This window comes from Oncorhynchus mykiss, chromosome 17 (assembly GCF_013265735.2).
Source record: "Oncorhynchus mykiss isolate Arlee chromosome 17, USDA_OmykA_1.1, whole genome shotgun sequence".
NCBI lineage: Eukaryota > Metazoa > Chordata > Actinopteri > Salmoniformes > Salmonidae > Oncorhynchus > Oncorhynchus mykiss.
Genome location: NC_048581.1, coordinates 9888951 through 10033129, shown reverse-complemented (window position 1 = coordinate 10033129; position 144179 = coordinate 9888951). Strand labels below are relative to the sequence as shown.

Genomic DNA, 144179 nt, shown 5'->3' with positions numbered 1-144179 from the left:
TTATTTGTCATTATTTATACATGTATTTTCTGTCGTTTGCGAGCAGCTTTTACATTCAGCTTGATATCAGTCGGTAGTGTATAATTGCTCACCATGTTGTCTGTATGACACTATGGTGTGTGCGAAAATGCTTAACTTGTATCATTAGTCAAATAGTCGAAATGTAACAATTTAAAAGTGATAGACTGATGTTTCATCTGTAGATGTACCCGAGAGGGTTTCTGTTAGTCTGGTTGTCATATCTGTCAAGTCTTGAGGATGGCGCAATAAAACCACTAAAACAAACATACTGAGTCATAGAATTATCGCTGTGTGGATTTGGACTTCACTAAACCAGAGTTCATACATTTATGTCCTCAACACCCTTTGAATGGAGATTGGTGTTTCTTCCAGGACTGGGTTTAATCTGTGTCTGGGACACCAGTTTCTAAATGTAAAGTCACAGATCCAGCCTGCATCACATCCGGCTGTGATTGGGAGTCCCGTAGGGCGGAGCACAATTGGCCCAGCGTCGTTCGGTTTTGGCCGGGGGTAGGCCGTCATTGTGAATAAGAATGAGTTCTTTAACTGACTTGCCTAGTTAAATAAAAAATAAAAGATCAGGAGGGAGCATGTAGTCTGAGGTCAGTTGATGTTCATTCAACCACATTTAGACTCAAGTGACCCTAGTCAGGATTAAACCTGCTCCTGGATTCATCTCATCTGTGAAAACAGCCCACAAAAACTAGTTTCTCGGCCCCAGATTACATCTCTTCTCCTGGGCCCTGGTATTCATGAAGGTTGTCAGAGTGCTGATCTAGGATCAGGTTCCCCTGCCCATTGAATCCCATTCATTCTAATCTAAAAGACAACATGTATCATAGATCATAATCCTTTAAAAAAATATATATTTATTTAACCTTTATTTAACTGGGCAAGTCAGTTAAGAACAAATTCTTATTTTCAATGACGGCCTAGGAACAGTGGGTTAACTGGTCTAGGAACAGTGGGTTAACTGGTCTAGGAACAGTGGGTTAACTGCCTGTTCAGGGGCAGAACGACAGATTTGTACCTTGTCAGCTCAGGGGTTTGAACTTGCAACCTTCCGGTTACTGGTCCAACGCTTTGATTTAACACACGATCAATGCAGCGTCATCTTTAATAATGAAACACAAAGAAAAACAACATCTCATTGTAGGGTCAGGTTTTTATTATAAATGGAAACGTCAAATGTAATTTAAATTAAACAGAAGAGAGAGAAGTGACACGTCATGATGTTCAGGTCAGAATGTGGACTGTGTGTTAGTAGTAGAGAGAGGCTACACGTCATGATGTTCAGGTCAGAATGTGGACTGTGTGTTAGTAGTAGAGAGAGGCTACACGTCATGATGTTCAGGTCAGAATGTGAGCTGTGTGTTAGTAGTAGAGAGAGGCTACGTGTGTGTGTGTGTGTGTGTGTGTGTGTGTGTGTGTGTGTGTGTGTGTGTGTGTGTGTGTGTGTGTGTGTGTGTGTGTGTGTGTGTTGTGTGTGTGTGTGTGTGTGTGTAGGGGGTTCCGTGGTCCTGGAGAGTGTTGTGACGTGAATCAGAGAAGGGAATCACTATATGGGAACTATGGTAATATCACCAGTAGAGACTTTACCTGGAAGAGAGAGAGAGATGGAGAGAGAGACATTGAGTAGCAAAATCTTTTTTTTCAATGTTGTAATATCTCTATCCTCACCTTCCATGGTGGAGCTGGTCTAGTTATTATATCTCTATGTTCACCTTCCATGGTGGCGCTGGTCTAGTTATTATATCTCTATGTTAACCTTCCATGGTGGAGCTGGTCTAGTTATTATATCTCTATGTTCACCTTCCATGGTGGCGCTGGTCTAGTTATTATATCTCTATGTTAACCTTCCATGGTGGAGCTGGTCTAGTTATTATATCTCTATGTTCACCTTCCATGGTGGCGCTGGTCTAGTTATTATATCTCTATGTTAACCTTCCATGTTGGAGCTGGTCTAGTTATTATATCTCTATGTTCACCTTCCATGGTGGAGCTGGTCTAGTTATTATATCTCTATGTTAACCCTCCATGGTGAAGCTGGTCTAGTTATTATATCTCTATGTTCACCTTCCATGGTGGCGCTGGTCTAGTTATTATATCTCTATGTTAACCTTCCATGGTGGAGCTGGTCTAGTTATTATATCTCTATGTTCACCTTCCATGGTGGCGCTGGTCTAGTTATTATATCTCTATGTTAACCTTCCATGGTGGAGCTGGTCTAGTTATTATATCTCTATGTTCACCTTCCATGGTGGAGCTGGTCTAGTTATTATATCTCTATGTTAACCCTCCATGGTGAAGCTGGTCTAGTTATTATATCTCTATGTTCACCTTCCATGGTGGCGCTGGTCTAGTTATTATATCTCTATGTTAACCTTCCATGGTGGAGCTGGTCTAGTTATTATATCTCTATGTTCACCTTCCATGGTGGAGTTGGTCTAGTTATTATATCTCTATGTTAACCTTCCATGGTGGAGCTGGTCTAGTTATTATATCTCTATGTTAACCTTCCATGGTGGAGCTGGTCTAGTTATTATATCTCTATGTTCACCTTCCATGGTGGCGCTGGTCTAGTTATTATATCTCTATGTTAACCTTCCATGGTGGAGCTGGTCTAGTTATTATATCTCTATGTTCACCTTCCATGGTGGCGCTGGTCTAGTTATTATATCTCTATGTTAACCTTCCATGTTGGAGCTGGTCTAGTTATTATATCTCTATGTTCACCTTCCATGGTGGAGCTGGTCTAGTTATTATATCTCTATGTTAACCCTCCATGGTGAAGCTGGTCTAGTTATTATATCTCTATGTTCACCTTCCATGGTGGCGCTGGTCTAGTTATTATATCTCTATGTTAACCTTCCATGGTGGAGCTGGTCTAGTTATTATATCTCTATGTTCACCTTCCATGGTGGCGCTGGTCTAGTTATTATATCTCTATGTTAACCTTCCATGGTGGAGCTGGTCTAGTTATTATATCTCTATGTTCACCTTCCATGGTGGAGCTGGTCTAGTTATTATATCTCTATGTTAACCCTCCATGGTGAAGCTGGTCTAGTTATTATATCTCTATGTTCACCTTCCATGGTGGCGCTGGTCTAGTTATTATATCTCTATGTTAACCTTCCATGGTGGAGCTGGTCTAGTTATTATATCTCTATGTTCACCTTCCATGGTGGAGTTGGTCTAGTTATTATATCTCTATGTTAACCTTCCATGGTGGAGCTGGTCTAGTTATTATATCTCTATGTTAACCTTCCATGGTGGAGCTGGTCTAGTTATTATATCTCTATGTTCACCTTCCATGGTGGAGCTGGTCTAGTTATTATATCTCTATGTTCACCTTCCATGGTGGAGCTGGTCAACACGCTGGTGGAAGACGAGTTGCTACCGGACACGGTCATGCCCCCGCCCGATGACACCATCGCAGCACCTCCTGATGACACCGTGGCTGGGCCCACGCTGGAAACCATCGCGGCTCCTCCAGATGACATCAGAGCTGGTCCCCCACCGGACACCATTGCGACGCCTCCTGATGACATCAGAGCTGGTCCCCCACCGGACACTATCGCGACGCCTCCTGATGACATCAGAGCTGGTCCCCCACCGGACACCATTGTGACGCCTCCTGATGACATCAGAGCTGGTCCCCCACCTGCTGATGGCGCCGTGCCTCCTGCTGATGGCGCCGTGCCTCCTGCTGATGGGGCCGTGCCTCCTGCTGATGGGGCCGTGCCTCCTGCTGATGGGGCCGTGCCTCCTGCTGATGGGGCCGTGCCTCCCGCTGATGGGGCCGTGCCTCCCAATGGCGCCGTGCCGCCTCCTGATGGCGCCGTGCCTCCTGCTGATGGCGCTGTGCCGTCTGCTGCTGGCGCCGTGCCGCCTGCTGCTGGCGCCGTGCCGCCTGCTGATGGCACCGTGCCTCCTGCTGATGGCGCCGTGCCTCCTGCTGATGGAGCCGTGCCTCCTGCTGATGGCGCCGTGCCTCCTCCTGATGGCGCCGTGCCTCCTGCTGATGGCGCCGTGCCTCCTCCTGATGGCGCCGTGCCTCCTCCTGATGGGGCCGTGCCTCCTGCTGATGGGGCCGTGCCTCCTCCTGATGGGGCCGTGCCTCCTGCTGATGGGGCCGTGCCGCTTGCTGATGGCGCCGTGCCTCCTGCTGATGGGGCCGTGCCGCTTGCTGATGGCGCCGTGCCTCCTGCTGATGGCGCCGTGCCTCCTGCTGATGGCGCCGTGCCTCCCGATGGCGCCGTGCCGCCTCCCGATGGCGCCGTGCCGCCTCCTGATGGCGCCGTGCCGCCTCCTGATGGCGCCGTGCCGCCTGCTGCTGGCGCCGTGCCGCCTCCTGATGGCGCCGTGCCTCCTGCTGATGGCGCCGTGCCGCCTGCTGCTGGCGCCGTGCCGCCTCCTGATGGCACCGTGCCTCCTGCTGATGGCGCCGTGCCGCCTGCTGATGGCGCCGTGCCTCCTGCTGATGGCGCCGTGCCTCCTGCTGATGGGGCCGTGCCTCCTGCTGATGGGGCCGTGCCTCCTACTGATGGCGCCGTGCCTCCTGCTGATGGGGCCGTGCCTCCTGCGGGTGGGGCCGTGCTGCTTGCTGATGGCGCCGTGCCTCCTGCTGATGGCGCCGTGCCTCCTGCTGATGGCGCCGTGCCTCCTGCTGATGGCGCCGTGCCTCCTGCTGATGGCGCCGTGCCGCTTGCTGATGGCGCCGTGCCTCCTGCTGATGGCGCCGTGCCTCCTGCTGATGGGGCCGTGCCGCTTGCTGATGGCGTCGTGCCGCCTCCTGATGGGGCCGTGCCTCCTGCTGATGGCGCCGTGCCTCCCGATGGCGTCGTGCCTCCTGCTGATGGCGCCGTGCCGCCTGCTGCTGGCACCGTGCCGCCTGCTGATGGCGCCGTGCCTCCTCTTGATGGCGCCGTGCCTCCTCCTGATGGCGCCGTGCCTCCTCCTGATGGCGCCGTGCCTCCTCCTGATGGCGCCGTGCCTCCTCCTGATGGGGCCGTGCCTCCTGCTGATGGCGCCGTGCCTCCTCCTGATGGCGCCGTGGCTGATCCGCTGCCAGACACCATTGCGGGGCTTCCTGATGACAGCATGGCTGGTCCCCTGACGGACACCATCGCGGCACCTCCTGATGACAGCATGGCTGCCCCGCCCCCAGAACTGCTGGAGGTGGAGCTAGTGGAATGCATCAACATGGAGCTTCCTCCCGTCCCCACTCCTCCTCCCGAGGATTTCACCTCCAACACAGTGGTCCTGGTCACAACAGCCTTACCTGAGTACATAGACAAACCTGTTAATAAGACCTTTAAAACACCTACATATAAAACAATAGTCCACCCCAGTAGAGTCATATTACCCATAAACACATCTACATATAAAACAATAGTCCTCCCCAGTAGAGTCATATTACCCATAAACACATCTACATATAAAACAATAGTCCTCCCCAGTAGAGTCATATTACCCATAAACACATCTACATATAAAACAATAGTCCTCCCCAGTAGAGTCATATTACCCATAAACACATCTACATATAAAACAATAGTCCTCCCCAGTAGAGTCATATTACCCATAAACACACCTACATATAAAACAATAGTCCTCCCCAGTAGAGTCATATTACCCATAAACACATCTACATATAAAACAATAGTCCTCCCCAGTAGAGTCATATTACCCATAAACACATCTACATATAAAACAATAGTCCTCCCCAGTAGAGTCATATTACCCATAAACACATCTACATATAAAACAATAGTCCTCCCCAGTAGAGTCATATTACCCATAAACACATCTACATATAAAACAATAGTCCTCCCCAGTAGAGTCATATTACCCATAAACACACCTACATATAAAACAATAGTCCTCCCCAGTGGATCAGTCATATTACCCATAAACACATCTACATATAAAACAATAGTCCTCCCCAGTAGAGTCATATTACCCATAAACACATCTACATATAAAACAATAGTCCTCCCCAGTAGAGTCATATTACCCATAAACACATCTACATATAAAACAATAGTCCTCCCCAGTAGAGTCATATTACCCATAAACACACCTACATATAAAACAATAGTCCTCCCCAGTAGAGTCATATTACCCATAAACACATCTACATATAAAACAATAGTCCTCCCCAGTAGAGTCATATTACCCATAAACACATCTACATATAAAACAATAGTCCTCCCCAGTAGAGTCATATTACCCATAAACACATCTACATATAAAACAATAGTCCTCCCCAGTAGAGTCATATTACCCATAAACACATCTACATATAAAACAATAGTCCTCCCCAGTAGAGTCATATTACCCATAAACACATCTACATATAAAACAATAGTCCACCCCAGTAGAGTCATATTACCCATAAACACATCTACATATAAAACAATAGTCCTCCCCAGTAGAGTCATATTACCCATAAACACATCTACATATAAAACAATAGTCCTCCCCAGTAGAGTCATATTACCCATAAACACACCTACATATAAAACAATAGTCCTCCCCAGTAGAGTCATATTACCCATAAACACATCTACATATAAAACAATAGTCCACCCCAGTAGAGTCATATTACCCATAAACACATCTACATATAAAACAATAGTCCTCCCCAGTAGATCAGTCATATTACCCATAAACACACCTACATATAAAACAATAGTCCTCCCCAGTAGAGTCATATTACCCATAAACACATCTACATATAAAACAATAGTCCTCCCCAGTAGAGTCATATTACCCATAAACACATCTACATATAAAACAATAGTCCACCCCAGTAGAGTCATATTACCCATAAACACATCTACATATAAAACAATAGTCCTCCCCAGTAGAGTCATATTACCCATAAACACATCTACATATAAAACAATAGTCCTCCCCAGTAGAGTCATATTACCCATAAAAACAACAGAACTGGTTCCAATGATTTTTCATGCCATTAATATTTCACGTCGTGAATTGCACAAACATTTCAAACGAAGCGTGTATTTGGTGTAGGTTTACTGGGCATTCGGAAAGTATTCAGACCCCTTCCTTTTTGCCACGCTTTGTCACGTTACAGCCTAGTTCTAAAATGGATTAAATAAATGTTTTTCCTCAATCTACCCCCAATACCCCATAATGACAAAGCAACAACTGTGCAAATGTATTAAACATTTAAAAACAGAAATACCTTATTAACATGAGTATTCAGACCCTTTGCTATGAGACTCAAAATTGAGTTCAGGTGCATCCTGTTTGCATTGATCATCCTTGAGACAACAACTTGACTGGAGTCCACCTGTGGTAAATTCAATTGATTGGACATGATTGGGAAAGGCACACACCTGTCTATATAAGGTCCCACAGTCGACAGTGCATGTCAGAGCAAACACCATGCCATGAGGTCAAAGGAATTGTCTGTAGAGCTCCGAGACAGGATTGTGTTGGGGCACAGATCTGGGGAAGGGTACCAAAACATTTCAGCAGCATTGAAGGTCCCCAAGAACACAGTGGCCTCCATCATTCTTAAATGGAAGAAGTTTGGAACCACCAAGACTCTTCCTAGAGCTGGTCGCCCTGCCAAACTGAGCAATCGGGGGAGAAGGGCCTTGGAGGTGGAGGTGACCAAGAACCTGATCGTCAATCTGACAGAGCTCCAGAGTTCCTCTGTGGAAAACCTTCCAGAAGGACAACCATCTCTGCAGCACTACACCAATCAGGCCTTTATGATAGAGTGGCCAGACAGAAGCCACTCCTTAGTAAAAGTCACATGACAGCCCGCTTGGATTTTTCCAAGAGGCAACTAAAGGACTCTCAGAACATTCTCTGGTCGGATGAAACCAAAATTGAACTCTTTGGCCTGAATGCCAAGTGTCACGTCTGGAGGAAACCTGGCACTATCCCTACGGTGAAGCATGGTGGTGGCAGCATCATGCTGTGGGGATGTTTTTCAGCGACCGGGACTGGGAGACTAGTCAGGATCGAGGGAAAGATGAACGGAGCAAAGTACAGAGAGACCCTTGATGAAAACCTGCTCCAGAGCGCTCAGTACCCTAAGCAACGACACTTAGCACACAGCCAATAAACTCCCCAAATACAGGTGTGCCAAGCTTGTAGCATCATATCCAAGAAGACTCTAGGCTGTAATCTCTGCCCAAGGTGCTTCAACAAAGTACTGAGTAAAGGGTCTGAATATTTACGTGAATGTGATGTTTCCATTTTATATATTTTTGCTACAATAATTGTCATTATGGGGTATTGTGATGTCATTATGGGGTATTGTGATGTCATTATGGGGTATTGTGATGTCATTATGGGGTATTGTGATGTCATTATGGGTTATTGTATGTATATTGATGAGGGAAAAAACTATTTAATCAATTTTAAGAATTAGGCTGTAACGTAACAAAATCTGGAAAAAAGTCAAGGGGTCTAAATACTTTCTGAATGCACTGTACCTTGGCGTGATGTTTTAACAGCCGTGTAATTCTCTCGAACAGTGTGAGTTTTACCAATATATCCACCTAAATTTCCTCCAAAAAAATGGACATGCTAATTGTTGACAAACGTTACCTTGTCCGGCGGGAGAGATTTGCGCGGTTATCAACACATCACACCAGTGTAAGCCTACACCAGACACAGACCAGGTTATCACCATGTCACACCAGTGTAAGCCTACACCAGACACAGACCAGGTTATCAACAAGTCACACCAGTGTAAGCCTACACCAGACACAGACCAGGTTATCAACAAGTCACACCAGTGTAAGCCTACACCAGACACAGACCAGGTTATCACCATGTCACACCAGTGTAAGCCTACACCAGACACAGACCAGGTTATCAACAAGTCACACCAGTGTAAGCCTACACCAGACACAGACCAGGTTATCACCTCGTCACACCAGTGTAAGCCTACACCAGACACAGACCAGGTTATCAACAAGTCACACCAGTGTAAGCCTACACCAGACACAGACCAGGTTATCAACAAGTCACACCAGTGTAAGCCTACACCAGACACAGACCAGGTTATCACCATGTCACACCAGTGTAAGCCTACACCAGACACAGACCAGGTTATCAACAAGTCACACCAGTGTAAGCCTACACCAGACACAGACCAGGTTATCAACAAGTCACACCAGTGTAAGCCTACACCAGACACAGACCAGGTTATCAACACGTCACACCAGTGTAAGCCTACACCAGACACAGACCAGGTTATCAACACGTCACACCAGTGTAAGCCTACACCAGACACAGACCAGGTTATCAACAAGTCACACCAGTGTAAGCCTACACCAGACACAGACCAGGTTATCAACAAGTCACACCAGTGTAAGCCTACACCAGACACAGACCAGGTTATCACCATGTCACACCAGTGTAAGCCTACACCAGACACAGACCAGGTTATCAACAAGTCACACCAGTGTAAGCCTACACCAGACACAGACCAGGTTATCAACACGTCACACCAGTGTAAGCCTACACCAGACACAGACCAGGTTATCAACATGTCACACCAGTGTAAGCCTACACCAGACACAGACCAGGTTATCAACACATCACACCAGTGTAAGCCTACACCAGACACAGACCAGGTTATCACCACGTCACACCAGTGTAAGCCTACACCAGACACAGACCAGGTTATCAACACATCACACCAGTGTAAGCCTACACCAGACACAGACCAGGTTATCAACACATCACACCAGTGTAAGCCTACACCAGACACAGACCAGGTTATCAACACATCACACCAGTGTAAGCCTACACCAGACACAGACCAGGTTATCAACACATCACACCAGTGTAAGCCTACACCAGACACAGACCAGGTTATCAACACATCACACCAGTGTAAGCCTACACCAGACACAGACCAGGTTATCAACAAGTCACACCAGTGTAAGCCTACACCAGACACAGACCAGGTTATCAACACATCACACCAGTGTAAGCCTACACCAGACACAGACCAGGTTATCAACAAGTCACACCAGTGTAAGCCTATACCAGACACAGACCAGGTTATCACCATGTCACACCAGTGTAAGCCTACACCAGACACAGACCAGGTTATCACCAGACACAGACCAGGTTATCAACACATCACACCAGTGTAAGCCTACACCAGACACAGACCTTGAATAAAAGTAGTTCCAAAATCCCAGATGGAAAAATGAATTGTGAAAAAAACGATTGGAACCATTTCTGGGTTTTATGACTCATACTGTAGGACTCAATACTTGATAACTTTGAACTTCAAATGTTTTCTTTGTGTATTTTTATATTTTACAGACTCTTGAAAGATCAGCCTTTCATGCATGGGCTGAGAGATATCCTAACTAACAAGTTTTACCTGCCGACCTCCCGGCCCCTCCAGAGACCACCATGCCCCCTCCCAGGTCAGCCCCTCCAGGGACCATGCCCCCTCCCAGGCCGGCTCCCTCCAGCAGATGCTTATACTGCTGGATCTCCATCTCTAGACGACTCTTGATGTTCAGAAGGATCTGGGAGAGCGAGCGAGAGAGGGGGAGGTAGAGAGCGAGAGAGGGGGAGGTAGAGAGAGAGAAAGAGAAAGACAGAGGGGGAGAGTAGGTAGAGAGGGTGGTAAAGAGAGAGGGGGTAGAGCGAGAGGAGGGAGAGAGAGTGGTAGAGAGAGGGGGGGAGAGGGTGGTAAAGAGAGAGGGGGTAGAGAGAGAGGAGGGAGAGAGGGTGGTAGAGAGAGGGGGGAGAGGGTGGTAGAGAGAGGGGGGGAGAGGGTGGTAGAGAGAGGGGGGGGGGGAGGGTGGTAAAGAGAGAGGGGGTAGAGAGAGAGGAGGGAGAGGGTGGTATAGAGAGACGGGAGGGAGAGGGTGATAGAGAGAGAGGGGAGTGGGAGAGAGGGAGAGAAGTGGAGAGGTAATTTATGATTGAGCCGGCATTCACAGCGCTTACCATGAATGCGATATCCATGCTGGAGAAATTACGTATTGTTAGCTCCTCTGTAACGCTCCTCTCTAACGCTCCTCTGTAACGCTCCTCTGTAACGCTCCTCTGTAACGCTGCTCTGTAACGCTGCTCTGTAACGCTCCTCTGTAACGCTCCTCTCTAAGGCTCCTCTGTAACGCTCCTCTCTAACGCTCCTCTCTAAGGCTCCTCTGTAACGCTCCTCTCTAACGCTCCTCTGTAACGCTCCTCTGTAACGCTCCTCTGTAACGCTCCTCTGTAACGCTCCTCTCTAACGCTCCTCTGTAACGCTCCTCTCTAAGGCTCCTCTGTAACGCTCCTCTGTAACGCTCCTCTGTAACGCTCCTCTCTAACGCTCCTCTGTAACGCTCCTCTGTAACGCTCCTCTGTAACGCTCCTCTGTAACGCTCCTCTCTAACGCTCCTCTGTAACGCTCCTCTCTAAGGCTCCTCTGTAACGCTCCTCTCTAACGCTCCTCTCTAACGCTCCTCTCTAACGCTCCTCTGTAACGCTCCTCTCTAACGCTCCTCTGTAACGCTCCTCTGTAACGCTCCTCTCTAAGGCTCCTCTCTAAGGCTCCTCTGTAACGCTCCTCTCTAACGCTCCTCTCTAAGGCTCCTCTGTAACGCTCCTCTCTAAGGCTCCTCTGTAACGCTCCTCTGTAACGCTCCTCTGTAACGCTCCTCTGTAACGCTCCTCTCTAACGCTCCTCTGTAACGCTCCTCTCTAAGGCTCCTCTGTAACGCTCCTCTCTAAGGCTCCTCTGTAACGCTCCTCTCTAACGCTCCTCTCTAAGGCTCCTCTGTAACGCTCCTCTCTAAGGCTCCTCTGTAACGCTCCTCTCTAAGGCTCCTCTGTAACGCTCCTCTGTAACGCTCCTCTCTAACGCTCCTCTGTAACGCTCCTCTCTAAGGCTCCTCTGTAACGCTCCTCTCTAAGGCTCCTCTGTAACGCTCCTCTCTAAGGCTCCTCTGTAACGCTCCTCTCTAACGCTCCTCTCTAAGGCTCCTCTGTAACGCGCCTCTGTAACGCTCCTCTGTAACGCTCCTCTCTAAGGCTCCTCTGTAACGCTCCTCTGTAACGCTCCTCTCTAACGCTCCTCTGTAACGCTCCTCTCTAAGGCTCCTCTGTAACGCTCCTCTCTAAGGCTCCTCTGTAACGCTCCTCTCTAACGCTCCTCTGTAACGCTCCTCTCTAACGCTCCTCTGTAACGCTCCTCTCTAACGCTCCTCTCTAACGCTCCTCTGTAACGCTCCTCTCTAACGCTCCTCTGTAACGCTCCTCTCTAACGCTCCTCTGTAACGCTCCTCTCTAAGGCTCCTCTGTAACGCTCCTCTCTAACGCTCCTCTCTAAGGCTCCTCTGTAACGCTCCTCTCTAAGGCTCCTCTGTAACGCTCCTCTCTAAGGCTCCTCTGTAACGCTCCTCTGTAACGCTCCTCTCTAACGCTCCTCTGTAACGCTCCTCTCTAAGGCGCCTCTGTAACGCTCCTCTCTAAGGCTCCTCTGTAACGCTCCTCTCTAAGGCTCCTCTGTAACGCTCCTCTCTAACGCTCCTCTCTAAGGCTCCTCTGTAACGCTGCTCTGTAACGCTCCTCTGTAACGCTCCTCTGTAACGCTCCTCTGTAACGCTCCTCTGTAACGCTCCTCTGTATCGCTCCTCTGTAACGCTCCTCTGTAACGCTCCTCTCTAACGCTCCTCTGTAACGCTCCTCTGTAACGCTGCTCTGTAACGCTCCTCTCTAAGGCTCCTCTGTAACGCTCCTCTCTAAGGCTCCTCTGTAACGCTCCTCTCTAAGGCTCCTCTGTAACGCTCCTCTGTAACGCTCCTCTGTAACGCTCCTCTGTAACGCTCCTCTGTAACGCTCCTCTGTAACGCTCCTCTGTAACGCTCCTCTCTAACGCTCCTCTGTAACGCTCCTCTCTAACGCTCCTCTGTAACGCTCCTCTGTAACGCTCCTCTGTAACGCTCCTCTGTAACGCTCCTCTCTAACGCTCCTCTGTAACGCTGCTCTGTAACGCTGCTCTGTAACACACCTTGGATTGAATCCCTAATCAGTGTTTGTGAGTGATTCCGTATAGAGGTATGGTGACTGTACCTGGTAGTCCTGGCTCTGCTCAGTGGTGCTGGCCCTTATGGAGGTCAGTTCTCCCTCCAGGCCCATCACCTTGCCACTATACCCAGACAGACGTTGCTGGAACTGGGACTGAACCTCCAACAGCCTGGCCTCTAGGTTCGCCATCTGGAGGAGGGCCGGGTGGGGGACAAACACAGAGAGAGAGACACGAAGGTAACACACACACAGGCGCACACACACACACACACAGAAGACACATGACAAGGATTAGAAATGGGGACATTTGGGGAGTATAGTGAGTGAGTGGGCATGGTACCCACCCCACCCCATACATAGTCCTTGGTATTCCATCTGTAGGGTTTCTCTAGTGTGTGTGTGTGTGTGTGTGTGTGTGTGTGTGACCCACCCCCATACGTAGTCCCTGGTATTCCATCTGTAGGGTCTGGTAGCGGTTCCGTAACTCTGTCATCTCCGACGTGGTCGTCGTGGTCGTCTCCATCACCACCGCCGACTCTGCCTGCTTCATCTCCACCTGACACACACAGAGAGAGACACAAGTCACACACACAGAGAGAGAGACATGTCACACACACACAGAGAGAGAGACATGTCACACACACACACACTCAGCACCTCTGATACATATTTTAATGTTGGCCTGTGGTAGTGCCTGCGTTGGCGTGGTAACAGACCTGTTTCATGTACCAGGCCTCGGCCTGTCTGCGGTTTTTCTCCACGGCCGCCTCGTACTCCGACCTGACTTCAGCCAGCATCAGAGACAGGTCCTGGCTCTTAGTAGCCTGGACATCCACGTTCACCTGGCCCGTCATCCCCCCACGCATGGACAACAGCTCCTAGAGAGGTCACATTTTTAGGGGTCAGAGGGTGAGAGAGACCGAGAGAAACACAGCGGGAGAGAGCGAGAGACAGGCGTGCCCTCACCTCTTCATGGCTCTTCGCCATGGAGACCCGTTCGTTCTCGTACCCCTGCAGGTCCTGCATCGTGGCTGTGATGTTCATCTCAAACTCCCGCTGCAGGTTCCTCAGACCTCCGATGTCCCCCTCCACACACTGGCGCAAAGACAGCTCATTCTCCCACCTGGCAGAAATAAAATGAACAGAGATGACACCACATTAACAGGCCCAGAGAGATGAGTGACAGATCCGTTAGCTCTTTGGGGTTTTAGGCTGGGTATCTGTCAAGCCCGTTTTGTGACACCTGCTGATGCAAAAAGGGCTTTAACTCTACAGGATCGATGGGTCCCCCGAGGGACGATTGAGTTAACATAGGCTAATGTGATTAGCATGAGGTTGTAAGTAACAAAAACATATCCCAGGACATAGACATATCTGATATGGGTAGAAAGCTTACATTCTTGTTAATCTAACTGCACTGTCCAATTTACAGTAGCTATTGCAGTGAAAGAATACCATGCTATTGTTTGAGGAGAGTGCACAGTTATGAACTTGAAAATGTGTTAATAAACCAATTAGGCACATTTGGGCAGTCTTGATACAACATTTTGAACAGATATGCAATGGTTCAGTCTAAACCATTGTGCACGCACTGCTGCCATCTACTGGCCAAAATCTAAATTGCGCCTGGGCTGGAATAATACATTATGGCCTTTCTCTTGCATTTAAAAGATGATGCTACAAAACAAATACAAACAACGCCTGTTTTTTTCTTTGTATTATCTTTGACCAGATCTAATGAGTTATATTCTCCTACATTAATTTAACATTTCCACAAACTTCAAAGTGTTTCCTTTCAAATGTTATCAAGAATATGCATATCCTTGCTTCAGGGCCTGAGCTACCGGCAGTTAGATTTGGGTATGTCATTTTAGGCGAAAATTGAAAAAAGGGGTGGATCCTTAGGAGGTTGTTTATTAAGAAAGGACTGTGATTGATTAACTGCAAGATAAGGCCCAATACTACTAGTTCATAGCCTACACGCTACACACAGTGAGCATTTCAACCATAGAAACAGAATCATTGTAGTTCTATTATTTCAACACGGGTCAGGTGAACTCGATAACTGCCATGGTTTTGTTGTAAGAAATGTATGTTTTGTCTGAGAGTGATAGATAATGAAGAAAATCAGTGGGGTTACAACTACAAGCAAAGACCCTATAGAAGAAGCCTATGATAACGGTGAGCATTTAATCTCCCGAACCAAAGCTGTTAGCCTGGGCACCTGTCTGTCAGTGCTGTCGTTCCACTCCTTGCCACTCCCTGTTTGGAATGTGACACGGAGTGGAATGTTAGCACAGACAGACTGGTACCAAGCTAACAGCTGTGTCTTCTAACTCACGTCCTTGCCATTTCCTGACGACTAATTGTCCAATAGACTTGGTCTGTAGGAGAAGATGAGGATTAAGTAATGAATAGTGTTGTTTGGACTATCTATAGGCTACAACTGATTGAATTATTTTCTTTACCGGTATCTACTTCATTGAGACATAGTGTACATATTGTTGTGTATATATTGTTGATTAATTATATAGGTAACAACTGGTATCTACTTCATTGAGACATAGTGTACATATTGCTGTGTATATATTGTTGATTAATTATATAGGTAACAACTGGTATCTACTTCATTGAGACATAGTGTACATATTGCTGTGTATATATTGTTGATTAATTATATAGGTAACAACTGGTAACTACTTCATTGAGACATAGTGTACATATTGCTGTGTATATATTGTTGATTAATTATATAGGTAACAACTGGTATCTACTTAAATGAGACATAGTGTACATATTGCTGTGTATATATTGTTGATTAATTATATAGGTAACAACTGGTAACTACTTCATTGAGACATAGTGTACATATTGCTGTGTATAAATTGTTGATTAATTATATAGGTAACAACGGGTAACTACTTCATTGAGACATAGTGTACATATTGCTGTGTATATATTGTTGATTAATTATATAGGTAACAACTGGTATCTACTTAAATGAGACATAGTGTACATATTGCTGTGTATAAATTGTTGATTAATTATATAGGTAACAACGGGTAACTACTTCATTGAGACATAGTGTACATATTGCTGTGTATATATTGTTGATTAATTATATAGGTAACAACTGGTATCTACTTCATTGAGACATAGTGTACATATTGCTGTGTATATATTGTTGATTAATTATATAGGTAACAACTGGTATCTACTTCATTGAGACATAGTGTACATATTGCTGTGTATATATTGTTGATTAATTATATAGGTAACAACTGGTATCTACTTCATTGAGACATAGTGTACATCTTGCTGTGTATATATTGTTGATTAATTATATAGGTAACAACTGGTATCTACTTAAATGAGACATAGTGTACATATTGCTGTGTATATATTGTTGATTAATTATATAGGTAACAACTGGTATCTACTTCATTGAGACATAGTGTACATATTGCTGTGTATATATTGTTGATTAATTATATAGGTAACAACTGGTATCTACTTAATTGAGACATAGTGTACATATTGCTGTGTATATATTGTTGATTAATTATATAGGTAACAACTGGTATCTACTTAAATGAGACATAGTGTACATATTGCTGTGTATATATTGTTGATTAATTATATAGGTAACAACTGGTATCTACTTCATTGAGACATAGTGTACATCTTGCTGTGTATATATTGTTGATTAATTATATAGGTAACAACTGGTATCTACTTAAATGAGACATAGTGTACATATTGCTGTGTATATATTGTTGATTAATTATATAGGTAACAACTGGTATCTACTTCATTGAGACATAGTGTACATATTGCTGTGTATATATTGTTGATTAATTATATAGGTAACAACTGGTATCTACTTAATTGAGACATAGTGTACATATTGCTGTGTATATATTGTTGATTAATTATATAGGTAACAACTGGTATCTACTTAAATGAGACATAGTGTACATATTGCTGTGTATATATTGTTGATTAATTATATAGGTAACAACTGGTATCTACTTAAATGAGACATAGTATACATATTGCTGTGTATATATTGTTGATTAATTATATAGGTAACAACTGGTATCTACTTAAATGAGACATAGTGTACATATTGCTGTGTATATATTGTTGATTAATTATATAGGTAACAACTGGTAACTACTTCATTGAGACATAGTGTACATATTGCTGTGTATATATTGTTGATTAATTATATAGGTAACAACTGGTAACTACTTCATTGAGACAGTGTATATATTGTTGTGTATATATTGTTGATTAATTATATAGGTAACAACTGGTATCTACTTCATTGAGACATAGTGTACATATTGCTGTGTATATATTGTTGATTAATTATATAGGTAACAACTGGTATCTACTTCATTGAGACAGTGTATATATTGTTGATTAACTATATAGGTAACAACTGTGTGAGAGTGGTGCATAAAGAACCATTATCCTCCAGGACATAAAACCTGTTTCACTGTTCAGGATATGTCCACTACGTATCACTGAGACACCTTAATGAAGAAAATAATTCAATCAAGTTTGCATGACAATCTACTCAGAATGTTGCCAAGGACAATAAACTATTCATCCATCCATCCAATCACTCATCCATCCATCCTACTTGACTCTGAAGTCGTCAGCAGTCAGCTTGGCGTTGTCGATCTCCACAGCAATCTGAGTGTTCTGTATCAGGAAACCCATGAGCTGCAGACAGAGACAGGAGTCAGACACTGTGTGTGTGTGTGTGTGTGTGTGTGTGTGTGTGTGTGTGTGTGTGTGTGTGTGTGTGTGTGTGTGTGTGTGTGTGTGTGTGTGTGTGTGTCCGTCCCAGTCCCACAAGCCATTTGACAAATGATGATGCTTTTCAAAAATATCATATAATTTTTTTGAGAAATTATTTCCAAAGAAGTTTTTTAGGGCATGTAGTAAGATATTCAAATGATCTACTCAATAACATACCCATAATGCACTCAACAACATACCCCATAACGCACTCAACAACATACCCCATAACGCACTCAACAACATACCCCATAACGCACTCAACAACGTACCCCATAACGCACTCAACAACGTACCCCATAACGCACTCAACAACGTACCCCATAACGCACTCAACAACGTACCCCATAATGCACTCAACAACGTACCCCATAATGCACTCAACAACGTACCCCATAATGAGCTCAACAACGTACCCCATAATGCACTCAACAACGTACCCCATAATGCACTCAACAACGTACCCCATAATGAGCTCAACAACGTACCCCATAATGCACTCAACAACGTACCCCATAATGCACTCAACAACGTACCCCATAATGCACTCAACAACGTACCCCATAATGCACTCAACAACGTACCCCATAATGCACTCAACAACGTACCCCATAATGCACTCAACAACGTACCCAATAATGAGCTCAATAACATACCCAATAATGTATTCAATAAAGTACCTCATAATGTTCTCAATAACCATAATGCACTCAATAACGTACTCAATGATATACCCCATAATGCACTCAATAACATGCCCCATAATGCACTCAATAAAATACCTCATAATATACCCAATAACCATAATGCACTCAACAACATACCCCATAATGCACTCAACAACATACCCCATAATTCACTCAGTAACATACCCCATAATTCACTCAGTAACATACCCCATAATTCACTCAGTAACATACCCCATAATTCACTCAGTAACATACCCCATAATGCACTCAACAACATACCCCATAATGCACTCAACAACGTACCCCATAATGCACTCAACAACTTACCCCATAATGTACTCAGCAACATATCCCATAATGTACTCAATAACATACCCCATAATGCACTCAACAACATATCCCATAATGCACTCAACAACATATCCCATAATGCACTCAACAACATACCCCATAATGCACTCAACAACATACCCCATAATGCACTCAACAACATATCCCATAATGCACTCAACAACATATCCCATAATGCACTCAACAACATACCCCATAATGCACTCAACAACATACACCATAATGCACTCAATAAAGTACCTCATAATGTATTCAATAACCATAATGTACTCAATAACCATAATGCATTCAATGACATACCTCATAATGCACTCAACAACATACCCAATAATGTACTCAATAAAGTACCTCATAATGTATTCAATAACCATAATGCACTCAATAACATACCCCATAATGCACTCAATAACATACCCCATAATGCACTCAATAATACCCTATAATGTGCTCAATAATATACCCCATAATGCACTCAATAATATACCCCATAATGCACTCAACAACATACCCCATAATGCACTCAACGACATACCCCATTATGCTTTCCACGACATACCCCATAATGCACTCAACGACATACCCCATAATGCACTCAACGACATACCCCATAATGCACTCAACGACATACCGCATAATGCACTCAACGACATACCCCATAATGCACTCAACGACATACCCCATAATGCACTCAACGACATATGACTATAGCAAATATAGATAAGGTAATCTACAATACTGGATATTATTTTAACAAAAACATCGCAAGACGTTTAGCAGTAGGCTCCCACTGGGCACATACTGTATGTCAATTCAATGTCTGTCCCACATTGGTTCAACGTAATATAATTGAAATGATGTGGGAACAACGTTGATTGAACCAGTGTGTCTCCCGTGGGATAGTTATTGTGCGCTTTTACGCACAACTTTTACAATTGGCAAGCTCGCTCAGGGAGAGAGACGGAGAGAGATAGTTTTAACGCCTACCTGCTCCATGAGTGGTTTGAGTGTTGCGTCGTAGATGGTCAGGTCGTGCGCCTCCACCTTGTTGAAGGTGAAGGTCTTCAGCTTCTCCTCCAGCTGGTGGTTGGTGGCCTCCAGCTGGCGAACCTTCTCCATGTAGGTTGCCAGGCGGTCGTTCAGGTTGTGCATGTGCTGCTTCTCGTTACCGGCGAACCCGAGGGACGTGTCCTCAACACCTCCACCGTACCCGAAACCTCCTCCTCCACCGCCTCCACCACCACCGAACATCCCGCTGCCACTGCCACCGGTGCTCATCCCACTCCCCAGACCTGCCATGTGGCTGGAGGATGACATCCTGAACCCTCCTCCTCCACCGTCTCCAAAGCCCATTCTGCTCCCGAAGCTGGAGCGCATTGACGAACCCCCGGCGGAGGACAATGCCATCTTCCGGCTCCCGAACCCGGAGAAAGAGTTGGCGGAGAACCGCTGCTTCCCGGACAGACTCATCGATCACGATTACAACAATGACTATGGCCTAGCTGAGAGAAAGAGACTGCCTATCTTTCAGTCTTCTGTCCTCTACCGCTACTGCTGCTTGTGCTGCTGCTGAGGTGGCGAGGGTCTGAAGCGGCTGAGAGAGCCTGTGACCGCGGCTACTGTCACCGAGCGTCAAGTGTTAATATCCTGAGTATTAAGTGATGGATATATATATAGAGCGGCACTGGCTCGCTCTCCACGCCCCGGTAAAGCGCAATTGGCCACTGTTAGCCGAACCCCCCAGCCCCAGGCCAATGTTCCTTGATCTTTTGGGTGGAGCTGAAGGTACGGTGAGGTGAACTGTTTATTAATGTGACTGTCACGTGGCTAAGGGCGTGGCACTGCACACAGGACTCTGTGTAAAAGAAGTGCACTATGCAGTGATGTAAAGTACTTCATTAAGTAAAAAATCACTACTTACAATTGGGTACTCTAACCACCACTGGAAAGTAGTGCAGGGAATAGGGTGCCATTAGGGATGTACATTAGGGTAAAGTAGTGCACTATGTAGGGAATAGGGTGCCATTAGGGTAAAGTAGTGCACTATGTAGGGAATAGGGGGCCATTGGAGATGTACATTAGGGTAAAGTAGTGCACTATGTAGGGAATAGGGGGCCATTAGGGGTGTACATTAGGGTAAAGTAGTGCACTACGTAGGGAATAGGGGGCCATTAGGGTAAAGTAGTGCACTATGTAGGGAATAGGGGGCCATTAGGGATGTACATTAGGGTAAAGTAGTGCACTATGTAGGGAATAGGGGGCCATTAGGGTAAAGTAGTGCACTACGTAGGGAATAGGGTGCCATTAGGGTAAAGTAGTGCACTATGTAGGGAATAGGGGGCCATTAGAGATGTACATTAGGGTAAAGTAGTGCACTATGTAGGGAATAGGGGGCCATTAGGGGTGTACATTAGGGTAAAGTAGTGCACTACGTAGGGAATAGGGGGCCATTAGGGTAAAGTAGTGCACTATGTAGGGAATAAGGGGCCATTAGGGATGTACATTAGGGTAAAGTAGTGCACTATGTAGGGAATAGGGTGCCATTAGGGTAAAGTAGTGCACTACGTAGGGAATAGGGGGCCATTAGGGATGTACATTAGGGTAAAGTAGTGCACTACGTAGGGAATAGGGGGCCATTAGGGTAAAGTAGTGCACTATGTAGGGAATAGGGGGCCATTAGGGATGTACATTAGGGTAAAGTAGTGCACTATGTAGGGAATAGGGTGCCATTAGGGTAAAGTAGTGCACTACGTAGGGAATAGGGGGCCATTAGGGATGTACATTAGGGTAAAGTAGTACACTACGTAGGGAATAGGGGGCCATTAGGGTAAAGTAGTGCACTATGTAGGGAATAGGGGGCCATTAGGGATGTACATTAGGGTAAAGTAGTGCACTACGTAGGGAATAGGGGGCCATTAGGGATGTACGTTAGGGTAAAGTAGTGCACTATGTAGGGAATAGGGGGCCATTAGGGTAAAGTAGTGCACTATGTAGGGAATAGGGGGCCATTAGGGATGTACATTAGGGTAAAGTAGTGCACTACGTAGGGAATAGGGTGCCATTAGAGATGTACATTAGGGTAAAGTAGTGCACTATGTAGGGAATAGGGGGCCGTTAGGGAAATAATCACAAGTGTTTTTCTATTACTTTTACATCTCATTAAGCGGAAATTCTGAATTTGTGGTGTGTTCGTGCGTGTGTGTGTGTGTCAGTCAGTTTGTGTGTACCATTGGGTGTGTGTCAGTCAGTTTGTGTGTACCATTGGGTGTGTGTCAGTCAGTTTGTGTGTACCATTGGGTGTGTGTCAGTCAGTTTGTGTGTACCATTGGGTGTGTGTCAGTCAGTTTGTGTGTACCATTGGGTGTGTGTCAGTCAGTTTGTGTGTACCATTGGGTGTGTGTCAGCCAGTTTGTGTGTACCATTGGGTGTGTGTCAGTCAGTTTGTGTGTACCATTGGGTGTGTGTCAGCCAGTTTGTGTGTACCATTGGGTGTGTGTCAGCCAGTTTGTGTGTACCATTGGGTGTGTGTCAGCCAGTTTGTGTGTACCATTGGGTGTGCCAGTTTGTGTAGGTGATGATCGTGACAGTTCATGATTGATTGTTGATTCAACACCAACATAATGACAGATGCCTGGCTGAGACAGGTCTACATGGCACAGAAAGGGATTCAATGCAAGTCACACTTGAATTTATGTAACCCAATCAAAACCCCCCCAGATGATGGCTTCTCTTTTAGACTTTTTGACTAATTCCAAATTAATAATAATAATAATAATAATAATAAACAGTAACAGATAATAAAATAACAGAATAGAGGAGACACCCTTCGGGACAAATCCCTTCTTCGATTCCACCCACAGTGGGGAAAGATCTCTCCTTTCGTGATCCCACGGTTTGCAGCCAGCGCATTCACTCTGCCTGCAGCTGTGTGCAAAAAAAAGTGGCCCGGTTGCATTTCTTCACCAAGACCAAAGGGGTTGGGTGTTGTTGTTGTTGTTCATCACAGCGTAAGTAATCAAATGAAGCATAACGACATTTGCATGAAGCTTCGAAGGGAAGGAATCGTTTAAATGCAGATATCAAAGATAGGTTTATTTAAAGTGTTGTCCGTGTGCGCCCTGCACAGCTCGAGGTCTCCCAACCGCGAGTCCTGTGCCTAAACGTTTGATACACATTTAAGATTGATTTACGGATTGTTGGAGAGAGGAAGAGTGGCAAGGGAGACACTGGAGGAGAGAGAAAGGGAGAGAGAGAGTGTGTGAGAGAAGAGAGTGAGGAGATAAAGAGAGAATGATAGTGGGAGAATGGAGAGAGAATGGGAGAGAGAGTGTGTGAGAGAAGAGAGTGAGCAGATAAAGAGATAAAGAGAGAATGATAGTGGGAGAATGGAGAGAGAAACGGGAGAGAGAGAGTGTGAGAGAAGAGAGTGAGGAGATAAAGAGATAAAGAGAGAATGATAGTGGGAGAATGGAGAGAGAAACAGCGAGATAAAGAATGAGATTGACTCTTGGCACAACAGTCAGGGTGTCATGATTGAACCTGTTAGGATGCTCAGGTGTTCTGCTCATCTGTCGCCCCGGGAGTTCTGGGTACAATTATAGGCCTTATTGTTAAGGAGGGGGAGAAGGGGAGGTGGTGGGGGAGATTAAGGAGGGGGAGAGGGGGAGGTGGTGGGGGAGATTAAGAAGGGGGAGGGGGGGAGGTGGTGTGGGAGATTAAGGAGGGGGAGGGGGACACAACACCTTGAGTGGGAAAGTGTGTAGTAAGTAATTTGGAGAATAAAAATGTATATCAAGCTTATGTAACTATGGAGATATAAAACGTGTTTAAAGCTTATGTAACTATGGAGATATAAAACGTATTTACAGCTTGTGTAACTGTGGAGTTATAAAACCATACAAAGCTTATGCAACTATGGAGATATAAAACTATATAAATCTTACGCAACTATGGAGATATTAAACGTGTGTGTACACCAAAGCAAATAACTTTTACACATATGGTTATACACACAGGGCCTACAACCGTAGAATCATTTTGATAACAACAAGCAATGCAGTTTCATAATAACTTCAGTTGAAAAATGCCTATCTGACATTCCTCTTCTCACCTCTGAGACAATGGCTGGCAGCGGCCCACGTTGTGTGGTGTCTAATGGTTAATCTAATGTTTATGTTCGTCCTGTGTGGTTTTCCCCAGCCCAGCCCTGTGATGGGAGGACTGTTGGAGGAGTGGTACTAGAACACAGTGTACAATCTGTCTGCCTAGCCTGTGTCTCCTTATCCTAGCTCCTAACCTTCTATGTCCCCTAGCTCCTAGCCTGTGTCTCCTTATCCTAGCTCCTAACCTTATATGTCCCCTAGCTCCTAGTCTGTGTCTCCTTATCCTAGCTCCTAACCTTCTATATCCCCTAGCTCCTAGCCTGTGTCTCCTTATCCTAGCTCCTAACCTTCTATATCCCTTAGCTCCTAGCCTGTGTCTCCTTATCCTAGCTCCTAACCTTCTATGTCCCCTAGCTCCTAGCCTGTGTCTCCTTACCCTAGCTCCTAGCCTTCTATATCCCCTAGCTCCTAGCCTGTGTCTCCTTACCCTAGCTCCTAGCCTTCTATGTCCCCTAGCTCCTAGCCTACGTCTTCTTACCGTAGCTCCTATGTCCCCTAGCTCCTGGCCTATGTCTCCTTACCCTAGGTCCTATGTCCCCTAACTCCTAGCCTGTCTCCTTACCCTAGCTCCTATGTCCCCTAGCTCCTAGCCTATGTCTACTTACCCTACCTCCTATGTCCCCTAGCTCCTAGCCTAATTACCCTACCTCCTATGTCCCCTAGCTCCTAGCCTATGTCTCCTTACCCTAGCTCTTATGTCCCCTTTAGTCCCTGAGTTAATATCTAGTTCTGATTGTAGCAACATGACTTTCAAAATGCTCTCAGGTGTCTGGTGTGTAGTGAGGGGGAAGGAGATGGGGGGGATTCTGATGAACTTCTTTGTGTACGCTGATAAACGTGAGTCCATGCCTCAGCACCTTAGAGGTACGCAGACACAGAGAGAGGGGGGAGAGAGAGAGAAACAGGGAGAGAGAGCCAGGTAGAGGCGGAGAGAGAAAGGGGACGGGGGAGAGAAACAGAGAGAGAAAGGGGACAGGAGGGAGGGAGGGAGGGAGGGAGGGAGGGAGGGAGGGAGGGAGGGAGGGAGGGAGGGAGGGAGGGATGATGTATTGTAAGACAGTGAAGTGGTGCATCTTGGGTAGTAATGAGTGTTAACCAGGGTGTCATCAGATCTCTCATCACACCCTTTATTCTCCATTCACATGGCTAAAGCAATTACACAGCAGGAATCACTAACAACACCTGTGTGTGTGTGTGTGTGTTTGTGTCTGTGTACACCCAAGAGAAAGTCTTTGTGCACATGTATGTGTCCATCTTTCAGAAAGCATAAAAGTGCATGTCGTGTGTGCGTGTGTGTGTGTGTGTGTGTGTGTGTGCGTGTGTGTGTGTATGTGTTTGTGTGTTGCATCTCAGTTATATAAATATACCACTCTCTATTTAACCTACAGAACACAGACATAACTCTATAAACCCTAGTACAGGGAATTCAACTCTGACCCTACGAGGTCCAGAACACAGACATAACTCTATCACTATACATACCCTAGTACAGGGTGTTCAACTCTGACCCTACGAGGTCCAGAACACAGACATAACTCTATCACTATATATACCCTAGTACCGGGAATTCAACTCTGACCCTACGAGGTCCAGAGCATGCTGGGTTTCTGTTCTACCTGATATTAACTACAACCACCTGGTGTCCCAGGTCTCAACCCGTCCCTGATTAGAGGGGAACAATGAAACAACGCAGTGGAACTGGCTAAGAGGTCCAGAGTTGAGTTTGAGGACCCGAGTATAATGTACATATATTATAACTACCACTATACCCGAGTATAATGTATATATAACTACCACTATACCCGAGTATAATGTACATATATTATAACTACCACTATACCCTAGTATAATGTATATATAACTACCACTATACCCTAGTAGAATGTATATATAACTACCACTATACCCTAGTAGAATGTATATATAACTACCACTATACCCTAGTAGAATGTATATATAACTACCACTATACCCTAGTAGAATGTATATATAACTATCACTATACCCTAGTAGAATGTATATATAACTACCAGTATACCCTAGTAGAATGTATATATATTATAACTACCACTATACCCTAGTAGAATGTATATATAACTATCACTATACCCTAGTAGAATGTATATATAACTACCACTATACCCTAGTAGAATGTATATATATTATAACTACCACTATACCCTAGTAGAATGTATATATAACTATCACTATACCCTAGTAGAATGTATATATAACTACCACTATACCCTAGTAGAATGTATATATAACTACCAGTATACCCTAGTAGAATGTATATATAACTACCACTATACCCTAGTAGAATGTATATATAACTACCAGTATACCCTAGTAGAATGTATATATAACTACCACTATACCCTAGTAGAATGTATATATAACTACCACTATACCCTAGTGAAATGTATATATAACTACCACTATACCCTAGTAGAATGTATATATAACTACCAGTATACCCTAGTAGAATGTATATATAACTACCACTATACCCTAGTAGAATGTATATATAACTACCACTATACCCTAGTAGAATGTATATATAACTACCACTATACCCTAGTAGAATGTATATATAACTACCACTATACCCTAGTAGAATGTATATATAACTACCACTATACCCTAGTATAATGTATATATAACTACCAGTATACCCTAGTAGAATGTATATATAACTACCACTATACCCTAGTAGAATGTACATATATTATAACTACCACTATACCCTAGTAGAATGTATATATAACTACCACTATACCCTAGTATAATGTATATATAACTACCAGTATACCCTAGTAGAATGTATATATAACTACCAGTATACCCTAGTAGAATGTATATATATTATAACTACCACTATACCCTAGTATAATGTATATATAACTACCACTATACCCTAGTAGAATGTATATATAACTACCAGTATACCCTAGTAGAATGTACATATATTATAACTACCACTATACCCTAGTATAATGTATATATAACTATCACTATACCCTAGTAGAATGTATATATAACTACCAGTATACCCTAGTAGAATGTATATATATTATAACTACCACTATACCCTAGTATAATGTACATATATTATAACTACCACTATACCCTAGTAGAATGTATATATAACTACCAGTATAACCTAGTAGAATGTATATATAACTACCACTATACCCTAGTAGAATGTATATATAACTACCACTATACCCTAGTAGAATGTATATATAACTACCACTATACCCTAGTAGAATGTATATATAACTACCACTATACCCTAGTAGAATGTACATATAACTACCACTATACCCTAGTAGAATGTATATATAACTACCACTATACCCTAGTAGAATGTATATATAACTACCACTATACCCTAGTAGAATGTATATATAACTACCAGTATACCCTAGTAGAATGTATATTATAACTACCACTATACCCTAGTAGAATGTATATTATAACTACCACTATACCCTAGTAGAATGTATATATAACTACCACTATACCCTAGTAGAATGTACATATAACTACCACTATACCCTAGTAGAATGTATATATAACTACCACTATACCCTAGTAGAATGTATATATAACTACCACTATACCCTAGTAGAATGTATATATAACTACCACTATACCCTAGTAGAATGTACATATATTATAACTACCACTATACCCTAGTGAAATGTATATATATTATAACTACCACTATACCCTAGTATAATGTATATATAACTACCACTATACCCTAGTATAATGTATATATAACTACCACTATACCCTAGTGAAATGTATATATATTATAACTACCACTATACCCTAGTATAATGTACATATCCTATAACTATCACTATACATACTCTAGTAGAACGTACACATATTTAGGTATATTTATTTATTCTATACAGTAGTTCTCTCTACATTTATTTTCTAGGTTACTAAATACTACTTGAGGTCTTCTCAGTGAGTTAGCTGCCGCAGGTGTCACACCCTGACCATAGTTTGCTTTGTATGTTTCTATGTTCTGTTTGGTCAGGGTGTGATCTGAGTGGGCATTCTATGTTGGATGTCTAGTTTGTCTGTTTCTGTGTTTGGGCCTGATACGGTTCTCAATCAGAGGCCGGTGTTAGTCGTTGTCTCTGATTGGGAACCATATTTAGGTAGCCTGTTTTGTCATTGTGGATTGTGGGTGATTGTCTATGTGTAGTGTTTGTGTTCAGCACGATCATGCATTAGCTTCACGGTTGTCACGTTGTTGTTTTGTTGTGTTCAGTTTTTCCCATTAAAATGACGAATTACCTCGCCACATCTTGGTCCGATCCTTACTCCTCCTCCTCCTCCTCCTCAGACGAAGAGGAGGAAATCTGCCGTGACAGCAGGGCATTTACAGTGACATTATATATAGTATAATTCAACTTTATACAGTTGTGTTGTGATTATCATAATGATATAACCCTCAAAATAAGAGAGAGAAAAACAATGTTGATGAAATAAGACAGGGAGGATGGGAGGGAGGGAGTGGGGGAGGAAAGAGAGAGAGATATAGAGAGGGAGAGAGAGAGAGAGGTTCAGACAACTGTTTAGTTCAGATAGACAGAGAGTCAGGTTTTAAAACACATCTACTTTATTAACCCGACTGTACCGTGGGTGGATCATAACCCCTGACCCCTGACCTTTAACTGTCAGGGTTTTACATTTCTATTGGCTGACAACCCATAAGAACCAGTGCTTGACTTGGACTAAAATAGGTGCCAGTACTCATTTTGAGTACCGGTACTGTTTATATTTAGGTGCAGGAACTTTGCAAAGGTTTAGAGATAATATTCTGTAAGAGGTGCAGGAACTCTGCAACGGTTTAGAGATAATATTCTGTAAGAGGTGCAGGAACTCTGCAACGGTTTAGAGATAATATTCTGTAAGAGGTGCAGGAACTCTGCAACGGTTTAGAGATAATATTCTGTAAGAGGTGCAGGAACTCTGCAACGGTTTAGAGATAATATTCTGTAAGAGGTGCAGGAACTCTGCAACGGTTTAGAGATAATATTCTGTAAGAGGTGCAGGAACTCTGCAACGGTTTAGAGATAATATTCTGTAAGAGGTGCAGGAAGTCAAGCAGTAGAACATTTGAGGTGCCGTTCGGTACTCAGTCCCGGTGAGTTCCTGTCCAAGTCAAGCAGTAGAACATTTGAGGTGCCGTTCGGTACTCAGTCCCGGTGAGTTCCTGTCCAAGTCAAGCAGTAGAACATTTGAGGTGCCGTTCGGTACTCAGTCCCGGTGAGGTCCTGTCCAAGTCAAGCAGTAGAACATTAGAGGTGCCGTTCGGTACTCAGTCCCGGTGAGTTCCTGTCCAAGTCAAGCAGTAGAACATTTGAGGTGCCGTTCGGTACTCAGTCCCGGTGAGTTCCTGTCCAAGTCAAGCAGTAGAACATTTGAGGTGCCGTTCGGTACTCAGTCCCGGTGAGCTCCTGTCCAAGTCAAGCACTGTGAGACCACATGTCCATGCTGCAGCGTCTTTGTACAAATCAGTTATGGCAGATTAAGGATTCAATCTATAGCGCAGAACATCTGCCTTATAGTGCAATTGAAATTTAAAGGTCATTTCCGTTTTGGCCAACGTATTCCGCGTTTGTCGAGAATGCAGTCTTGGCGAATGCGGGAACAGTGCTTTTAAATTTCAGTCGAGCTATAGTGCAGAATCGGATTGAATCTAGGCCTTAGTCTGCCAGTGATGGCCCGTCCGTCACAACTATGTACCATCATTGATTTTTGTGCTATTTGGTGAACACACATCTCCTGTTGTTTTCTCCTATTCACATTAAACAACACGTCTTCCATTCCTTGTTTTGACCGTGGTTTTAATAAAAGTCCTGTGCCTGCCAGTCGTTGGGCAGAAGGGGTTTGCAGGATAATAAAAGTCCCGTGCCTGCCAGTCGTTGGGCAGAAGTGGTTTGCAGGATAATACAAGTCCTGTGCCTGCCAGTCGTTGGGCAGAAGTGGTTTGCAGGATAATAAAAGTCCTGTGCCTGCCAGTCGTTGGGCAGAAGTGGTTTGCAGGATAATAAAAGTCCTGTGCCTGCCAGTCGTTGGGCAGAAGTGGTTTGCAGGATAATAAAAGTCCCGTGCCTGCCAGTCGTTGGGCAGAAGTGGTTTGCAGGATAATAAAAGTCCCGTGCCTGCCAGTCGTTGGGCAGAAGTGGTTTGCAGGATAATAAAAGTCCCGTGCCTGCCAGTCGTTGGGCAGAAGTGGTTTGCAGGATAATAAAAGTCCCGTGCCTGCCAGTCGTTGGGCAGAAGTGGTTTGCAGGATAATAAAAGTCCCGTGCCTGCCAGTCGTTGGGCAGAAGTGGTTTGCAGGATAATAAAAGTCCCGTGCCTGCCAGTCGTTGGGCAGAAGTGGTTTGCAGGATAATAAAAGTCCCGTGCCTGCCAGTCGTTGGGCAGAAGTGGTTTGCAGGATAATAAAAGTCCCGTGCCTGCCAGTCGTTGGGCAGAAGTGGTTTGCAGGATAATAAAAGTCCCGTGCCTGCCAGTCGTTGGGCAGAAGTGGTTTGCAGGATAATACAAGTCCCGTGCCTGCCAGTCGTTGGGCAGAAGGGGTTTGCAGGATAATAAAAGTCCCGTGCCTGCCAGTCGTTGGGCAGAAGTGGTTTGCAGGATAATAAAAGTCCCGTGCCTGCCAGTCGTTGGGCAGAAGTGGTTTGCAGGATAATAAAAGTCCTGTGCCTGCCAGTCGTTGGGCAGAAGTGGTTTGCAGGATAATAAAAGTCCCGTGCCTGCCAGTCGTTGGGCAGAAGTGGTTTGCAGGATAATAAAAGTCCCGTGCCTGCCAGTCGTTGGGCAGAAGTGGTTTGCAGGATAATAAAAGTCCCGTGCCTGCCAGTCGTTGGGCAGAAGTGGTTTGCAGGATAATAAAAGTCCCGTGCCTGCCAGTCGTTGGGCAGAAGTGGTTTGCAGGATAATAAAAGTCCCGTGCCTGCCAGTCGTTGGGCAGAAGTGGTTTGCAGGATAATAAAAGTCCCGTGCCTGCCAGTCGTTGGGCAGAAGTGGTTTGCAGGATAATAAAAGTCCCGTGCCTGCCAGTCGTTGGGCAGAAGTGGTTTGCAGGATAATAAAAGTCCCGTGCCTGCCAGTCGTTGGGCAGAAGTGGTTTGCAGGATAATAAAAGTCCCGTGCCTGCCAGTCGTTGGGCAGAAGTGGTTTGCAGGATAATAAAAGTCCTGTGCCTGCCAGTCGTTGGGCAGAAGTGGTTTGCAGGATAATAAAAGTCCCGTGCCTGCCAGTCGTTGGGCAGAAGTGGTTTGCAGGATAATAAAAGTCCTGTGCCTGCCAGTCGTTGGGCAGAAGTGGTTTGCAGGATAATAAAAGTCCTGTGCCTGCCAGTCGTTGGGCAGAAGTGGTTTGCAGGATAATAAAAGTCCTGTGCCTGCCAGTCGTTGGGCAGAAGGCATTAGAAGGATCGTGTTATAAAACAGAAAACTTTAGTCAACCTACACAATGGCTAGCATGCCTCCAGCTAGTAGTGAACAGAACATAAGGCCAAAGGGTTTATGGGTAGCAGAGAAACAATCATTTTGTACCTCAGACATTTCCAGGAGAACGTTTTAACTAAAAAAAGAGAAAGATACACTTTTTTTGTGTAGAGTTTGTTTCTGTGTAGTGTAACCATTTAAGATTGAAAAGGTCATTTTTACAACAACAACAACTGGTCTTCAGTATCCCCCGCGTGTGAACGAGTCTTAGAGCCTTCTCCATAAGGGTGGATAGTTGGACTGTTCCATTTCCATGCACATACAGGGGAGAGAAAGCACCTCGTCAACAGTCAGTAGGTCCGATGAGAAGGGCGAGAGGGGTAGTGTGTCCCATGCAGGACAAACAGTAATTCAGTTGTTTGTGTGTGTGTGTGTGTATCCATTCCTGTATGTATATACAGTATATACATGGTTATTTTGGCTTGCCAGGCCTCTTGCTGTGCCACAGGTGTGTATGTATATACAGTATATACATGGTTATTTTGGCTTGCCAGGTCTCTTGCTGTGCCACAGGTGTGTATGTATATACAGTATATACATGGTTATTTTGGCTTGCCAGGTCTCTTGCTGTGCCACAGGTGTGTATGTATATACAGTATATACATGGTTATTTTGGCTTGCCAGGTCTCTTGCTGTGCCACAGGTGTGTATGTATATACAGTATATACATGGTTATTTTGGCTTGCCAGGTCTCTTGCTGTGCCACAGGTGTGTATGTATATACAGTATATACATGGTTATTTTGGCTTGCCAGGTCTCTTGCTGTGCCACAGGTGTGTATGTATATACAGTATATACATGGTTATTTTGGCTTGCCAGGCCTCTTGCTGTGCCACAGGTGTGTATGTATATACAGTATATACATGGTTATTTTGGCTTGCCAGGCCTCTTGCTGTGCCACAGGTGTCCTGGTAAGGTGAAGGCGTCGACACTCATGGACATGGTCTTGGACGGGATACAGCTGAACTGTTTCCTGTCGGAGCTGTACTTATAGATGGACTCCACCAGGGCGGGGCTTACGACACGCGGGCCCACCCCGGCCAATCGGATGAGCTCGTCAGTCTCGGGGCTCATGGTGTAGACGGCTCGGAACTGACAGTTGGAATCACGGAACAGAATCAGGAAGTGGTTGGCTGGACTCTTCTCCATCTCCTGGTGGGGGGGGGGGAGAAAACAATGTTTGTGTGGAAGAAAATTTGTCTTCAGTGTGTGTGTGTGTGTGTGTGTGTGTGTGTGTGTGTGTGTGTGTGTGTGTGTGTGTGTGTGTGTGTGTGTGTGTGTGTGTGTGTGTGTGTGTGTGTGTGTGTGTGTGTGTGTGTGTGTGTGTGTGTGTGTGTGTGTGTGTGTGTGTGTGTGTGTGTGTGTGTGTGTGTGTGTGTGTGTGTGTGTGTGTGTGTGTGTGTGTGTGTGTGTGTGTGTGTGTGTGTGTGTGTGTGTGTGTGTGTGTGTGTGTGTGTGTGTGTGTGTGTGTGTGTGTGTGTGTGTGTGTGTGCGTGCGCGCGCGTGTGTGTGTGTGTGTGTGTGTGTGTGTGTGCACTTTTGAGCAGTATTTCAAAGAAAACTAAGTCTGGTTAGTTAGTACTGTGTGTGTATAAAGCCCTATGTGGTTGTGTTAGTACTGTGTGTGTATAAAGCCCTATGTGGTTGTGTTAGTACTGTGTGTGTATGAAGCCCTATGTGATTGTGTTAGTACTGTGTGTGTATAAAGCCCTATGTGGTTGTGTTAGTACTGTGTGTGTATAAAGCCCTATGTGGTTGTGTTAGTACTGTGTGTGTATAAAGCCCTATGTGGTTGTGTTAGTACTGTGTGTGTATAAAGCCCTATGTGGTTGTGTTAGTACTGTATGTGTATAAAGCCCTATGTGGTTGTGTTAGTACTGTGTGTGTATAAAGCCCTATGTGGTTGTGTTAGTACTGTGTGTGTATAAAGCCCTAAGTGGTTGTGTTAGTACTGTGTGTGTATAAAGCCCTATGTGGTTGTGTTAGTACTGTGTGTGTATAAAGCCCTATGTGGTTGTGTTAGTACTGTGTGTGTATAAAGCCCTATGTGGTTGTGTTAGTACTGTGTGTGTATAAAGCCCTATGTGGTTGTGTTAGTACTGTGTGTGTATAAAGCCCTATGTGGTTGTGTTAGTACTGTGTGTGTATAAAGCCCTATGTGGTTGTGTTAGTACTGTGTGTGTAAAAAGCCCTATGTGGTTGTGTTAGTACTGTGTGTGTATAAAGCCCTATGTGGTTGTGTTAGTACTGTGTGTGTATAAAGCCCTATGTGGTTGTGTTAGTACTGTGTGTGTATAAAGCCCTATGTGGTTGTGTTAGTACTGTGTGTGTATAAAGCCCTATGTGGTTGTGTTAGTACTGTGTGTGTATAAAGCCCTATGTGGTTGTGTTAGTACTGTGTGTGTATAAAGCCCTATGTGATTGTGTTAGTACTGTGTGTGTATAAAGCCCTATGTGGTTGTGTTAGTACTGTGTGTGTATAAAGCCCTATGTGGTTGTGTTAGTACTGTGTGTGTATAAAGCCCTATGTGGTTGTGTTAGTACTGTGTGTGTATAAAGCCCTATGTGGTTGTGTTAGTACTGTGTGTGTATAAAGCCCTATGTGGTTGTGTTAGTACTGTGTGTGTATAAAGCCCTATGTGGTTGTGTTAGTACTGTGTGTGTATAAAGCCCTATGTGGTTGTGTTAGTACTGTGTGTGTATAAAGCCCTGTGTGGTTGTGTTAGTACTGTGTGTGTATAAAGCCCTATGTGGTTGTGTTAGTACTGTGTGTGTATAAAGCCCTATGTGATTGTGTTAGTACTGTGTGTGTATAAAGCCCTATGTGGTTGTGTTAGTACTGTGTGTGTATAAAGCCCTATGTGGTTGTGTTAGTACTGTGTGTGTATAAAGCCCTATGTGGTTGTGTTAGTACTGTGTGTGTATAAAGCCCTATGTGGTTGTGTTAGTACTGTGTGTGTATAAAGCCCTATGTGGTTGTGTTAGTACTGTGTGTGTATAAAGCCCTATGTGGTTGTGTTAGTACTGTGTGTGTATAAAGCCCTATGTGGTTGTGTTAGTACTGTGTGTGTATAAAGCCCTATGTGGTTGTGTTAGTACTGTGTGTGTATAAAGCCCTATGTGGTTGTGTTAGTACTGTGTGTGTATAAAGCCCTATGTGGTTGTGTTAGTACTGTGTGTGTATAAAGCCCTATGTGGTTGTGTTAGTACTGTGTGTGTATAAAGCCCTATGTGGTTGTGTTAGTACTGTGTGTGTATAAAGCCCTATGTGGTTGTGTTAGTACTGTGTGTATAAAGCCCTATGTGGTTGTGTGAAATACAGTGAGGACATCCCACCTCCACCATCTTGTTCTTCTGAGTCTCGTTGACCTTGCCAGCCAGACAGCAGCGAGACAGAGCGTTGTGGATGATGAACTTATTGGACTTGAAGCTCGGCTCCTTGAACAGTTTGGGCCCTGGGAAACACACAGGCACGCACGCACACACACACACACACACACACACACACACACACACACACACACACACACACACACACACACACACAGGCACACACACACACACAGGCACGCACACACACACACACACACACACACACACACACACACACACACAGGCACACACACACACACAGGCACGCACACACACACACACACACACACACACACACACACACACACACACACACACACACACACACACACACACACACACACACACACACACACACATACAACAAGTTTAGATTTTATTTAGGGTACAACAGTTTTATAACAGGACAAGTCTTTGACATCATTCCATTTCCTATCACGTCGTACCGGTGTATTCTGGAATGGAAGGGGAGGAGCCATTGGAGCCGATCTCCCAGTCCTTGTCTCCGTTCTGATTGGCCAGTCGGCTCGGTGACATCAGACGTGAGGGCGAATCAGGGCGGCTGGAAGAGAGGAAGGGTAAGTGTTAGTAGAATACTGAAGGTGTAGTTCTGAAATGTGATTGGTGCATCAGCTGTTTTTCTCTTGTTACATCAGTCACTGACAGTCACTCAATTAGCCCATGTCAGCTAGATGTTTTTACATTGCTAAGTTAGTCTAGTGGCCAGCTATGTACACTTGTAATCATGGGCGAATTACCAGCCGGGAGGGGCCCCATTAATTGTGTTAGTCAGTTTAACTTAGATATCCTATTTTTTTAAAATTATAATCTCCACCCATGGCAACATTTGTAGAATTGCAGGGAATTGGATTTAACATTTAAAAATCTTGGATGGATGTGGTTACGCAGATGAGCGAGCAAGTGAGGCCCCTCATGATTCGTTTTTTTGTGGCCCCCGCCCACATTATGGCCCCCACCCATTCTGTTTTAAATTAATTGTTGTTTTCACTTGTATGGTATTTGTGAATGACTCGGGTGGCCTTTTTTTTTTTTACCCTGGATGAATATACCAGAGAGAGAGAGAGAGAGAGGGAGAGAGGGACAGAGGGACAGAATGAGAGAGAGAGACAGAATGAGAGAGAGAGACAGAATAAGAGAGAGAGAGACAGAATGAGAGAGAGAGAGACAGAATGAGAGAGAGAGACAGAATGAGAGAGAGAGAGACAGAATGAGAGAGAGAGACAGAATGAGAGAGAGACAGAGAGGGAGAGAGGGACAGAATGAGAAAGAGAGACAGAATGAGAGAGAGAGACAGAATGAGAGAGAGAGACAGAGAGGGAGAGAGGGAGAGAGGGACAGAATGAGAGAGAGAGACAGAATGAGAGAGAGAGACAGAATGAGAGAGAGAGACAGAGAGGGAGAGAGGGTGAGAGGGACAGAATGAGAGAGAGAGACAGAATGAGAGAGAGAGAGAGAATGAGAGAGAGAGACAGAATGAGAGAGAGAGAGACAGAATGAGAGAGAGAGAGACAGAATGAGAGAGAGACAGAGAGGGAGAGAGGGAGAGAGGGACAGAATGAGAGAGAGAGACAGAATGAGAGAGAGAGACAGAATGAGAGAGAGAGAGACAGAATGAGAGAGAGAGACAGAATGAGAGAGAGAGGGAGAGAGGGACAGAATGAGAGAGAGAGACAGAATGAGAGAGAGAGACAGAATGAGAGAGAGAGAGACAGAATGAGAGAGAGAGACAGAATGAGAGAGAGACAGAGAGGGAGAGAGGGAGAGGGGGACAGAATGAGAGAGGGGGACAGAATGAGAGAGAGAGACAGAATGAGAGAGAGAGAGACAGAATGAGAGAGAGAGAGACAGAATGAGAGAGAGAGACAGAATGAGAGAGAGAGGGAGAGAGGGACAGAATGAGAGAGAGAGACAGAATGAGAGAGAGAGACAGAATGAGAGAGAGAGAGACAGAATGAGAGAGAGAGACAGAATGAGAGAGAGACAGAGAGGGAGAGAGGGAGAGGGGGACAGAATGAGAGAGGGGGACAGAATGAGAGAGAGAGACAGAATGAGAGAGAGACAGAATGAGAGAGAGATACAGAATGAGAGAGAGAGAGACAGAATGAGAGAGAGAGAGACAGAATGAGAGAGAGAGACAGAATGAGAGAGAGACAGAGAGGGAGAGAGGGACAGAATGAGAGAGAGAGACAGAATGAGAGAGAGAGACAGAATGAGAGAGAGAGAGACAGAATGAGAGAGAGAGACAGAATGAGAGAGAGAGACAGAGAGAGAGACAGAATGGGAGAGAAAGAGACAGAGAGAATGAGAGAGACAGAGACAGAGACAGAGAGAGAGAGAGACAGAGAGGGAGAGACAGAGACAGAGAGAGAGAGAGACAGAGAGGGAGAGACAGAGACAGAGACAGAGAGAGACAGAGAGGGAGAGACAGAGACAGAGAGGGAGAGACAGAGACAGAGACAGAGACAGAGAGAGAGAGAGACAGAGAGGGAGAGACAAAGAGGGAGAGACGGAGAGAGAGAGACGGAGAGACAGAGAGGGAGAGACAGAGAGGGAGAGACAGAGAGAGAATTAGGGAGAGATAAAGGGAGAGAGAGACAGAATGAGAGAGATAGAGATAAAGGGTCAGAGAGAAAGAGAGCGAGTGTTACCTGGATGGTTTCTTGCTAGGGTTAGGGACGGTGTGGTTAGGGACGGTGTGGTCAGGGACGGTGTCGTCAGGGACGGTGTTGTCAGGGACGGTGTTGTCAGGGACGGTGTCGTCAGCCATAGCAGCCAGGTTGAGAGAGGAGTGAGAGTACACCTTAGTCAACTTAGAACCTGGAGAGAGAAGGAGGGAGAGAGAGAAGGAGAGAGAGAGAGAAGGTGGGAGAGAGAGGACAGAGAGAGGGGGGAGAGAGAGAAGAATAGAGATAAGAAGGGAGAGAGATAAGAAGGGAGAGAGGACAGAGAGATAGAGAAGAAGAGAGAGAGAAGAAGAGAGAGATAAGACGGGAGAGAGAGAAGGGAGAGAGAGGAGAGAGAGAAGAAGAGAGAGAAAAGAAGGGAGAGAGGAGGGAGAGAGGAGGGAGAGAGAGAAGAAGAGAGAGAAGGGAGAGAGAAGAAGAGAGAGATAAGAAGGGAGAGAGAGAAGAAGGGAGAGAGAAGGGAGAGGAAGAAGAGAAGAAGAGAGAGATAAGAAGAGAGAGAGGAGGGAGAGGAGGGAGAGGAGGAGAGAGAAGGAGGGAGAGAGAGGAGAGGGAGAGAGAGGAGGAGGGAGAGAGAGGAGGAGGGAGCGAGAGGAGGAGGGAGCGAGAGGAGGAGGGAGAGAGAGGAGGAGGGAGAGAGAAGAAGAGAGAGATAAGAAGGGAGAGAAGGAGGGAGAGAGAGAAGGAGGGAGAGAGAGGAGGAGGGAGCGAGAGGAGGAGGGAGAGAGAGGAGGAGGGAGAGAGAGGAGGAGGGAGAGAGATAAGAAGGGAGAGAGATAAGAAGGGAGAGAGAGGAGAGAGAGGAGGAGGGAAAGAGAGAAGGAGGGAGAGAGAGGAGGAGAGAGAGGGGGTGGGTACAGTATGTTGATAACTTGTCATTATGCAGAGTAAAGCAGCAGAAGACGAGAGCATCAGAGTGCTGGGCTGGAACAAAAGCCTGCACCTCCGTCCCCCTGTCCCAGACACTGTAAAGGGGAGCAGTCCATTACCCATAGTGCTCCTGGCTGGGCTGCGGGACAGCTGTGACTCCTCCCGGGTCATGCTCCGAGGTCGGGGGCGGGACTTCTTGGCGGCGACTCGTCCCTGATTGGTGTGTTTCTGACACAGCACCTTATCCAGGTCAGACATGATGCGTATCTGCTGGCGGTGGGCGTACTCCTTCCGCGTGAAATCACCACGGCGACTGGGCGTGGTCGGGGGGGTGAGGGAGGGGACACCGGCGGCGGGGGGAGGAGTGCAGGGGAGGGGAGGGGTCTGTGGGAGAGAGCCTCTTCGCTCCTCCTCCTCAGAGGGGGGTCTAAAGGAAAGATGGAGGGGAAGGGGGGTTAGTGTTATGGTGATGATCTATATGTTTATTTGCTGAGTGGATGATAAGTGTGTCTGTGTGTGTGTCTGTGTGTCTGTCTGTGTGTGTGTCTGTGTGTGTGTCTGTGTGTCTGTCCATCTGTGTGTCTGTGTGTGTGTCTGTGTGTCTGTCCATCTGTGTGTCTGTCCGTCTGTCTGTGTGTCTGTGTGTCTGTCCGTCTGTCTGTCTGTCTGTCTGTGTGTCTGTCTGTCTGTCTGTCTGTCTATGTGTCTGTATGTTTATTTGCTGAGTGGATGATGAGTGTGTCAGTGTGTCTGTGTGTCTGTGTGTCTGTGTGTCTGTGTGTCTGTGTGTCTGTGTGTCTGTCTGTCTGTCTGTCTGTCTGTCTGTCTGTCTGTCTGTCTGTGTGTGTGTGTGTGTGTGTGTGTCACCTGCTCTCTCTCTCCTGTTCGTTCCACTGTCTCCTCCTCTTCAGGTCCTCTGCTCTTTTCTGCTGTCTCCCCAACAGAGCAGCTCTCCTCTGAGCCATCTCATCTTCACAACGCACCTCCTCCTGCGCACACACAAACACACACACACACACACACACACACACACACACACAAACACACACACACACACACATTGTCATTACTTTATTGGCTACCACTAGAAACACATCATCTTTGATTTCCTTATGAGTCAATAATGAAACGATGAACTTCAATTAACATTGTCTTATCTACATCTAAGGGCCTAGAGGGCAGAGGGTTAGTTAGGGCATGTTTCTGGGAGGGACTATTCTCTCTCTGTCTCTCCCTCCGCCAGACTCACCTTGAAGAAGAATCCAACCCCTCCTCTCGCCTCCGGTTCCGTCTGCTCTGTGGGTTCCACTGAGGGTTCTCGGAGTTCTGTGTTCTGTGTCTGTTCTATTTGATACCCTGTATATTCCCTCGGTTCTCCCGTGGGTTCCGTAGGTTCCAACGTTTCTCCTGTTGGAGGTTCTGTGTGGTCGCTCATGGAGTCAGAGAACAACTCCTGTCCTTCTGTGTCAGTTGGCTCGTCACTGCCCCCCTCTGGCCCTCCCAGGGATGACAATGACACCTCCATCAGGCTGCAACGATTCCCTCCTCCTCCTCTCCCTCCCTCCCCTCCTCCGCAGTAAGCGGCCGACAGCGACAGGGTCTCGCTCTCAAAGGAGCCCTCGGAGGGGGCTCCAGAGCTGCTGCCACCCCCAGAACGGCCTCTCCTGGGTTGGGGAAACACGGGCCGGCCTCCCCCTAAACCCTCCTGCTCCTCCAGCTCCAGGCTGAACTGCGTCTCGCTGGAGCCCGTCTCTGAGGTACTCTCCTCGGGCTGGGGCAGCATGGCGGCAGGGGGTTCCTGGGGGGTGCAGGGGCCCCCGATACGGAAAGAGGAGGAGGTCTGGACCTGGCACTGGCTGGGGGAGACGCGTCGCAGGTGTGGGAGGGAGTCCACATGCTGCGGGGGGGTGAGGACACGGGTGGAAGGAGGGAACTTCAACTCAGAAGGGCGGGGGTGGGGTTGGGAGGGGCGCGGGTGGTGCTTAGGGCTACGGGGGGAGGAGGAGTGGATCTTTGTGCGTGGGGCAGGGCAGGAGGAGGAGATGGGGGTTTTGGGAGGGTTGGAGGAGAGCTGGGGGAGGGCCCTGCGAGAGGGGGAGGTAGTGGAGGTGGGGGTTTTGGGAGGGGTGGAGGAAAGCTGGGGGAGGGCCCTGCGAGAGGGGGAGGTAGTGGAGGTGGGGGGTTTGGAGCCTGCAGGAATCACCCACGCCTTACTGATGCTCTTGGTCGGGGTTCTAGTCGGACTCTTAGTGGGGGTCCTGGGTGGTGTCCTGGGTGTACTTTTAGGTGTAGTTTTGGGTGTAGTTTTAGGTGTGGTTTTGGGTGTAGTTTTAGGTGTGGTTTTGGGTGTAGTTTTAGGTGTGGGTTTGGGTGTGGTCTTCTTGCCCATTAGCTGTTGTTGTTGTTGGGTCAGTTTCTGCATGTCGTTCTGTAGTGACCTCAGAGCCTCACTCAGCTTCAGGACCACCTCATTATACTCCCCTAGAACAGCCCCTCCCCCCGGCTCAGGCCCCTCCCATTTATCCGCCCCTTTCTCAGCCCCCTTCCTCGTATCCATGGAAAACGTCACCTGCTTCTCCAATCGCGCCTGGGGGCGGGAGTTCCCTTCATCTGCCTTATCTTTCTCCTCTCCCTCTTCTCTCTCCTCCTCCTCTTTCACCTGCTTCTCCAATCGCGCCTGGGGGCGGGAGTTCCCTTCGTCTGCCTTCCCTTTCTCCTCTCCCTCTTCTCTCTCCTCCTCCTCTTTCAGCTGCTCCTCCATGCGGCTGAGACGCTCCTCCAGAGATATAGGCTCCTCTCCTCCCTCTCCTCTCTTCAGCTGTAGGAAGGCAGTCTTGCCCAGCCTCTGTCTGTGTCTGGTGAATATGGCCTCTATGCGTCTCTTCTGGGCCTCGATGGCTCTGCGTTTCTCCTCCAGGCGGGCCCCCAGCTCCCAGGCCTCTGTACCCGGCTCAGGGTGCTTCCCTCCTGGGCTAGGGGTGGTGTGGGTGGGGGTATGGAGGGTGGGGGTGGTGTGGGTGGAGGTATGGAGGGTGGGGGTGGTGGGGGTCAGGGTGCTGGCCGACTCCTCTCCCGGTGCGGCTGGCTGTCTCCTTCTGTCCCGCCGCTCGGCGAAGCTCGTCATCTGCGGGCTGCTGCTGCTGCTGCCCCCGGTGTTGCTGATGCTGCCGTTGCCGTGATGACCGTGGCCAGGGCGGACGTTGCCGGGGGTGTTTCTAGGAAGGTCGTCGGAAGCTTCCGATGAGTCCACACTTCCGTCGCGGAGTACCGAGTCATCGTCCCGCGAGCCATCCGATCTCCCCTTCTCCCCCTTCTCCCTGCCTCCCACTCTCCGCTTCTCTCCTCCGCCCCCCTCCCCTCCTATTGGTCGGTAGAGCATTCCGGAGCGGCAGGGGGCGGAGCTGCTGAGCTGGGTCAGGTCGTATTCAGGAGAATGAAGGAAGAAACCTGCAGGAGCTCCTTCTGGACGCAAGCGTGGCTCTGGCCTTCTTTCTCCTCCTCCTCCTCCTCCTCCATCTCCTTTCTCTCCTCTTTTCCCTCCTCCACCTCTTTCTCCTCCAGGAGTGTGGATGATCTCGACTGTCGGCAGCTCCCCTAGGGCCGGTGTGTGTGAGTGTGTGTGCGGGCCCCAGGAGGAGCGTTGAGGGACAGAGGCGCTGACCAGGTGACTGAGGTCCTCGGGGGGGCTGTAGGGGACCCGTGTCATCCCCGATGACATCCTGCTCGATGAAGTCATCATGGCGGGCACGCCGGCGGTCAGGCTGTTGGTGCTGGCAGAATGCACGGGGTTGCCCATGACAACGTCCACGTCACTGTCCAGACCGAATGGAATACTGAAGGTCACAGCCGAGAGTGGACGACTGGAGAGAGAGAGGGAGAGAGAGAGAGAAAGAGGGGAAGAGAGAGAGAGAGACAGAGAGGGAGAGAAAGAGGGAGGAAGAGAGAGAGATGGAGAGAAAGAAGGAGGAAGAGAGAGAGATGGAAAGAAAGAAGGAGGAAGAGAGAGAGAGAGAGAGAGAGAGAGAGAGAGAGAGAGAGAATGAGGAAGATAGAGAGAGAGAAGGAGGAAGAGAGAGAGAGAGAAAGAGAGAGATGGAGAGAAAGAAGGAGGAAGAGAGAGAGAGATGGAGAGAGAGAAGGTGGAAGAGAGAGATATTGAGAGAGAGAAGGAGGAAGAGAGAGAGAGAGAAAGAGAGAGATGGAGAGAAAGAAGGAGGAAGAGAGAGAGAGAGAGAGAGAGAGAAGGAGGAAGAGAGAGATATTGAGAGAGAAGGAGGAAGAGAGAGAGAGAGAGAGAGAGGTCCAATGAACTAGAAGGATGGTCCTAAATAAATATCTCCCCAGGCTGAAACATCCTACTCACCGGATCTGTTTCTTGGTCCACATGTTCCCTTCTAAATGTGACAGAAAGGGAGATGTAGTCAGGAAGAGATCTCCAACACTTAGACTTCTCTCAATTGCATACTCCTCGTGTCCTCTTTCCTCGTCGTCTTCTCAAAACCCATTGGATGAGAAAGCCAGAGGTCCCTCCCCTCTGACCTTTACCCTCCAATGGGTTTTGAGAAGTAGACGAGGAGCGAGGACAACGAGGACAACGAGGAGTATGCAATTGAGGAAAAGCCCACAGATGCAAAAAGGCAGCTTTTAAACTACATTACCCAGAATTCCCATCTCTCTTACCAGATGACGCAGGAGAGGATATGGGGACAAAGGGCTGTTTGAAGATATAGGAGGGAGAGCCACTGGAACAGAAAACACATTATTATTCACAATGACTCTGTAATATACGTCTCGTTCTGCCATAGATACAATAAACATGTGGATGTGTTTCTGTTTGGTTCCTCACTGCTCTCTGGGGTCTAGACCCGTAACACATCATGACGAAGACTGTGTTATCGAGACTCATAGTAATGGATGTGTTTCTGTTTGGTTCCTCACTGCTCTCTGGGGTCTAGACCCGTAACACATCATGATGAAGACTGTGTTATCGAGACTCATAGTAATGGATGTGTTTCTGTTTGGTTCCTCACTGCTCTCTGGGGTCTAGACCCATATCACATCATGATGAAGACTGTGTTATCGAGACTCATAGTAATGGATGTGTTTCTGTTTGGTTCCTCACTGCTCTCTGGGGTCTAGACCCGTAACACATCATGACGAAGACTGTGTTATCGAGACTCATAGTAATGGATGTGTTTCTGTTTGGTTCCTCACTGCTCTCTGGGGTCTAGACCCGTAACACATCATGACGAAGACTGTGTTATCGAGACTCATAGTAATGGATGTGTTTCTGTTTGGTTCCTCACTGCTCTCTGGGGTCTAGACCCGTAACACATCATGATGAAGACTGTGTTATCGAGACTCATAGTAATGGATGTGTTTCTGTTTGGTTCCTCACTGCTCTCTGGGGTCTAGACCCGTAACACATCATGATGAAGACTGTGTTATCGAGACTCATAGTAATGGATGTGTTTCTGTTTGGTTCCTCACTGCTCTCTGGGGTCTAGACCCGTAACACATCATGATGAAGACTGTGTTATCGAGACGCCAATGAGATTCAGTATATAACACAGACTCATAGTAATGGATGTGTTTCTGTTTGGTTTCTCACTGCTCTCTGGGGTCTAGACCCGTAACACATCATGACGAAGACTGTGTTATCGAGACGCCAATGAGATTCAGTATATAACACAGACTCATAGTAATGGATGTGTTTCTGTTTGGTTTCTCACTGCTCTCTGGGGTCTAGACCCATATCACATCATGATGAAGACTGTGTTATCGAGACGCCAATGAGATTCAGTATATAACACAGACTCATAGTAATGGATGTGAAAGAACGTGGAAATGCATTGCACTTGGTTGATTGCTGTAGTTTCCCGGTTGCTTTGCACTGTCAAACAATAACTACATGTAGAATGAATGTGTCCTGATTTTACCTGTTGCTGTTCCCACTGACAGGACTGGTGCAGTCCAACAACCCTGAGGCATCTGGCACACAGAGAAACCTATTCATGTTATCAACCATAAGGCCACCTAAACAGGTTATACAGCAGTCTAATCTCGCTCTCTCCCTCCCTCCTTCCACTCTCTTTCTCACACACACACACACACACAACACACACACACACACACACACACACACACACACACACACACACACACACACACACACACACACACACACAGACCTCCCCTACCTGTCAGGTCTAGAGGTAGTAACGGCTTGACAAAGTCAGGTTTATGCACCTCGAACCATCCCAGCAGCTCTGCTATGAAGCTCATGATGTTCACCTGAAGGAGAACAGGGGAATGAACACAGTAATGGTACAGGGTAACCCCCAACAGGGGAATGAACACAGTAATGGTACAGGGTAACCCCCAACAGGGGAATGGACACAGTAATGGCACAGGGTAACCCCCAACAGGGGAATGAACACAGTAATGGTACAGGGTAACCCCCAACAGGGGAATGGACACAGTAATGGTACAGGGTAACCCCCAACAGGGGAATGAACACAGTAATGGTACAGGGTAACCCCCAACAGGGAATGGACACAGTAATGGCACAGGGTAACCCCCAACAGGGGAATGAAGACAGTAATGGTACAGGGTAACCCCCAACAGGGGAATGAACACAGTAATGGTACAGGGTAACCCCCAACAGGGGAATGAACACAGTAATGGTACAGGGTAACCCCCAACAGGGGAATGAACACAGTAATGGTACAGGGTAACCCCCAACAGGGGAATGAACACAGTAATGGTACAGGGTAACCCCCAACAGGGGAATGAACACTTTTTGTAATGGAACCCTTTTTTTACAGTAATAATCCAGTAACAACATTCTGGCCGACAGTCTGTCGTTTACAGACGGGGAAGTGGAGGGTTAAAGGAGAGGTACAGATGTAGGATCTTCATTTGATCACTCTTTTTGTTTTTTATTTCTCCTTTATTTAACCAGGTTACGCCAGTTGAGAACAACTTCTCATTTACAACTGCGACCTGGCCAAGAATAAAGCAAAGCAGTGTGACACAAACAACACAGAGTTACACATGGAGTAAAACAAACATACAGTCAATAACACAATAGAAAAAAAATGAAGTCTATATACAATGTGTGCAAATGATGTGAGGAGGTAAGGCAATAAATAGGCCATGGTAGCGAAGTAATTATAATTTAGCAAATGAACACTGGAGTGATAGACGAGCAGATGATGATGTACAAGTAGAAATACTGGAGTGTAAACGAACCAAAAAGTAAATAAAAACAACATGGGGATGAGGTAGGTAGATTGGATGGGATATTTACAGATGGGCTGTGTACAGCTGCAGCGATCGGTAATCTGCTCTGACAGCTGGTGCTTAAAGTTAGTGAGGGAGATATAAGTCTCCAACTTCAGCGATGACCAGGAGCGCGTGCTACGGGTGGGTGTTGTTATGGTGACCAGTGAGATATACCTGCTGGAGCGCGTGCTACGTGGTGGGTGTTGTTATGGTGACCAGTGAGATATACCTGCTGGAGCGCGTGCTACGGGTGGGTGTTGTTATGGTGACCAGTGAGATATACCTGCTGGAGCGCGTGATATGGGTGGGTGTTGTTATGGTGACCAGTGAGCTGAGATAAGGCGGAGCTTTACCTAGCAAAGACTTATAGATGACCTGGAGCCAGTGGGTCTGGCGACGAATATGTAGCGAGGGCCAGCCAACGAGAGCATACAGGTCGCAGTGGAGGGTAGTATATGGGGCTTTGGTGACAAAACGGATGGCACTGTGATAGACTGCATCCAATTTGCTGAGTAGAGTGTTGGAGGCTATTTTGTAAATGACATCGCCGAAGTTGAGGATTGGTAAGTTTTACGAGGGTATGTTTGGCAGCGTGAGTGAAGGAGGTTTTGTTGCGAAACAGGAAGCCGATTCTAGATTTAATTTCGTATTGAAGATGTTTAATGTGAGTCTGGAAAGAGAGTTTACAGTCTAGCCAGACACCTAGGAGTTTGTAGTTGTTCACATATTCCAAGTCAGAACCGTCCAGGGTAGTGATGCTAGTCGGGCGGGCGGGTGCAGGCAGCGATCGGTTGAAAAGCATGCATTTAGTTGTACTAGCGTTTAAGAGCAGTTGGAGGCCACGGAAGGAGAGTTGTATGGCATTGAAGCTTGCCTGGAGGGTTGTTAACACAGTGTCCAAAGAAGGGCCAGATGTATACAGAATGGTTTCATCCGCATAGAGGTGGATCAGGCATCTGCCGCAAGAGCGAGATCGTTGATATATACAGAGAAAAGAGTCTGCCCGATAATTGAGCCCTGTGGCTCCCCCATAGAGACTGCCAGAGGTCCGGACAACAGGCCCTCTGATTTGACACACTGAACTCTTTCTGAGAAGTAGTTGGTGAACCAGGTGAGGCAGTCGTTTGTGAAACCAAGGCTATTGAGTCTGCCGATAAGAATACAGCGATTGACTGAGTCGAAAGCCTTGGCCAGGTCGATGAAGACGGCTGCTAAGTACTGTCTTTTATCGATGGCGGTTATGATATTGTTTAGAACCTTGAGCGTGGCTGAGATGCACCCGTGACCAGCTTGGAAACCGGATTGCACAGCGGAGAAGGTACGGTGGTATTCGAGATGGTCAGTGATCTGTTTGTTAACTTGGCTTTCGAAGACTTTAGAAAGGCAGGATGGATATAGGTCGGTAACAGTTTGGGTCTAGAGTGTTTTGTTGAGCAGCATCCCCCTTCGAAGTGGGGGATGACCGCGGAAGCTTTCCAATCTTTAGGGATCTCGGACGATACAAAAGAGAGGTTGAACAGACTGGTAATAGGGGTTGCAACAATGGCGGTGGATAATTTTAGAAAGAGAGGGTCCAGATTGTCTAGCCCAGCTGATTTGTACGGGTCCAGGTTTTGCGGCTCTTTCAGAATATCTGCTATCTGGATTTATGTGAAGGAGAAGATGGGGGGGCTCGGGCAAGTAGCCGCGGGGGGTGCGGAGCTGTTGGCCGGGTTTGGGGTAGCCAGGAGGAAAGCATGGCCAGCCGTAGAGAAATGCTTATTTGAAATTCTCGATTCTCGATATCGGTGGTGACAGTGTTACCTCGCCTCAGTGCAGTGGGCAGTGCAGTGGGCAGCTGGGAGGAGTTGCTCCTATTCTCCATGGACTTTACAGTGTCCCAAAACTTTTTGGACTTTTTTGGAGTTTTACAGGATGCACATTTCTTTTTGAAAAAGCTAGCCTTTGCTTTCCTAACTGACTGCGTGTATTGGTTTCTGACATCCCTAAAAGTTGCATATCGCGGGGACTATTCGATGCTAGTGCAGTCCGCCACAGGATGTTTTTGTGCTGGTTGAGAGCAGTCAGGTCTGGAGTGAACAAAGGGCTATATCTGTTCTTAAGAACGACCAGGCATCCTCGACTGACGGGATGAGGTGAATATCCTATCAGGATACCCGGGCCAGGTCGATTAGAAAGGCCTGCTCGCAGAAGTGTTTTAGGGAGCGTTTGACAGTGATGAGGGGTGGTCGTTTGACCGCGGACCCATAGCGGATGCAGGCAATGAGGCAGTGATCGCTGAGATCCTGATTGAAAACAGCGGAGGTATATTTGGAGGGCAAGTTGGTCAGGATAATATCTATGAGTTTGCCCATGTTTACGGATTTAGGGTTGTACCTGGTGGGTTCCTTGAGAATTTGTGTGAGATTGAGGGCATCTAGCTTAGATTGTAGGACTGCCGGGGTGTTAAGCATATCCCAGTTTAGGTCACCTAGCAGAACGAACTCTGAAGATAGATGAGGGGCAATCAATTCACATATGGTGTCCAGGGCACAGCTGGGAGCTGAGGGGGTATATAACAGGCAGCAACAGTCAGAGACTTTTTCTGGAGAGATTAATTTTTAAAATTAGAAGCTCGAACTGTTGATGAGAATTTGTAGGGTGTTTAAGGTTTAAAAAGGCTTCTAAAGTTTGTAATATCTGCTTAAAAATGTCAGACTTGATTTGCCCTAATTAAAAATACCCCTACAAAAAAAAGGCCATTATATTATAATCCACATAATAATCAACATTCTCCTATTGCTGCAGCAAAGTGGCTCAAATTAAGATCCTACATCTGTATGTTCCTACATCTGTAAGTCTATGTTCTGGACAGAGACGGCGCTATAGAGTTGCACATACGTGTAGTGTTGGTTTAGAGGTGTAGTACTATGTCCTGGACAGAGATGTACCTACCTGTAGTGTTGTGGAGAGGTGTAGTACTATGTCCTGGACAGAGATGTACCTACGTGTAGTGTTGTGGAGAGGTGTAGTACTATGTCCTGGACAGAGATGTACCTACGTGTAGTGTTGGCGGGGCGTAGAGCAGGTCCTCCAGCTCCAGGTGACAGCACCTCTGTAGACTGGTCTCACTGATCTCTCTGATCAGCTGCAGGTTATACAGACTGTCTGCTACTGACATGGTGTCCTTCAGACACACATCTAGAGGAGAGGGGCAGGGGGAGGAGGAGGAAGAGGGGGAGGAAGAGGGGGAGGAAGAGGAAGAGAGGGGGAGGGAGAGGATGCAGGAGGGTGAAGGGGTAGGAGGAGGGTGAAGCCAGAGGAGGATGGAGGAAGGGAGAGGGGTAGATATCAGAGTGTGAGAAATGTATGCAAGATGCTACAGTGTGTGTGTGTGTGTGTGTGTGTGTGTGTGTGTGTGTGTGTGTGTGTGTGTGTGTGTGTGTGTGTGTGTGTGTGTGTGTGTGTGTACCCTCCAGTGGCAGCAGGTCAGGACAGTAGTAGTGCAGAACAGCAGCTATAGCACAGCCATTAGACAGATCCCTTACACCAGACACCAGAGGAAAAGTAGGAGTCTGCTTAGACAGAACCTTATCCTTCCTATAACGGATCTGACAGAGAGGGAGGGAGGGAGGGAGGGAGGGAGGGAGGGACATGAGAGAGAGAAGGAGAGAGAGAAAAAAACAACAATTAACTACCTATTGTTCAATGAGTTATTCAGACCAAAAGGCCCAGAATTACCCAACAATACAGATGACTTTGCCACGATGTTTAGAGAAATGATCAAGACATGTCATAAACTCCACAGCCAGCCAATAATCTACCAACACAGCAGAGAAAAGAAATCTGACAAACCAAGCACAAGACTTACTGCAGCACAGTACTTTGCTGAGCACACACACACACACACAAGCAGCGCACACGCTGAACAGAGTTATGGCTCACATGTCAAACGAGACACTGCAGTGAAAAGAGGGATGGGAGACAGAAAGAAAGAAAAGAAAGGAAGTGCAGAAAAGAGTTGAAGCAGTGTGAGCTGAGACTATAGCGCTCTCTGGTGGACATGCAGTGGAACAACAGGCAGTACAACCACAAGGCACTTGAGTGACTGAACCACTAAGGAGAAAGAAGAAATCAAGTGAGACCAGAAAACGACATCCAATGGACTTTGGCGCAAAAGCCATGACAGGGAGACATGGTAGAGTGGTAACGTGCGTGCAATCAGTTTCTCCCAACGCCACATGGGTACACTGCAGCATCCACCAAGAGGCTCTTGCTGCCAAGGGAATGCCTGACAGCTTGAAAGACGTTTTGGACACTACAGTGAAAATGGTTAACTTTGTTAAAGCAAGGCCCCTGAACTCTCGTGTATTTTCTGCATTATGCAATGATATGGGCAGCGACCATGTAACGCTTTTACAACATACAGAGGTGCGCTGGTTATCAAGGGGCAAAGTATTGACACTTATTTTTGAATTGAGCGACAAGCTTAAAATTGTGTGTTAGCAGACTGAAAAACAACAAGCTCCTTCCTCTAGAGAACTGTGTTAGCAGACTGAAAAACAACAAGCTCCTTCCTCTAGAGAACTGTGTTAGCAGACTGCAAAACAACAAGCTCCTTCCTCTAGAGAACTGTGTTAGCAGACTGAAAAACAACAAGCTCCTTCCTCTAGAGAACTGTGTTAGCAGACTGAGGACAACAAGCTCCTTCCTCTAGAGAACTGTGTTAGCAGACTGAAAAACAACAAGCTCCTTCCTCTAGAGAACAGTGTTAGCAGACTGAAAAACAATAAGCTCCTTCCTCTAGAGAACTGTGTTAGCAGACTGAAAAACAACAAGCTCCTTCCTCTAGAGAACTGTGTTAGCAGACTGAAAAACAACAAGCTCCTTCCTCTAGAGAACAGTGTTAGCAGACTGAAAAACAACAAGCTCCTTCCTCTAGAGAACTGTGTTAGCAGACTGAGGACAACAAGCTCCTTCCTCTAGAGAACTGTGTTAGCAGACTGAAAAACAACAAGCTTCTTCCTCTAGAGAACAGTGTTAGCAGACTGAAAAACAACAAGCTTCTTCCTCTAGAGAACTGTGTTAGCAGACTGAGGACAACAAGCTCCTTCCTCTAATATATAGGGTTTCCATCCCCAGAGAGCAGGGTTGGAATGTCTGTCTGTCTGTCTGTCTGTTAGCTGAGAGAGAGAGAGAGAGAGAGCAGCCACAGGGTTGGAGTGTCTGTCTGTCTGTCTGTCTGTTAGTTAGCTGAGAGAGAGAGAGAGAGAGAGAGAGAGAGAGAGAGAGAGAGAGAGAGCAGCCACAGGGTTGGAGTGTCTGTCTGTCTGTTACTTAGCTGAGAGAGAGAGAGCAGCCACAGGGTTGGAGTGTCTGTCTGTCTGTCTGTCTGTTAGTTAGCTGAGAGAGAGAGAGAGAGAGAGAGAGAGAGAGAGAGAGAGAGAGAGAGAGAGAGAGAGAGAGAGAGAGAGAGAGAGAGAGAGAGAGAGAGAGAGAGAGAGAGAGAGAGAGAGAGAGAGAGAGCGAGAGAGAGAGAGAGAGAGAGCAGCCACAGGGTTCGAGTGTCTGTCTGTCTGTCTGTCTGTCTGGCTGGCTGTCTGTCTGGATGGCTGTCTGTTAGTTAGCTGAGAGAGAGAGAGCAGACGCAGGGTTGGAGTGTCTTTCTGTCTGTCTGGCTGGCTGTCCGTTAGCTGAGAGAGAGAGAGCAGACGCAGGGTTGGAGTGTCTGTCTGTCTGTCTGGCTGGCTGTCTGTCTGGATGGCTGTCTGTTAGTTAGCTGAGAGAGAGAGAGCAGACGCAGGGTTGGAGTGTCTTTCTGTCTGTCTGGCTGGCTGTCCGTTAGCTGAGAGAGAGAGAGCAGACGCAGGGTTGGAGTGTCTGTCTGTCTGTCTGGCTGGCTGTCTGTCTGGATGGCTGTCTGTTAGTTAGCTGAGAGAGAGAGAGCAGACGCAGGGTTGGAGTATCTGTCTGTCTGTCTGTCTGTCTGTCTGTCTGTCTGTCTGGCTGGCTGGCTGGCTGGCTGTCTGTTAGCTGAGAGAGAGAGACGAGGAAGAGGAGGAGGAGGAGGAGGAGGAGGAGGAAGAAAGGGAGGAGGAGGAGGAGGAGGAAGAAGAGTGGCGTATACGTTACCACTGGAGGTTTATTCCCAGACTCCTCCTTCAAACAAAAAGCGATGGCATGCTGGATGAGGATGGCAGAGAGAAGGACAGGCGTAAACACCCACGGGTCGCCATGGGAACTGCCATACACAGTCACGTGACGAGGGGCAGGCGGGGGACAGGGGGGTTGAGGAGGGGGAGGGGGGGGAGCAGAGATACATTAAGGTAAGAACCCCCTTCTCACCTCCCCACGATGCACAGGAGAGAAGTTTCCCCTATGTACAGATCTAGGATCAGTTTCCCCTAGGTACAGATCTAGGATCAGTTTCCCCTCCCCCAATCCTTAATCATTAGTGGGGAAAATGCACAAACTGACCAAAGATCAGTCCGGTACTTCGCCCTACTCTGGCCCCATCACCCCCTCCACCATCTACACGGAGTGTACAAAACATTAGGAACACCTTCCTCCTACATTACATGTGTTGTCCCATTTTGTCTCAATTCATCAGGGAATGGACTCTGCAAGGTGGTGAAAGCATTCCAACGGGGTGCTGGTCCATGTTGACTCTGCAAGGTGTGGAAAGCATTCCAACGGGGTGCTGGTCCATGTTGACTCTGCAAGGTGGTGAAAGCATTCCAACGGGGTGCTGGTCCATGTTGACTCTGCAAGGTGGTGAAAACATTCCAACGGGGTGCTGGTCCATGTTGACTCTGCAAGGTGGTGAAAACATTCAAACGAGGTGCTGGTCCATGTTGACTCTGCAAGGTGGTGAAAGCATTCCAACGGGGTGCTGGTCCATGTTGACTCTGCAAGGTGGTGAAAACATTCCAACGGGGTGCTGGTCCATGTTGACTCTGCAAGGTGTGGAAAACATTCCAACGGGGTGCTGGTCCATGTTGACTCTGCAAGGTGGTGAAAACATTCCAACGGGGTGCTGGTCCATGTTGACTCTGCAAGGTGGTGAAAACATTCCAACGGGGTGCTGGTCCATGTTGACTCTGCAAGGTGGTGAAAACATTCCAACGGGGTGCTGGTCCATGTTGACTCTGCAAGGTGGTGAAAGCATTCCAACGGGGTGCTGGTCCATGTTGACTCTGCAAGGTGGTGAAAGCATTCCAACGGGGTGCTGGTCCATGTTGACTCTGCAAGGTGTGGAAAGCATTCCAACGGGGTGCTGGTCCATGTTGACTCTGCAAGGTGTGGAAAACATTCCAACGGGGTGCTGGTCCATGTTGACTCTGCAAGGTGGTGAAAACATTCCAACGGGGTGCTGGTCCATGTTGACTCCAATGCTTCCTACAGTTGTGTTGAGTTGGCTGGATGTCCTTTGGATGGTGGACGATTCTTGATACACAGGGGAAACTGTTGAGTGTGAAAAACCCAGTAGCGTTGCAGTTCTTGACACAAACCCTGTGACCCTGGTACCTACTACCATACCCCGTTCAAAGACACTTAAATCTTTTGTCTTGTCCATTCACCCTCTGAATGACCCACATACACAATCCATGTCTCAATTGTCTCAAGGCTTAAAAATCTTTCTTTAACCTGTCTCCTCCCCTTCATCTACACTGGTCGAAGTGGATTTAACAGGTGACATCAATAAGGGATCACAGCTTTCACCTGGATTCACCTGGTCAGTCTCATGGAAAGAGCAGGTGTTCCTAATGTTTTGTCCACTCAGTGTAGAGGTAGATGATGAGAGGTGAGTTGTCCGTAACCACAGGATCAGGGGCTGCAGTCATAAAGCCTCTTAGAGTGCTGATCTAGGATCAGTCCCCTCCTTTTATTCCTTAAGATTTAAGAGGCCAAACTGATCTTAGACCAGCACTCCTACTCTGAGACGCTTCATGAATATGGACCCGCTGTCAGTGACTATAACCTCAGAGGTTCAAAGTTCATAAGGTCAGGGTCATGTATATAGTGTCACACAGCAGGGAGAGAGAGAGAAAGTGGGAAAGAGAGAGAGAGAAAGTGGGAAAGAGAGAGAGAAAGTGGGAAAGAGAGAGAGAAAAGAGGAGAAAGAGAAAAGAGGAGAAAGAGAAAGAGAAAAGAAGGGGTGGATAGATATAAAGCATTTCGAAAGAGAAACATTATTTACAATGAGGCAGACATATCATGAGAGAGAGAAGAGCGAGAGAGGAGAGAGAGAGAAGAGAGAGATAAAAGAGAGAGAGAAGAGCGAGAGAGGAGAGAGAGAGAGAGAGAGAGAGAGAGAAGAGAGAGATAAAAGAGAGAGATAAAAGAGAGAGAGAGAGAGAGAGAGAGAGAGAGAGAGAGAGAGAGAGAAGAGCGAGAGAGGAGAGAGAGAGAAGAGAGAGATAAAAGAGAGAGAGAGAGAGAGAGAGAGAGAGCGAGAGAGAGAGAGAGAGAGAGAGAGAGAGAGAGAGAGAGAGAGAGAGAGAGAGAGAGAGAGCGAGAGAGAGAGAGAGAGAGAGAGAGAGAGAGAGAGAGAGATAAAAGGAGTACACTTACTGGGACCAGTTTCCAGTACCAGCGGGTGGGACACTGCCATACAGAAGCGAGAGATGTGAGAGAGGAGAGAGAGAGAGAGAGAGAGAGAAGAGAGAGATAAGAGAGAGAGAGAGAGAGAAATAAAAGAGAGAGAGAGAGAGAAGAGAGAGATAAAAGAGAGAGAGAGATAAAAGAGAGAGAGAGAGAAGAGAGAGAGAGAGAGAGAGAGAGAGAGAGAAGAGAGAGATAAAAGAGAGAGAGAGAGAGAGAAGAGAGAGATAAAAGAGAGAGAGAGAGAGAGGAGAGAGATAAAAGAGAGAGAGAGAGAGAGGAGAGAGATAAAAGAGAGAGAGAGAGAGAGAGAGAGAGAGAGAGAGCAGTTGAAGTGATAAAAACTTTAGGGACACAGCAGTTTAGTCTTTAGTAGCAGTCTTATTTTGATGTTTAGAAATGCTTGCATGTGTGTGTGTGTGTATTTATTGACGTGTGTATGTGTATGTGTGTGTGTATGTATGTGTGTATGTGTGTGTGTATGTGTGTGTTTATGTATGTGTGTGTGTTTATGCATGTGTGTGTGCGTGTGTGTGTATGTACTAACTGTTGGTTGAACAGGCTGTGGGTCTGTGCAGGTTGGGACCTCCTCATCCTCAGTGCTCTCTCTCAACTTCTGATTCAACTGCAGAGAGAGACAGACAGTTAGAGACAATCACATGTCCACAGTACTATGGTCCTAATCTAGAATGACCAGGTTGTGTTCTAGAATGCCTTGGACATACGTGTTCTAGAATGACCTGGTTGTGATCTAGAATGTTCTGGTCGTGTTCTAGAATGACCTGGTTGTGATCTAGAACGCTCTGGTTGTGTTCTGGTCGTGTTCTAAAATTACCTGGTTGTGATCTAGAACGTTCTGGTCGTGTTCTGGTCGTGTTCTAGAATGACCTGGTTGTGATCTAGAACGTTCTGGTTGTGTTCTGGTCGTGTTCTAGAATGACCTGGTCGTGTTCTGGGGTTCTATAAAGACATATTGATGTTCTAAAATGACCTGTTTCTGATCTAGAGCGTTCTGGTTGTTCTTCTGGTCTTGTTCTAGAATGACCTGTAGGGCTGGGAGATAAATCAATATAAATAAAAATCGAGGTAATTACTTCCCTCAATAACAATACCAAAACGTTCAGATACATTTTCGATAACGTTGATATAGAATAATTAGGTCCAGCAGTCACCTCTGTGACGCAGGAGGAACGTGCGGAGAAGTGACAATGTGCACGTGGAGAGGTACACGTCCACTAAACACCACTTAGCACCTGGAGTGATGGAGTCGCCACTATTAACCAGGACAAATGAGTGATGTAGGTGAAAACAGAGGCAGTAATAGCCGTGGAGAAGGAGGAGGAGCAGATTCACCTGGAAGTGGTTTGGCTTTTAGAAGTCCGACAAAGAGCAGAACAATGTTCGGTGAAGATTGTGCCGTAGACGGGTGGCTACCAAGTCTGGTAATACAACAAACCTTTTCACCATCTGAAGCAAAATCACTCTTTGGAACATGCAGGGAGTTTGAGTTTAAAGAGCTGTCTCAGATGGTCAATGAGGGACATGAAAACCCAGCTTCTTCACCACAACTGACAGCTAAAAAGAGAAAAGTCACTGGGTCGTTTTTTATAAAAGCCATTCTCCACCACCACAGGTCTTACTGAAATCCAGCTGGTAGACAAGGAACTCAGCTGTTACCTTCAGTCTCCTGATGCTGACAGTGAATCCACTGGACTGGTGGAAGATCCAACCAAAACACTTTCCCAAAGTCAGCCACCTGGCACAGCGCTACCTGTGCATTCCTGGGACCAGCTCCCCCTCAGAGGGTGTTCTTAGCACAGGTGGCAACATAGTGACCTGCCATAGGGCAGCTTTAAAGCCAGAGACCTTAGACGGGTGGCAACATAGTGACCTGCCATAGGGCAGCTTTAAAGCCAGAGACAGTAGACAGACTTGGCTTTCTGGCTTGTAAGACAACAACTACCCCAACTTCAACAGTTATAATACATATTGACTTGGCTTTCTGGCTTGTAAGACAACAACTACCCCAACTTCAACAGTTATAATACATATTGACTTGTCTTTCTGGCTTGTAAAGACAACAACGACCCCAACTTCAACAGTTATGATACATATTGACTTGGCTTTCTGGCTTGTAAAGACAACAACTACCCCAACTTCAACAGATATAATACATATTGACTTGGCTTTCTGGCTTGTTAAGACAACAACGACCCCAACTTCAACAGATATAATACATATTGACTTGGCTTTCTGGCTTGTAAGACAACAACGACCCCAACTTCAACAGTTATAATACATATTGACTTGGCTTTCTGGCTTGTTAGACAACAACGACCCCAACTTCAACAGTTATGATACATATTGACTTGGCTTTCTGACTTGTAAGACAACAACTACCCCAACTTCAACAGTTATAATACATATTGACTTGGCTTTCTGGCTTGTTAAGACAACAACGACCCCAACTTCAACAGATATAATACATATTGACTTGGCTTTCTGGCTTGTAAGACAACAACGACCCCAACTTCAACAGTTATGATACATATTGACTTGGCTTTCTGGCTTGTAAAGACAACAACGACCCCAACTTCAACAGATATAATACATATTGACTTGGCTTTCTGGCTTATTAGACAACAACGACCCCAACTTCAACAGATATAATACATATTGACTTGGCTTTCTGGCTTGTAAAGACAACAACTACCCCAACTTCAACAGATATAATACATATTGACTTGGCTTTCTGGCTTGTAAAGACAACAACTACCCCAACTTCAACAGATATAATACATATTGACTTGGCTTTCTGGCTTGTAGGACAACAACTACCCCAACTTCAACAGATATAATACATATTGACTTGGCTTTCTGGCTTGTAAAGACAACAACTACCCCAACTTCAACAGTTATGATACATATTGACTTGGCTTTCTGGCTTATTAGACAACAACGACCCCAACTTCAACAGATATAATACATATTGACTTGTCTTTCTGGCTTGTTAAGACAACAACGACCCCAACTTCAACAGATATAATACATATTGACTTGGCTTTCTGGCTTGTAAGACAACAACGACCCCAACTTCAACAGATATAATACATATTGACTTGGCTTTCTGGCTTATAAAGACAACAACGACCCCAACTTCAACAGTTATGATACATATTGACTTGGCTTTCTGGCTTGTAAAGACAACAACGACCCCAACTTCAACAGATATAATACATATTGACTTGGCTTTCTGGCTTGTAAAGACAACAACGACCCCAACTTCAACAGATATAATACATATTGACTTGTCTTTCTGGCTTGTAAAGACAACAACGACCCCAACTTCAACAGTTATAATACATATTGACTTGGCTTTCTGGCTTATAAAGACAACAACGACCCCAACTTCAACAGTTATGATACATATTGACTTGGCTTTCTGGCTTATAAAGACAACAACGACCCCAACTTCAACAGATATAATACATATTGACTTGGCTTTCTGGCTTGTTAAGACAACAACGACCCCAACTTCAACAGATATAATACATATTGACTTGGCTTTCTGGCTTGTAAAGACAACAACTACCCCAACTTCAACAGATATAATACATATTGACTTGGCTTTCTGGCTTGTAAGACAACAACGACCCCAACTTCAACAGTTATAATACATATTGACTTGGCTTTCTGGCTTGTTAGACAACAACGACCCCAACTTCAACAGTTATGATACATATTGACTTGGCTTTCTGGCTTGTAAGACAACAACGACCCCAACTTCAACAGATATAATACATATTGACTTGGCTTTCTGGCTTGTAAGACAACAACGACCCCAACTTCAACAGTTATGATACATATTGACTTGGCTTTCTGGCTTGTAAGACAACAACGACCCCAACTTCAACAGATATAATACATATTGACTTGGCTTTCTGGCTTGTAAGACAACAACGACCCCAACTTCAACAGTTATGATACATATTGACTTGGCTTTCTGGCTTGTAAGACAACAACGACCCCAACTTCAACAGTTATGATACATATTGACTTGGCTTTCTGGCTTGTAAGACAACAACGACCCCAACTTCAACAGTTATAATACATATTGACTTGGCTTTCTGGCTTGTAAAGACAACAACTACCCCAACTTCAACAGATATAATACATATTGACTTGGCTTTCTGGCTTGTTAAGACAACAACGACCCCAACTTCAACAGATATAATACATATTGACTTGGCTTTCTGGCTTGTAGGACAACAACTACCCCAACTTCAACAGATATAATACATATTGACTTGGCTTTCTGGCTTATTAGACAACAACGACCCCAACTTCAACAGATATAATACATATTGACTTGGCTTTCTGGCTTGTTAAGACAACAACGACCCCAACTTCAACAGATATAATACATATTGACTTGGCTTTCTGGCTTGTAAAGACAACAACGACCCCAACTTCAACAGATATAATACATATTGACTTGGCTTTCTGGCTTGTTAGACAACAACTACCCCAACTTCAACAGATATAATACATATTGACTTGGCTTTCTGGCTTGTAAAGACAACAACTACCCCAACTTCAACAGATATAATACATATTGACTTGGCTTTCTGGCTTGTAAAGACAACAACGACCCCAACTTCAACAGATATAATACATATTGACTTGGCTTTCTGGCTTGTTAGACAACAACTACCCCAACTTCAACAGATATAATACATATTGACTTGGCTTTCTGGCTTGTAAAGACAACAACTACCCCAACTTCAACAGATATAATACATATTGACTTGGCTTTCTGGCTTATAAGACAACAACTACCCCAACTTCAACAGATATAATACATATTGACTTGGCTTTCTGGCTTGTAAAGACAACAACTACCCCAACTTCAACAGTTATAATACATATTGACTTGGCTTTCTGGCTTGTAAGACAACAACGACCCCAACTTCAACAGATATAATACATATTGACTTGGCTTTCTGGCTTATAAAGACAACAACGACCCCAACTTCAACAGTTATAATACATATTGACTTGGCTTTCTGGCTTGTAAAGACAACAACGACCCCAACTTCAACAGTTATAATACATATTGACTTGGCTTTCTGGCTTGTAAAGACAACAACGACCCCAACTTCAACAGATATAATACATATTGACTTGGCTTTCTGGCTTATAAAGACAACAACGACCCCAACTTCAACAGTTATAATACATATTGACTTGGCTTTCTGGCTTGTAAGACAACAACGACCCCAACTTCAACAGATATAATACATATTGACTTGGCTTTCTGGCTTATAAAGACAACAACGACCCCAACTTCAACAGATATAATACATATTGACTTGGCTTTCTGGCTTATTAGACAACAACGACCCCAACTTCAACAGATATAATACATATTGACTTGGCTTTCTGGCTTGTAAAGACAACAACTACCCCAACTTCAACAGTTATGATACATATTGACTTGGCTTTCTGGCTTGTAAAGACAACAACTACCCCAACTTCAACAGTTATAATACATATTGACTTGGCTTTCTGGCTTGTAAAGACAACAACTACCCCAACTTCAACAGATATAATACATATTGACTTGGCTTTCTGGCTTGTAAAGACAACAACTACCCCAACTTCAACAGATATAATACATATTGACTTGGCTTTCTGGCTTGTAAAGACAACAACGACCCCAACTTCAACAGTTATAATACATATTGACTTGGCTTTCTGGCTTATAAAGACAACAACGACCCCAACTTCAACAGTTATAATACATATTGACTTGGCTTTCTGGCTTGTAAAGACAACAACGACCCCAACTTCAACAGTTATAATACATATTGACTTGGCTTTCTGGCTTGTAAAGACAACAACGACCCCAACTTCAACAGATATAATACATATTGACTTGGCTTTCTGGCTTGTAAAGACAACAACGACCCCAACTTCAACAGTTATAATACATATTGACTTGGCTTTCTGGCTTGTAAAGACAACAACTACCCCAACTTCAACAGTTATAATACATATTGACTTGGCTTTCTGGCTTGTAAAGACAACAACGACCCCAACTTCAACAGTTATAATACATATTGACTTGGCTTTCTGGCTTATAAAGACAACAACGACCCCAACTTCAACAGTTATAATACATATTGACTTGGCTTTCTGGCTTATAAAGACAACAACGACCCCAACTTCAACAGATATAATACATATTGACTTGGCTTTCTGGCTTGTAAAGACAACAACGACCCCAACTTCAACAGTTATAATACATATTGACTTGTCTTTCTGGCTTGTAAAGACAACAACGACCCCAACTTCAACAGTTATAATACATATTGACTTGGCTTTCTGGCTTGTAAAGACAACAACTACCCCAACTTCAACAGATATAATACATATTGACTTGGCTTTCTGGCTTGTAAAGACAACAACGACCCCAACTTCAACAGTTATAATACATATTGACTTGGCTTTCTGGCTTGTAAAGACAACAACTACCCCAACTTCAACAGATATAATACATATTGACTTGGCTTTCTGGCTTGTAAAGACAACAACGACCCCAACTTCAACAGTTATAATACATATTGACTTGGCTTTCTGGCTTGTTAGACAACAACGACCCCAACTTCAACAGTTATAATACATATTGACTTGGCTTTCTGGCTTGTAAAGACAACAACTACCCCAACTTCAACAGTTATAATACATATTGACTTGGCTTTCTGGCTTGTAAAGACAACAACGACCCCAACTTCAACAGATATAATACATATTGACTTGGCTTTCTGGCTTGTAAAGACAACAACGACCCCAACTTCAACAGTTATAATACATATTGACTTGGCTTTCTGGCTTGTAAAGACAACAACTACCCCAACTTCAACAGTTATAATACATATTGACTTGCACTATGTTTTTTTATTTTTGTATTTCCTGCTCATGACTTGTAAGGGTTTACAGCTTTTAAAAAAAAGTGAAGTTAAAATGTTATTTGTGAGTTCTACTTCTGACAATAAATAAGAAGCAAAGTGTTCAGGCAGGCTTGAGTCTGAAGCAGATATGCACCTTTAAAACATTATTTGATTAATATCATGATAATTATCGTTCTTGAATGAAAAAAAAAAATATATATATATATCGTGATAATTTATTTGCCATATCGCCCAGCCCTAATGACCTGGTTGTGTTCTAGAATGACCTGGTTGTGTTCTAGAATGACCTGGTTGTGTTCTAGAATGACCTGGTTGTGTTCTAGATAACCTGGTTGTGTTCTAGAATGACCTGGTTGTGTTCTAGAATGACCTGGTTGTGTTCTAGAATGACCTGGTTGTGTTCTAGAATGACCTGGTCATTTTCTGGTTGTGTTCTAGAATGACCTGGTTGTGTTCTAGAATGACCTGGTCATTTTCTGGTTGTGTTCTGGTCTTACCCGGTTAACCCAGAAGAGGAGGGCATTCTCCCACGGAGCCCCGCCTCCCATTTTCTCTGCCTCTGCAGTCATCTTAACCTTGCCCACTGTCTCCATGGCAGCCAGTGACATCAGCGAGTCAATCAGGACCAGGTGGGCCCTCTAGACCAATCAGACAGAGAGAAGCAGACCATGAGCCAATCATGAGAAAGCAAAGGATCAACAATAGGAGTACCATTAGGGTTACACACACACACACACACACACAGTAACACACACACACTGTAACACACACACACTGTAACACATACACACACACACTGTAACGCACACTCACACACACACACACACACACACACACACACTGTAACACACACTCACACACACTGTAACACACATTCACACACACACTGACACACACACACACACAGACACTGTAACTCACACACTGTAACACACACTGTAACACACACACACACACTGTAACACACACACACACACTGTAACACACACACACACTGTAACACACACACACACTGTAACACACACACACACTGTAACACACACACACAGACACTGTAACTCACACACTGTAACACACACTGTAACACACACACACACACTCACACACACACACACACACTCACACACACACTGTAACACACCGTCTTGATGGGCGTGTGGCTGAGGTCTTCCTCTGTGATGGCCACATCCTGGTCCCTGGGCTCCAGGCCCCTCTTGGTGAGGAGCTGCAGAAGTGCGGAGTTGTCCCCTGGGGGCCCCTGAGGAGCGGGCTGGGAGACCCCGTGGAGCAGGGCCTGGGTCCTACAGTACAGCTCAGGGGACAGGAGTAGCTGGGAGACAGAGGGCTTGAGGTGCTCCTGCTCATACTTGTCTCTGTACAGAGGCTCTCGCAGCTCCACCGGGACATTCTCTATGGTGGATGAGAGGGGTAAACAATGAGGAACTGTAGAACTACCTGAACATTCTCTATGGTGGATGAGAGGGGTAAACAATGAGGAACCGTAGAACTACCTGAACATTCTCTACAGGGAGACAGAGGACAACCTATAGAGTTAGAACTGTAGAACTACCTGAACATTCTCTACAGGGAGACAGAGGACAACCTATAGAGTTAGAACTGTAGAACTACCTGAACATTCTCTACAGGGAGACAGGACAACCTATAGAGTTAGAACTGTAGAACTACCTGAACACCCCCCCCCCCCCTCTATCTCACTCTCTCCCACTCTCAATCAGTTACTACAGAGAGAAAGAAAGGATGAAAGAGTGAATGTACAGACTCTCTCCCTCCTCATCTCTCTCGCTCTAGACAGGCATATCACACAGAGGACAGATATAATGTCATTATCTGCATGAACAACTCAGCCAGGCGACAGTGTGTGTGTGTGTGTGTGTGTGTGTGTGTGTGTGTGTGTGTGTGTGTGTGTGTGTGTGTGTGTGTGTGTGTGTGTGTGTGTGTGTGTGTGTGTGTGTGTGTGTGTGTGTGTGTGTGTTTCCTCTCTGGCAGTCAGACGAGATGGACTCAGCTTAGAGCTCTTGCACACAACACCAAGAGTGGACCACATTCTGCGGCATGGCACTGCAACACACACATCCCTCGGCTGAGCTCAGTGACCCATATCCCTCTGCTGCTCTAGGAGAGGGAAGGATGATCTGAGAGATTGGAGCAGCTCTCCCACTGACAAGGAAGAAAGAAATATCTAACTCTGGACTGGACTACTCCCCTCCTCCTCTCTCCTCTCCTCCTCTTCTCCTTTCTCTCTTGGAGTCGGCTCCAAGAAGAAAGAGAGAGGACAATAATTCCAGATGGGCTGTTGAGAGAGGGAGCAAGGGGAAGAAGGAGAGGAATCTGATCGAGGCTGCGTCTGATTGGCTGTAAACATAGTGTGTCCTTTGTTATCAGCAGGACTATGGTCCTTGACACACACACACAAACACACATACATACACACACACACACACACACACACACAAACATACACACACAAACACAAGCACACTAAACTATAGTAGATTCAACTCTGTGTGTTCAAGCTACAGAACACTGGAGATAAATGGAAAGCTGGTTGCCATGGGAACGGCAGAAGAGGAGAAAGCCATTCCGTCTCAATCAAAAGGAATGACTGTGGCTCTGGACTGTGGCTAAGCAGGGCCCAGCTAACCCAATTAGCATCATGTTAATCTAATCCAGTAGAAACAGGTTAAGAATGCTAAAACAGCAGAAACACACACAGGGCAGAGGAGGTTCAAAACAAACAGAGGCTTTGACTGAGACTGTATGGCAAGGAGGGTTGTGTACAACATACACAGCTATGTAAAGACCAGTGGAGGCTGCTGAGAGGAGGACGGCTCATAATAATGGCCGGAACGGAGCAAATGGAATGTCACCAAACATCTGGAAACCATGGAAACCATGTGTTTGATACCATTCCACTGATTCTGCTCCAGCCATTACCACGAGCCCGTCCTCCCCAATTAAGGTGCCACCAACCTCCTGTGGTAAAGACACACACACACACAAATATACACACACAAACACACAATGGAATGTGTTCATTAACACAAAGGGGAAGAAGGAGAGGAATCTGACTGAGGCTGCGTCTGATAGGACACACTATGTTTACAGCCATTGTTATCAGCAGGACTATAGGCCTTGACACACACACACACACACAGAAACACACACACACACACACAAAAACACACACACACACAGAAACACACACACACACACAGAAACACACACACACACACACAGAAACACGCACACAGAAACACACAACCACACAGAAACACACACACATCATGTCTGGCACAGGATCCTCTATTGATCTGTTATAGATTTAGAAGTCACTTAACCTCCACGAAGACACTTACTTTAACAGTGTACACTATAATACCAATGTTACACTGCAAGACAGAGTGCATCTGTGCAGTGTGTGTGCCAGATGTTGACGTTTGTTTTCCAACTTCCGTATTGGGGTGACTGAGATTTCTGTCGGGAATAGGCTACTAACAACATACATCAGGTAGCCTTCAACATACCTCAGGTAACCTTCTACATACATCAGGTACCCTTCAGCCTTCAACATACGTCAGGTAGCCTTCAACATACCTCAGGTAGCCTTCTACATACCTCAGGTAGCCTTCAACATACCTCAGGTAGCCTTCAACATACCTCAGGTAGCCTTCTACATACGTCAGGTAGCCTTCAGCCTTCTACATATGCCAGGTAGCCTTCTACATACGTCAGGTAGCCTTCAGCCTTCTACATACATCAGGTAGCCTTCAGCCTTCTACATATGTTAGGTAGCCTTCTACATATGTTAGGTAGCCTTCTGCATATGTTAGGTAGCCTTCAGCCTTCTACATATGTTAGGTAGCCTTCTACATATGTTAGGTAGCCTTCTACATATGTCAGGTAGCCTTCAGCATACCTCAGGTAGCCTTCTACATACATCAGGTAGCCTTCAGCCTTCTACATATGTTAGGTAGCCTTCTACATATGTCAGGTAGCCTTCTACATACGTCAGGTAGCCTTCTACATACCTCAGGTAGCCTTCTACATACCTCAGGTAGCCTTCAACATACCTCAGGTAGCCTTCAACATACCTCAGGTAGCCTTCTACATACGTCAGGTAGCCTTCAGCCTTCTACATATGCCAGGTAGCCTTCTACATACGTCAGGTAGCCTTCAGCCTTCTACATACATCAGGTAGCCTTCAGCCTTCTACATATGTTAGGTAGCCTTCTACATATGTTAGGTAGCCTTCTGCATATGTTAGGTAGCCTTCAGCCTTCTACATATGTTAGGTAGCCTTCTACATATGTTAGGTAGCCTTCTACATATGTCAGGTAGCCTTCAGCATACCTCAGGTAGCCTTCTACATACATCAGGTAGCCTTCAGCCTTCTACATATGTTAGGTAGCCTTCTACATATGTCAGGTAGCCTTCTACATACGTCAGGTAGCCTTCTACATACCTCAGGTAACCTTCTACATACATCAGGTAGCCTTCAACATACGTCAGGTAGCCTTCAGCCTTCTACATATGCCAGGTAGCCTTCAACAAACTTCAGGTAGCCTTCTACATACATCAGGTAGCCTTCAGCCTTCTACATATGTTAGGTAGCCTTCTGCATATGTTAGGTAGCCTTCAGCCTTCTACATATGTTAGGTAGCCTTCTACATATGTTAGGTAGCCTTCTACATATGTCAGGTAGCCTTCAGCATACCTCAGGTAGCCTTCTACATACATCAGGTAGCCTTCAGCCTTCTACATATGTTAGGTAGCCTTCTACATATGTCAGGTAGCCTTCTACATACGTCAGGTAGCCTTCTACATACCTCAGGTAGCCTTCTACATACATCAGGTAGCCTTCAACATACCTCAGGTAACCTTCTACATACATCAGGTAGTCTTCAGCCTTCTACATACGGAAGGTAGCCTTCTACATATGTCAGGTAGCCTTCAACATACGTCAGGTAGCCTTCTACATATGTCAGGTAGCCTTCAACATACACCAGGTAGCCTTCTACATACATCAGGTAGCCTTCAACATACGCCAGGTAGCCTTCTACATACGTCAGGTAGCCTTCAACAAACGTCAGGTAGCCTTCAACATACACCAGGTAGCCTTCTACATACATCAGGTAGCCTTCAACATATGCCAGGTAGCCTTCTACATACCTCAGGTAGCCTTCTACATACGTCAGGTATTCTTCAACATACACCAGCTAGCCTTCAACATACGTCAGGTAGGCTTCAACATATGTCAGGTAGCCTTCAACATACGCCAGGTAGCCTTCTACATACATCAGGTAGCCTTCAACATATGCCAGGTAGCCTTCTACATACCTCAGGTAGGCTTCAACATATGTCAGGTATTCTTCAACATACACCAGCTAGCCTTCAACATACGTCAGGTAGGCTTCTACATATGTCAGGTAGCCTTCAACATACACCAGGTAGCCTTCTACATACATCAGGTAGCCTTCAACATATGCCAGGTAGCCTTCTACATACCTCAGGTAGCCTTCTACATACGTCAGGTATTCTTCAACATACACCAGCTAGCCTTCAACATACGTCAGGTAGGCTTCAACATATGTCAGGTAGCCTTCAACATACGCCAGGTAGCCTTCTACATACATCAGGTAGCCTTCAACATATGCCAGGTAGCCTTCTACATACCTCAGGTAGGCTTCAACATATGTCAGGTATTCTTCAACATACACCAGCTAGCCTTCAACATACGTCAGGTAGGCTTCTACATATGTCAGGTAGCCTTCAACATACCTCAGGTAGCCTTCTACATACATCAGGTAGCCTTGTACATACGTCAGGTAGCCTTCAACATATGCCAGGTAGCCTTCTACATACCTCAGGTAGGCTTCAACATATGTCAGGTATTCTTCAACATACACCAGCTAGCCTTCAACATACGTCAGGTAGGCTTCTACATATGTCAGGTAGGCTTCAACATATGTCAGGTAGCCTTCAACATATGTCAGGTAGCCTTCAACATACCTCAGGTAGCCTTCTACATTAGGGAATCGATACAGTTAAAAGGCTCAAACTCACGATAGACAGGCAGGGTGCTATTGAACGGTCCCACAGGAGTAAATGACACTTTCTCTATTTCCCTAATAACCAATCCTCAGTCCTCTCTCCACCCCAAGACCTCAAGACCACGTTCTGTAGCCACGTGTGGATAGAACGCTCCCACTTTATCTGGATGGTCCCACATAGATGCTCTACAGACGGCCACACTATCAACAAACTATCTGTTGATAAGCAACTGCTTGCTAAGGTCACGGTTAGGTTTGGAATAAGGGTTAGTGTTAGGGTAAGGGTTAAGGTTAGGGTAAGGGTTAAGGTTAGGGTAAGGGTTAAAGGTTAGGGTTAAGGTTAGGGTAAGGGTTAAGGTTAGGGTAAGGGTTAAGGTTAGGGTAAGGGTTAAGGTTAGGGTTAAGGTTAGGGTAAGGGTTAAGGTTAGGGTAAGGGTTAAAGGTTAGGGTTAAGGTTAGGGTAAGGGTTAAGGTTAGGGTAAGGGTTAAGGTTAGGGTTAAGGTTAGGGTTAAGGTTAGGGTAAGGGTTAAGGTTAGGGTAAGGGTTAAGGTTAGGGTAAGGGTTAAGGTTAGGGTTAAGGTTAGGGTTAAGGTTAGGGTAAGGGCTAAGGTTAGGGTTAAGGTTAGGGTAAGGGTTAAGGTTAGGGTTAAGGTTAGGGCTAAGGTTAGGACTAAGGTTAGGGCTAGGGTACGGCTTATGGTTAGGGTTAGGGATAAGGTTAGTGGATAGTTAGTTGAAATGTTGTTGAAATGTTGTTACAAACTATCCAAATAAAGTGTTCCGATAGAACTGCCATGAACAGAGCTGAGGTTATTATGACTCCCTGCTAAAATAAAGGTTACATCAATTATAGGCCTACATGTTCTATATTCTACATGTTCTATATTCTACATGTTCCATATTCTACATGTTCCCTATTCTACATGTTCCCTATTCTACATGTTCCCTATTCTACATGTTCCCTATTCTACATGTTCTATATTCTACATGTTCTATATTCTACATGTTCTATATTCTACATGTTCCCTATTCTACATGTTCCCTATTCTACATGTTCTATATTCTACGTTCTATATTCTACATGTTCTGTATTCTACATGTTCTATATTCTACATGTTCTGTATTCTACATGTTCTATATTCTACATGTTCCCTATTCTACATGTTCTATATTCTACATGTTCCCTATTCTACATGTTCCCTATTCTACATGTTCTATATTCTACATGTTCCCTATTCTACATGTTCCCTATTCTACATGTTCTATATTCTACATGTTCCCTATTCTACATGTTCCCTATTCTACATGTTCTATATTCTACATGTTCTATATTCTACATGTTCCCTATTCTACATGTTCCCTATTCTACATGTTCTATATTCTACGTTCTATATTCTACATGTTCTGTATTCTACATGTTCTATATTCTACATGTTCTGTATTCTACATGTTCTATATTCTACATGTTCTATATTCTACCGGTTCTATATTCTACATGTTCTATATTCTACATGTTCCCTATTCTACATGTTCTATATTCTACATGTTCTATACATTCTATATTCTACATGTTCTATATTCTACATGTTCTATATTCTACATGTTCTATATTCTACATGTTCCCTATTCTACATGTTCTATATTCTACATGTTCTATATTCTACATGTTCCTTATTCTACATGTTCCCTATTCTACATGTTCTATATTCTACATGTTCTATATTCTACATTTTCCCTATTCTACATGTTCCCTATTCTACATGTTCTATATTCTACATGTTCCTTATTCTACATGTTCCCTATTCTACATGTTCTATATTCTACATGTTCTATATTCTACATGTTCCTTATTCTACATGTTCCCTATTCTACATGTTCTATATTCTGTATGTTCTATATTCTACATGTTCCTTATTCTACATGTTCCCTATTCTACATGTTCTATATTCTACATGTTCTATATTCTACATGTTCTATATTCTACATTTTCCCTATTCTACATGTTCCATATTCTTCATGTTCCCTATTCTACATGTTCCCTATTCTACATGTTCCATATTCTTCATGTTCCCTATTCTACATGTTCTATATTCTACATGTCCTCAATTCTACATGTTCCATATTCTACATGTTCTATATTCTACATGTTCTATATTCTACATGTTCCCTATTCTACATGTTCTATATTCTACATGTCCTCAATTCTACATGTTCTATATTCTACAAGTTCCCTATTCTACATGTTCTATATTCTGCATGTTCCCTATTCTACATGTTCTATATTCTACATGTTCCCTATTCTACATGTTCTATATTCTACATGTTCCCTATTCTACATGTTCCCTATTCTACATGTTCTATATTCTACATGTCCTCAATTCTACATGTTCTATATTCTACAAGTTCCCTATTCTACATGTTCTATATTCTGCATGTTCCCTATTCTACATGTTCTATATTCTACATGTTCCCTATTCTACATGTTCTATATTCTACATGTTCCCTATTCTACATGTTCCATTTTCTACATGTCCCATACTTTACATACATTGTTTTCTACATAGGCAATTTCTATCTGAACGTTCCAAGACGTTGCGTCATACTGCACGCTGCAGAGGACATTACAATTCCACCAAATGGGCGTGTTAACAGGCCTGTAGGCTGACAAAGGGAACCCCCAGGTGCAACTGCCAGGGAAATGTGTAGGCTACATACAAACGATTAGGCGAGATGATATCCTTTCCTCGTCTCCTTTCCTTAATGGTAGGCGTACAATCGCTGATCTGATATAAATTGGCAGGTGAAAGCGACGTGGTTATAATCTATCCACTTCGCCTATCGGTGGTGATGGAAGCTTGTGCCGAAAAAGCCAGAACAGACATATCTGTATGTTCATCGCATGTTATTTTGTGGCAGCTGTATAGCTGTCGTTTAACCACAGGCTATATGAGTGGCAGTGTCACCTTCACACGTTTGTGTCAATCTATAACACAATCTATAAAACACAAGCCATGCATGCGTTTGGCTACGAGAAGGCTGGACCACGGTGATGTAGCCAAGGCGTGTGCGCGTGTAACACTGACACACATATGGAAGGGATATCCATTTAGGCTACCACGCACGCGGTGGCATAGGCCTACACTCATATTAGCCTGATATGTGGCGCGTGCAACACATTTAACGAGCAGATAGGCCTGTTGATCTTGGAGTGTATGTCTATATTATCATCCAGTAGTATTACAGGCCGCGGGATAAATAACAGATTAACTGACGTTAGAAGTATAAGAGGAAGGCGGTGACGCCATCCTCCTCCGCCCAGACCGCTCCACGCGAACCGCTGCCCCTTTGAATCAAGGCCTTCTATTTCTTAACCATTCAGATTTCTGAACCTATAGAATAACCCCATTTAAAATACAAAATAAAAATATGAATGAACAGGTACGCTGTAACATATGGCATTCAACGCGTTCACCTTTGAGAGTGAAATGGCCAAAGAAGCAGTAGCTAACAGCCTCTGATGAAGAGGATAGACGCATATGGGTGTGAGCCTTTGAGATGCTTTGTGTGAGTCGCCTATCACATATAGCTGTAGTCTATAATCAGACACATCGTAACCTTGACAACATAAACTTTTTTCGAATGAAATATAATTATTCCATTATTATTAACAGTACATATCCGTGGTTCTGTCCAATAGACGCCCTGGGAAAAACCTAAACCTCTGTGGCCTGTCAATTTCCCCGTTATAGCCCACGGGCACCGGCCAACTGCATCAATAACGGGAGAAACGTCGCCCAATCGCCCATGATAAATAAAGCCCATTTTACCTGCGGATCCGTATGACTTCGCCAGTAGCCACCGGACGCTGGCGCACACCTTGGCTCGGTTGAAGTCGTACTGATTCAACGGTTTAATCTCCGGTACCGTGAATGTCTTCCTCATCTCACCTGCATCCTCCATAGCCCCACCAGTCCACCCAGCCGTTCCGGGAAGGAAGGATGGAGAGCCGATGAGAGGAAGGGAGAAGGAGTGCACGCGATCTACAAAGAGGGGTGTTACCGCAGCAGCTGCCGGTGAAATAAATCCAAAAATATAACAACAGCGATTTAAATCCTAATTGTTGCGGCGAATAATTAACGGTGACTGCTGTGCTGTGACCGTCTATGTCACCACGGCCTGATAATTAAGGTGTTGGTCCTTATTGCCGCTGCGAGCAATGCGCGGTCACTTGCTGCGTTGGCATCAGTGGGCTTGGGGATGATGGGTTGTAGTGGTATACTGATCCACAGAGACAACCGCATTTCAGGAAATGATTTCCATTCTTTCTGCTCTGCGAAGCTGTTCCATCACAGTAGTCCCCATGCAGTAGACTGCTGCACACGCATCCAGATGTAGGAGAGCCGCCACACTTTGATTGACCTAGTTTTCAAGTGCTGCTGTAGCCAACGGCCCTGTATGGGGGGTGATAAGGGACATATATAAACCTAGGCAACCGTACCACCTGACATGACACAAACGCCTTAATAACATCTGCGTGACGTCTGCATCGCGTGTTAATGAAAGTCATGATGTGCATAGTTTATATTTGTATGAATTAAAGCTCAACCATAAATGTTAGAAACCTACAATTTGTCCATGCAAGCAGACATTCCAACTTAGCCACCTTGAACTATAGTGTTGCCTACAGCTTGTGTATTTCCTGTTATCGCTAATGGCCTAGAAAAGATGATGCCCAATCTATAGATAATCTGTCCCTCAACACCTCATGGCATGGTATGTTATCTCGCTGTATACAGATGTAAATGTTGTTAGCCAATCATAGACTGTGTCGTTACCAGTTCCATATCAGACAACCAATAAGAGTTGTGTCCATGGCTCTCAGAGGAGTTCAGAGGTGCTATTCGAGATCCTTGGGATGTCCCTTTAGTTGATTAGAACAGTTCATAAACTTTCCCAGGGGTCCATGCTATTTGGGATCCTTGGGATGTCCCTTTAGTCGAATAGTTCATAGACTTTCCCAGAGGGTCCATGCTATTCGGGATCCTTGGGATGTCCATACCTCTATCAAGTATAAATGTAAATTGGTTAAGTTTAGTGTTAGTTTAGGGTAAGGACGTCCCAAGGAATCCGAATTGCAGTGACCATTCATAGAGTGAGAGACTGGCGCGGTGTTTGAGAGCTCGGCGACGACACAGACATTCATTTGTTTTGGTTTTTTACAAGTGGCAGAAGTGATTTTTGAGTGTCTGCCCCAGACGGTTTCCTTAGAGACAATGAAAATAATTACCAAGATGTCCTCGAAGACCTAAAATCAGGCCTGACAACATCACAACGGTATCCTTATATAGTGTGGATACAGTAGTAGCCTATTCTACAACAATGTAACTGTATGTGCTAGTATTATTTATCTAATTGATCAATTCAATTGTAAATGTGGATGGGTGCGCTATTTCATTCAATGATTACGTTATTGTACAAAGGTAGGAGTAATCTACAGTCTACAATAATAACGTAATTGAATGTGCGATAGTATAATTTATTTAATTGATGAGTACAATTGTAAATGGGGTAGGCTACCTCATTCAGTGAATACTGAATATATTGCTGTCTCTGGGAGAATGTTACTGACGGCTTTTCAGCTGTGGAACTATGGCAACCACAAATAACCACATCCTCTTCTCCTGTTCAACTACGTTGACGCCACACTAAAAATGACTGTACATAGACCCCTGTGCCCATGTCAGTGTAACATGATCCATCCAAGGCCTCTCAGCTGGATGCCTAAAATGTGATAAATGTAAGCAAGATGCTATGGTGTGTGTGTGTGTGTGTGTGTGTGTGTGTGTGTGTGTGTGTGTGTGTGTGTGTGTGTGTGTGTGTATGGATGGAGTTCCAAGTAAATACTTGATAAGATGGTAAAGGAGATAGTGATGAGAGTGAGAGCATACAGAATGAAAATAAAGACCCCTTGAGATCTATAATGAGTGTGGGGGGCCTCTTGTGTCTCCTTTTTGTCAGTTTGAGGATACTACAGTCACGACTGGTGGAGGTTCTTGGAACACTGCGATTTAAGTCTGAGCAGAGGTTGACGAAAACCTTCAAAAGTGGTGGTGTTATGTTGCATGGCAGATGTTTGAGTACAGAATCAAATGGTGTGAACTTAACAGGTTCAACTTGTTGAGTACAGTCTTTGAGAAAGGGGTTCCAACAGGGTTCTTTGGCTGTCACTAAAGGAGAGAACCTTTTGGTTCCAGGTAGAAGTCTTTTTGGTTCCAAGTAGAACCCGCTGTGGAATGGAGCCCAAAAGGGTTCTACCTAGACACAGAAGGTGTTCTACCTGGAACCAAAAAGGGTTCTCCTATGAGGACTTGGGAAGAATCCTGTTAGTTTGTAGATAGCACCTTTTTATCTGAGTGTAGGCCTATATTGCAGATGTGGTTCCGTAGATATCTGTGAAAAATAAAATTCATAGGTGATGGTGAGTTAAGATAATCAGAAATAATATAAAACATCCCCACTTTTAGCACACATTTGCAAGGAGGCAAAGTAGCCTATGTGTGCTGAGGCATGTGTGATCACTCAACATTGACAGGACCAACAGAAAAAACATGCTTGGGACTCCCGGAGGGGCGCAGCGGTCTAAGGCACTGCATCTCAGGGCTTGAGGCATCACTACAGACCCTGGTTTGTTTCCAGGCTGTATCACAACCGGCTGTGATTGGGAGTCCCATAGGGCAGCACACAATTGGCCCATCGTCGACCAGGTTAGGGTTTGGCTGGGGTAGGTCATAATTTATTATTTTTTATTTTATTTTTTACTTTAGTTTATTTGGTAAATATTTTCTTAAAAACTGCACTGTTGGTTATGGGCTTGTAAGTAAGCATTTCGCGGTATTCGGCACATGACAAAGTTTGATTTGATATGAAATAGCTAAACCTGGCTACCAATGTTCTAGTACACATTTATTGAGGTAAGGAGATCAGAGATGTCAACCCGGGAAACAGTGCCTTGCTCAGGCAAAACAACAACAAAAAAGTTTCTTGTCAGCTTTGGGATTTGATCCAGCAACATTTTGGTTACTGTCCCAATGCTCTAACCATTAGGCTACCAAGATACCCTTGATTTTGTATTGATGTGAGAAATAGGTATATCTACACAGTAATGGTGGCTGTGATATCAACTAGCCTAATAAGTTTTTGATTTGAGGTGATAGGCCTATTTTAACTAAATCGAGAAATGAAATTGATGAACTAAACAGACACTTAAACTAACACCTAAAACATGTAGACGTTTTTAAGGCGTTCATGGTAAGATCATTCATAATAAACTTACACACAAACTGACACGTGACACGTTACACGACGTGAACACTACGTCTACATGATGTGTACGTGTCACGTGACGTGAACGCGTCGGCAGTTTGACGCCTTAGAAACAAACTTGTCTCCATTGACAGTCCATATTAATTAATGGCATTATTTTATGGCGCTAGGAAGACTTTAGGTGGCTTGGTGAGAGGCATCAGTAGCTTCACGAGGCTTAATTCTGGCATGAATAACCCCCCATAGTCCAGCGACCAATCGTACATGAGAACGAGACGCAGTATCAGAGAAGGGGCGGGTTCTTATGATTTCCTGACTAGCCGGTTTCCAATTCTTCTGCTTCAAGGGTCTATTATATTCATTAACGTCATGGATAGGGCTATTGTTGACCTATTTAAATAGGCTATAGACAAATACGAGAACGAGGCTATTATCGGTTAATGTCCCACAAAAAGAGTAAGTAACTTTGACGTTAACTTCAAAATTCGCAAATAGCGCTCAACAAGGAAGTAAAAACGAAAGGCCATCAAAAGATTGCCAGACGAAGAAACAATTATCAGGTGAATCTTTTTTTTCTTCGTCTTTAGGTAGGAGGACATACCTAGTCTACTTATGACATAATGTATACATTGTATCTCTTCTCTAGGCAGGTTTCAATGGACTATCGACAATAGCCATGTCGGGACAAAATATCTATAATAATTGCGTCATGTGTAATGGAAACGGCAGATATAGGAGACGTTTTCAAAAGATCTATAATATTTGCGTCATGTGTAATGGAAACGGCAGATATAGGAAACGTTTTCAAAAGATCGACAGGTGTGGATTTTTCTTTTGTCTGACTTTCTTTATTGTGACAAAGTATGATGGAAACGATGTTTCTTGAATAAATGATAATTACTGAATAGGCTACTTTTGAAGGTACGGAGGTCACGTGATGTCATGTAACTTTAAGCGCCACGTCCAACTATGAAAAATAATTTATTAACAGGACAAGGATTGTTCTGACTTTAAAGAATGCCTGAATAGCTTCACTTTGCTTTTCTGGTTGGCTGGCAAGTTACACCATTACATTTTTCAAGATCTAATAGAGTGCACGTTTCAGCATGGCACGGCATGGCGATACGTTGGCACATGTTGGCACACGTTGGCACATGAGAATGATTACAATATGGCAAATATTAGTAAATTATTGCATTCTATCCATGCTGGCTTTCGCAGGCTACCTGAGACATGAAACCGATGAAACCGATAGGTGGGAGGGCAGACAGGCTACCTGAGACATGAAACCGATAGGTGGGAGGGCAGATAGGCTACCAGAGACATGAAACCGATAGGTGGGAGGGCAGATAGGCTACCCGAGACATGAAACCGAGGAAACCGATAGGTGGGAGGGCAGACATGCTACCTGAGACATGAAACAGATAGGTGGGAGGGCAGATAGGCTACCCGAGACATGAAACCGATAGGTGGGAGGGCAGACATGCTACCTGAGACATGAAACGGATAGGTGGGAGGGCAGATAGGCTACCCGAGACATGAAACCGATAGGTGGGAGGGCAGACATGCTACCTGAGACATGAAACGGATAGGTGGGAGGGCAGATAGGCTACCCGAGACATGAAACCGATAGGTGGGAGGGCAGACAGGCTACCTGAGACATGAAACAGATGAAACAGATAGGTGGGAGGGCAGACAGGCTACCTGAGACATGAAACGGATAGGTGGGAGGGCAGATAGGTTACCTGAGACATGAAACGGATAGGTGGGAGGGCAGATAGGTTACCTGAGACATGAAACCGATAGGTGGGAGGGCAGACATGCTACCTGAGACATGAAACCGATAGGTGGGAGGGCAGACAGGCTACCTGAGACAAGAAACAGATAGGTGGGAGGGCAGACAGGCTACCTGAGACATGAAACCGATAGGTGGGAGGGCAGACAGGCTACCTGAGACATGAAACAGATGAAACCGATAGGTGGGAGGGCAGACATGCTACCTGAGACATGAAACAGATGAAACCGATAGGTGGGAGGGCAGACAGGCTACCTGAGACATGAAACCGATAGGTGGGAGGGCAGATAGGCTACCTGAGACATGAAACAGATGAAACAGATAGGTGGGAGGGCAGACAGGCTACCTGAGACATGAAACCGATAGGTGGGAGGGCAGATAGGCTACCTGAGACATGAAACAGATGAAACAGATAGGTGGGAGGGCAGATAGGTTACCTGAGACATGAAACGGATAGGTGGGAGGGCACACATTCATTAATGCGCATTTTATTTTAGGTGTGATGTCATTACGCAAAGCTATTTTTTTGAGACAAGATAGTTAATTGGGAACGCACCCTAGCAGGCAGGTTTCCATCAAATTGGCGACAGATTTTAATGTGAATATTGTAATATCTGCATAAAAACAATGTGCGCATTTCCACCGATCAAATTGACTTGTTGTGGACAGTGGCGATTTTAGCATGTACATTTTGGTGGGGCAAAACTAAATATTTTGAGTGTTCTTACAGTGTTCTCCCTGTACACCAAGTCAGGCGTAGGATAAATAAAGAGACATACAAGCAGACAATGAAATCTCTTACAATATTAGATGATTGCATTTCTCGAAAACAGGTTATAGGCTATATGTGCACCACCAAGTCAGAATGGTAACGTTTGGTGAAATTAAGAGGTGAAAATAGACCAAATTATTAGAGTGAGTTACATGGGCTACTAACATCTTACTACACAACATACACTTAGTATTACTTTCTTAGCTACAGTATACACATCTCCCTGGCATATTACACCATTTATACAGCAGCATATAAGACATTCTTGGACTCACCTTGTTGTCCTGTGCTCACTTGAACAAGATGGTGGAGCGACGGGCCTTCGTGGACAAATGTTGTCATCAAAGAAAGAGAAAGAGGCCGGATTTACAATTCCGAATTAGATGACCATTCAAAACGTATTTTCCCTGTCAGAGCTCGATTATTCCCGACTTCCCAGTTGCAATGCTTGCAGTTAGGCACTGTCACCGATTCCTTCCTAACCACTCTTTGTTGAGTTTGCGATGTCCAACTTGTTGTGTAATGTTTATGTATGTCCAATGGCCGGTGAGCACCGACACGTTTGATCTATAATGTCTCTTCATTGTTTCCTTGACGTCTCTTATCAAAAGGGACACCTTTTTATTTTTTCTAAAATTCCTCGCCTTTGATTTTCTACAAAGTACTCTATACTGAGCCTATTTATCAAATGATTTACGAGACTGGAGAACACATTGGGAGGATTCTTAGACATTTCCTCCAGACAGAATCTTTCTATAGCTTTGAATATCCTTGGTCTGCGATGATAGACAAATGATTTACGAGACTGGAGAACACATTGGGAGGATTCTTAGACATTTCCTCCAGACAGAATCTTTCTAAATCTTTGAATATCCTTGGTCTGCGATGATAGACAAATGATTTACGAGACTGGAGAACACATTGGGAGGATTCTTAGACATTTCCTCCAGACAGAATCTTTCTATATCTTTGAATATCCTTGGTCTGCGATGATAGACTGCCCTCTTCAATTCAAACCACAGGTTTTTAATGGGGGTTCTAGTCCGGAGACTGAGGTGGCCATTTTAAGGCAGCAAAGATGTGAATAAAGTTGAAGCGGGTGTAGACTTTCTTTAGGCACTGTAGATGGACTCACTCTGTGTGAAATTATAGGGGTAGACATGGTTTTTGAATGACTACACCTTCCTCTGTCCCCCATACATATAACATCTGCAAGGTCCCTCAGTCAGCTATTGAATTTCAAGCACAGATTTAACAACAAAGACCAGGGAGCTTTTCAAAAGCCTCATAAAGGAGGATAGTCGATGGGTAACAATACAAATTCAGACATTGAATATATCTTTAAGCATGGTCAAGTTAATCATTATGCTGTGGATGATATATTAAACCACCTAGACACATCAAATGCATGGTCGTCATTCTGAAATGAGCTGAAGGACAGGAAGTAGACCATTGGTGATTTTTAAAACAGTTACAAAATTCAATGGCTGTGATGGGAGAAAACTGAGGATGGAGCAACAACATCATAGTGATGCCACAATAATGACCTAAATGACAGAGTGAAAAGAAGAATATAAATATACAGAATGAAAAAATATTCCCAAAACATGCATCCTATATGCAACAAGGCACTAAAGTTCGACTGAAGAAGAAAAAAATACTTTTTGGCCTAAATTAATAAACCTTGGGGTGGCAGGTAGTCTAGTGGTTAGAGTGTAGGGGCGGCAGGTAGTCTAGTTTTTAGAGTGTAGGGGCGGCAGGTAGCCTAGTGGTTAGAGTGTAGGGGCGGCAGGTAGCCTAGTGGTTAGAGTGTAGGGGCGGCAGGTAGTCTAGTGGTTAGAGTGTAGGGGCGGCAGGTAGCCTAGTGGTTAGAGTGTAGGGGCGGCAGGTAACCTAGTGGTTAGTGTGTAGGGGCGGCAGGTAACCTAGTGGTTAGTGTGTAGGGGCGGCAGGTAGCCTAGTGGTTAGAGTGTAGGGGCGGCAGGTAGCCTAGTGGTTAGAGTGTAGGGGCGGCAGGTAGCCTAGTGGTTAGAGTGTAGGGGCGGCAGGTAGCCTAGTGGTTAGAGTGTAGGGGCGGCAGGTAGTCTAGTGGTTAGAGTGTAGGGGCGGCAGGTAGCCTAGTGGTTAGAGTGTAGGGGCGGCAGGTAACCTAGTGGTTAGTGTGTAGGGGCGGCAGGTAACCTAGTGGTTAGTGTGTAGGGGCGGCAGGTAGCCTAGTGGTTAGAGTGTAGGGGCGGCAGGTAGCCTAGTGGTTAGAGTGTAGGGGCGGCAGGTAGCCTAGTGGTTAGAGTGTAGGGGCGGCAGGTAGCCTAGTGGTTAGAGTGTAGGGGCGGCAGGTAGCCTAGTGGTTAGAGTGTAGGGGCGGCAGGTAGCCTAGTGGTTAGAGTGTAGGGGCGGCAGGTAGCCTAGTGGTTAGAGTGTAGGGGCGGCAGGTAACCTAGTGGTTAGAGTGTAGGGGCGGCAGGTAGCCTAGTGGTTAGAGCAGTGGACTAGTCACCAAAAGGTTGCAAGATCAAATCCCCGAGCTGACAAGGCAAAAAATCTGTTGTTCTGCCCCTGAACAAGGCAGTTAACCCACTGTTCCTAGGCCGTCATTGAAAATAAGAATTTGTTCTGAACTGACTTGCCTAGTTAAATAAAGATACTTTTTATTTTATGTTTAGGGTAACTGCCTCCTTATTTTCAAGCATGGTGGCGGCTGCATCATGGTATGGGTATGCTTGTCATTGGCAAAAACTGTGGAGTTTTTCAAGATGTGTGGTGGAGCTAAGCAGAGGCAAAATCCTAGAGAAAAACCTGGTTCAGTCTGCTTTCCAACAGACACTGGGAGAGGAATTCACCTTTCAGCAGGACAATAACCCTCAACACAAAGCCACCATACACTGGAGTTGCTTACCAAGAAGACAGTGAATGTTCCTGAGTTTTGACATAATTAAATATGCTTGAAAATCTATGGCAAAATAAAAAAAAATTGCTGTCTAGTCATGATACCCAACACTTTGACAGAGCTTGAATAGTTTTTGAAAGCTCTTATGAGACTTACCTAAGACTCACAGCTGTAATCACTGCCAAAGGTGCTTCTAACATGTCATTGGGGTGAACACTTATCACTTGTCATTGGGGTTAACACCTACTCATTGGGGTGAACACTTATCAAGGTATATTAGGGGTTTATTTTTGCTTCATCTTTAAAAAAAAAAATGTTAAGACATTTCCACTTTGACATTACAGAGTATTTTGTGTACTTACATTCATTTTAATTCCACTTTGTAACACAATAGTGTAGACTTCCTATATGCACTGAATGTACAATATTGGAAAGTGTTTTCAGTGTTAGATTTTCAAACCATCTGGATATAAAGCCATGGAAAAGTAGATCTGGACGTGAATCAGTAACCACAGCAGTAGTATGAAACACATTTTACAGAGGACCAAGGGGGAGGAATCTTTTATTTTTTTTAAAGGTGAAAGGTCAAGGAATCCACTGCACTTGCCTGTAGATCTGTAGCTCATATGGATAGGAAGGTATTGAAAATTAAACCCATCACAGGAAATATTAATGTAAAATCAGTTCAATGAAAATGGCAGTTCTAATGGGTGTACTATAGAGGAGGGAGTGGTTTTAGATTATTTTATGATGTTGTTTGGACAGCTGGAAGCGATTTGAAAATTGGATTTGATTTAATAACCACAGCTGGTTATTAATGAATATTAATGAATTTTGAAAAAGTAATATTTTTTATTTTATTTATATTTTATTTTAAATTTCCCCCCCCTTTTTTCTCCCCAATCTCGTGGTATCCAATTGTTAGTAATTACTATCTTGTCTCATCGCTACAACTCCCGTACGGGCTCGGGAGAGACGAAGGTCCTCCGAAACACAACCCAACCAAGCCGCACTGCTTCTTAACACAGCGCGCCTCCAACCCGGAAGCCAGCCGCACCAATGTGTCGGAGGAAACACCGTGCACCTAGCTACCAGGTTAGTGCGCACTGCGCCCGGCCCGCCACAGGAGTCGCTGGTGCGCGATGAGACAAGGATATCTCTACCGGACAAACCCTCCCTAACCCGGACGATGCTAGGCCAATTGTGCGTCGCCCCAAGGACCTCCCGGTCGCGGCTGGCTGCGACAGAGCCTTGGCGCGAACCCAGCCTCTGGTGGCACAGCTAGCGCTAAGGATGCAGTGCTCTAGACCACTGCGCCACCTGGGAGGCCCCAAAAAATAATACACTTTGATAATGTGGATTGGAAGCTATTAAAAATTATAATTATGGGTCTCCTGAGTGGTGCAGCGGTCTGCGTTACTACAGATCCCGGTTCGATTCCGGGTTGTGTTGCAGGAGGCCGTGCCCGGGAGACCCATGAGGCAACACACAATTTGCCCAGTGTCGTCCGGGGTAGGGGAGGGTTTGACCGGCCGGGATGTCCTTGTCCCATCGCGCTCTAGCGACTCCTGTGGCGGGCCGGGCGCATGCACACTGACACGGTCTCCAGGTGTGCGGTGTTTTGTTCCAACACATTGGTGCGTCTGGCATCCGGGTTAAGCGTGCATTGTGTCAAGAAGCGGTGCGCTTGGCGGGGTTGTGTTTCGGAGGACACACGGCTCTCGACCTTCACCTCCTCCGAGTCTGTATGGGAGTTGCAGCAATGGGACAAGACAGGTCCCTGTGTGATATGATAAAGCCACTAGTCTGTACTGCAGGTCTCTGTGTGATATGATAAAGCCACTAGTCTGTGCTGCAGGTCCCTGTGTGTTATGATAAAGACTAGTCTGTGCTGCAGGTCCCTGTGTATTATGACAAAGCCACTAGTCTGTACTGCAGGTCCCTGTGTGATATGATAAAGACTAGTCTGTACTGCAGGTCTCTGTGTGATATGATAAAGCCACTAGTCTGTGCTGCAGGTCCCTGTGTATTATGATAAAGACTAGTCTGTACTGCAGGTCTCTGTGTGATATGACAAAGCCACTAGTCTGTGCTGCAGGTCTCTGTGTGTTATGATAAAGACTAGTCTGTACTGCAGGTCCCTGTGTGATATGATAAAGACTAGTCTGTACTGCAGGTCCCTGTGTGTTATGATAAAGACTAGTCTGTGCTGCAGGTCCCTGTGTATTATGACAAAGCCACTAGTCTGTACTGCAGGTCTCTGTGTGTTATGATAAAGACTAGTCTGTACTGCAGGTCCCTGTGTGATATGATAAAGCCACTAGTCTGTACTGCAGGTCCCTGTGTGATATGATAAAGACTAGTCTGTGCTGCAGGTCCCTGTGTATTATGACAAAGCCACTAGTCTGTACTGCAGGTCCCTGTGTGATATGATAAAGACTAGTCTGTACTGCAGGTCCCTGTGTGATATGATAAAGACTAGTCTGTACTGCAGGTCCCTGTGTATTATGACAAAGCCACTAGTCTGTACTGCAGGTCCCTGTGTGATATGATAAAGACTAGTCTGTGCTGCAGGTCCCTGTGTATTATGACAAAGCCACTAGTCTGTACTGCAGGTCCCTGTGTGATATGATAAAGACTAGTCTGTACTGCAGGTCTCTGTGTGATATGATAAAGACTAGTCTGTACTGCAGGTCTCTGTGTGATATGATAAAGCCACTAGTCTGTACTGCAGGTCTCTGTGTGATATGATAAAGACTAGTCTGTACTGCAGGTCCCTGTGTGATATGATAAAGCCACTAGCAGTCTATACGATTTCAAGTCATTTCAACAAATGGAATATAGGACATAAATAAATATTTACAATTATCTTACCTTGTCATAACCAATAAGAACCTATTAGCATACTCAAATGTTTTTGTTTTTGATGTTAAACTTAATCCTTATGTTGTCTCTCTGTCTCTCTCAGGGGGAGGACACTGACTGTCTGATATCATGGATCAGACTCCTCAGTCTCTCGCTCCAGTCCAGCATTCTGGTCCTTTGTCCTCCATTACTCCTCAACCTGCCCCTACACCGTCCTCCATCATGGCTCAACCTGCTCATCCACCGTCCTCCATTATGGCTCAGGGTGGTTCTGTTGTCGCTGCACCCCAACTTGTTGGCTGCAGTGTTGAAGGTTCAGTTTATCAAAACATCAGTGTTACTATGCCTTCGCACGGTGCTGGTAAGACAATTATTTATTGTTATTTTTGTAGCTCAACAAAAACAAGACCAGTTACTACAGACATGTTGATTAGTTAATATGCAGTAACCCTGTCAAATAATACAATACAATTAAGCTAATATTTTGTGTTCTGAAAGGGTACGACAGTTGAACTAAGCTCATGAGGTATTTGTAAGTTGTATTCTTCAAGAATCAATGGGTATACAGTATATAATTTATTTTAAAGTCCAAAAATGGATGTACCAATTGCAGACTAACACACACACACACACAAACACACTCATAAGGTATGCCCATGCAGGAAATTGGACTTTGAAACCAGTAACTGAAGGTATTGTGTTGTTATGTTACTGAATACTGCAGATTAAAAGATAGATACTTTATACATCCAACGACACTATCAATTTTCTTTCCTCATTAGATGAAGATCTGCCAAAAGTCAAGGACAAACACAAGTCCAACATGAAGAAGAAGTTTGGGAGCATCTTTGAGGGGCTTGGAAAACGGGGAAACCCAACATTGCTTGACAAGATCTACACAGAACTCTACATCACAGCTGGAGAGAGTGAAGGGGTTAATAAGGAGCATGAGGTATGGCAGATTGAAGATACGGCTCGGACCAAAGCATTTCAAGACGATGCAATCAACTGCAATGACATCTTTAGATCTTTAGACCCCAAGACAAAGGAACATAATGACAAATCCCAATCCAGACAAGAGGTACCCATCAGAACTGTGCTGACAAAGGGCATCGCTGGCATCGGAAAAACAGTCTCAGTGCAGAAGTTCATTCTTGACTGGGCAGAAGGAATAGCCAATCAGGATGTAGATTTTGTCTTCACACTTCCATTTAGGGACTTGAATTTGATCAAAGATGACTGCAATCTCTTGAAACTCCTGAGTGACTTCCACCCTGAACTAACAGATATGCAGGACGCAAAGAAGGTGGTCAACGGTAAAGTTGTATTCATCTTCGATGGCCTCGATGAAAGCCAACTTCCAATGTGTTTCCATAACAACAAGAGGTTGTCTAATGTAACCGAGGAAACATCAGTGGACAAGCTGCTGACAAACCTCATCAAGGGGAATATGCTTCCTGAAGCTCTCCTCTGGATAACCTCCCGACCAGCAGCAGTTGATAAGATACCCTCTGACTGTTTTGACCGTGTCACTGAAGTTCGAGGATTCAACGACCCACAGAAGGAAGAATACTTCAAGAAGAGATTCAGTGATGATGAGAACATGGCCAGCCAAATCATCTCCCACATAAAGACATCAAGAAGCCTCCACATCATGTGCCACATACCGGTCTTCTGTTGGATTACTGCCATGGTTCTTGGGAAAATGTTGAGTGAAAATGACCATGGAAAACCCCCTAAAACTTTGACTGAGATGTACATACGCTTCTTACTCACCCTGACAAACATGAAGAACAAGAAGTACTATGGGGAAAACCAACCAGATCCTCGTAATCTGTCAGAGTCTGACGTACAGATCATTCTGAAGCTTGGAAAGCTTGCCTTCCAAAACCTGGCAAAGAGCAATTTGGTGTTTTCTGAAGACTATTTGAGAGAGTGTGGCATTGATGTCAACGAAGCCTTCTTGCTCTCGGGGATGTGCACAGAGATCTTCAGAGAGGAGGATCCAATGTTTCAAGCAAAGATGTACAGCTTTGTGCATCTCACCATTCAAGAGTTCTTCGCAGCACTCTATGTTGCTTACTCATATGCCAGTGAAAATGTCAACCCATTGAGTTTAAGAGACTACCAAGAGTTACCAAGAACAAATGACAGTGATTCTGGAGACAGGGATGATGGCTACAGGGATGATGGCTACAGGGATGATAGCTGGAGCGAGGATGAAGACTACAGGCCACAACACAGAGGTTCTCAGCAGCTACAGAAAATGTTGCATGACTTGCAGAGGAGTGCGGTGGATGCATCTTTGAGCAGCAAGACCGGTCATCTAGACCTCTTCCTCCGCTTCCTTCTGGGCATATCACTGGAGTCCAATCAGATCCTCTTGAAAAGCCTAAACCTCCAGACAAAGGGAGACACAGAAAGCATCCAGAAGACCATTCAGTACATCAAAGATAGGCTTTCAGACGAAAAACAAAGACAATATCCCTCCCCAGAGAGGTGCATCAATCTCTTTCACTGTTTGATCGAATTGAACGATACCTCATTTGTGACTGAAATTCAAAGGTTCTTGACATCCAAAAACCCTGCTGAGAAGAAGCTGACGCCTGCACAGTGCTCGGCGATGGCATACGTACTCTTGATGTCAGAGGAAGTGTTGGACAAACTGGACCTGAAAGTGTACAACACGTCAGATGAGGGGCGTAAGAGGCTGGTCCCAGCTGTTCGATGCTGCCGAAAGGCCATGTGAGTTGAAGTGTTGATGTGTACATACAGTATGTCACTATATGTCTTCTAGCCATTTAATTAGTACTATACTACATCCACACCTCTCATAATAAATGTCTCTCCTCTGTAGACTAGCAGACTGCCGCCTTACAACGAGTTGCTGTGAAACGGTGGCATCTGCACTACAGCTGCCTGACTCCCATCTGAGAGAGCTGGACCTCAGCGTTAATGCCCTGTTGGACCTGAAGCCCCTTTCTGTTGGACTGACAAGTCCCAACTGCCGACTGGAGTCACTTAACCTTAGTCATATGCACCTGAAAAGATCAGGACCAGAACTTCTAAAGGCTGTGCTGATGGGACCTCACAACCAGCTACTTGTGTTGAGGTGAGTGCCGATGGGACATCACAACCAGCTACTTGTGTTGAGGTGAGTGCCGATGGGACCTCACAACCAGCTACTTGTGTTGAGGTGAGTGCCGATGGGACCTCACAACCAGCTACTTGTGTTGAAGTGAGTGCCGATGGGACCTCACAACCAGCTACTTGTGTTGAGGTGAGTGCCGATGGGACCTCACAACCAGCTACTTGTGTTGAGGTGAGTGCTGATGGGACCTCACAACCAGCTACTTGTGTTGAAGTGAGTGCTGATGGGACCTCACAACCAGCTACTTGTGTTGAGGTGAGTGCTGATGGGTTTTGAACAATTAGTAACCTTCAAATCTACTCTTGCAAAGAAACCAAGCAATAGCTATAATGATAAACAGCTTAAATGAAGGTGGTGTGCATGTTGGCAAGTTTGACTAATTAAATCATTTTTTTGTTGTTTCACATAGACTCACCGGGAGTGATCTCAAAGATGACATTTGTGAAACCATTGCCTCAGCTCTCCAGTCAGCTGGCTCATGTCTGACAGAGTTGGACCTCAGCTACAACAAACTGACAGACACCGGGGTGGAGAGGATCTCCACTGGGCTTATGAGTCCACACTGTAAACTGAAGATCCTGAGGTGAGTAATGAAAATGTTTAAAGGGGAAGTTCAGGATCAATAGAAGGGATTGGGACATACGTACCATTTTCAAAAATCAACTCCATACAGTGCCTTGCGAAAGTATTCGGCCCCCTTGAACTTTGCGACCTTTTGCCACATTTCAGGCTTCAAACATAAAGATATAAAACTGTATTTTTTTGTGAAGAATCAACAACAAGTGGGACACAATCATGAAGTGGAACGACGTTTATTGGACATTTCAAACTTTTTTAACAAATCAAAAACTGAAAAATTGGCCGTGCAAAATTATTCAGCCCCCTTAAGTTAATACTTTGTAGCGCCACCTTTTGCTGTGATTACAGCTGTAAGTCGCTTGGGGTATGTCTCTATCAGTTTTGCACATCGAGAGACTGAAATTTTTTCCCATTCCTCCTTGCAAAACAGCTCAAGCTCAGTGAGGTTGGATGGAGAGCATTTGTGAACAGCAGTTTTCAGTTCTTTCCACAGATTCTCGATTGGATTCAGGTCTGGACTTTGACTTGGCCATTCTAACACCTGGATATGTTTATTTTTGAACCATTCCATTGTAGATTTTGCTTTATGTTTTGGATCATTGTCTTGTTGGAAGACAAATCTCCGTCCCAGTCTCAGGTCTTTTGCAGACTCCATCAGGTTTTCTTCCAGAATGGTCCTGTATTTGGCTCCATCCATCTTCCCATCAATTTTAACCATCTTCCCTGTCCCTGCTGAAGAAAAGCAGGCCCAAACCATGATGCTGCCACCACCATGTTTGACAGTGTGTTCAGGGTGATGAGCTGTGTTGCTTTTACGCCAAACATAACGTTTTGCATTGTTGCCAAAAAGTTCCATTTTGGTTTAATCTGACCAGAGCACCTTCTTCCACATGTTTGGTGTGTCTCCCAGGTGGCTTGTGGCAAACTTTAAACAACACTTTTTATGGATATCTTTAAGAAATGGCTTTCTTCTTGCCACTCTTCCATAAAGGCCAGATTTGTGCAATATACGACTGATTGTTGTCCTATGAACAGAGTCTCCCACCTCAGCTGTAGGTCTCTGCAGTTCATCCAGAGTGACCATGGGCCTCTTGGCTGCATCTCTGATCAGTCTTCTCCTTGTATGAGCTGAAAGTTTAGAGGGACGGCCAGGTCTTGGTAGGTTTGCAGTGGTCTGATACTCCTTCCATTTCAATATTATCGCTTGCACAGTGCTCCTTGGGATGTTTAAAGCTTGGGAAATCTTTTTGTATCCAAATCCGGCTTAAAACTTCTTCACAACTGTATCTCGGACCTGCCTGGTGTGTTCCTTGTTCTTCATGATGCTCTCTGCGCTTTTGACGGACCTCTGAGACTATCACAGTGCAGGTGCATTTATACGGAGACTTGATTACACACAGGTGGATTGTATTTATCATCATTAGTCATTTAGGTCAACATTGGATCATTCAGAGATCCTCACTGAACTTCTGGAGAGAGTTTGCTGCACTGAAAGTAAAGGGGCTGAATAATTTTGCACGCCCAATTTTTCAGTTTTTGATTTGTTAAAAAAGTTTGAAATATCCAATAAATGTCGTTCCACTTCATGATTGTGTCCCACTTGTTGTTGATTCTTCACAAAAAAAAAAAGTTTTATATCTTTATGTTTGAAGCCTGAAATGTGGCAAAAGGTCGCAAAGTTCAAGGGGGCCGAATACTTTCGCAAGGCACTGTATATGGTCTGACATTAGGTGATTTGTTCATTTATGTAAAAACATTGCACACATGCCCTTATCGCCTACTATTGATTGTTAGCTAGCTTCTTAGTCCAGGATTTGGCTTAATCTGTGTCTGGAAAACGGCCCGATCGGTTCATTTATTCTGGATTAAAGACAGCTCCCCTTTACATTTTGTTAATACATTATTTTAAATGTTGGACAGACTGACTGGTTGTGAGATTACAGAGGAGTCCTGTGGAAGTTTGTCCTCTGCTATAGCTGTCTCTCAGCTCGAGGAGCTGCGTCTGGGCTGCAACAAACTGGGAGACTCTGGAGTAAAGCTGCTGTCTGCTGGACTGATGGATCCACACTGTCAGATACATACTCTGGGGTGAGAAATAAACCGTTATGTTTCATCTTCTGTATGTTATAGTAGAATAAACGTTTTGTTACTGCATTTTTTAAAACTATACCGTAACCATGTAAACACCAAGACAACGTAGTGTTAAATTCTCTCCCTTTCCATCCCAAGGCTAAGGGAGTGTAATCTCTCCAGACCTTCCTGTGTCTCTCTGGCTCCTGTACTGTGGTCATACTCAGTCCTGAGAGAGCTGGACCTGAGAGACAACAACCTGTGGTACTCTGGAATGAGGATTCTCTCTGCTGGACTGAGGAACCCCAACTGTGCCTTACAGACTCTTAGGTAGATTCTACATTTGATATTGTGACAGTGGCAGGTAGCCTAGCGGTTAGAGCGTTGGGCCAGTAACCGAAAGGTTGCTGGTTCTAATTCCTGAGCCGACAAGGGGAAAAACCTGTCGATGTGTCCTTGTCCATTGAATCTTAATGTGCTCCAGGGGCACCGTACTACTATGGCTGACCCTGTAGGTAGGCTGTCATTGTAAATAAGAATTTGTCCTTAATTAACTGACATGCCTTGTTAAATATACCATTTTAAAAATAATACTGTAAACCTTATAACTTAGGTAGGATACATATTTGATATTGTGTAAACTTCAGAACTCAGAAACAGTAGAATAGGAATGTTTGAACCGCATATAAATGGAATTTAAACTTAAAAAAATATACTCTAGCAGTGGTTCATTGTTTTATGCTGTCATTTCTCTCTGTAGGCTTTCTGGTTGTCTAGTCACAGAGAAAGGCTGTACGTTTCTAGCCTCCGCTCTGGAGTCAAACCCCTCCAACCTGAGAGAACTGGACCTGAGCTTCAATCACCCAGGAGACTCCGGAGTGAAGCTGCTCTCTGATAGACTGAAAAATCCACACTGTAGCCTGGAGAAACTCAGGTAAATGGAAAATGTAGTTGATGTCACTTTTGCTTCTGTAAATTGTGCCGACAGAGATGGTCACCTCGCTTCGCGTTCTTAGGAAACTATGCAGTATTTTTCATTGTTTTTATTATTTCTAACATTGTGATCCCAGGAAATCTGAAGTCTTAGTACACACAGCCGGGAAGAACTATTGTATATAAGAGCAACGTCAACTTATCTACGTTATGACCAGGAATACGACTTTCCCGAAGTGGATCCTCTGTTCGGACCACCACCCAGGACAATCGATCTATTCCGACCCAAAACAACGGCGATGTAGAAGAGGCAGACAGAGCGGCCTCCTGTCAGGCTCCGTAGACGTGCACATCGCTCACCGCTCCCGAGTTTACTACTCGCCACTGTAGAGTCTCTTGACAACAAGGTAGATGAAATTCGAGCAATGGTTGCCTTCCAGAGAGACATCAGAGATTGTAACATTCTCTGTTTCACGGAAACATTGCTCTCTTGGGATATGTTGTCGGAATCGATTCAGCCACTGGGCTTCTCCATGCATCGTGCCGACAGAGATAAACACCTCTCTGGGAAGAGGAAGGGCGGGGGTTTATGCTTCACTATTAACGACTCATGGTGTAATCATAACAACATACAGGAACTCAAGTCCTTTTGCTCCCCCGACCTAGAATTCCTTACAATGAAATGCCGGCCATTTTACCTACCAAGATAATTCTCGTCAGTTATAGTCACAGCTATGTACATTCTCCCTCAAACAACTTCACTGGACTCTATGCAAACTGGAAACTATATATCCGGAGGCTGCATTTATTGTAGCTGGGGATTTTAACAAAGCACATTTGAGAACAAGGCTACCTAAATTCTATCAGCATATTGATTGCACAACACGCAGGGCTAATACTCTTGACCACTGCTACTCTAACTTCTGCGATGCATACAAATCCCTCCCCCGCCCTCCCTTTGGCAAATCCGATCACGAACCTCAAACAGGATGTACCAGTGACGCGAACCATTCAACGCTGGTCTGACCAATCAGAAGCCACGCTTCAAGATTGTTTTGAACACGGAGGCTGGAATATGTTCCAGTCAGCCTCAGAGAACAACATTGACCTATTCGCTGACTCGGTGAGTGTGTTTATAAAGAAGTGCATTGGAGATGTTGTACCCACTGTGACTATTAATACCTACCCTGGCCTCCCAGGTGGCGCAGTGGTCTAGGGCACTGCATCGCAGCACTAGCTGTGCCACCAGAGACTGGGTTCGCGCCCAGGCTCTGTCGCAGTCGGCCGCGACTGGGAGGTCCGTGGGTCGACGCACAATTGGCCTAGCGTCATCCGGGTTAGGGAGGGCTTGGACGGTAGGGACATCCTTGTCTCATCGCGCACGAGCGATTCCTGTGGCGGGCCGGGCGCAGTGCACGCTAACCAAGGTCGCCAGGTGCACGGTGTTTCCTCTGACACTTTGGTGCGGCTGGCTTCCGGGTTGGAGGCGCGCTGTGTTAAGAAGCAGTGCGGCTTGGTTGGGTTGTGTTTCAGAGGACGCATGACTTTCGACCTCCGTCTCTCCCGAGCCCGTACGGGAGTTGTAGCGATGAGACAAGATAGTAACTACTAATAATTGGATACTACGAAATTGGGGAGAAAAAGCGGGTAAAAAAAAAATGAAATTAAAAAACTACCCTAACCAGAAACCGTGGATGGATGGCGGCAGTCGCGCAAAACTGAAAGTGCGATCCGATGCATTTAACCATGGAAAGAGGTCTGGCTGAATATAAACAGAGTAGTTATTCCCTACGCAAGGCAATCAAACAAGCGTGAATGCCGGTACAGGGACAAGGTGGAGTTGCAATTCAACTGCTCAGACACAAGGCGTATGTGGCAGGGTCTACAGGAAATCACAAACTACAAAAACATCACGTACACTAAAGTCACGCATCCAGACAAACTAAACACCTTCTTTGCCCACTTTGAGGATAATACAGTGACACCGTCACGGCTCGCTAACAAAGATTGCGCAACCCCCTCTCCTTCTCCGTGGCTGACGTGAGTAAAACATTTAAACGTGTTAACCGTCTGCTGGCTGCGTCCTCAGAGCAGGTGTGTTTACGGACATATTCAATCGCTCCCTATCCCAGTCTGTTGTTCCCACATGCTTCAAGATGGCTACCATTGTTCCTGTACCCAAGAAGGCAAAGATAACTGAACTAAATGACTACCGCCTCGTAACGCTTACTTCTGTCATCATGAAGTGCTTTGAGAGGCTCGTCAAGGATCATATCACCGCCACATTACCGGCCACCCTAGACCCACATCAGTTTGCATACCGCCCCAACAGGTCCACAGATGACGCAATCGACATCACACTGCACACTGCCATATCCCATCTGGACAAAAATAATACCTATTTAAGAATACTCTTCATTGACTACAGCTCAGCATTCAATATCATAGTACCCTCCAAGCTCATCATCAAGCTGGAGGCCCTGGGTCTCAACCCCGCCCTGTGCAACTGGGTCCTGGACTTTCTGACGGGCCGACCCCAGGTGGTGAAGGTAGAAAACAACATCTCCACTTCGCTGACCCTCAACACTGGGGCCCCACAAAGGTGTGTGCTCAGCCCTCTTCTGTACTCCCTGTTCATCCATGACAAATCAAATCAATCATCAAGTTTGCAGGCGACACAACAGTAGAGACAGCCTACAGGGAGGAGGTGAGGGCACTCGGAGTGTGGTGTCAGGAAAACAACCTCTCTCTCAACGTCAACAAAACAAAGGAGATGATCGTGGAATTCAGGAAACAGCAAAGGGAGCACCCCCCCATCCACATCGAAGGGACAGCAGTTGAGAAGGTGGATATTTTTAAGTTCCTGGGCGTACACATCACAGACAAACTGAAATGGTCTACCCACACAGACAGTGTTGTGAAGAAGGCACCACAGAGAAATTTGGCTTGTCACCCAAAACCATGACAAGCTTTTACAGATGCACAATCGAGAGCATCCTGTCGGGCTGTATCACCGCCTGGTACGGCAACTGCACCGCCCTCAACCGCAAGGCTCTCCAGAGGGTGGTGCGGTCTGCACAACGCATCACCGGGGGCAAACTACCTGCCCTCCATGACACCTACAGCACCCGATGTCACAGGAAGCCAAAAAGATCATCAAGGACAACAACCACCCCGAGCCACTGTCTGTTCACCCCACTATCATCCAGAAGGCGAGGTCAGTACAGGTGCATCAAAGCTGGGACCGAGAGATTGAATAACAGCTTCGATCTCAAGGCCATCAGATTGCTAAACAGCCACCACTAACTCAGAGAGGCTGCTGCCTACATTGAGACCCAAATCACTGGCCACTTTAATAAATGGATCACTTGTCACTTTATACAATGCCACTTTAAATAATGCCACTTGAATAATGCTTACATTATGAAATGTTATACCATCTATTGCACCTTGCCTATGTCGCTCAGCCATCGCTCATTCATACACTTATATGTACATATTCTCATTCACCCCTTTAGATTTGTGTGTATTAGGTCGTTGTTGGGGAATTGTTAGATTACTTGTTAGATATTTCTGCATTGTCGGAACTAGAAGTACAAGAATTTCACTACACTTGCAATAACATCTACTAACCATATGTATGTGACTAATAAAATGTGATTTGATTTGTTAACACCTCATTGCTCAATGGACTTTCAAGACCCTAATTTATATAGTGAAATCATCAAGGCAATCTCCACTGTAATCAGGTTCAATAGGTCCTACATTACTCTATTTCTGTCCCACAGTGTGGACCATGGTGGAGAGTCCAGAATCAAACCAGGCCTGAGGAAATGTGAGTCATCAAACTACATTTAGAAAAATTAAAGGTAGCTTTTTTTAAGCAAATTGTGAAGAGAACATAACGTATGTGTTCCTGCCATTTTGCCTTGCTACAGATGCCTGCCAGCTGAAGCTGGACGGTATGTCAGCAGATGGTGACCTGACTCTGTCCGAGGACAACACGAGGGTGGTGAGGAGAACGAAGGTTCACCCATATCCTTATTTTGATTTCTCGGATTCAGATGACTCCGATTACTCAGTTCGGCCCAAAAAGACGGATAAGTGGGCCAAAGTACGCTGCAGGGAGCCCCTGTCTGATGGTCGTTTCTACTGGCAGGTTGAATGGACTGGCTGGGTTGACATTGGGGTGACATATACACCCAGATGGGATATTCAGAAGAAGAGGACTTGGGTTTTTCTGCTGCAATGAACAGTACACATTTATTCATAGTAACAGGTTCTCAGTTGTATCAGTACCCAGACCGGACCCAAAGTGTATAGGAGTGTATCTCGACTTTCCGGCCGGCACTCTGTCCTTTTACAGCGTCTCCTCTGGTACACCGACCCACCTGTACACATTCCACACCACGTTCACTGAGCCCCTGTACCCTCAGTTCAAAATCATGTGTGATGAGAGGGAGATATTTGGCTCAGTTAAAATCCAAACTCTGTGAATGAAAAGCAGCCGTCGTCAGAGTAACTGACAGACAGACACATTTTTTGATTCATTATGTCTGTATTTTTTTACTACACCTTCACTCAGAGAGAGGACAATGATGTTTTGATCAGAAACCTTTTCTATAATAAACGTAATAAATATTTACCATTCACACATTGTTCGGCTTTGAGTGTGGAAATGGTCTTTGGAAGTTGTTTCATGTGTATATTATTTAAATGTTTTATAGTTATCATTATGTTTTATTATTAACATGTTTATAATTATTAATTTGTGTAAATTGAGTTTAGTTGAAGCAGTGAGAAAGTCACTACAGAATGATGGAGGAAAGAGAGAGAGACAATAAAGGGAGAAGGATACTGCAGAGTGGTTGAGGAAAGAGAGGGAGAAATAGGAGAATGATACTGCAGAGTGGTTGAGGAAAGAGAGGGAGACAATAGGAGAATGATACTGCAGAGTGGTTGAGGAAAGAGAGGGAGACAATAGGAGAATGATACTGCAGAGTGGTTGAGGAAAGAGAGGGAGGCAGGAGGAGAATGATACTGCAGAGTGGTTGAGGAAAGAGAGAGAGGCAGGAGGAGAATGATACTGCAGAGTGGTTGAGGAAAGAGAGGGAGGCAGGAGGAGAATGATACTGCAGAGTGGTTGAGGAAAGAGAGAGGCAGGAGGAGAGAGAGTGATGGGAAATATTTTTATGATGAAATCAAGATAGACCACAGCCTGTTGTTTCCAATGGTAACAGATAAGTCATAGTGGGCAGAACAAGCAAGGAGGTGGGCAGAGCCGAACACAAGCTAGGGAGATCACGTTGGCGCGTTCTAGCATGCATTTGCATATTTCCGTTAGGGAACGCCTACTCTGTGAAGTGCGCGTGTGCAATAACTAAATGTGCCTTTGCTTCTAAACAACACAATGTTTTAAGACTTTGGCAAAGGGTAAAGTCTACAAAGTTAACAGATTCTAGTTTTGGAAACTGAAAACTTTAATATCAAATGTTTCATAGATGAGAAAATTGTCCATTCCATTTTCACCCGTTGCTTCACATTTTGACATCCGGTGAAATATCTGTGTCCTTGTTCCATCTTTGGTGATAATGCAGACTGCTAGAGGAAAGAGAGAGACCTAATGTCTACCTGGCCAATCATTCCACCCTGGACTTGGAACAGCCTTTATGACCAGATTCACCTCTACAAGGCAGCAATGCCAACTTTTGCCAGGACCCTGAAGGACATCACCCTCAACCGTAGGCCCAGCACTTCACATAGGAGCAACAGAGCAATGAACACCCCCGCCTAGACCAGCGAGACACACTCCCAGACCTGCAAGACCCCCTCCTGAAGGACCTGCACTGAGAGAACCCACTCCAAGAGGACCTACACCCAGACCACAGCATCACCAGCCACACCCAAACCAGCTAAGACCCAAGCAAACCCTGGCCACACCGTATATAGACCCCGCATATCAGATCTATGCCCCTTCTTGCCCACCCCATGCCCCACACCCCTACGGCAAGGACCTCAACATGACAGCAGGACATATGTCCAGGCCATGAGCAGACCAAGTGGCCCAACCCCCACTATTACAGCCGAGCCACATCCTGCAACAGGCCCAACCCCCACTATTACACCTGCCGAAGCCTCATCCTGTGACCTAAGAGGTGTGTATATCAGATGCTCAACATGCTCTGCTCACACCTACTGTGATGGTCCGAGCCTAAACCATTCAAAAACTACACTAGACACCATGGAACATAAAGCTTTTACTATCTCATCCTGGAATATACAAGGTCGGAGGTCATCTGGCTTTGGCCTAAAGAGCAGGAACCCAGATATAAAATAAATTGGAAATACAGACCTTGTCATCCTACAAGAAACGTGTTATAAAGGTGACCCACTGGTTGCACTCTAGGTTACAGAGAGCTGGTCGTCCCATCCACCACACTACCAGGTGGGTGGTATAGAGGAGATGGACCCACTGGTTGCCCACTAGGTTACAGAGAGCTGGTCGTCCCATCCACCACACTACCAGGTGGGTGGTATAGAGGAGATGGACCCACTGGTTGCCCACTAGGTTACAGAGAGCTGGTCGTCCCATCCACCACACTACCAGGTGGGTGGTATAGAGGAGATGGACCCACTGGTTGCCCACTAGGTTACAGAGAGCTGGTCGTCCCATCCACCACACTACCAGGTGGGTGGTATAGAGGAGATGGACCCACTGGTTGCCCACTAGGTTACAGAGAGCTGGTCGTCCCATCCACCACACTACCAGGTGGGTGGTATAGAGGAGATGGACCCACTGGTTGCCCACTAGGTTACAGAGAGCTGGTCGTCCCATCCACCACACTACCAGGTGTGAAACAGGGAAGAGACTCAGGGGGTATGCTAATTTGGTATAGAGCAGACCTAACCCACTCTATTAATTTGCATATATTCCCGTTAATTCCCACAGAAAGTTTCCACCTCTGAATATTACCCCAAAATGTGCAACCTTAGGTGTCACATTTGATCCTCTATTTAATGAGCTTAGGTACTTCCATGTTTGCCAGCCTGGACTGCCTTCTTGCCTTGGTCATGACCTCTTCGAGGACATTGCACTGTCCATGAATGGACCTTGCACTGTCCATGAATCATTGGGTCAAATCAAGAGAAACATTTGACATATTTAGAATTGAACAGATGCATCAGCCAATTGAAATACCTTGTAAGTGATGGTAAAGACAAACCTCCAGAGATCAGCCCTGGCAGGGAGAAGCTAAGGGGACATACTGTACAGAACCAGTGTCTGTTGAGAGCAGTCCTCCTCTTCGTAGGAGATGGGTGCAAAAATACACCAGATAGTGGTGTATGGCGGTTGATTTAACTTCGAAGACAAATGGTCGGATATATATGTGCATCAGCCATTACTGTTGACCAGGTGGCATATCTTCAAGTCCTTATTAATGAATATCTCCATTTCAGAACTGAGAATGTTCCAGACCATCCCCTCAAGCCAAAGCACCATTATCTCTGCCATTACCCCAGCTTATCGTTAGGGTCGGCCCACTTATTCCCCCTCAAGCCAAAGCACCGTTATCTCTGCCATTACCCCAGCTTATCGTTAGGGTCGGCCCCTTTAGGTATCAACAAAAATATATAAAACAAATATTTGTTTAAATATATCATTTGGCCTTTACTACTGTAGCCCAGAGAAAATAATTGAATAACACATTGACAAATAGCAAAAAAGGACAGTCCAAAAATAAATGAAAAGAAACAAGGTTTTGAAGTGTCTGTCCTAAATCTAGGAGATACAAGAAGGCTCAGGATTTTTTTGTTGTTGTCTTTTGTTACACATATTTAACCCCTTATTTGGGTAGGCACAAAACTACCTCCATACTTACATTCATTTAGTCCCGTTACCTTCAGACGAGTCCCGTTACCTTCAGATGAGTCCTGTCACCTTCAGATGAGTCCCGTTACCTTCAGATGAGTCCCGTTCCCTTCAGATGAGTCCTGTGGCACTTATGGGAGTCATAGAGCAAAACGGAGAGAACACCATCCTCTTCGTGAGTCTCGGACGTTAGACATTTTTGTGAGAAGACCGATTTTCGGGATGTCTCATGGTCTTGACACACACCGCTCTGTCACCTTTCACCGCAGACTTGGAAATGAGACGCTGTCAGATGTGGTGGATTGAGACGCATCCAATGCAAACAAACAGATATCTCTACCTTAAACTGATGGATATTATATCTCTACCTTAAACTGACAGATATTATATCTCCACCTTAAACTGATATTATATCTCTACCTTAAACTGATAGATATTATATCTCTACCTTAAACTGACAGATATTATATCTCTACCTTAAACTGATATTATATCTCTACCTTAAACTGATATTATATCTCTACCTTAAACTGATATTATATCTCTACCTTAAACTGATATTATATCTCCACCTTAAACTGATATTATATCTCCACCTTAAACTGACAGATATTATATCTCTACCTTAAACTGACAGATATTATATCTCTACCTTAAACTGACAGATATTATATCTCTACCTTAAACTGACAGATATTATATCTCTACCTTAAACTGACAGATATTATATCTCCACCTTAAACTGATATTATATCTCCACCTTAAACTGATATTATATCTCCACCTTAAACTGATATTATATCTCTACCTTAAACTGATATTATATCTCTACCTTAAACTGATGGATATTATATCTCTACCTTAAACTGACAGATATTATATCTCCACCTTAAACTGATATTATATCTCTACCTTAAACTGATGGATATTATATCTCTACCTTAAACTGACAGATATTATATCTCCACCTTAAACTGATATTATATCTCCACCTTAAACTGATATTATATCTCCACCTTAAACTGATATTATATCTCTACCTTAAACTGATATTATATCTCTACCTTAAACTGATGGATATTATATCTCTACCTTAAACTGACAGATATTATATCTCTACCTTAAACTGATATTATATCTCTACCTTAAACTGATATTATATCTCTACCTTAAACTGATATTATATCTCTACCTTAAACTGATATTATATCTCTACCTTAAACTGATGGATATTATATCTCTACCTTAAACTGACAGATATTATATCTCCACCTTAAACTGATATTATATCTCTACCTTAAACTGACAGATATTATATCTCTACCTTAAACTGATATTATATCTCTACCTTAAACTGATATTATATCTCCACCTTAAACTGATATTATATCTCTACCTTAAACTGATATTATATCTCTACCTTAAACTGATATTATATCTCTACCTTAAACTGATATTATATCTCTACCTTAAACTGACAGATATTATATCTCTACCTTAAACTGATATTATATCTCTACCTTAAACTGATATTATATCTCTACCTTAAACTGACAGATATTATATCTCTACCTTAAACTGACAGATATTATATCTCTACCTTAAACTGACAGATATTATATCTCTACCTTAAACTGACAGATATTATATCTCTACCTTAAACTGATATTATATCTCTACCTTAAACTGATATTATATCTCTACCTTAAACTGATATTATATCTCCACCTTAAACTGATATTATATCTCCACCTTAAACTGACAGATATTATATCTCTACCTTAAACTGACAGATATTATATCTCTACCTTAAACTGATATTATATCTCTACCTTAAACTGATATTATATCTCCACCTTAAACTGATATTATATCTCCACCTTAAACTGATATTATATCTCCACCTTAAACTGATATTATATCTCTACCTTAAACTGATATTATATCTCCACCTTAAACTGATATTATATCTCTACCTTAAACTGATATTATATCTCCACCTTAAACTGATATTATATCTCTACCTTAAACTGACGGATATTATATCTCTACCTTAAACTGATATTATATCTCTACCTTAAACTGATATTATATCTCCACCTTAAACTGACGGATATTATATCTCCACCTTAAACTGATATTATATCTCCACCTTAAACTGATATTATATCTCTACCTTAAACTGATATTATATCTCTACCTTAAACTGATATTATATCTCCACCTTAAACTGATATTATATCTCCACCTTAAACTGATATTATATCTCCACCTTAAACTGACAGATATTATATCTCTACCTTAAACTGACAGATATTATATCTCTACCTTAAACTGACAGATATTATATCTCTACCTTAAACTGACAGATATTATATCTCTACCTTAAACTGATATTATATCTCTACCTTAAACTGACAGATATTATATCTCTACCTTAAACTGATATTATATCTCTACCTTAAACTGATATAATATCTCCATCTTAAACGGATATTATATCTCTACCTTAAACTGACAGATATTATATCTCTACCTTAAACTGACAGACATTATATCTCTACCTTAAACTGACGGATATTATATCTCCACCTTAAACTGACAGATATTATATCTCTACCTTAAACTGATATTATATCTCTACCTTAAACTGATATTATATCTCTACCTTAAACTGATATTATATCTCCACCTTAAACTGACGGATATTATATCTCTACCTTAAACTGATATTATATCTCTACCTTAAACTGATATTATATCTCTACCTTAAACTGATATTATATCTCCACCTTAAACTGACAGATATTATATCTCTACCTTAAACTGATATTATATCTCCACCTTAAACTGATATTATATCTCTACCTTAAACTGATATTATATCTCCACCTTAAACTGATATTATATCTCTACCTTAAACTGATATTATATCTCTACCTTAAACTGATATTATATCTCCACCTTAAACTGATATTATATCTCTACCTTAAACTGACGGATATTATATCTCTACCTTAAACTGACAGATATTATATCTCTACCTTAAACTGACAGATATTATATCTCTACCTTAAACTGACGGATATTATATCTCCACCTTAAACTGACAGATATTATATCTCTACCTTAAACTGATATTATATCTCTACCTTAAACTGATATTATATCTCCACCTTAAACTGATATTATATCTCCACCTTAAACTGATATTATATCTCCACCTTAAACTGATATTATATCTCTACCTTAAACTGATATTATATCTCCACCTTAAACTGATATTATATCTCCACCTTAAACTGATATTATATCTCCACCTTAAACTGATATTATATCTCCACCTTAAACTGATATTATATCTCCACCTTAAACTGATATTATATCTCCACCTTAAACTGACAGATATTATATCTCCACCTTAAACTGATATTATATCTCCACCTTAAACTGACAGATATTATATCTCCACCTTAAACTGACGGATATTATATCTCTACCTTAAACTGATATTATATCTCTACCTTAAACTGACGGATATTATATCTCTACCTTAAACTGACGGATATTATATCTCCACCTTAAACTGACAGATATTATATCTCTACCTTAAACGGATATTATATCTCTACCTTAAACTGACGGATATTATATCTCCACCTTAAACTGACAGATATTATATCTCTACCTTAAACTGATATTATATCTCTACCTTAAACTGATATTATATCTCTACCTTAAACTGATATTATATCTCCACCTTAAACTGATATTATATCTCTACCTTAAACTGACAGATATTATATCTCCACCTTAAACTGACAGATATTATATCTCCACCTTAAACTGATATTATATCTCTACCTTAAACTGATATTATATCTCCACCTTAAACTGATATTATATCTCTACCTTAAACTGATATTATATCTCCACCTTAAACTGACAGATATTATATCTCCACCTTAAACTGACGGATATTATATCTCTACCTTAAACTGACAGATATTATATCTCCACCTTAAACTGACGGATATTATATCTCTACCTTAAACTGACGGATATTATATCTCTACCTTAAACTGATATTATATCTCCACCTTAAACTGACAGATATTATATCTCCACCTTAAACTGATATTATATCTCTACCTTAAACTGATATTATATCTCCACCTTAAACTGACGGATATTATATCTCCACCTTAAACTGATATTATATCTCCACCTTAAACTGATATTATATCTCTACCTTAAACTGATATTATATCTCCACCTTAAACTGACAGATATTATATCTCCACCTTAAACTGACGGATATTATATCTCTACCTTAAACTGACAGATATTATATCTCCACCTTAAACTGACGGATATTATATCTCTACCTTAAACTGACGGATATTATATCTCTACCTTAAACTGATATTATATCTCCACCTTAAACTGACGGATATTATATCTCTACCTTAAACTGACGGATATTATATCTCCACCTTAAACTGACAGATATTATATCTCTACCTTAAACTGATATTATATCTCTACCTTAAACTGATATTATATCTCTACCTTAAACTGATATTATATCTCTACCTTAAACTGACAGATATTATATCTCCACCTTAAACTGATATTATATCTCCACCTTAAACTGACAGATATTATATCTCCACCTTAAACTGATATTATATCTCCACCTTAAACTGATATTATATCTCTACCTTAAACTGATATTATATCTCCACCTTAAACTGACAGATATTATATCTCCACCTTAAACTGATATTATATCTCTACCTTAAACTGATATTATATCTCCACCTTAAACTGATATTATATCTCTACCTTAAACTGATATTATATCTCCACCTTAAACTGACAGATATTATATCTCCACCTTAAACTGATATTATATCTCCACCTTAAACTGATGGATATTATATCTCTACCTTAAACTGATATTATATCTCTACCTTAAACTGATATTATATCTCCACCTTAAACTGACAGATATTATATCTCCACCTTAAACTGATGGATATTATATCTCTACCTTAAACTGATATTATATCTCCACCTTAAACTGACGGATATTATATCTCTACCTTAAACTGATATTATATCTCTACCTTAAACTGATATTATATCTCCACCTTAAACTGACAGATATTATATCTCCACCTTAAACTGACAGATATTATATCTCTACCTTAAACTGATATTATATCTCCACCTTAAACTGACAGATATTATATCTCCACCTTAAACTGACAGACATTATATCTCCACCTTAAACTGACGGATATTATATCTCCACCTTAAACTGACAGACATTATATCTCCACCTTAAACTGACAGACATTATATCTCCACCTTAAACTGACGGATATTATATCTCTACCTTAAACTGACAGATATTATATCTCTACCTTAAACTGATATTATATCTCCACCTTAAACTGACGGATATTATATCTCTACCTTAAACTGATATTATATCTCTACCTTAAACTGATATTATATCTCTACCTTAAACTGATATTATATCTCCACCTTAAACTGATATTATATCTCTACCTTAAACTGATATTATATCTCTACCTTAAACTGACAGATATTATATCTCCACCTTAAACTGACAGATATTATATCTCTACCTTAAACTGATATTATATCTCCACCTTAAACTGATATTATATCTCTACCTTAAACTGACAGATATTATATCTCTACCTTAAACTGATATTATATCTCCACCTTAAACTGATATTATATCTCTACCTTAAACTGATATTATATCTCCACCTTAAACTGATATTATATCTCTACCTTAAACTGACAGATATTATATCTCCACCTTAAACTGACGGATATTATATCTCCACCTTAAACTGACAGATATTATATCTCCACCTTAAACTGACGGATATTATATCTCCACCTTAAACTGACAGATATTATATCTCTACCTTAAACTGACAGATATTATATCTCTACCTTAAACGGATATTATATCTCCACCTTAAACTGACGGATATTATATCTCCACCTTAAACTGATATTATATCTCTACCTTAAACTGACAGATATTATATCTCTACCTTAAACTGACAGATATTATATCTCTACCTTAAACTGATATTATATCTCCACCTTAAACTGATATTATATCTCTACCTTAAACTGATATTATATCTCTACCTTAAACTGATATTATATCTCTACCTTAAACTGATATTATATCTCTATCTTAAACTGATATTATATCTCTACCTTAAACTGACAGATATTATATCTCCACCTTAAACTGATATTATATCTCTACCTTAAACTGACAGATATTATATCTCTACCTTAAACTGACAGATATTATATCTCTACCTTAAACTGACAGATATTATATCTCTACCTTAAACTGATATTATATCTCCACCTTAAACTGATATTATATCTCTACCTTAAACTGATATTATATCTCTACCTTAAACTGACAGATATTATTTCTCTACCTTAAACTGACGGATATTGATTGGGATTTTTAAAAATGTATCACCGGTGCGTCAATCGACTCTAGAGGGTTAACTCCTGAGGTGCTGAGCTGTTGCACCCTCTATAACCACTGTGGTTATTATTGGACCCTGCTGGTCATCTATGAATGTTTGAACATCTTGAAGAACAATCTGGCCTTAATGTCCATGTACTCTTATAATCTCCACCCGGCACAGTCAGAAGAGGACTGGCCACCCCTCAGAGCCTGGTTCCTCTCTAGGTTTCTTCCCAGGTTCCAGCCTAGGAGTTTTTCCTAGTCGCATTGCTTCTGTTTGGGGTTTTGGCTGGGTTTCTGTATAAGCACTTTGACATCTGTCAATGTAAAAAGGGCTTTATAACTAAATGTGATTGAGAGAGGAGGAGGGAGAGTGATTCTATATCAGCAGGGATGGGTAAACTTTTGGGGGGGTGGACTGATTTGTTGGTGGAAAAAGGGATTTATAACTAAATGTGATTGAGAGAGGAGGCGGGAGAATGATTCTATATCAGCAGGGATGGGTAAACTTTTGGGGGGGTGGACTGATTTGTTGGTGGAAAAAGGGATTTATAACAAAATGTGATTGAGAGAGGAGGAGGGAGAGTGATTCTATATCAGCAGGGATGGGTAAACTTTTGGGGGGGTGGACTGATTTGTTGATGTAAAAAGGGATTTATAACTAAATGTGATTGAGAGAGGAGGAGGGGGAGTGATTCTATATCAGCAGGGATGGGTAAACTTTTGGGGGGGTGGACTGATTTGTTGGTGGAAAAAGGGATTTATAACTAAATGTGATTGAGAGAGGAGGAGGGAGAGTGATTCTATATCAGCAGGGATGGGTAAACTTTTGGGGGGGTGGACTGATTTGTTGATGTAAAAAGGGCTGTATAACTAAATGTGATTGAGAGAGGAGGAGGGAGAGTGATTCTATATCAGCAGGGATGGGTAAACTTTTGGGGGGGTGGACTGATTTGTTGATGTAAAAAGGGCTGTATAACTAAATGTGATTGAGAGAGGAGGAGGGAGAGTGATTCTATATCAGCAGGGATGGGTAAACTTTTGGGGGGGTGGACTGATTTGTTGGTGGAAAAAGGTCAGTTATTAAAATATACAGGTCCATCATCATTCCTCCATTCTTTCTATCTGGTTCAAGATGTTCAAGTGTGGCCTGAAGAGGGATGTGGTCTGAAGAGGGGTGTGGTCTGAAGAGGGGTGTGGTCTGAAGAGGGGTGTGGTCTGAGGAGGTGTGTGGCCTGAAGAGGGGTGTGGTCTGAAGAGGTGTGTGGCCTGAAGAGGTGTGTGGTCTGAAGAGGGGTGTGGTCTGAAGAGGGGTGTGGTCTGAAGAGGGATGTGGCCTGAAGGGGGTGTGGCCTGAAGAGGTTTTCTAACCCCCCCACTTTAGGATGCACACAAAGATGAACAGTCAGCTAGAATGCAGTGTAGCCTGTTAAACCTGTCTGGTGATGACAACACTAAAGTTACTTACAGCTTCTGATCAGTAATGTAACAGGTGGGTTAGAATCTGATCCTCAATCTGATCTTAGTCCTGACTCGGTGAAGAACAGGTGGGTTAGAATCTGATCCTCAATCTGATCTTAGTCCTGACTCGGGGAAGAACAGGTGGGTTAGAATCTGATCCTCAATCTGATCTTAGTCCTGACTCGGTGAAGAACAGGTGTGTTACTGTCATACAGCCTCCATTTTGACTGAGACACAGAGGAGACTTGCGAGACAGCAGACTGACACAACACACAACTACAGTGAGTATCTGTGTGTGAGAGAGATGTTCTGAAAGTTTGTTTGTGGTGTTTGACTGTATGCTGGTTTTGTGTACCATGTCTAAGTGTATATGTCTTTCCCAATATTTGCTTGTGAATGTTTGTTTCATGTCCAAGTTCAGCTGTTTGTTTGGTGTGTGTGTGTGTGTCTATGTGTGTGTGTGTGTGTCTATGTGCAAATGAGTAGTCTTGCATTATGTCTGTTTTGGGTCATTTCAACTTAGTATTAATGAACCGTTTGCTATTATGTCATTCCAGATCAGTACACAAGAACCTCAGCTCTCTTCCTCTCCTCCCTGTCTGCTACGGTGGGCTCCTCTCCCCCTGTCTGCTATGGGGGGCTCCTCCTCTAAGAAGACTGTATTTGGGGGGAGAAAGAAGAAACAGGACTCAGTGTTGACCTGGACTGAACTGAAGGGGGCACTATCCAGTAAGAAACAGGACTCAGTGTTGACCTGGAGTGAACTGAAGGGGGCACTATCCAGTAAGAAACAGAAGAGAAGCATCATTATTCCTCCTCTGGACAAACTGTCAGTGGATAACCTGAAGAGGGAGGTCCTTACTCCCAATAATACGTTTTCAGTGGCCGGGAAGAGGAAGGAGTCGCTGTCAATCAAGAGGCTGTCATTGGGTAACTCTAGGAAGGAGTCAGTGTCACCGAAGTCTCTCTCTCTGGGTAAGAGGAAGAAAGGAGAGCAGAAGATATTCTCTCTGCTTAACACCAAGAAGGAATCACCTCCTCCACCACCAGCCAAAAATATATTCTCTCTGCTTAACACCAAGAAGGAATCACCTCCTCCACCACCAGCCAAAAATATATTCTCTCTGCTTAACACCAAGAAGGAATCACCTCCTCCACCACCAGCCAAAAATATATTATCTCTGCTTAACACCAAGAAGGAATCACCTCCTCCACCACCAGCCAAAAATATATTCTCTCTGCTTAACACCAAGAAGGAATCACCTCCTCCACCACCAGCCAAAAATATATTCTCTCTGCTTAACACCAAGAAGGAATCACCTCCTCCACCACCAGCCAAAAATATATTATCTCTGCTTAACACCAAGAAGGAATCACCTCCTCCACCACCAGCCAAAAATATATTCTCTCTGCTTAACACCAAGAAGGAATCACCTCCTCCACCACCAGCCAAAAATATATTATCTCTGCTTAACACCAAGAAGGAATCACCTCCTCCTCCACCAGCCAAAAATATATTATCTCTGGTTAACACCAAGAAGGAATCACCTACTCCACCACCAGCCAAAACGATATTCTCTCTGGTTAACATCAAGAAGGAATCACCTCCCAAAGAGAGATTATCCCTGGCAAATGTTAACCCCTTACTTTAAACCTGACCTCGGCCCTGGACAGAGAGACGGATGGATGGACAGGCAAGCAGACAGGACAGACCGGTGGACAGAGAGACAGGTGGATGGATGGACAGACAGTCAGAGAGACCGGTGGACAGAGAGAGACAGGTGGACAGAGAGTGTTTAACTTCTAGTTTGTGTCTTTATTCTCGTTCCTAGCAGCATCATAAAGACAGACATGATCAAGCGATGGCCGCCGCCAGGCATAACCAAGCGATCAGGCAGACAGACACAGATTAGGAATGTGTTCATTTTTCTGGCTTTATTTAGAGATGTTTTGGTACAAAAATAAAACTAAAAAACAGTAACAGATTTTTTTAAATGAAAGAGAAAAATAACAGCTTCTCAACATGTAGTCTGTAATTTGGGGAAATTATTTTTATGGTGAAAAATGTTTTCATATGTGCTTATGAAAATAATGCATATTAACAGGCATATTTCAATATTCATAACCAGCATTTCCCTTTTATAGTTTCTCAGTTATAAACATTTTCCCTTTTCAGAGATGATTTCAGCCAGTAATGGTGAGAGTTGGGGTACGTACCAGTAATCTCTCCTTAAGGGTGCACCCGTTCACTACAGAGTCAGAGATGGACAGACAGTCAGAGAGAGGGAGAGATGGACAGACAGTAACAGAGAGACCGATGGACAGACAGTAACAGAGACAGATGGACAGACAGTAACAGAGAGACCGATGGACAGACAGTAACAGAGACAGATGGACAGACAGTAACAGAGACAGATGGACAGACAGTAACAGAGAGACAGATGGACAGACAGTAACAGATACAGATGGACAGACAGTAACAGAGACAGATGGACAGACAGTAACAGAGAGACCGATGGACAGACAGTAACAGAGAGACCGATGGACAGACAGTAACAGAGAGACAGATAGTAACAGAGAGACAGAAGGACAGACAGTAACAGAGAGACAGATGGACAGACAGTAACAGAGACCGATGGACAGACAGTAACAGAGAGACAGATGGACAGACAGTAACAGAGACCGATGGACAGACCGTAACAGAGAGACAGATGGACGGACAGTCAGAAGTGTTGTAGGTTCTTTAATAGAAGCGGTTTCCATCATTTCTAACCATGAAACTGATTGTGAAGTCACAGAAACAACCAGAACACATCAGTCTACAATACAGACTGGCCTATAGTCTATTCCTTCATTCTCCAGACAGCTAGACAGATAAGAGGGACGGCTGGCAGATGGCTGGAAGGCCAAGACAACGATGCAACATGTAGGCAGTATTGGGCAACAGATGGCAGTTCTGATAAGATACACCCCTGATGTATAAATGCCTGTTTGATCATGTGTGAAATGTGCTTGCAGCTGAGGCATTCAGTGCGGTGAATAAACTTGGTTTGAGTTTTTACCAGTCGTCCGTTTGAGTTTTTACCAGTCGTCCGTTTGAGTTTTTACTCTGTTCAGAACCTAACAATACATTTAATAACAGTAAAGTGTCTTTACAAATACCCCCCCCCCCTTCTTAAAACTCACCTAACATGTTATGCAGTACACATACACACACACCTCTCCAACCCCTGCACACACACCTCTCCCCTCACTGTATACACTCAGCGCAGACTATTATCGTAAGATCAACAACAACAAAAATGCATAAATAAAATGTCAAATGAAAAATAAAAAGTCAGAAATATACAGTTGTGATTGTAATGATGACTTTTCTACTGAGCTGACTGGCTCAGGTAGACCACGTGTCAACACATATCTGAGGAGTGTATATGGGACAATGTCAATAAAGTTGTTTCAAACAGAAATGTCAGTGCCTGTAGGTAACTGTAGTCATGTTTTCTGTAACATACAGTATCATACAAACAACATTTTACATCAATACAACTAAACTATCACATCTATACAATAAAAACATTTAGCATGATTCAGAAACTCCCCCCAAATAATCACACACTATGTGTGTGTGTGTGTGTGTGCGTGCGCATGCTCGTGTCAGCTCTCTGTGGACGTCATCATGTCCTCTGTTCCCTTCAGGATGAGAGGAGCTCCCCTGGTCTTCTCCACCAGCTCCGCATCACCATTCTCATACGGCTGGAGAGGCAGGATGAAGGGGACGAGGAGAGAGGATGGAGAGGGAGGATGAAGGGGACGAGGAGAGAGGATGGAGAGGGAGGATGAAGGGGACGAGGAGAGAGGATGGAGAGGGAGGATGAAGGGGACGAGGAGAGAGGATGGAGAGGGAGGATGAAGGGGACGAGGAGAGAGGATGGAGAGGGAGGATGAAGGGGACGAGGAGAGAGGGATGGAGAGGCAGGGTGAAGGGAACGAGGAGAGAGGGATGGAGAGGGAGGATGAAGGGGACGAGGAGAGAGGGATGGAGAGGGAGGATGAAGGGGACGAGGAGAGAGGGATGGAGAGGGAGGATGAAGGGGACGAGGAGAGAGGGATGGAGAGGGAGGATGAAGGGGACGAGGAGAGAGGGATGGAGAGGCAGGGTCAAGGGGACGAGGAGAGAGGGATGGAGAGGCAGGGTGAAGGGGACGAGGAGAGAGGGATGGAGAGGGAGGATGAAGGGGACGAGGAGAGAGGGATGGAGAGGGAGGATGAAGGGGACGAGGAGAGAGGGATGGAGAGGCAGGGTGAAGGGGACGAGGAGAGAGGGAGGATGAAGGGGACGAGGAGAGAGGGATGGAGAGGCAGGGTGAAGGGGACGAGGAGAGAGGATGAAAGGAGAAAGAGAGGGATGGAGAGGCAGGGTGAAGGGGACGAGGAGAGAGGGGAGAAAGAGGGATGGAGAGGCAAGGTGAAGGGGATGAGGAGAGAGGGGAGAAAGAGGGATGGAGATGCAGGGTGAAGGGGACGAGGAGAGAGGGGAGAAAGAGAGGGATGGAGAGGCAGGGTGAAGGGGATGAGGAGAGAGGGGAGAAAGAGGGATGGAGATGCAGGGTGAAAGGGGATGAGGCGAGAGGGGAGAAAGAGAGGGATGGAGAGGAAGGATGAAGGGGATTAGGTGGAGGACGAGGAGAGAAAGAGAGGCAGGGTGAAGGGGATTAGGTGGAGGACGAGGAGAGAAAGTGAGGCAGGGTGAAGGGGATTAGGTGGAGGACGAGGAGAGAGATGGAGAAGCAGGGTGAAGGGGATTAGGTGGAGGACGAGGAGAGAAAGAGAGGCAGGGTGAAGGGGATTAGGTGGAGGACGAGGAGAGAGATGGAGAAGCAGGGTGAAGGGGATTAGGTGGAGGACGAGGAGAGAAAGAGAGGCAGGGTGAAGGGGATTAGGTGGAGGACGAGGAGAGAAAGAGAGGCAGGGTGAAGGGGATTAGGTGGAGGACGAGGAGAGAAAGAGAGGCAGGGTGAAGGGGATTAGGTGGAGGACGAGGAGAGAAAGAGAGATGGAGAGGCAGGGTGAAGGGGATGAGGAGAGAGGGGAGAAAGGAGAAAGAGAGAGTTAGTAAGGTCCAGCCATCGGAGAGAGATAGAGATGAAGAAACAGAGAAATACAGTGTGGTGTCTTTCACAGAGGTGTTCAGTAGCTTCATCTCTGCTCCTCTCCATGACAAGCACAGCAATAAGCTGGATCACAGCACATACAGATATCCTCCCTGCTCCTCTCCATGACAAGCACAGCAATAAGCTGGATCACAGCACATACAGATATCCTCCCTGCTCCTCTCCATGACAAGCACAGCAATAAGCTGGATCACAGCGCGTACAGATATCCTCCCTGCTCCTCTCCATGACAAGCACAGCAATAAGCTGGATCACAGCGCGTACAGATATCCTCCCTGCTCCTCTCCATGACAAGCACAGCAATAAGCTGGATCACAGCACATACAGATATCCTCCCTGCTCCTCTCCATGACAAGCACAGCAATAAGCTGGATCACAGCGCGTACAGATATCCTCCCTGCTCCTCTCCATGACAAGCACAGCAATAAGCTGGATCACAGCGCGTACAGATATCCTCCCTGCTCCTCTCCATGACAAGCACAGCAATAAGCTGGATCACAGTGCGTACAGATATCCTCCCTGCTCCTCTCCATGACAAGCACAGCAATAAGCTGGATCACAGCGCGTACAGATATCCTCCCTGCTCCTCTCCATGACAAGCACAGCAATAAGCTGGATCACAGCACGTACAGATATCCTCCCTGCTCCTCTCCATGACAAGCACAGCAATAAGCTGGATCACAGCGCGTACAGATATCCTCCCTGCTCCTCTCCATGACAAGCACAGCAATAAGCTGGATCACAGCGCGTACAGATATCCTCCCTGCTCCTCTCCATGACAAGCACAGCAATAAGCTGGATCACAGCGCGTACAGTTATCCTCCCTGCTCCTCTCCATGACAAGCACAGCAATAAGCTGGATCACAGCGCGTACAGATATCCTCCCTGCTCCTCTCCATGACAAGCACAGCAATAAGCTGGATCACAGCGCGTACAGATATCCTCCCTGCTCCTCTCCATGACAAGCACAGCAATAAGCTGGATCACAGCGCGTACAGATATCCTCCCTGCTCCTCTCCATGACAAGCACAGCAATAAGCTGGATCACAGCACATACAGATATCCTCCCTGCTCCTCTCCATGACAAGCACAGCAATAAGCTGGATCACAGCGCGTACAGATATCCTCCCTGCTCCTCTCCATGACAAGCACAGCAATAAGCTGGATCACAGCACGTACAGATATCCTCCCTGCTCCTCTCCATGACAAGCACAGCAATAAGCTGGATCACAGCGCGTACAGATATCCTCCCTGCTCCTCTCCATGACAAGCACAGCAATAAGCTGGATCACAGCGCGTACAGATATCCTCCCTGCTCCTCTCCATGACAAGCACAGCAATAAGCTGGATCACAGCGCGTACAGATATCCTCCCTGCTCCTCTCCATGACAAGCACAGCAATAAGCTGGATCACAGCACGTACAGATATCCTCCCTGCTCCTCTCCATGACAAGCACAGCAATAAGCTGGATCACAGCGCGTACAGATATCCTCCCTGCTCCTCTCCATGACAAGCACAGCAATAAGCTGGATCACAGCGCGTACAGATATCCTCCCTGCTCCTCTCCATGACAAGCACAGCAATAAGCTGGATCACAGCGCGTACAGATATCCTCCCTGCTCCTCTCCATGACAAGCACAGCAATAAGCTGGATCACAGCACGTACAGATATCCTCCCTGCTCCTCTCCATGACAAGCACAGCAATAAGCTGGATCACAGCGCGTACAGATATCCTCCCTGCTCCTCTCCATGACAAGCACAGCAATAAGCTGGATCACAGCGCGTACAGATATCCTCCCTGCTCCTCTCCATGACAAGCACAGCAATAAGCTGGATCACAGCGCGTACAGATAGGAAACACAATAAGGACACAATACAACCAAGCTATAACCTAAATGAAACCCAACTATAACCCACAACCTATTTATTGAGCCATTTCTGTGGGTGGTAGGTAGCCAAGCGGTTAAGCGTGTTGGGACAGTAACCGAGACGACTAGGGGAAGAATCTGTCAACGTGCCCTTGAGCAAGGCACTTTAACCCTGGTGCTCCTGTAAGTGGCTGTGGATAAGAGCGTCTGCTAAATGACTAATATGTTTAACTTCTAGTTTGTGTCCTAATTCTCGTTCCTGGCAGCATCATAAAAGACAGACATGATCAAGCGATGGCCGCACCCCGATGCCGCCAGGCATAACCAAGCGATCAGGCAGACAGGCACAGATTAGGAATATTTTCATTTTTCAGGTTTTATTTTCAGAGATTTTTTGGTACAAAAATAAAACTAAAAAACAGTAACAGATGTTTAAATGAGAAAAAACAGTTTCTCTGTTAAATGGAGTATTGTTTTATTTTACAATCTGGAAAAATGTGTTTTCATACGTGCTTATGGAAATAATGCATATTAACAGGCATATTTATATATTTAAATATTCATAACCAGCATTTCCCTTTTATAGTTTCTCAGTTATAAACATTTTCCCTTTTCAGAGATGATTTCAGCCAGTAAGGGTGAGAGTTGGGGTACGTCCCAATGGTCTCTCCTTAAGGGTGCACCCGTTCACTACAGTCAGAGAGACAGATGGACAGACAGTCAGAGAGGGAGAGAGTTGGGGTACGTCCCAATGATCTCTCCTTTCTCCTGAAGGATGCACTCGTTCATGACATTCCACACATCTGACAGCATTGGGTTGGTGGAGGGCTGGAGGGAGTTCCCACCATACATCTGATAGCATTGGGTTGGTGGAGGGCTGGAGGGAGTTCCCACCATACATCTGACAGCATTGGGTTGGTGGAGGGCTGGAGGGAGTTCCCACCATACATCTGATAGCATTGGGTTGGTGGAGGGCTGGAGGGAGTTCCCACCATACATCTGACAGCATTGGATTGGTGGAGGGCTGGAGGGAGTTCCCACCATACATCTGACAGCATTGGGTTGGTGGAGGGCTGGAGGGAGTTCCCACCATACATCTGACAGCATTGGATTGGTGGAGGGCTGGAGGGAGTTCCCACCATACATCTGACAGCATTGGGTTGGTGGAGGGCTGGAGGGAGTTCCCACCATACATCTGACAGCATTGGGTTGGTGGAGGGCTGGAGGGAGTTCCCACCATACATCTGACAGCATTGGGTTGGTGGAGGGCTGGAGGGAGTTCCCACCATACATCTGATAGCATTGGGTTGGTGGAGGGCTGGAGGGAGTTCCCACCATACATCTGACAGCATTGGATTGGTGGAGGGCTGGAGGGAGTTCCCACCATACATCTGATAGCATTGGGTTGGTGGAGGGCTGGAGGGAGTTCCCACCATACATCTGACAGCATTGGATTGGTGGAGGGCTGGAGGGAGTTCCCACCATACATCTGACAGCATTGGATTGGTGGAGGGCTGGAGGGAGTTCCCACCATTATTTCTTAAACCAGTCATTTCCTTTCAAATCAGTGAAGGGAAGTGAACGAGTGCACACTTTGGGAGGAAGAAGAGACAATTGGGACGTGGCCCCAGGAGTGTAGAAGAGGACGACTTGATTTCACTTGACCACTGGGGGGCGCTAATGTATATCACACTTTACTGTGTGTGTGTGTGTGTGTGTGTGTGTGTGTGTGTGTGTGTGTAAAACAAAATGACAGTCCGTGTCATGGGTGGGGTAGGGTAAGTACGAGGGGAACATATTTCACTGTCACACCAGAGTTAGTGCAGAATTGCGTGAGACACTGAAATGTTTCCCCCCCCCTGCCTGTAATTGTGTTCGTTCTCCATTAGTGACATCACTGACAGGATGTGTAGACGTTTAACTGGTGTTTGTGTGGGGTACTGTAAACACACACACACTCCTGTGTCTCCACACAGAGAGCAACGACACAGTGATGAGTCAGCCGTGTGTTTGTTTGTGTGTGGGTGGTGTGTGTGTGGTGTGTGTGTGGGTGGTGTGTGTGTGTGTGTGTGTGTGTGTGTGTGAACATGCCATAGCTACAGGTCACAGGAAACATGACAACTAGTCAGACCCCTTTGAACCACTTTAACATCTGGTTCACATCCCACCAGGCAGACAGCCTTCCTACAACGTTCCAACAATGTTCCAACAACGTTCTAGAGACATTGTCACTATATAGAAAGTCTGTATGGAAAACAGTTGCATTATCAGAGTCCAGTATGGACCCAGATGAAGACCAAAACATTCACCGCGGGGGGCTGGTCTTACTCAACCGGACTCATTCAAGTCTTGGCGTTGTAGAACGTCTCTCTCTCTCTAGACACACAGATTGAGACATCTGCGTTAGAAGCTGCACGGCACCATGTTAACAGAGTAGAGAAATCAGCCCCATCACTCTCAATCCACTCACAACGTTATGTTTGATCAGGTCTCTTTTTACAAACAGCACCATGTTAACAGAGTAGAGAAATCAGCCCCATCACTCTCAATCCACTCACAACGTTATGTTTGATCAGGTCTCTTTTTACAAACAGCACCATGTTAACAGAGGAGAAATCAGCCCCATCATTCTCAATCCACTCACAACGTTATGTTTGATCAGGTCTCTTTTTACAAACAGCACCATGTTAACAGAGGAGAAATCAGCCCCATCATTCTCAATCCACTCACAACGTTATGTTTGATCAGGTCTCTTTTTACAAACAGCACGTAGGCTCCGGTTTCTAAAAACACGCAGTCACTTCTCCAGACAGTACAGCTACCGTTAGTTTCCAAACAATAATATCTGCATGATTAACTATTCATATGGTTCTATATTGATTAGAACAGAGACTGACAGGGCTGCTATGTTACAGCGCCACATACAGTATTATAACAACGATGCTACAAACACTCATATAGGCCATATTCTCTGTCTGCTTGTAAAGGGAGAGGAAGATACCTCGTCAGTTGTACAACCGAATGCCTCCTACTGAAATGTGTCTTCCGCATTTAACCCAACCCTCTCTGAATCGGGAGGTGGTGGTCGTCGAGGCCTGGTTGTTGTAGGGCTATTTTGTGACATTGTTGTGGTACATGTTCCACTGTAATTCTGTTGTTGTAAGTGTTGTCATGGTATTTTGTTACGTTGTTGTTATTGTAGGTGTTGTCATGGTATTTTGTTACATTGTACTTATTGTAGGTGTTGTCGTGGTATTGTGTTACGTTGTCGTTGTTGTAGGTGTTGTCGTGGTATTTTGTTACATTGTACTTATTGTAGGTGTTGTCGTGGTATTGTGTTACGTTGTCGTTGTTGTAAGTGGTGTCGTGGTATTGTGTTACGTTGACGTAGGTGTTGCCATGGTATTTTGTTACATTGTACTTATTGTAAGTGGTGTCGTGATATTGTGTTACGTTGACGTAGGTGTTGCCATGGTATTTTGTTACATTGTACTTATTGTAAGTGGTGTCATGGTATTTTGTTATGTTGTTGTATTTGTAGGTGTTGTTGTGGTATTGTGTTACGTTGACGTAGGTGTTGCCATGGTATTTTGTTACTTGGTAGTAGTCACTTAAGTGGTCTTTTGTCCAGTGTAGTTATTTCAAAAAATGTTTTGTTAAGTTGTAGTGGTTACAGTGGTTGATGTTGTTAAGGTGTGTCAGTGCATGGTGGTTGCTATGGTATAGTTTGGAGGCCATAACGTTGTTGTTACGGTGTAGTTTATGTCATTGTGACAGTGTAGCTACATTGTTGTCACAGGACTGTTAGCTAGTTGTCTGGGCATGGTAATGAAAGTTGCTATAGCACCCTGTCAGTGTTGACATTGTTACGGTGTAGTTTATGTCATTGTGACAGCGTAGCTACATTGTTGTCACAGGACTGTTAGCTAGTTGTCTGGGCATGGTAATGAAAGTTACTATAGCACCCTGTCAGTGTTGACATTGTTACGGTGTAACTGATGTAACGTCGTCATCGTACGTCTGTCACCTATATGTGTCTACTGTCCTCGTCTAATCGTCTGTGTCCGAGTGGTCGCCGCGGGGACTTATATGATTGTTGTTGTCGTTGTGGTTGTCGTGGTGATTGTTGCCGTTGCTCTCGGAGAGTACCTCTTGCTCCAGGGTGTTGCAGCGCATGCCGGACAGCGTGTCTTTGCGGCCGGCGTCGCCGCGGCGACACAGGCAGCAGAGGATCCGCTTGAAGGTCTGTAACATGTCCGTGTCTCTGAAGCTGTAGATGATGGGGTTGACCAGGGAGTTACACTCAGCCAGGACCAGACAGTACTTCTCATAACGCAGCACCTGGCAAGATTCACAGCCCAGACCATCCAACATCAACAACACCAGGCCCGGGGTCCAGCAGATCACAAAACAACCTGGAGGAGGGGGATGAGGGGGGGAGAGGAGAGGAGGAGGGGGAGGAGAGGGGGAGGAGAGGAGAGGGGGAGGAGAGGGGGAGGAGAGGGGAGGAGGAGGGGAAGGAGAGGGGAGGGGGAGGGGGAGGAGAGGGGGAGGGGAGGGGAGGAGAGGGGGAGGGGAGGGGGAGGAGAGGAGGGGGGGAGAGGAGAGGGGGGAGGAGAGGAGGGGGAAAAGAGGAGGAGAGGGGGAGGAGGGGGGGAGAGGAGAGGAGGAGGGGGAGGAGAGGGGGAGGAGAGGAGGGGGGGAGAGGAGAGGGGGGAGGAGAGGAGGGGGAAAAGAGGAGGAGAGGGGGAGGGGGAGGAGAGGGGGAGGGGGGAGGAGAGGAGAGGGGGGGGGGGAGAGGAGGAGAGGAGGAGGAGGAGGAGGAGGGGGAGAGGAGGAGAGGGGGAGGAGAGGAGGAGGAGGGGGAGAGACAATTGTAAAATGTGAGCTGGTCAGTGAATACTGTACACACAGAGTCAGTATCCACTGTCGGTGTGTGGCTTGGGGTTGGTCGGACAGATCTGATTTCATTATGATAATATTCAATTACACAATTTCACCCTTCAGGAATTCATACTGTACACAGACACAGAGACACAGAGACACACACAGACACACACACAGACACACACACAGACACACTGTGACAGAGAGAAGGGGAGGTTGAAATGGAGGAGTGTATTTGCGTCGTGGTTGTTTAACTATGCTGTTCCCTGTCAGGACATGCAGACATTCCTCACTCACATTTTTTGTTTTACTATCCTTGTGAGGACCAAACAATTGATTCCCATTCAAAATCCTATTTTCCCTAACATCTAACCCTAAACCTAACCCCTAATATCTAACCCTAAACCTAACCCCTAACATCTAACCCTAAACCTAACCCCTAAACCCTAACCCTAAACCTAACCCCTAACATCTAACCCCTAACATCTAACCCTAAACCTACCCCTAACATCTAACCCTAAACCTAACCCCTAACATCTAACCCTAAACCTAACCCCTAACATCTAACCCTAAACCTAACCCCTAACATCTAACCCCAAACCTAAACCCTAACATCTAACCCTAAACCTAACCCCTAACATATAACCCTAAACCTAACATCTAACCCTAAACCTAACGCCTAACATCTAACCCTAAACCTACCCCTAACATCTAACCCTAACCCCTAACATCTAACCCTAAACCTAACCCCTAACCTAACCCCTAACCCTAACCCCTAACATCTAACCCTAAACCTAACCCCTAACATCTAACCCTAAACCTAACCCCTAACATCTAACCCTAAACCTAACCCCTAACATCTAACCCTAAACCTACCCCTAACATCTAACCCTAAACCTAACCCCTAACATCTAACCCTAACCCCTAACATCTAACCCTAAACCCTAACATCTAACCCTAAACCTACCCCTAACATCTAACCCTAAACCCCTAACATCTAACCCTAAACCTAACCCCTAACATCTAACCCTAAACCTAACCCCTAACATCTAACCCTAAACCTAACCCCTAACATCTAACCCTAAACCTAACCCCTAACATCTAACCCTAAACCTAACCCCTAACATCTAACCCTAAACCTAACCCCTAACATCTAACCCTAAACCTAACCCTAAACCTAACCCCTAACATCTAACATCTAACCCCTAAACCCTAACATCTAACCCTAAACCTAACCCCTAACATCTAACCCTAAACCTAACCCCTAACCCTAACCCCTAAGCGTGAATGAGCCTCTTTCCTTGTGAGGACCGGCGAAATGTCCCCAATTGTCTGAATGTTCTTTGTTTTACCATCCTGGGAGGACTTCTGGTATCCAGTAAAACCCCAAACACACACAGCCTCTCTCACTCACACTTACCATGCCAGAAAGAGTACACACACAGCCTCTCTCACTCACACTTGCTATGCCAGAAAGAGTACACACACAGCCTCTCTCACTCACACTTGCTATGCCAGAAAGAGTACACACACAGCCTCTCTCACTCACACTTACAATGCCAGAAAGAATACACACACAGCCTCTCTCACTCACACTTGCTATGCCAGAAAGAGTACACACACACAGCCTCTCTCACTCACCATGCCAGAAAGAGTACACACACAGCCTCTCTCACTCACACTTGCTATGCCAGAAAGAGTACACACACAGCCTCTCTCACTCACACTTGCTATGCCAGAAAGAGTACACACACACAGCCTCTCTCACTCACCATGCCAGAAAGAGTACACACACAGCCTCTCTCACTCACACTTGCTATGCCAGAAAGAGTACACACACAGCCTCTCTCACTCACACTTGCTATGCCAGAAAGAGTACACACACACAGCCTCTCTCACTCACACTTGCTATGCCAGAAAGAGTACACACACAGCCTCTCTCACTCACACTTGCTATGCCAGAAAGAGTACACACACAGCCTCTCTCACTCACACTTGCTATGCCAGAAAGAGTACACACACAGCCTCTCTCACTCACACTTGCTATGCCAGAAAGAGTACACACACAGCCTCTCTCACTCACACTTGCTATGCCAGAAAGAGTACACACACACAGCCTCTCTCACTCACACTTGCTATGCCAGAAAGAGTACACACACAGCCTCTCTCACTCACACTTGCTATGCCAGAAAGAGTACACACACAGCCTCTCTCACTCACCATGCCAGAAAGAGTACACACACAGCCTCTCTCACTCACATTTACAATGCCAGAAAGAGTACACACACAGCCTCTCTCACTCACATTTACCATGCCAGAAAGAGTACACACACAGCCTCTCTCACTCACACTTGCTATGCCAGAAAGAGTACACACACAGCCTCTCTCACTCACACTTGCTATGCCAGAAAGAGTACACACACACAGCCTCTCTCACTCACCATGCCAGAAAGAGTACACACACAGCCTCTCTCACTCACACTTGCTATGCCAGAAAGAGAGACAACCAGAAATTCAAGGATTGTATGAGCCTATATGTGAGAAACAGACGTCAAATTCCTTCTAGAGGAATTTAATCAGAAGTTAAAAATGCTGGAGCAGAAGCTTGGGAGAGAAGCAGGAAAGAGGAGAAGGAAGGAAGGAAGGAGGAAGGGAGGGAGAGAGTGAGGGATGTGGGGGTGGAAGTAGAGTGTCTGGTTAAACGAGTTAGGACAAGCCAGAGAGGTGCCTGAATGCCGGAGAGAGAGAGTGTGTGTGTATAGGTATATACAGTTGAAGTCAGAAGTTTACATACACTTAGGTTGGAGTCATTAAAACTAGTTTATTCAACCACTCCACAAATTTCTTGTTAACAAACTATAGTTTGGGCAAGTCGGTTAGGACATCTACTTTGACACATGACACAAGTAATTTTTCCAACGATTGTTTACTGACAGATTATTTCACTTATAATTCACTGTATCACAATTCCAGTGAGTCAGAAGTTTACATACACTAAGCTGACTGTGCCTTTAAACAGCTTGGAAAATTCCAGAAAATGATGTCATGGCTTTAGAAGCTTCTGATAGGCTAATTGACATAATTTGAGTCAATTGGAGGTGTACCTGTGGATGTATTTCAAGGCCTACCTTCAAACTCAGTGCCTATTTGCTTGACATCATGGGGAAATCAAAAGAAATCAGCCAAGACCTCAGAAAAAAAGACCTCCACAAGTCTGGTTCATCCTTGGGAGCAATTTCCAAACGCCTGAAGGTACCACGTTCATCTTTACAAACAATAATACTCAAGTATAAACACCATGGGACCACGCAGCCGTCATACCGCTCAGGAAGGAGACGCGTTCTGTCTCCTAGAGATGAACTAACTCACTAACTCTGGTGTCTCCTAGAGATGAACGTACTTTGGTGTGAAAAGTGTAAATCAATCCCAGAACAACAGCAAAAGACCTTGTGAAGATGCTGGAGGAAACAGGTACAAAATATCGACATAACCTGAAAGGCCGCTAAGCAAGCAAGAAACCACTGCTCTAAAAGCGCCATAAAAAAGCCAAACTACAGCTTGCAACTGCACATGGGGACAAAGATCGTACTTTTTGGAGAAATGTCCTCTGATCTGATGAAACAAAAAACCAAAGCCAATTCCTCGTTTGGCCGCATTTCCTTCCAGTTCTCTGCTGCCAAATACTGGAACGAATTGCAAAAATCACTGAAGCTGGAGACTCAGATCTCCCTCTCTAACTTTAAGCACCAGTTGTCAGAGCAGCTCACAGATCACTGCATATAGCCCATCTGTAAATAGCCCATCCAACTACCTCATCCCCATACTGTTATTCATTTTTTTTGCTCCTATGCACACCAGTATATCTTCTGCACATCTGTCACTTCAGTGTTTAATTGCTAAACCTGAATTATTTCGGCACTATGGATTATTTATTGCCTTGCCTCACTTATCTTACCTCATTTGCACTCACTGTACATATACTTTTCTATAGTGTTATTGACTGTATGTTTGTTTATTCCATGTGTAACTCTGTGTTGTTGTTTGTTGTTTGTGTCGCACTGCTTTGCTTTATCTTGGCCAGGTCGCAGTTGTAAAAGAGAACTCATTCTCAACTGGCCTATCTGGCATACACTAACCTACCTAAGTACACTAACCTAAGTTGTTCTCAACCTGGTTAAATAAAGGTGAAATAAAAATAAACGTTTGACCCAAGTTAAACAATTTAAAGGCAATGCTACCAAATACTAATTGAGTGTATGTAAACTTCTGACCCACTGGGAATGTGATGAAAGAAATAAAAGCTGAAATAAATCCTTCTCTACTATTATTCTGGCATTTTAGGGACCTAAGACAGGGAATTTTTACTGGGACTAAATGTCAGGAATTGTGAAAAACTGAGTTTAAATATATTTGGCTAAGGTGTATGTAAACTTCAACTATGTGTGTGTGTGTGTGTGTGTGTGTGTGTGTGTGTGTATAATATATAGTTGTCCAGGCCCTCCTCACCCAGGATCATAGAAACCGTCTTCATCAGGTTGAATACAGTCTCCTTGTGTCGTATCTGGCTGGTGTGCTGAGACATCCTCTGGCTCTTGTGTCTGACGTACACAAAGATCCTGGTGTAGGCAGCCACCATGAGAGAGAAGGTGAACAGGTTGAGCACAGCCCAGAACACCAGGTAGGAGCGTTTGTACATGGGGGCCATGGTGGAGCAGTTTTCCAGGTCACACAGACAGTGCCAGCCCATGGTGGGAACCAGGCCCATGAAGATGGCTAGGCCCCAGATAAGGGCGATGAGCAGCACCACGCGGCGGTTGGTCATCTTACTGTGGAGCTGAGATTATATATACTTTATTAGTCCATAACAGATGGAAATGTGTCTACCGCTTTCTCCCGACCACTCTACTGTAATAACACACACACACACACACACACACACACACCTGCATGGTGAAGATGGTCTGGTGACGCTCCAAGGCGATGGCCAGGAGGTTCAACACCGATGCTGTCAGACTGGAGTCGATCAGGGTCTGGAGGGAGGAATAATTCATCTAAATTTGAAGGGTTTTTAACATATTGATTGAGATAGGACAGTTGAAAGGAGACAGGAAAGGTAGGAGAGATGGAGAGTCAGAAGACCAGAGGGTGGATTTACAACCCACGCTGACTGGTAAACTTGGCTGTACAGTCGTGGCCAAAAGTTTTGAGTGTCAAAGGCTTTTATTGACAATTACATGAAGTTGATGCAAAGAGTCAATATTTGCAGTGTTGACCCTTCTTTTTCAAGACCTCTGCAATCCGCCCTGGCATGCTGTCAATTAACTTCTGGGTCACATCCAGACTGATGGCAGGATGTTTTCTTGGAGTTTGTCAGAATTTGTGGGTTTGTGTTTGTCCACCCGCCTCTTGAAGATTGACCACAAGTTCTCAATGGGATTAAGGTCTAGGGAGTGTCCTGGCCATGGACCCAAAATATCGATGTTTTGTTCCCCGAGCCGCTTAGTTATCACTTTTGCCTTATAGCAAGGTGCGCCACTATGCTGGGAAAGGCATTGTTTGTCACCAAACTGTTCCTGGATGGTTGGGAGAAGTTGCTCCCGGAGGATGTGTTGGTACCATTCTTTATTCATGGCTGTGTTCTTAGGCAAATTTGTGAGTGAGCCCGCTCCCGTGGCTGAGAAGCAACCCCACACATGAATGATCTCAGGGTGCTTTACTGTTGGCATGACACAGGACTGATGCTAGCGCTCACCTTGTCTTCTCCGGACAAGCTTTTTCATGATGCCCCAAACAATCAGAAAGGGGATTCATCAGAGAAAATGACTTTACCCCAGTCCTCAGCAGTCCAATCCCTGTACCTTCTGCAGAATATCAGTCTGTCCCTGATGTTTTTCCTGGAGAGAAGTGGCTTCTTTGCTGCCCTTCTTGACACCAGACCATCCTCCAAAAGTCTTCACCTCACTGTGTGTGCAGATGCACTCACACCTGCCTGCTGCCATTCCTGAGAAAACTCTGTACTGGTGGTTCCCCGATCCCGCAGCTGAATCAACTTTAGGAGACGGTCCTGGCGCTTGCTGGACTTTCTTGGGCGCCCTGAAGCCTTCTTCACAACAATTGAACCGCTCTCCTTGAAGTTCTTGATGATCCGATAAATGGTTGGTTTAGGTGCAATCTTACTGGCAGCAATATCCTTGCCTGTGAAGCCCTTTTTGTGCAAAGCAATGATGACACGTGTTTCCTTTCAGGTAACCATGGTTGACAGAGGAAGAACAATGATTCCAAGCCCCACCCTCCTTTTGAAGCTTCCAGTCTGTTATTCGAACTCAATCAGCATGACAGAGGGATCTCCAGCCTTGTCAACACCTGTGTTAACGAGAGAATCACTGACATGATGTCAGCTGGTCATTTTGTGGCAGGGCTGAAATGCAGTGGAAATGTTTTTTGGGGGATTCAGTTCATTTGCATGGCTAAGACGGACTTTGCAATTAATGACAATTCATCTGATCACTCTTCATAACATTCAGGAGTTTATGCAAATTGCCATCATACAAACTGAGACAGCAGACGTTGTGAAAATTAATATTTGAGTCATTCTCAAAACATTTGGCCACGACTGTACATGTGTGCCGGGTTCCTCGGCATTAACTGCTGGACCACAGCGGGTCCTTTTTTCAACTATGTGGGCCTTTTGCTTATAATAGCTTAGTAAGCATAAATCACACAAACCTACAGTACTTTGACAGGAAAAGTTTTCCCAGTTTGAAAGAAAAAATGTGGATTAATGGGCCCTAGCAAGCATCAACTCAGGGACGGACCATGGATCAGTAATCAGCCCAGGCTTTTCTGACATGCCGGCCCATTTTTTCCTCAAGGACCTCATCACTAGCTAAGTAATGCTAATTATGTGGAAAAGAAACTGCCCTTTGGCCAGTCCATTTCTGCATCAACTAATCCTATGGGAAGAACTTGTCTTGTGCACCTGGCTTACTGGCCATTGGTTCTTGGGCCAGATTGATGGTCCAGGGTTAGTTAGGGTGTGTGTTGGACTCTCCTACCTGGAGTACAAACCACGGGTTCTTGGACAGATTGATGGTCCAGGGTTAGTTAGGGTTAGGGTGTGTGTTGGACTCTCCTACCTGGCGTACAAGCCACTGGTTCTTGGGCCAGATTGATGGTCCAGGGTTAGTTAGGGTGTGTGTTGGACTCTCCTACCTGGCGTACAAACCACGGGTTCTTGGACAGATTGATGGTCCAGGGTTAGTTAGGGTGTGTGTTGGACTCTCCTACCTGGCGTACAAACCACGGGTTCTTGGACCAGATTGATGGTCCAGGGTTAGTTAGGGTGTGTGTTGGACTCTCCTACCTGGCGTACAAACCACGGGTTCTTGGACCAGATTGATGGTCCAGGGTTAGTTAGGGTGTGTGTTGGACTCTCCTACCTGGCGTACAAACCACTGGTTCTTGGGCCAGATTGATGGTCCAGGGTTAGTTAGGTTTAGGGTGTGTGTTGGACTCTCCTACCTGGCGTACAAACCACTGGTTCTTGGACAGATTGATGGTCCAGGGTTAGTTAGGTTTAGGGTGTGTGTTGGACTCTCCTACCTGGAGTACAAACCACTGGTTCTTGGACAGATTGATGGTCCAGGGTTAGTTAGGTTTAGGGTGTGTGTTGGACTCTCCTACCTGGCGTACAAACCACGGGTTCTTGGGCCAGATTGATGGTCCAGGGTTAGTTAGGGTTAGGGTGTGTGTTGGACTCTCCTACCTGGCGTACAAACCACGGGTTCTTGGGCCAGATTGATGGTCCAGGGTTAGTTAGGGTGTGTGTTGGACTCTCCTACCTGGCGTACAAACCACGGGTTCTTGGACAGATTGATGGTCCAGGGTTAGTTAGGGTTAGGGTGTGTGTTGGACTCTCCTACCTGGCGTACAAACCACTGGTTCTTGGACAGCTTGATGGTCCAGGGTTAGTTAGGGTTAGGGTGTGTGTTGGACTCTCCTACCTGGCGTACAAATCACTGGTTCTTGGACAGCTTGATGGTCCAGGGTTAGTTAGGGTTAGGGTGTGTGTTGGACTCTCCTACCTGGCGTACAAACCACTGGTTCTTGGACAGCTTGATGGTCCAGGGCCCAGTGTGGAACATCAGGTGCAGGTAGGCAATACCTGAGAACAGGTCTGCTGCCGCCAGGTTGCCTAGGGGATAGTCGGCAAGGACATTAGTAGGGTTGCTAAGGGGGGTAATATTACTGGTAACTTTCTAAAAATGTACCAGTTAACTTCTGGATTTTAGGGAATTTTCACAGATATAAAGAATATGACATAAATATGACTAAATGTATTGAAAGTATCATTTACCAAATTTTGTAGATTTAAAAATGACCAAAACTTCTGAAAATTCTGGTAAATTTGGTAAATTAGTGGGAGCAGCTGCTAATTGACAGACACACACATACACCCTACCTAGCAGATAGTAGATAGGGAAGTGGAATCGTCGGTTGATGAAGATGGCCACCATGACCAGGATGTTGGCCAGGATGACGATGACAGACACACCCATGCCCAGGCTCACCACCACGTAGTCCCGAGGACGCCAGTGGGCGCTGATGTTCTTGCCACTTTGTTCGTAGAAGAACTGCACTGTACGGTTGTAGTAGCACCCGGGGACATCGTCTGTCAACTTGTCCATCTTGACCAATCAGATGGGGTGGATGGGGTGGAGCGTAGAGTGGGCAGGAGTTAAGTGGAGTGAGGGGGACCAATTGGATTGTCCGGACAGATGAGTGGTGGCGGGGGTTCGAGTGGATGGGACTTGCCCTATTGGTGGGTTGGGGGTGGTCTCGCCATGAGGGGTGGGAGGGAATGGACGGTGTCCAGTTTGATTGACGTCTATCTCCTCCAATCGTGTGTGGGCTGAGACGTTGACCCTTCTCTTTGGTCTGTTGGGGGAAAGAGAAGTATAATATTTAACATAGTTGAAGACACACACACTCTCTATTTTAATTATTACTAGTGTTAGGAGTTTGTCCTTCAGAGCCCTCAACTAGGGTCTATAGACTTTCCTTCAGAGCCCTCAACTAGGGTCTATAGACTTTCCTTCAGAGCCTTCAACTAGGGTCTATAGACTTTCCTTCAGAGCCTTCAACTCGGGTCTAGAGACTTTCCTTCAGAGCCCTCAACTAGGGTCTAGAGACTTTCCTTCAGAGCCCTCAACTAGGGTCTATAGACTTTCCTTCAGAGCCTTCAACTAGGGTCTAGAGACTTTCCTTCAGAGCCCTCAACTAAGGTCTAGAGACTATCCTTCTGAGCCCTCAACTAGGGTCTATAGACTTTCCTTCAGAGCCTTCAACTCGGGACTAGAGATGTTCCTGGTCCTGAAGTTAACACTGATGAAACATCCTCCCTGTAACAAACATCTCTACAGCAGGTTGTTCTGGTCCTGAGGTTAACACTGATGAAACATCCTCTCTGTAACAAACACCTCTACAGCAGGTTGTTCTGGTCCTGAGGTTAACACTGATGAAACATCCTCCCTGTAACAAACATCTCTACAGCAGGTTGTTCTGGTCCTGAGGTTAACACTGATGAAACATCCTCCCTGTAACAAACACCTCTACAGCAGGTTGTTCTGGTCCTGAGGTTAACATCCTCCCTGTAACAAACACCTCTACAGCAGGTTGTCCTGGTCCTGAGGTTAACACTGATGAAACATCCTCCCTGTAACAAACACCTCTACAGCAGGTTGTTCTGGTCCTGAGGTTAACACTGATGAAACATCCTCCTGTAACAAACACCTCTACAGCAGGTTGTTCTGGTCCTGAGGTTAACACTGATGAAACATCCTCCTGTAACAAACACCTCTACAGCAGGTTGTTCTGGTCCTGAGGTTAACACTGATGAAACATCCTCCCTGTAACAAACACCTCTACAGCAGGTTGTTCTGGTCCTGAGGTTAACACTGATGAAACATCCTCCCTGTAACAAACACCTCTACAGCAGGTTGTTCTGGTCCTGAGGTTAACACTGATGAAACATCCTCCCCTGTAACAAACACCTCTACAGCAGGTTGTTCTGGTCCTGAGGTTAACACTGATGAAACATCCTCCCTCTGCAGTGTTGACTGTAAACCAGGCTGCCTGCTGGGGTTTAGATAACAACAACATTCCTTCTACCTCAGTGTATGATCTGTGTAGTCTTTACTGAACCAGGGGAGTTATTACCTATGTAGTGATGTCTTCATTCTAGCAGGTTAGTGGACTGAAGACAGTGATTTAGTAACGTAACTAGTCCCTCCCTCGGCTCTACTCTCCTCCTAACAAAAGAAACAGCAGAGCAGCTTTCTGGAGCAGAGAGACACACCTCACAATTACACAATCTAGCAGTGTAACCTAATCTCAATCCAAACACACAGCGACACACATACCGCCTTGGTGCCGCGCTCTACGACCGCGAGACAGAGGGAGAGAGAGGGAAACAGAAAGAGATTGAAAGCGGAAGAGTGGAAACGAGAGAGGGAAGATTAGATGTATACAGGAGAGGAATGGAAGAGACTGAAAGGTAATGAAAACATGAAGGATTGGGGGAGAGAGAGGTGTTAAATAGCTGAGTTGGAGTCAGAAACAGAGGAATGCAGAGGGAGTGTTTGTGGTGTGTGAGCCGTGTACTAAGAGATTGTCGTCTGGCCTCGAGGTCCCTCCCACCAGTCTCCTTGTCTGACCCCTAAACAGAATGGAAGTACAGCTGTCCCTCTCTAAAGCACCAGATATCTAAACCACGACCACTAACGAACCTTCTCCTGACATAATCACCCGGCCTTTACGGAGCAGACATCTTAATCCACAGCCACTCAGAGTAGTGTCTGCACTGTGCAGACGGTCACTTCAAATGGGAGGCCACCGAGGAAATCAAACGTGAGAACCATGCTCTACCAACTGAACCATACAGGACCTCTACCCTGATCTAACTGTCTAACTGAACCCCACAGGACCTCAACCCTGATCTGACTGTCTAACTGAACCATACAGGACCTCTACCTCTACCCTGATCTGACTGTCCAACTGAACCATACAGGACCTCTACCATATCCCTGATCTGACTGTCCAACTGAACCATACAGGACCTCTACCCGGACCTTACTGTCTAACTGAACCATACAGGACCTCTACCCTGATCTGACTGTCTAACTGAACCATACAGGACCTCTACCATATCCCTGATCTGACTGTCTAACTGAACCATACAGGACCTCTACCTCTACCCTGATCTGACTGTCTAACTGAACCATACAGGACCTCTACCTCTACCCTGATCTGATTGTCTAACACTCACAGCAGAATAAACAGCTGTAGGACTACTAGGTGCTTAGAGTTTCTGACAATCTGTTTTGTGTCACTGTGTGTACCACAATGACCATGGAGAAAAGAAAATAAAATTCTCTGGTTTTCTGAGGTCAGACACAAGATTGTAGCCCAACAAGGCTACACGTCCAAACAAGGCTACACGTCCAAACAAGGCTACACGTCCAAACAAGGCTACACGTCCAAACAAGGCTACACGTCCAAACAAGGCTACACGTCCAAACAAGGCTACACGTCCATCTCCAGAGACTTTGATGTTCCTGTTTCCACCGTACGTAATGCTAACTAGAAGTGTAAGGCCCATTCCACTGTAGTCGACCTCCCAGGACGTGGCTGTAAGAGAACACCTGATAGAAGATCGCAGCGACGGATTGGTTGAAAGGTGGAGAAAGCGCCTCGATCAACTGCCACACAGATTCAAGCTGACCTTCGGACACACATCGGTACGACAGTTTCAACTCTGTCCATCTGTCTCCAACTCAATGAAATGGGGGTTTTATGGTAGGAGAGCCAGCAGGATCCCACTGTTGGGAGAGAGACATCAGAATTGGCCCAAAACACACATGAACATTTCAAAATCCTTCTGGGAGAATGTCCTGTTAACAGATGATACCAAATTAGAGATTTCTGGTAAAGCACACCATCTCTGTGTGTACAGCCTTCAAAGAACGAACACCTTCAATACAGTCAAATATTGAGGAGGTTCAGCCTTCAAAGAACGAACACCTTCCCTACAGTCGTACATCACAGCTCCATCTAGATATCTGGTAGCAGTACATCACAGCTCCATCTAGATATCTGGTAGCAGTACATCACAGCTCCATCTAGATACCTGGTAGCAGTACATCACAGCTCCATCTAGATATCTGGTAGCAGTACATCACAGCTCCATCTAGATATCTGGTAGCAGTACATCACAGCTCCATCTAGATATCTGGTAGCAGTACATCACAGCTCCATCCATCTAGATATCTGGTAGCAGTACATCACAGCTCCATGTATCTAGATATCTGGTAGCAGTACATCACAGCTCCATCTAGATATCTGGTAGCAGTACATCACAGCTCCATCTAGATATCTGGTAGCAGTACATCACAGCTCCATCTAGATATCTGGTAGCAGTACATCACAGCTCCATCTAGATATCTGGTAGCAGTACATCACAGCTCCATGTATCTAGATATCTGGTAGCAGTACATCACAGCTCCATCTAGATATCTGGTAGCAGTACATCACAGCTCCATCTAGATATCTGGTAGCAGTACATCACAGCTCCATCTAGATATCTGGTAGCAATACATCACAGCTCCATCTAGATATCTGGTAGCAGTACATCACAGCTCCATCTAGATATCTGGTAGCAGTACATCACAGCTCCATCTAGATATCTGGTAGCAGTACATCACAGCTCCATCTAGATATCTGGTAGCAGTACATCACAGCTCCATCTAGATATCTGGTAGCAGTACATCACAGCTCCATCTAGATATCTGGTAGCAGTACATCACAGCTCCATCTAGATATCTGGTAGCAGTACATCACAGCTCCATCTAGATATCTGGTAGCAGTACATCACAGCTCCATCTAGATATCTGGTAGCAGTACATCACAGCTCCATCTAGATATCTGGTAGCAGTACATCACAGCTCCATCTATCTAGATATCTGGTAGCAGTACATCACAGCTTCATCTATCTATCTAGATATCTGGTAGCAGTACATCACAGCTCCATCTAGATATCTGGTAGCAGTACATCACAGCTCCATCTAGATATCTGGTAGCAGTACATCACAGCTCCATCTAGATATCTGGTAGCAGTACATCACAGCTCCATCTATCTAGATATCTGGTAGCAGTACATCATAGCTCCATCTAGATATCTGGTAGCAGTACATCACAGCTCCATCTAGATATCTGGTAGCAGTACATCACAGCTCCATCTATCTAGATATCTGGTAGCAGTACATCACAGCTCCATCTAGATATCTGGTAGCAGTACATCACAGCTCTATCTATCTAGATATCTGGTAGCAGTACATCACAGCTCTATCTATCTAGATATCTGGTAGCAGTACATCACAGCTCCATCTAGATATCTGGTAGCAGTACATCACAGCTCCATCTATCTAGATATCTGGTAGCAGTACATCACAGCTCCATCTAGATACCTGGTAGCAGTACATCACAGCTCCATCTAGATATCTGGTAGCAGTACATCACAGCTCCATCTATCTAGATATCTGGTAGCAGTACATCACAGCTCCATCTAGATATCTGGTAGCAGTACATCACAGCTCCATCTAGATATCTAGTAGCAATACATCACAGCTCCATCTATCTAGATATCTGGTAGAAGTACATCACAGCTTCATCTATCTATCTAGATATCTGGTAGCAGTACATCACAGCTCCATCTATCTAGATATCTGGTAGCAGTACATCACAGCTCCATCTAGATATCTGGTAGCAGTACATCACAGCTCCATCTATCTATCTAGATATCTGGTAGCAGTACATCACAGCTCCATCTAGATATCTGGTAGCAGTACATCACAGCTCCATCTATCTATCTAGATATCTGGTAGAAGTACATCACAGCTCCATCTATCTAGATATTAGGTAGCAGTACCTGAGCCTGAAGGTAGGGAGGGCCAAGAGGGCCAAGAGACCAGAGGTGGCAGAACAGAGTACTCTGGTTGGGGTGTAGGGTTTCAGCAGAGCCTGAAGGTAGGGAGGACCAAGAGACCAGAGGTGGCAGAACAGAGTACTCTGGTTGGGGAGTAGGGTTTCAGCAGAGCCTGAAGGTAGGGAGGGCCAAGAGACCAGAGGTGGCAGAACAGAGTACTCTGGTTGGGGTGTAGGGTTTCAGCAGAGCCTGAAGGTAGGGAGGGCCAAGAGACCAGAGGTGGCAGAACAGAGTACTCTGGTTGGGGTGTAGGGTTTCAGCAGAGCCTGAAGGTAGGGAGGACCAGTTCCTCTTGCTGCACCGTAGGTAAGTACCATTAGCATCCACACTTCTACATTCATGTGGATCCAGTGACACAAAATGTAGATTTAATTGATTTTTAAGTCAGCCTATAACGCAACAAAATTTGAATAAAGTCAAGGGATGTGAATAGTTTCTTAAGGCTCTGTACATACCAAACACAGGCTCTAGTAAAGACTCTGGTCTTCACCCAGTAGCTCAGACTGTCACTGGTCATAGTAAAGAGACCTTCACCCAGTAGCTCAGACTGTCACTGGTCATAGTAAAGAGACTCTGGTCTTCACCAGTAACTCAGACTGTCACTGGTCATAGTAAAGATACCTTCACCCAGTAGCTCAGACTGTCACTGGTCATAGTAAAGAGACCTTCACCCAGTAGCTCAGACTGTCACTGGTCATAGTAAAGAGACCTTCACCCAGTAGCTCAGACTGTCACTGGTCATAGTAAAGAGACTCTGGTCTTCATCCAGTAACTCAGACTGTCACTGGTCATAGTAAAGAGACTCTGGTCTTCACCCAGTAGCTCAGACTGTCACTGGTCATAGTAAAGAGACCTTCACCCAGTAGCTCAGACTGTAACTGGTCATAGTAAAGAGACCTTCACCCAGTAGCTCAGACTGTCACTGGTCATAGTAAAGAGACCTTCACCCAGTAGCTCAGACTGTCACTGGTCATAGTAAAGAGACCTTCAGCCAGTAGCTCAGACTGTCACTGGTCATAGTAAAGAGACTCTGGTCTTCACCCAGTAGCTCAGACTGTCACTGGTCATAGTAAAGAGACCTTCACCCAGTAGCTCAGACTGTCATTGGTCATAGTAAAGAGACCTTCACCCAGTAGCTCAGACTGTCACTGGTCATAGTAAAGAGACTCTGGTCTTCACCCAGTAGCTCAGACTGTCACTGCTCATAGTAAAGAGACCTTCACCCAGTAACTCAGACTGTCACTGGTCATAGTAAAGAGACCTTCACCCAGTAACTCAGACTGTCACTGGTCATAGTAAAGAGACCTTCACCCAGTAGCTCAGACTGTCACTGGTCATAGTAAAGAGACCTTCACCCAGTAGCTCAGACTGTCACTGGTCATAGTAAAGGGACCTTCACCCAGTAACTCAGACTGTCACTGGTCATAGTAAAGAGACTCTGGTCTTCACCCAGTAACTCAGACTGTCACTGGTCATAGTAAAGAGACCTTCAGCCAGTAGCTCAGACTGTCACTGGTCATAGTAAAGAGACTCTGGTCTTCACCCAGTAGCTCAGACTGTCACTGGTCATAGTAAAGAGACTCTGGTCTTCACCCAGTAACTCAGACTGTCACTGGTCATAGTAAAGGGACCTTCACCCAGTAACTCAGACTGTCACTGGTCATAGTAAAGAGACTCTGGTCTTCACCCAGTAACTCAGACTGTCACTGGTCATAGTAAAGAGACCTTCACCCAGTAACTCAGACTGTCACTGGTCATAGTAAAGAGACCTTCACCCAGTAACTCAGACTGTCACTGGTCATAGTAAAGAGACCTTCACCCAGTAACTCAGACTGTCACTGGTCATAGTAAAGGGACCTTCACCCAGTAACTCAGACTGTCACTGGTCATAGTAAAGAGACTCTGGTCTTCACCCAGTAACTCAGACTGTCACTGGTCATAGTAAAGAGACCTTCACCCAGTAACTCAGACTGTCACTGGTCATAGTAAAGGGACCTTCACCCAGTAGCTCAGACTGTCACTGGTCATAGTAAAGAGACCTTCACCCAGTAGCTCAGACTGTCACTGGTCATAGTAAAGAGACTCTGGTCTTCACCCAGTAACTCAGACTGTCACTGGTCATTTCACTTCCCTTACATGCTTTTAATGTGTTCCCATTGTGACTCTTGGTGTGTTAGGCTACAGGACTAGTATGTTTTAGTTGGAAAATACAATTGTCATCAGATGCCTTATTCTTATCATATTTTGTAATTCCAGACCAATATCCCTGAGATTAATATTGTATATAATGTTATGATAGCATGGCTTTTTGTAGCATTTGGGGGGTTTTACCTTAGTCTTTCAATAAAAGGTATTGTTTTACTAATATGACATTACTAGTGCATTTCCCTTCTCTGCAAGGCACTGGAAAACCTCCCTGGTCTTTGTGGTTCAATAATCTGTGTTTCAAATTCACTGCTCGACTGAGGGACCTTACAGATAATTGTACGTGTGGGTTACAGAGATGAGGTAGTCATTCAATAATCATGTTAAACACCATTATTGCACACAGAGTGAGTCCATGCAGCGTATTATGTGACTTGTGTTGGAAACTGACTAATGCAGGCTGTATCACATCCGGACATGATTAGGAGTCCCATAGGGCATCGTCCGGTTTTGGCCGGGGTAGGCCGTCATTTTAAATAAGAATTTGTTCTTAACTGACTTCCCTAGTTAAAAGGTTAAACAAACAAAACAAATAAAATACTGTAAATTCATACTTTGTCTTTGCAGCTGTATGATCCAGTGCGGTTTAATTTAGGCGGTAAATTTAGGCGGTAACACAATAAAATGTGGAAAAGGTCAAATATACTATCCAGATGATAAACTGTCTGATCACAGAACATAGAATTCTACAAAAACACCTCCTTTCACTAGAACAGCTGTAACTCATCATTCACAGTAACAAGGTCTTCTGATTTCAAATGATCAATCCTTACACAATAAGACAAGAAAGTAGAGCATGTTGAGTCTATCGTCATTAGGAAGTTGTGCTCAAGGCAGTTGTTTGAGGAGGGGGGGGGGGGGGGGCACAAGAGACATTTCACAGGTGTTTTTTCTTGACTGATTACCGTTTGATCGATGTGTATTGGATGTCATATCATTTGAAAGGGCTGTTTCTCAGCTTTCAAAATATGTATCATACTTTCATATATGGTTTGACAACAGTAAAGTATGCTCATTAATGTAGGCACTGGTCACGGTCTCAGAAAAATTCAGGCATTCCAAAAGTCTCTCCGATGATGCAACAATGCCAATATGGCGATTTCCAGTTAGCTGGTGTTCTAAAGACTAGTGTTTCATTCTCCTTCAACTGAGAGTGACAAACAGACAGCTGACAGTTACAAATGGGCCATGCAAAAACACAGACATCCTGTAGCTTACCACAAACACACAGAGTACTGTGGTGAGTGTTTTTGTGTAACTATGTGTGTGTACAGTAGATTGTTCCGTTGCCCTACAAACTGAAGAAGGCCAAAACAGTCAGTTATAAGACCAAATCCTGACATGTGGAGTCAGTTGTTCCTCCATACAGACTGTGTTGTTTTGTCCAGACCGTGTTGTTTTGTCCAGACCGTGTTGTTTCGTCCAGACTGTGGTAACATGTTAAAGAGTGTGACATCACCAGAACAGGCTCAGTGGCTGTTATAAAAGTCTAGAGTCATGATCCAGGGGTCATCCATGTTATTAGATGTGTAGAGAGAAGGGAAGTGAGAAGGTGACATGATTTCTCTGTACTCAGAGGAAGAGAGATGTTCACAGGTCTATCTTTAATTCTTAAAAGTCTAAACCATTGGGGGGGAAACACATTGAATAACACATTCATTAAATGGCAAAGAAAACAGTCCAAATATAAATGATAATGAATACGGTTCTGAGGTGTCTGTCCCTAATATCTAGTAGATAGAAGATCAGGAAATCTGGTTTGTTTTCACTCGTTTTTCGCACACATATTTCACTCGTTTTTAATTAAGGCACAAAACTACCTTCATACTTCAATTTATTGTATTTATTTTTTAACAGGTACCGGTTACCTTCAGACGAGTTCTGTGAACGGAGAACACCATCGTGTTCGTGAGAGCCATCTTCCCATAGAGGGGGGGGGGGGGGCATAATAGTTTGTAGGTGAAACCATTCGGATTAGTGATGCACTGATATGACATTTTGTCCGATACGATTGATATGACATTTTTATCCGATACCCGATATTTATCCTTGCCAAAAAAAACGGTAATGATACCGATAACCGATATTGAAAAATGTTGCGGCCTTTTATGGATTCGAGTACAGTTAAATCGTTAACACACACACGGACCCAGCGGTCTAAGGCACTGCATCTCAGTGCAAGAGGCGTCACTACAGTCCCTGGTTCGAATCAAGGTTGTATCACATCCGGCCGTGATTGGGAGTCCCATATGGCGGCACACAATTGGCCCACCGTCGTCCGGGCCGTCATTGTAAATAAGAATTTGTTCTCAACTGACTTGACTAGTTAAATAAAGGTGACACACACACACCACCAAGTGTGTTGTTTTTATAACCAAAACCTATTTTTTTCACTTACTTGCTGTGCTGTTTCATTGTTTATTTGTTCAGTCGTTTCATTCTCAACCAAGATTTCTACGGAACACCGTTTGGGTTCCATCGATACGTCAAATAAGACTATTTGACATGTTCACCAATCAGGACCTGAATATGACTCCACGTTCACCAATCAGGACCTGAATATGACTCCACGTTCACCAATCAGGACCTGAATATGACTCCACGTTCACCAATCAGGACCTGAATATGACTCCACGTTCACCAATCAGGACCTGAATATGACTCCACGTCAAATAATAATTAAAAATTTTTTCATACATTTTTTTTAAAGTAGTTATTACACCATCACTCGTATTTCATATGTCACAACGATTCATCGATACGTATGCTATGATACTGGTAAACTTGTCTCGAGCACCTACAGTGCTGGTCATAAAAATAGCTAGCTAGCTCATGGATGCAAACTATCTTCTTCCCCATAAACAATGCAAAACATCTGTTTTAGTAGCTAGCTAGCTAACTATATAGCTAGCTAGCTAACTATATAGCTAGCTAGCTAACTATATAGCTAGCTAACGATATAGCTAGCTAGCTAACTATATAGCTAGCTAGCTAACTATATAGCTAGCTAGCTAACTATATAGCTAGCTAGCTATATAGCTAGCTAGCTAACTACATAGCTAGCTAGCTAACTATATAGCTAGCTAGCTAACTATATAGCTAGCTAGCTAACTATATAGCTAGCTAGCTAACTATATAGCTAGCTAGCTAACTACATAGCTAGCTAGCTAACTATATAGCTAGGTGTCGTCATCTAAAATAACCCTTACTTATAAGACAGTTCTTATTTGATTAATCGTGGTCGGACCCATCTATGTGAAGCTAGCCACAATAAGGATTAACCACAATAGTGGATTTTGTGGTTAGCCTTCAAAAATAAAAGTATGGCATAATTCTACTATCTGTATTCATTTGCATCACAGTCAATTACATACTTTTATTTAGAAGGCAAAAAGCAAATTCCACTATTGTGCCTAATCCTTATTGTGGCTAGCTTCACAACACATAACCCGGTCCAGTCAAGCCTCACTAGCCAGATGAAGCTAGCTGGCTGCTTATAACGTTAGCTTTGGTCAACAGGGTTAAGTAGCTGGCTAGCTATTTATTTTCATGAACTGAAGTTCAATTTCAATAGGCGAACAACAAGTGGCAACCTAGCTAATACGTACTCACAGGGATTCCTAAATCATTGCTAAGAATAATGAAAATTACTGCAATTTCAACTGGTCATTGTTTCCAGGCTGTCTGTATTGGTGCTAGCTAGGTACCAAGCTAAAGCTAGCTACACTAGAAGTTGCGGTTGTACAAATTATGCTTTATTACCAATGCGGTATTGTAAACATTGTTCGTGGCCGGTGTTTGCAGGCTTTTTTTGTATAGCTTTGACAGTGCTACTGTATCTTTTCTGGCACGCAAAGACCCTAAACGGCATTCCATAGTATGTATGTCGAAAAGCTAATAGCAGTGACGCTATTACTGTGTAACTTCCGGCAGGTCAACATCTGAAAAATAGCGCACTTGTTAGTGTGTACCGGTGCTCGACCAGTCGGCGAAAGCCGACATCACCCACGACAGAGAACGGTTGACTGTCAAGGGCAATGAATTCCATTATGTTGGCTTTAAATGGATTTCGCCTTTGAGTTGTCTCGCTGAAATTGTCTTACTCTTTCAAATACCTCCTCGACTTGTTGACTGCTCGATCCACACAGCAGACATTGTGGGCCAGGTTAGGAATGCTGTGTTGCAGTGTAGCGCAACATTTTACATGGCGTTATTACGTCATGTACCTACTTTGTACAGGTATGCACAGTAGCTTCAACATAAGTTTCTAACATCGGGCGTTAAACTAGACATCGGGCCGATACCGATGTTGCCATTTTTAGCTAATATTGTCCGATTCCGATATGTTCACCGATATATCGTGCATCCCTAGTTCGGATGTTAAGAACCGTTTTTTTTTTGTGAGAAGACCGGTGTTCGGTATGTCATTGTCTGACAAACAACGCTGTAGCTCAGCCACCGTCCACCACAGATGCAGAAGTGAGACATCGGCTGTGATTTGAGACGCATCCAATGCAACAAAACATTTCTAGATGAAATTGACAGATTCTGATGGGGATGACCGGTGCTTCCTGACTGACTCTAGGGAGCTAAACAGATTCTGATGGGGATGACCGGTGCTTCCTGACTGACTCTAGGGAGCTAAACAGATTCTGATGGGGATGACCGGTGCTTCCTGACTGACTCTAGGGAGCTAAACAGATTCTGATGGGGATGACCGGTGCTTCCTGACTGACTCTAGGGAGCTAAACAGATTCTGATGGGGATGACCGGTGCTTCCTGACTGACTCTAGGGAGCTAAACAGATTCTGATGGGGATGACCGGTGCTTCCTGACTGACTCTAGGGAGCTAAACAGATTCTGATGGGGATGACCGGTGCTTCCTGACTGACTCTAGGGAGCTAAACAGATTCTGAGAGGTGTGTGTGTGTGTGTGTGTGTGTGTGTGTGTGTGTGTGTGTGTGTGTGTGTGTGTGTGTGTGTGTGTGTGTGTGTGTGTGTGATTAAGAGAGAGGAAGTGCGTGTCTCATATATCAGAACTCTAAACACTGAGCTGTCTGATTTATACTTCCTGTTATGCCAGTGTGTGTGTGTGTGTGTGTGTGAGTACTGGGAAGAATCAGTAAACACTAGTTTGAATGCAAACAGGTCATTACAGATGGAGACACACCCTTTGCGGGAGCCTCATCCCTTCTTTCCCTCTCTCTCTCTCTTCGTGTTTCTTAAAGGAGAAGTGATTTTTTTTCTTACAACCAAATCTAAAAACAAATATGTAAATGGTATGTTCTAGAAGTATCCCCCCTGTATTAGGTTGTATTCCCTGTAGTGTGACTCGAGCCGTCTCACCTACACAGCTGTTCCGTTCACCGTGTAGCCTGCTGCTACAGGTAACTCCCAAAATAAAGGAAACACCAGCATAAAGTGTGTTAACAGGGCATTGGGCCACCAGATCAGCTTCACTGTGCCTTGGCATACATTCTACAAGTGTCTGTAACTTCCTGTATGGAAGCAACCCATGCTTCAGTTTCAATATACTTTCTACCCCTCTTTTACTAAAGCGCACCCTTTATTTTGGCAGTTACCTGTAGAATGGAAAGGAGAGGTGTCGCTGGAGGCACATCAAAATGGACAGGAGAGGTGTCGCTGGAGGCACATCAAAATGGACAGGAGAGGTATCGCTGGAGGCACATCAAAATGGACAGGAGAGGTATCGCTGGAGGCACATCAAAATGGAAAGGAGAGGTATCGCTGGAGGCACATCAAAATGGACAGGAGAGGTATCGCTGGAGGCACATCAAAATGGACAGGAGCGTTGTGGCCAAAGTTCAGGATGACACAATGTCATGTGTAGTTATAACTGTTATATTAGTCTACATTCTACTGTCTAGTTATAACTCTGTTATATTAGTCTACATTCTACTGTCTAGTTATAACTCTGTTATATTAGTCTACATTCTACTGTCTAGTTATAACTCTGTTATATTAGTCTACATTCTACTGTCTAGTTATAACTCTGTTATATTAGTCTACATTCTACTGTCCAGTCTGTCTAGTTATAACTTTTATATTAGTCTACATTCTACTGTCTAGTCTGTCTAGTTATAACTCTGTTATATTAGTCTACATTCTACTGTCTAGTTATAACTCTGTTATATTAGTCTACATTCTACTGTCTAGTTATAACTCTGTTATATTAGTCTACATTCTACTGTCTAGTTATAACTCTGTTATATTAGTCTACATTCTACTGTCTAGTTATAACTCTGTTATATTAGTCTACATTCTACTGTCTAGTTATAACTCTGTTATATTAGTCTACATTCTACTGTCCAGTCTGTCTAGTTATAACTCTGTTATATTAGTCTACATTCTACTGTCCAGTCTGTCTAGTTATAACTCTGTTATATTAGTCTACATTCTACTGTCTAGTTATAACTCTGTTATATTAGTCTACATTCTACTGTCTAGTTATAACTCTGTTATATTAGTCTACATTCTACTGTCTAGTTATAACTCTGTTATATTAGTCTACATTCTACTGTCCAGTCTGTCTAGTTATAACTGTTATATTGTCTACATTCTACTGTCTAGTCTGTCTAGTTATAACTGTTATATTAGTCTACATTCTATAAAACAGCAATGCTGTGTGTGTGTGTGTGTCTGTGTCTCTGTGTGTGTGTGTCTGTGTGTGTCTGTGTGTGTGTGTGTGTCTGTGTGTGTGTGTGTGTGTGTGTGTGTGTGTGTGTGTCTGTGTGTGTGTGTCTGTGTGTGTCTGTGTCTGTGTGTGTCTGTGTGTGTGTGTGTGTGTCTGTGTGTGTGTGTCTGTGTCTGTGTGTGTCTGTGTCTGTGTGTGTGTGTGTGTGTGTCTGTGTGTGTGTGTCTGTGTGTGTGTGTGTGTGTCTGTGTCTGTGTGTGTGTGTCTGTGTGTGTGTGTGTGTGTGTGTGTGTGTGTGTGTGTGTCTGTGTGTGTGTGTGTCTGTGTATCTGTGTGTGTGTGTGTGTGTGTCTGTGTGTGAGTCAGATAGACCCCCTATATGCGGCTCAGTGCAGCGAGTCTCCTCTATTCTTGTCATTCAACCACACACACAGACACACACACACACACTACTCCCCCTCTCCTCCTGCCTGCGTTATCAGTCGAGATGTTGTTTCGTTCCAATCTTACCGAGAATTAAGAGCAGTTTCAACCACAAGCGGAAAGTCATTTTCTCGTTTCCAAACAAACCGTATCTTTCTATTACATCAGAGAGAACCCCCCACCTCTTCTTTCTATTACATCAGAGAGAACCCCCCACCTCTTCTTTCTATTACATCAGAGAGAACCCCCCACCTCTTCTTTCTATTACATCAGAGAGAACCCCCCACCTCTTCTTTCTATTACATCAGAGAGAACCCCCCACCTCTTCTTTCTATTACATCAGAGAGAACCCCCCACCTCTTCTTTCTATTACATCAGAGAGAACCCCCCACCTCTTCTTTCTATTACATCAGAGAGAACCCCCCACCTCTTCTTTCTATTACATCAGAGAGAACCCCCCACCTCTTCTTTCTATTACATCAGAGAGAACCCCCCACCTCTTCTTTCTATTACATCAGAGAGAACCCCCCACCTCATCTTTCTATTACATCAGAGAGAACCCCCCACCTCATCTTTCTATTACATCAGAGAGAACCCCCCACCTCATCTTTCTATTACATCAGAGAGAACCCCCCACCTCTTCTTTCTATTACATCAGAGAGAACCCCCCACCTCTTCTTTCTATTACATCAGAGAGAACCCCCCACCTCTTCTTTCTATTACATCAGAGAGAACCCCCCACCTCATCTTTCTATTACATCAGAGAGAACCCCCCACCTCTTCTTTCTATTACATCAGAGAGAACCCCCCACCTCATCTTTCTATTACATCAGAGAGAACCCCCCACCTCTTCTTTCTATTACATCAGAGAGAACCCCCCACCTCTTCTTTCTATTACATCAGAGAGAACCCCCCACCTCTTCTTTCTATTACATCAGAGAGAACCCCCCACCTCATCTTTCTATTACATCAGAGAGAACCCCCCACCTCATCTTTCTATTACATCAGAGAGAACCCCCCACCTCATCTTTCTATTACATCAGAGAGAACCCCCCACCTCATCTTTCTATTACATCAGAGGCTACTAGAATGAACTGAGGTGAGAGAGACGTCGACTGTTTTCTGAGAAACAAAAGGTGTTTTCTTTGTTCACATCTCCAACTGTCGGCTAAAGACTGAAACTGGACCCACCTCCACTAGTTGACTTCCAGGATGCGGGTCTAGTTCACTTCCGTCTCCCGGTTCCTCACTTTACAACGTCACTATTCAGATCCTCTCAGCCCATTTACACAGACAAAACCCTGTCTCTTGACATTTAGTTAGCTTCTTTTTGGGATATGTTAAAGGGGTAGGAGGTAAAGAACATGGTACATATTGACCCAGCTGGAGACCCTCTGTATCTGTCCCTCACCTTCTGCCTCAGTCCCTCACCTTCTGCCTCAGTCTCTGCCAGTCTCTCACCTTCTGCCTCACTCTCTGCCTGTGTGCAAGTGGATGTGTTTGAGTTGTCGTCGTCCCCCCCCTCTCACACACCTTTACAACGTTTAATTGACAGGCTACTAAAGAGATAAGGTGATCAACAGTCTATTCGTGGTGTTGTGGTGAGCTCTGTGTAGATCTACTGGGGGCAAAGCCGTGCTGGACAGGGCAATCACCGTGGAGGAGCCGCCCGGCGCCGGGGGGCAATAAAAACAACAGATAACACCGTGAGATCAACTCTGACCCATTAAATAGCCTTCATTTACGCGCTCTCCCGCCGAACGCTCCACAGAGCGAGTGTGTGGGAATTGCAGAAGCAGAGCGCTTACAACATGTGGGTGCGCCAGGCCGAGTGTGCGCCTTTTTTAGTTTTTTTGGTGTGAAACATGTTGGTTTGACAAGTTTAGAAACATTACTCTCAATAGGTCTATGCAACATGCTGTAATTCACCATATGGCAGCTGGGAAAAAAGAACAGAACAAAAACATGTAGACTAAAAAAGCCACATAAAATCTATATATTTTACAGCCTATATCCGGGAAACGAGCACATACACTACGTGCACAGGTCAACTCTTGCATCTGTGCAGTTACCACGGAATGTCACGCGATACAGCGGTGCAACCGCGAGCCAGCCAGCGAGACACAGCAAAAACCGAGAATATTTTACAAAGGTTATTAACATTTTTTTTTTCCGTAAGGAAAAACTCCACAACCATTATCCAAAAGTGCTGAGAATGCGTAATGTTCTTTTACGACTTGTTTTTACGAGTTTACCAAGTTAAACCAGTCATTAAGGCCTATAACGTAGCCTAAATTAAGTTTTTCGCAAGTAGCCTATCCGAGTTTAGCTTTCACTCACTAAACAATGAAAATGTGCTTTCGTTAAAACTAAAAACATATTAAAATATCAAATTCCTTACCTTAGCGCCTATCCCTTCATATCCGCTTCCAGACACGAGTTTAGTTTTTGTTTAATCCATAAATTTGGCCAAAAATTACAATCCAAATGTGACTTTCGAGTGACTTTGGTCGTTTGGCCGCAGTTTACCTGTGCGCGGTAGAGAAAGGGTGCGGCAGAGCTTGCTCTCTGTCTCTGACTGTCAGAATGTGGCCTCGGACAACCTGGGAGCCCAACGTACCCGCCTCCACTGCTCCCCGGTTGGATACTGGAACGGCAAGACAACCAATGAGAGGAGAAGAAAGGATGATTGACAGCGTAAGTACAGCGTTTGGCGAAGGCAGTGTTTTTACCCCCATGCTGGGCTGTAGTGTTGGGTGTGATTTTGTTTTGACAAGGAGCAAGACATTATGTATAGAACAAGACAATAGAAAGGCTAAAGGGTTCCTGGGACGTCTGAAAACAGATTATGCTATAGGCGTTAGGCGATGACAGTGAAGACAGATTATGCTATAGGCGTTAGCAGATGACAGTGAAGACAGTTATGCTAGGAGGCTAACAGAATAATACTCTACACATTATAAACATTGAGATGGGACAAAGTACGTTTAAAATAAGCAAAATAATATAATTATAGCCTGCATACATTTTTAGCTGTCTCTCCCTCACCATAGTTAATAAATAAAGGTTAAAAAAAACATTTTTTTAAATATATATATTTCATGGACTGAGGTTGAGAGCTCTTTTTAGGCAGGACGGTGGGCAGGCATATTACCACTGGCCGTGATTGGGAGTCCCATAGGGCGGCGCAC

At 44.6% G+C, this 144179-nt stretch overlaps 7 protein-coding genes across 15 annotated transcripts in view; 4 read left to right on the top strand and 3 right to left on the bottom strand.

Moving 5' to 3' along the window:
* The window catches only part of LOC110485398 (heme-binding protein 1), an 8683-nt gene extending 8398 nt beyond the window's left edge, over nucleotides 1–285 (top strand). The window contains exon 7 of the mRNA XM_036948921.1: nucleotides 1–285. This exon is cut by the window's left edge and continues 1857 nt beyond it. The gene's annotated coding sequence lies outside the window, so the exon portion shown is untranslated.
* An 881-nt stretch (nucleotides 286–1166) lies between these two features.
* LOC118940260 (keratin, type I cytoskeletal 9-like) lies at nucleotides 1167–20635 on the bottom strand. Of its 2 annotated transcripts, XM_036948898.1 has the most exons (9): nucleotides 19896–20635; nucleotides 17711–17793; nucleotides 14026–14182; nucleotides 13776–13937; nucleotides 13490–13615; nucleotides 13105–13248; nucleotides 10418–10568; nucleotides 3374–5305; nucleotides 1167–1620 (listed from the first exon to the last, which is right to left on the bottom strand). In XM_036948898.1, exons 1-9 carry the CDS (start codon nucleotides 20376–20378, stop codon nucleotides 1580–1582), a joined length of 3279 nt encoding a protein of 1092 aa, XP_036804793.1. In that variant the 5' UTR covers nucleotides 20379–20635; the 3' UTR covers nucleotides 1167–1579. The 2 variants fall into 2 exon arrangements, with proteins under 2 accessions (XP_036804793.1, XP_036804792.1); XM_036948897.1 differs by lacking the exon at nucleotides 1167–1620 and having other exon boundaries at nucleotides 2783–5305.
* Nucleotides 20636–30694: 10059 nt separating this feature from the next.
* Nucleotides 30695–71900, bottom strand: LOC110487212 (calmodulin-regulated spectrin-associated protein 3). Of its 4 annotated transcripts, XM_036948875.1 has the most exons (20): nucleotides 71311–71900; nucleotides 62553–62821; nucleotides 61909–62049; nucleotides 54985–55062; nucleotides 54408–54440; nucleotides 51966–52016; nucleotides 49306–49444; nucleotides 48895–49034; nucleotides 44768–44861; nucleotides 44507–44558; nucleotides 43248–43309; nucleotides 42931–42961; nucleotides 41227–42427; nucleotides 39817–41136; nucleotides 39435–39556; nucleotides 38687–38994; nucleotides 37662–37830; nucleotides 35439–35554; nucleotides 34957–35075; nucleotides 30695–32772 (listed from the first exon to the last, which is right to left on the bottom strand). In XM_036948875.1, the coding sequence occupies exons 1-20, from the start codon at nucleotides 71441–71443 to the stop codon at nucleotides 32488–32490; spliced, it is 4863 nt and encodes a 1620-aa protein (XP_036804770.1). In that variant the 5' UTR covers nucleotides 71444–71900; the 3' UTR covers nucleotides 30695–32487. The 4 variants fall into 4 exon arrangements, with proteins under 4 accessions (XP_036804770.1, XP_036804768.1, XP_036804769.1 ...); XM_036948873.1 differs by having other exon boundaries at nucleotides 39817–42427; XM_036948874.1 differs by lacking the exon at nucleotides 51966–52016 and having other exon boundaries at nucleotides 39817–42427.
* Nucleotides 71901–75110: 3210 nt separating this feature from the next.
* LOC110515700 (NLR family CARD domain-containing protein 3) lies at nucleotides 75111–86263 on the top strand. Of its 2 annotated transcripts, XM_036948899.1 has the most exons (4): nucleotides 75111–75366; nucleotides 83229–83486; nucleotides 83908–85870; nucleotides 85983–86263. In XM_036948899.1, the coding sequence occupies exons 2-4, from the start codon at nucleotides 83255–83257 to the stop codon at nucleotides 86239–86241; spliced, it is 2454 nt and encodes an 817-aa protein (XP_036804794.1). In that variant the 5' UTR covers nucleotides 75111–75366; nucleotides 83229–83254; the 3' UTR covers nucleotides 86242–86263. The 2 variants fall into 2 exon arrangements, with proteins under 2 accessions (XP_036804794.1, XP_036804795.1); XM_036948900.1 differs by lacking the exon at nucleotides 85983–86263 and having other exon boundaries at nucleotides 83908–85874.
* A 183-nt stretch (nucleotides 86264–86446) lies between these two features.
* LOC110485421 (ribonuclease inhibitor) lies at nucleotides 86447–94514 on the top strand. Its single transcript, XM_036948919.1, has 7 exons — nucleotides 86447–86531; nucleotides 86686–86859; nucleotides 88776–88943; nucleotides 89085–89255; nucleotides 89686–89859; nucleotides 93647–93693; nucleotides 93797–94514. Exons 1-7 carry the CDS (start codon nucleotides 86500–86502, stop codon nucleotides 94108–94110), a joined length of 1080 nt encoding a protein of 359 aa, XP_036804814.1. The 5' UTR covers nucleotides 86447–86499; the 3' UTR covers nucleotides 94111–94514.
* Nucleotides 94515–105689: 11175 nt separating this feature from the next.
* On the top strand, nucleotides 105690–108113 carry LOC118940258 (WAS/WASL-interacting protein family member 2-like). Of its 2 annotated transcripts, XM_036948872.1 has the most exons (3): nucleotides 105706–105767; nucleotides 105823–106017; nucleotides 106294–108113. In XM_036948872.1, the coding sequence occupies exon 3, from the start codon at nucleotides 106369–106371 to the stop codon at nucleotides 107386–107388; it is 1020 nt and encodes a 339-aa protein (XP_036804767.1). In that variant the 5' UTR covers nucleotides 105706–105767; nucleotides 105823–106017; nucleotides 106294–106368; the 3' UTR covers nucleotides 107389–108113. The 2 variants fall into 2 exon arrangements, with proteins under 2 accessions (XP_036804766.1, XP_036804767.1); XM_036948871.1 differs by having other exon boundaries at nucleotides 105690–106017.
* Nucleotides 108114–108466: 353 nt separating this feature from the next.
* LOC110485424 (lysophosphatidic acid receptor 2) lies at nucleotides 108467–143629 on the bottom strand. Of its 3 annotated transcripts, none has more exons than XM_036948868.1 (8): nucleotides 143390–143626; nucleotides 139493–139693; nucleotides 126126–126601; nucleotides 125749–125858; nucleotides 122608–122694; nucleotides 122171–122498; nucleotides 116927–117192; nucleotides 108467–109489 (listed from the first exon to the last, which is right to left on the bottom strand). In XM_036948868.1, the coding sequence occupies exons 3-8, from the start codon at nucleotides 126349–126351 to the stop codon at nucleotides 109391–109393; spliced, it is 1116 nt and encodes a 371-aa protein (XP_036804763.1). In that variant the 5' UTR covers nucleotides 126352–126601; nucleotides 139493–139693; nucleotides 143390–143626; the 3' UTR covers nucleotides 108467–109390. The 3 variants fall into 3 exon arrangements, with proteins under 3 accessions (XP_036804763.1, XP_036804764.1, XP_036804765.1); XM_036948870.1 differs by lacking the exon at nucleotides 108467–109489 and adding an exon at nucleotides 113372–115153 and having other exon boundaries at nucleotides 143390–143629; XM_036948869.1 differs by lacking the exon at nucleotides 139493–139693.
* Nucleotides 143630–144179: the final 550 nt, after the last annotated feature.

Excerpts from the sequence above, each read along its gene's own strand:
- LOC118940260 (XM_036948897.1), bottom strand. The coding sequence starts at position 20,378 with ATGAGTCTGTCCGGGAAGCAGCGGTTCTCCGCCAACTCTTTCTCCGGG. Across the intron at positions 17,794-19,895 it reads TCAAACCACTCATGGAGCAG|CTCATGGGTTTCCTGATACA; the intron begins GTAGGCGTTAAA and ends CTCTGTCTGCAG. Across the intron at positions 13,249-13,489 it reads ACCAGGGACTACGTATGGGG|ATGGCGAACCTAGAGGCCAG; the intron begins GTGGGTCACACA and ends GCCCTCCTCCAG.
- LOC110487212 (XM_036948873.1), bottom strand. The coding sequence starts at position 71,443 with ATGGAGGATGCAGGTGAGATGAGGAAGACATTCACGGTACCGGAGATT. Across the intron at positions 42,428-42,930 it reads TGGACCAAGAAACAGATCCG|TCGTCCACTCTCGGCTGTGA; the intron begins GTGAGTAGGATG and ends CTCTCTCTCCAG. Across the intron at positions 39,557-39,816 it reads GGGTTGGATTCTTCTTCAAG|GAGGAGGTGCGTTGTGAAGA; the intron begins GTGAGTCTGGCG and ends GTGTGTGCGCAG.
- LOC110515700 (XM_036948899.1), top strand. The coding sequence starts at position 83,255 with ATGGATCAGACTCCTCAGTCTCTCGCTCCAGTCCAGCATTCTGGTCCT. Across the intron at positions 83,487-83,907 it reads TATGCCTTCGCACGGTGCTG|ATGAAGATCTGCCAAAAGTC; the intron begins GTAAGACAATTA and ends TTTCCTCATTAG. Across the intron at positions 85,871-85,982 it reads CGATGCTGCCGAAAGGCCAT|ACTAGCAGACTGCCGCCTTA; the intron begins GTGAGTTGAAGT and ends TCTCCTCTGTAG.
- LOC110485421 (XM_036948919.1), top strand. The coding sequence starts at position 86,500 with ATGGGACCTCACAACCAGCTACTTGTGTTGAG. Across the intron at positions 86,532-86,685 it reads AACCAGCTACTTGTGTTGAG|ACTCACCGGGAGTGATCTCA; the intron begins GTGAGTGCTGAT and ends TGTTTCACATAG. Across the intron at positions 89,860-93,646 it reads TGTAGCCTGGAGAAACTCAG|TGTGGACCATGGTGGAGAGT; the intron begins GTAAATGGAAAA and ends TCTGTCCCACAG.
- LOC118940258 (XM_036948871.1), top strand. The coding sequence starts at position 106,369 with ATGGGGGGCTCCTCCTCTAAGAAGACTGTATTTGGGGGGAGAAAGAAG.
- LOC110485424 (XM_036948868.1), bottom strand. The coding sequence starts at position 126,351 with ATGGACAAGTTGACAGACGATGTCCCCGGGTGCTACTACAACCGTACA. Across the intron at positions 125,859-126,125 it reads CCCTATCTACTATCTGCTAG|GCAACCTGGCGGCAGCAGAC; the intron begins GTAGGGTGTATG and ends ACTATCCCCTAG. Across the intron at positions 109,490-116,926 it reads GCAACACCCTGGAGCAAGAG|CCGTATGAGAATGGTGATGC; the intron begins GTACTCTCCGAG and ends CTGCCTCTCCAG.